This window comes from Gopherus flavomarginatus, chromosome 17, assembly GCF_025201925.1.
Source record: "Gopherus flavomarginatus isolate rGopFla2 chromosome 17, rGopFla2.mat.asm, whole genome shotgun sequence".
NCBI lineage: Eukaryota > Metazoa > Chordata > Testudines > Testudinidae > Gopherus > Gopherus flavomarginatus.
The window spans coordinates 17,289,521-17,433,699 of record NC_066633.1 but is presented as its reverse complement, the minus strand read 5'-3'; the positions used below and the strand labels follow the sequence as shown (position 1 = coordinate 17,433,699).

The following is a 144,179-nucleotide window of genomic DNA, read 5'->3' as shown; positions in this document are numbered from 1 at the left end:
AATAGTCAAGAAAGATAAAAGGTGGAAGGGGAAACATAAGCCCCAGAGAGGTGACTTGCCCAAAGTAATGCAGAAGATCCATAATAGATCCCAGTCCAATGCTGGAAATTTTTCTGATGGAACATTTTTTCACCAGAAAATGCTAATTTGTCAAAAGCAAAACATGTTATGGAAATTTTATCTTCTGAGAAGGAGTGAAGCATTTTGCAAAGGTCAAAATGTTCTATTGCAACATTTTTGGAATGGAATGGTTTCATTTTTAAACAACTTGTCATTTAGAAATTCCTTCCATTTTATATATATATATATATACATAAATAAAAACATACATAGAAAAAAAAATGAAATGAAAGGCAGCTTTGATTTTGCCAAAATTAAATGTTTCAATAGACCCATTTTTAAAATTTTGTTTTATGGGAAAATTTGATTTCTTTTATTTTGTTCCATTTCTGAATGGGGAAAAAAAAAATCTTGTGATACTGAAAATCTGACTCCCGCCCAGAGCTATGTAAAATCACTGGCCATCAGTGGCTCAAAACCTCAACAATATTTTCATTCTGAATTATGGAAAAATGTCTCCTACTGACACTCCCCCGAGGTCTCTGCTATGTTTTGAGCTAGGTATATGAAAGGGGTGGAGGTGGCTTATGAAAGTTTCAATTCTGTGTAAAGAGAACTGAATTAAAGTACTTGAGGAAGGCTGAGAGGAGGTGGGAAGTAAGAGGCTGGGACAGGAAGTGCAAGATGTGGGTTGGTATAAAGGTGGTCAGGGCTAGAAGGGAAGTGAGTGACAATAATAAGAGATAAGGGATGTGGGGATCACACCATCAAGTTGGGGAGGGAAATTCTGCATGAAAACATCTCTCAAGTGAAGTGGTCTATGGAAATAAATCTTTCAAGAACCATTGTCCTAAACAGAAGCAGCATTTGGGACAACTGGTTCTTCTCTATGAAGGGGAGAAGGCCCATTAGGCTGCCCTGGGAGATTGCCATGATTTATGCTCTCTTCCATTCTAAATCTTTGTCCTGATTTGGAGCACTGTGACCTGAAGCAGATAAAACAACCCAAGAGGAAAATGAATAAATAAATCTGGCAGTAAATAGCCTTCTAAATCAACTCATTAATGCATCATGAAAATCAATATCTAATAGGTTTAGATTAGGGCCGTCGATTAATAGCAGTTAACTTACATGGTTAACTCAAAAAAATTAATCATGATTAAAAAAATTAATCACACGTTTAATCGCACTGTTAAACAATAGAATGCCAACTGAAATTTATTAAATGTTTGTGGCTGTTTTTCTACATTTTCAAATATATATTGATTTCAATTACAATGCAGAACACAACGTGTACAGTGTTCGCTTTATATTATTTTTATTACAAATATTTGTGCTGTAAAATGATAAACAAAAGAAATAGTATTTTCCAATTCACCTTATACAAATATTGTAGTGCAATCTGTTTATCATGAAAGTGTAACTTATAAATGTAGATTTTTTTGTTTGCTACATAACAGCACTCAAAATAAAACAACATAAAACTTTAGAGCCTTTAAGTCCACTCAGTCCTACTTCTTGTTCAGCCAATCACTCAGACGAAGAAGTTTGTTTACATTTACAGGAGATACTGCTGCCTGCTTATTATTTACAATGTCACCTGAAAGTGAGAATGGGTGTTTGCATGGCACTTTTGTAGCTGACATTGCAAGGTATTTACATGCCAGATATGCTGAACATTTGTACGCCCCTTCATGCTGCTGATACTCGTTAAAAAAATGCACTAATTAAATTTGTGACTGGACTCCTTGGGGGAGAATTGCATGTCTCCTGCTCTGTTTTACCCACATTCTGCCATATACTTCATGTTATGTCAGTCTTGGATGCTGACCCAGAACATTATTGCTCATTTTACTAACACTTTCACGGCAGATTTGACAAAACACAAAGAAGGAATCAATATGAGATGTCCAAAGATAAGTACAGCACTCAACCCAAGATTTAAGAATCTGAAGTGCCTTCCAAAACCTGAGAAGGAGGAGGTATGGAACATGCTTTCAGAAGAGTTAGAAGAGCAACACTTTGATGCAGAAATTACAGAACCAGAACCACCAAAAAAGAAAACCAACCTTCTGCTGGTTGCATCTGACTCAGATCATGAAAATGAACATGCATCGGTCTGCTCTGCTTTGGATCATTATCATGCAGAGCCTGTCATCAGCATGGACACATATCCTCTGGAATGGTGGTTGAAGCATGAAGGGACATCTGAATCTTTAGTGCATCTGGCACATAAATATCTCGTGATGCCGGCTACAACAGTGCCATGAGAATGCCTGTTCTTACTTTCAAGTGACACTGTAAAAAAGAAGTGGGCAGCATTAACTCATGTAAACAAACTTGTCTGAGCAATTGGCTGAACAGGAAATAGAACTGAGCGGACTTGTAGGCTCTAAAGTGTTATATTGTTTTATTTTTGAGTGCAGTTATTTTTCTGTACGTAATTCTATATTTGTAAGTTGCACTTTCATGACCAAGAGATTGCACTACAGTAATTGTATTAGGTGAATTGAAAAATACTATTTCTCTTTTTTATTACAAAGATTTGTAATAAAAATAATAATATAAAGTGAGCACTGTACACCCTGTATTCTGTGCTGTAATTGAAATAAATATATTTGAAAATGCAGAAAATATTCAAAACTATTCAAATAAATGGTATTCTATTATTAACAGCATGATTAACCGAGATTCATGTTTTTATTTGCGTGATTAATCGCAATTAATTTTTTTAATCACTTGACAGCCCTAGTTTGGATGCATCCGAGTAATAAATGCTAGGGCAATACACCTGTAATTTAAATCAAAGGGAAGAGAAGTAAGGTGCCAAAAATGAACACAATGGCCATGAAAGAGATGTTCTAGACTGCAGTAACCCACATTGCAGTCTTTCCACACGCCTCCAGTGGAATAAGTTATGATAGTTGTCTACCTCGTAGTCGTAGAACGAGATGCCAAGTGCTGAGAATCCTCAGCTTGCACTGTGGTCTCATTCACAGTCCACTATCATCAAAGGTGCTGGGTCGAACCATTGAATGGGGCTGGGGACTTGCAGTACCTGGCTGGATCAAATCTTTGGTGAGATTACAGGAGCACATGCTGATGTACCAGCACAAGAGTCTATTCAGTAGGGGGTGCCTCAGCCCAGTTCCTAGTGGACAAATTGTTGCCCAGAATTTTCAAACTCCAAAGCAGTGGTAAATTAACCATTTGTCTCCAGGCATTGCAGGAATAAATCAATGGGGACACAGCTCCTCCATCTGATAAAATGACTGATACAAACAAGAGTGCTTTTACCTTTAAAACGACTCTTTATTTAGGTCTCAAGCGCCCATGTGCACACACGGACACACACACATGCTATAACAGCAGGTTCAGAGCATCCTAATCCTTTATATTTACCAAAGTCTAAGATGGTTTCAAGGAATAAGCAGCCAGCCCTCCAGGGGATCTCCTTCTGTTCAGCTGCTGGGGAGTTTTGGTGTCAGATCCTTGCCCAAAGAGACACTTCCTCTGACTGTTCCAAAGCATATTTTCTAACTAAACTCTTTTTAGATTTTCTCCCAACAAAGCAGATAATTCATAATAGTCCCTAATAGGTTAACAATTTCCATAACAACAGCCAATAATAATTCATTATTCTCCTTATCAGCAAAGCAGCTTCAGCAAAAAAAAAAACAAAAAACCACAACCTTACTATGATGGGTTCCCCCTGGGATGCCACCTGGCACTGGGGTACCACTGAGCCCTCTGACCCACCAGCCTGGGCTCCCTCTCACACAGTGCTGCTGTGACACGTTGCAAGGCCCTCCAAACTTGCACTTTCACCAGCATTCACGTGGGTAGGGACACACCCGGCTGTGGTCACATGCAGGCTCCCTAACCGCCAGTATCCCAGATTAGAACTCCAGGGCAGTACTGTCCTGCCCTGGTCAAATCTGGCCAGTATATGGTTTAACACCAGGTCTGCCTCTCCCTCAGCGTGAAGAGGACCATGCACACTTGTGGTAACCAAACTGAGATTTTCCCCAAATACCTTAGTCAAGATGGTTTGGATTAAAACATAAAATAAGTTTATTAACTACAAAAGGATAGATTTTAAGTGATTATAAGTGATAGCAAACTGATCAAAGCAAATTACCTAGTAAATAAATAAAACGGCAAACTGATCTGAACATATTAGATAGATAGGATATGAATTAGTCACTTCTCACCCTGAGTGATAAACAGGCTGGCAGATTCTTAAGGCACAAGCTGCCTTGACTTTGCAGCTTGGGTTTCCCAGGTTTTCATACACAGGCTAGAAATCCCTTTAGCCTGGGACCATCAATTCCCCGCCCTGTTCAGTCTTTGGTCCTCAGGTGTTTCCAGATGTGTTGTTGTAGGGAGAGTGAGGTCCCCTCAGGATGGCATTTTCTCCCTTTTATATCTTCTTCCCACTTGCTGGAAAGTTCTTGTGCTGTGACCTGGGTCAAACAGTTACCATTGTGTAGTGTATCTAACAGGTTTCTATTGTACACTGTTCCTCGGGTAATCTTTGTGCTTATGTGCACTCCCTCAATAATCCATTAACATTGTTTGACCTTTTTTACGGTTGCACTGGAAAGGCTGCTTGTGGGTGTTTTCAACCTCACAACATGTTTCAGTAACACATACCTAGCCAAACTTCATAATTTCACATATGATGATAACACATACAATCCAACGAGATATTAATGTCCAGCAGATCAATACGTTTAGACTGATACTTCACAGGGCATACCTTGTACAAAACATATCCTAATTAAATGGCAGCGGTGTATATTGGGGTGCCAGGGTGTCACACTTACAACCACAGACAACGAAAATCAAGGTCAATTATCCACAATTGCTCCTTTCTCATGAATCTGTCCTTTACCTTTATCGATCCCAGTCAGTAAAACTGCGGTTTGCAGCTGTTTTTGTTCTGTTTGCCTGTGACACGGCGCTGCCGCGGTTTGTCCCGCAGTGGGGCTGTGGGATATCCCACTGCCTCGCTGTTAGTAGCCTTAACCCTGGGCCCTGGTCAGGGCGGGGCAACAACCAACGTGAGTCACTACACTCGGGCCCTTAGGTAGGGCTGAGCAGCAACAGTTCTACGCCCGGCCCTTAGGTCAGGGCGGGGCAGCAAACACAGCAGGAAATAGGGGGTTTGCGGCCTCCTCAGGCCAGGTAAAGGGGGAGTCTGCCACCCCTGGAGGGGTGGCAGGGGGGACGCAGTCCCTCCCACTCCACTGCATCCCAGCCCGGGGCCCTAGCAGCGGCGGGGAGTCACTGCTGTCAGTGGGGATCCTGGCCGCAACACACTGACATTGGTTCTGGCAGTGTTGCAGCCAGACTGGGGTCGGCTACCCCCGGGCCACTTCCACTCTGCCCCTCGTCAGGTACCTGAGTCATCGTGGCATCAGCAGAGGGGTCAACCACCATCGGCTCCTCGGGGTAAGTGTTCACTGGTGGGCTCAGTGGGTCCTCGGGGTAGCAGGCAAGTAGCAGGCTCGGCTCCTCCTCGGGATAGCAGGTAAGCAGTAGGCTCGGCTCCTCCTCGGGGTAGCGGGCAAGCTGTAGTCTTGGCTCCTCCTTAGGGGTAGCAGGCAAGCGGCAGGCTCGGCTCCTCCTCGGGGTCGCAGGCAAGCGGCAGGCTCAGCTCCTCCTCGGGGTAGCGGGAGCAGGGTAAGCTTGACCGGTCCTTCCTGGGGTAACGAGCAAGGGGCAGGCTCGGCCAGGCCTCCCCGGAGTAGTGAGCAAGGGATAGGCTTGGCCGGCCTGGTGCGACATCAGGCCAGCTGCAACCTTCTGCTGTCTCCCCAGCGGGAGTTTGGTCACAGACGTCTGGTCTCTCTGGCGGCTGGGGCCCCATTGAGCTCCACCAGTGAGCTTTTATACTTCCGGGTCTGCGCCGTGACCTCTGAGGGTCGGGCGCAGGCCCCGGTGGCCCCACCAACAGCGAGGTTGGGAAAGGTTCGTCCCGCAGTGGGGCTGTGGGATATCCCACCGCCTCGCTACACTGCCGAAGCAAGGCCAAATTATTCCTATGTGGTGTCCTCACTTCTAGTTTATGAAGGCTAAGTCGAAAGATGGCTGAGAGTTATGCCAAATCCAGTTCTCTCACAACAAAATGGCTACACCACAAAAGGCCTCATTGCCAGTAAGGGTCTGTCTACACTGCAATTAGACATCAATAGCTGGCCCATGCCAACTGATGTGGGCTTGGGCTAAGGGGCTATTTAACTGCAGTGGAGATGGTTGGGTTAGTGTTGCCAATTTTAGTTGGATGTATTCCTGGAGCTTTCATCATATGATATCATCTTTAATTAAAGATTAATCTTTAATATCTGGAGACTCCAGGACAATCCTGGAGGATTGGCAATCCAGTTCTGGGATCCTCCCACCTCACAGGGTCCTACAATCCAGGCTCCAGCCCAAGCCTGAACATCTACCCTGCAATTAAACAGCCCCTTAGCCCAAGCCCAGTGCGCCTGAGTCAACTGGCACATGCCAATTACAGGTTTTTAATTGCAGCATAGAAATACCCTAATTGGTCACATTGTCGGCAGCCTCAGCAGAGGCTGAGGAATGAATTGGCTGTTGATACAGAAATTCTCTCTCACCATTAAAGGCAGCTCCTCCAGGTAAAATGGAATGGCTGAAAGAAAGTTTGACAAGCTATTGTCTGTCTGACATATGGTGATTATAAATATCCACATATGTTGTGGTGATTATGAAGATATAAAGACACAAACCCACTTGGTTCCTGAGGGCTATCCAGTGAGTCATCTAGTTTCAAGGCTTTGAAATTCATCAGTGAAATGTTTTTAAGCATATGCAATGCGACCTCAACCTTTCACTAGAAACTGCTTCGAGGATATTGAGAGCATGCAGAAAAGGAATCAGCAACCTTTGGCACGTGGCCCGTCAGGGAAATCCACTGGTGGGCTGGGACAGTTTGCTTACCTGCAGCATCTGCAGGTTCAGCCAATCACAGCTCTCGCTGGCCACAGTTCACCATTCCCGGCCAATGGGAGCTGCGGGAATCAGTGCAGGCTGAGGGATGTGCTGGTTGCCATTTCCCGCAGCCCCCATTGGCCTGGAATGGCGAACTGCAGCCAGCAGAAACTGTAATTGACTGAACCTGCGGACGCTGCAGGTAAACAAACAGTCCCGGTCCATCAGAGGATTTTCCTGATGGGCCGCGCACCAAAGGCTGCTGATCTCTGACGTAGAACATTACATGGGATTTCTGCTATCTGCTGGACTGGAAATTACGTAACTGAAGTCGACATAACTTAGCTCGACTTACAGCTGTAGTGTAGACCAGCCCTAAGTGTAGCACCCTGCAAGGAGCACAGATTGCAGGAGGAAAGAGTTTGGAGGAAGCACCAGGCAATCATTCGGTGTGCACATGGTTGGAATGCGAGCTGCAGTTGCAGCATTCCTGTAAATAGTTCTATTAATAAAGAGCCACTTCAGTTTTACAAAGGTGGAGTCCTCTCATGTTATTACCCAGCATTTGGTACATGAAACATGGTTGTGCTACTGAGACCCACAACAAGGAAGAGAGTTTGAGTAACAGGCAAATAAAGAAGCACCTAGGTACAGAGCAAACAGGTATCATGGAGGCACTCAAGCCATTGGGAATTCAGGATTTCCAGACAAAAAACCCTCGCACAAACATGGAAGGAGTGCAAACAAGAACGAAGTCAGCATCCAGAGCTGAGTGTGGGGGATAAAGATGAGAAAACGTAAGTAACGGTTTTTTACTATCTTGTTGGGAGGAAAAGGATGATACATCAGTGAGACGCTGTAGCCAAGAGTAATGCCTGAAATGTTGGAACAGCTGCTGATTAAAGTGTTTGATGAGGTCTGTGACCTTAGACAGAAAGAATGTGTAGAGAGATACTCTGTTTCTCTACCTCAGAACTAAGAAGTAGTAGTAGATACATTACATACCAGAGCTGAGAAATCTGACATCCACATGTAATTTTGGAGACAGAAAAGATTCCCTAGTTAGAGACAGGATTGTTTGTAGGATTCCCGTTTTTAAAGAGACAGTTCCATATTTAAGTCATCCTGCAGATATCCCAACTTTTTCTTAAACACAGGCAAATTGTCCCGTATTTTCCATCTCCCTTCTCATCAGTACTGGCAGGTCCTGCAGCTGGCCGAATCTCTGCTCTCCAGTCTCTTTCCCACCAGCGACGATGGGGGTGAGTGTGCAAGGCTGGTGGTGGAGCAAAGATGGAGTGCACGGGGCTGGCCTCTATCGCAGCCAGTGGGAGCTGCAGGGGATGGTGCTGGAGGCCAGGGCAATGCACAGAGCCCTCTGCCCCCTGCCCATGGGCCACTGCTGAGAGTGGCGTGGGGCCCACAGCATCACGGAGGGGCAGTCCCGCGGGCCAGATCCAAAGCCCTAATGGGCCGGATCCAGCCAGTGGACTGTCGTTTGCCCACCCCTGGCCTGGCTTCAGGTTCCCTGGTCCCTGGTGCACAATGCATCTTTAGGGCTTCCTCCCGTTCTGCCTATGCAGTAGCCTGGCAACAGGAGGCAGCTGGATTATGTTGGTGGCCAGCAGCAGCCTGGAGGTGTTAGCTGCCTTTCGACACTCTTCTGGAGGAAGGGACAAGCTGCATCCAGCCACACAGGAGTGGTGGGGGTGGGGAATGGGAAGAGATGAGCTCTGCAAAGACACCGGCCAGGTCATCCCTTCCCTCTCGCACAGTGCCAAAAGGCTCTGCGGGCCACATTCCGGTGTGAACCGTGGCAGAAATCTGGGGAGAGGCAAGTGATCCTGACCCCTTCCTCCCACGTGTTGCCTCGGGAAGATGCGATGCCAAATACCAGGAGATGCGGGTCCGTCCAGAGGACCCAGACAGGCAAGGAGCACCGGGCAGGAAGGGTTGGGTCAGTCAATCACTCTCTCTGTGTGAGAGAGGTGTCTGGGAGTGCGTGTCTCTCACCCCTCCCGTGTATGTGTGTGTGTGGGGGGAGTAGGGGTGTATGTGTCATCTCTTCCCATATGAACTCTAAAGCCTTAAAGATAAGAAGGCAAATAAAAAGAATCCAATCATGCAGTCTTTCTTTTTAACAGGGGCTTGATGTTAATTTGAGTGTTTGCACGATTGATTGCCGTTGAACTCGCTTGACTATGAGTCATTTTACCAGATGTCCTATATTCAGCATAGGGAAATATGGTCACCCTATGCAATACTGTCCCTGTAACCCTGATAAGCAGCAATACAAGACTGGACAAATATGCCCAAATGCTGTGACAAACAATAAAACCATTCTGAGGCCATTAGGTAAATGCAAGCTATCGATAAGGAACCCACAAAACACCTACACTGGACATCTGGTGACTTCTGAGGGAGTCTGGCCAGTCCCTGATCAAAGGATGTGAAGGGAGTCTAGCAATTCATAAGGACGACCGACTAACTTTTCCTGTTACTGTACCTACCTATCAGAAGTCTGGGAACCCTTGAACAGTTAACATACAATGACACAGCATGGGAATGGTCATAGACCTAAGAACAGGCATTTGAAAGATTAAGAGACTCAGAAATGAGGCACCAGGCCTGAAGTACCACAACCCTGAAAAGCAGCTAGAGCTGCAGTGTGATGCCTCAGAAAAAGTCAGAAGGAACACAGCTGCAAAGCCAGCAGCCCATACCACTTTCTAATAGATCCGTGACACACAGAAAGATATGCACCGAGTGGAAAGGCATTACTGGCTGTGCTTCTTGGAATGGAACGATTCCATCAGTTCACCTTTGGGCACATGGAGTCCTCTCGTGTTATACCCACCACGTAGTACGTGAAACATCGAGCTCTTCTTGCCTCGTTTTGAGAGTTCCACCTCCAACGTTAAGAAAAAAACAATCTGTTGAGTTTTTCAGAGCTAAGCCAAGGTTTATGTTCAGTTCCTATGGAGGGTTGGGCAACGTTTCAGGTCAATTCTTATTCTGGCCTGCTTTAGTTCCACCACTGCTCGCTTAGGCCAGGAGTGTCAGAACACATTGCACAAGAACTAACATATTTCAACTGTGGTTTGGTAAGATTTCCTGAGAATCAGTGGGCAGTGGTTGTTTTTCAATGTTACATAAACCCACATATGTACTGAAGTACATTGAAGACCTAATAAACAGGTAGGTGTTGTGAAAGGTTAGAGAGGGGGAAAGAGGGCAAATTAGTCTCCTGGCCTTTCTCCAGTGCCCCTGAAGCTGCTTGGAGGTAATTTGTGGATGTGCCGAACATGCTGCACTGAACAATTTCAATGTACCGAGGAGGTTATGAAGCTGCAGGAAAAATGTGGTTAGTTTTTACTAGCACTTGTGGCAAATTCCTCTCAGAGGTCCTCCCACAGCCAACACATTCTGTATGAGACAGTGATCAAAGAAAAGGGGGGAGGACAGTGGTGTCATATGTTCCCCTGGGGCTGGCTGTTTTATTTTTAAAGAACATTAGATAGATTTTTTTTTTAAGGGGACAGAAAATAGTATGGAAATTATTACAGCAGCATTATATGAGATCAATGGGAGGCTGGAGTGCAGAGTTCATTTTGGTCTCAAGCAGGACTAAGCAGTAATTGAAAAGAGTCCAAACAGAGGGATGAAAGCTTAAAGCCAGTTTCACAGTTAGCAGGGCTGGCAGTCAAGAAAGGCAGGCTAGATTCCTGGCTCTGACACTGATTTGCATTGTGGACTTGGGCACGTCATTTAACCTCTCCGCGCTTCAGTTCTTACATGGATAAAATATGGATGCATAGCTTACCTATCTCATGAGGCTTAATTTACTGCTGTTTGTAAATGCCTTTGAGATGTTCCAGTAGAAAGTGTTATAAATGGGATTTCTGTAGGAGAAGAGGTTGTAAAGACTGAGATTAGTTTAATCTGGAAAGGAGAAGATTTAAGGGGACCCGATTATGATAAGCAATGCTATGAAGGCTGTAGTGAAAGCTCAGCAATCTCTCCCGCATATTCTTTCCTAGACCACGTAAACCAAGAGCTGCTCAAAGATTCGCTGCCTCAGTAAGTGAAATACTGTGCCTGTGGATTTTTTTAGCCCTGATTAAATCTATGAGCAGTATATATGGAGCTATGCAAGTAAAATGTAAGGTTAAGCCTCTTTTATAAGCTGATCACCAGGGGATGGGGTGGGACTGGGGCTGGAGAGGGCCTGGGGCTGGAGAGAATCAGAGATGTTAGATCATCCTGCCCCTCTGTCTGCCAAGGCAGAGAGGCTTCTCTGTTCATATCCCCTCTTCCCGTGACCCACAGCACTACACAGTTAGCTAGGAGGTTTTTTACCTTCCTCTGAAGCCTCACTATTGGACATCCTCCAACTGTATCTTGAATCTCATTGTTTTGAGGAGTGGACTTTGTTCCTGAGACAAGGATCACACCTGGGTCTGCAAAAAGGGGCTGTGACTCTCATCAGGGCAGGCTCTGTTGCGCATTTTCTGGTCTGCTTCATTTCCGGTCCACGGGAAAATACCAACAGGACAGTATCCTCTATGACCCTGTGGTGTATCCACAGTGTTTCTGGAGAGGAGAAAAAGATGCAAAAGAAATCTCACGGCTTATATAGAAAGCTCATTTTTCCTCTCTCTTGGTACACTAGGAATCAGGAGTAGCCCCATAGATATTAATTGAGTCATACAAAGATGGGACCAATGTAAGTTAAAGGAGAGGTTGGATCTGTAAGATGTGAACACTGGCCAGATTTTTCAAAATTGAATAATAGTTTTGGGTTCCTCAGGTTTTGGGAGCCCACCCTGAGACACATTTGGACTGATTTTCAGAAGAGCTGAGCACCTACAACTCCATTTGAAGTCAATGAGAGGTGCTCAGCACCTCTGAAAACTGATACTTCTAGTATATCTTACATTGACCACCCAAAAACTAAGGACCACAAACCAGTGGCCACTTTTCAAAATTTAGGCTGTAGTGGCTTCCAACTGTGAAAGGCCCAGAAATGCTCTTTTTAGTTTGGACAGGATGAAGATCCCATGAGGGTCCTAGTTTGGGTCTCTCTCGACTCCAGCCTCAGCTTTCTTTTAACTGAGAAGACCCAGAGACTCCATGAAGGAGACTAAGGACTTCATTATTGCTATTGATTTTACATGGAGGGATTTTCTCAGATCATATGGTGATGGATGGCTGTACAAACACCTAGGATATATAGCTGTAAGAATTGTACTAACATGCACAATGCAGATCAATAACCATGGATGAGAGACTCACCAGGGAACAGGGCCGGCCTTAGTGAAAATGATGCCCTGGGGGAACTTGTGTTTTGGTTACCTCTCCGCATTAGCCCTGGATCCTACGGGCACCTTAGGATTGCCCACCCCCCATCACCGCCGGGCCATTACCTATACTTCATATGGAATGTCCACAGGAAAGTCCATTCAATATAGATGGGTGTCTCCCATGATCCATTGTGAGTTAAGTGTCACTTGATGAGCCACTTACTTTGACTAGTCCCTTCAAGATGTGCTGGGTAACTACCTTGCAGGCGTTACCCCAGGAGCAAACATTTGAAATAAAAGAATAGAGACAATACTCATGACTTCAAATACAAAAATGATACATGCATACAAATAGCATAAACATATTCAGCAAATCATAACTTTTCAGAGACATTTTATATGCCACATGTACAAGATTTGTTGCAAATATATAACAGTGGTTGCAACAATGACCTACATGATCATATTTTAATCAGATAACATCAGAATGAGTAATTGCTACAACTAGCAAATTCCTAGGCCATTGTCAGCAGAAGCGCAGAAGTAAGGGGGCATGGCATATGGTGTACTGCCACATTTAATTTTGTGTTGCTGTGGTGGCTTGTGGTGCCTGGCACTTGGCCTGCAGCTCAGGGCAGGCTTTGTGCTGTCCCATGGGGGCTGCATCTTGCCAGAGCCAATGGCCCTCCTGCAGCCCCTTGCCACTCTTAGAAAGAGAGCCACTGTGTGACAGAGAGCCAGAGAGAGAGCCTGTGTGTGTGTGACTGTGTGTTGGGGAGTGTGAGACTGTGTGTGTGTGTGTGTGAGACAGTCAGTGTTGAGGGACTGTGAGAGGCAGAGGATATGTGGGTGTGAGAGCCAGTCTGTGTGTGAGAGAGACAGTGCGTGTGTGACTGTGTGTTGGGGGATTGTGTGTGTTAGGGAGTGTGAAACTGTCTCTGTGTGTTAGGGAAGTTTGAGGGACAGTGAGCGTACTGAGGAGCGAGTGAGGGAGGGGCCAGGGGGGCAGGGCAGGGAGAAGCCCGCTGGCCCAGTGCAGGGGATAGGCCGGAGAAGAGAGGAGTCCACAGCCAGCCTGGGGAAGCCCGAGCCCCTTCTGGCACGCCCCTTGGCTACGGCACCCTGGGCATGGGCCCTAAGGCCGGCCCTGCCAGTGAAATCCATTTTAAGGTTCAGCCACAAACAGGCGAACAGAATAAAGCACATGAGGTTGTTGCATTAACCATGGTTGCCATGGAGGGAGACAATGTTGCTTTTGTTACAGATGTAGGGTGAAATTTTCTTTGAAGAGGGTTCTCCTGCATAGCTTTATTTTCCAGAGAGAGCAAGCTTCATCGCAGAATCTATACGCTCCAAATCTCAAACGCTGGCACTGCTTATTAGCAGCTTGCTGAGTGGAGAATATTCTTCCTTATATAGGCCTTTCAGAAACTAGGTCAGAGGATTAGTGAGTACTGGTGGTTAAAATCCTCTTTGACTGCCTGTCTTCCTTTATTATTTCCTTGCCTGACCCATTACGTAAGCTCCTGCCTGCCTGTTTTTCTAAGCTTATTTCTCGTGTGGGCAAAGTGCGATGACCGCAAAAGATAGCCGTTCTTGCTTCAAGTGTGGTAATACTTCAGAATCCTTCTATGTCCATGTTTATGCCTTTGTGCCTACCGTGTTGGCTTGTTTAGTGGTTGTATCTTACAACATTAATCTTGCCTCCTCCTCATAAACCGTTGGCTGATTTTATGGTTTTTAAGAGCTACAGTAGATACACAGCTGATTCAATGGCCAGTAAAGTTGCCAGTGAACAGAAATATAAACAACATAGGCACAAGTATTCCTACGGATGGTGTATTAGGGATACAGGATATTCATCACAATCAGACCTATATAAGGCATTGGCCTGGGAATCAGGAGACCAGAGTTAAACTCCAGGCTCTCATTATCTGTTTGTATAACCCTGATCTTGGCTGAAAAAATGCTGCAATACAAATAAAAACTAATACTTAAAGATTTGTGGGAAATGTTTGCTAAGAACCTCACACCACAAGCTCAGAAATAGGCACCAGGATTGTCAGAAGTACATCTCTGTTAAAGGACTGCTATTTTCTTGTCATAGTGTCGAAGTATCAGAGGGGTAGCCGTGTTAGTCTGGATCTGTAAAAGCAGCAAAGAGTCCTGAGGCACCTTATAGACTAACAGACGTTTTGGAGCATGAGCTTTCATGGGTGAATAACCACTTCGTCGGATGCATGTAGTGGAAATTTCCAGGGGCAGGTATATATATGCAAGCAAGCTAGAAAACTTCAGGACCAGACTTCAAAGAGAAACTGCTGAGCTTCAGTTCATCTGCAAATTTGACACTATCAGCTCAGGATTAAACAAAGACTGTGAATGGCTTGCCAACTACAAAAGCAGTTTCTCCTCCCTTGGTTTTCACACCTCAACTGCTAGAACAGGGCCTCATCCTCCCTGATTGAACTAACCTCGTTATCTCTAGGTTGCTTGCATATATATACCTGCCCCTGGAAATTTCCACTACATGCATCCGATGAAGTGGGTATTCATGCACAAAAGCTCATGCTCCAAAACATCTGTTAGTCTATAAGGTGCCACAGGACTCTTTGCTGCTTTTATAGTGTCTGAAGGAGATGATGTCTTTTTGGAATTTTTACATACACACCATTCACTATTAAAAAGACAAGCTTTAGCAATAATTGCTCCCTGCTCCCTTCTCTGAAATGCAGCTGTTTCTCCCTATCGCTGTGTTAGAGTCAAACAAAGTTTCTCACCACATGCTTTCAGCAGTTTTATAGACCAGCCTTTGTAGGCCAGGACTCCTCCTCCAGGATCCAACAAATGCTTCCTTTATGTCTTCAGTGTAATGAACGCAATGGTCAGGGAAAGAAAGCGGGGTTCCTCAGGGTGTTTGTCCCTCCTTTTTATAGTTTCAGTCACTCTTTTGAAAAACATTTTCAGCAGAGCACTAAAGGCCAAAGAGTCTATATGAAAGAATGTTCCCTGATGGCTTTTTCTCACCTCTTTGGGTTTTCTTTGTTCCCCTTCCTGCTTGATGACTTTGTTTACTGCTTAAATGCAAATTAAGCAGCCCACACATTCCTTTGTCTACAATAGACCAGTTTGCCATCCCCTATTTGGGCAAGGCTGTGGAGTTTGGAACGTATTAATACTATCATACATGGAACTCTTACAATTTTACATACAATGTTGCCACACGTATTTTATTAGGATGATACTGACCAGTAAATTACGAGTTTTCAAATGATACTTTACAAGACATTCCTTGTACAAAAAAATATTACAATCGTGTGTAGGGTGTGAACACAGAGTTACTTTCTGTCACAGTTAGGTTTCTAAATCCATTGTTCGGCAGCTAAAAAGTGCTGAGCACACAACAGACCAAAGGAACCTACTGGGTGTTTAGCACTTTTGAAAATTAGATTATTGACTTAGGTGCTTAAGTATGGGTCTAGAGCTCAGATCCTTACAGGTATTTAGGCACCTAACTCCCATTTGAAACCAGTGGGAGTAAGGGGTCTAAATACCTTTGAGTTTTTGGGCCTAGAAGCATAACTTTCACTTTCTACTTTTGTAAATCTTGGCCAGAGTTGGTTATGCCCTGTAATCTGTAAGGTTCAGAACAAAGTTCAATGCTACAGCAAGCAGGTGCATGCAATTCCACTGAATAATGTAACTGAGACTACTTTTGTCAGGACTGCCCAGAGGATTCAGGGGCCCTGGGGTCTTCGACGGTGGGTGCCAGAGCGGAAGGACCCCCTGCAGCCAAATTGCCACCTAAGACTCAGAGCGGAAGAAGCTCCAGGGGCCCGGGCCCCGCAAGAGTTTTCCAGGGCCCCCGGAGTGAATGAAGGACCCTGCTCCAGGGGCCCTGAAAAACTCTTGTGGGGGCCCCTGTGGGGCCCGGGGCAAATTTGCCCCACTTGGCCCCCCCCGGGCGGCCCTGATTTTTGCCAGAATGAATTTGATCTCAGGGGTCATATGAGCAGTAACTCTGGCTGCTATGATTTGTTCAGTCTCTGCTTTTCTATTAAAAAAATCAAGAAAAATCTGCTTTCCAGCCATGCTTATCCTTCCTATTATTTCTTCTCCAGCTAGAATATCGTCTGTACCCGACTTTGCTTGCTTTGAGATGAAAAGGTCAGGCTGGACATTTTCAATTTCATTTGCTTGCTTTTAAAAGAAAAAACACACGTGAATCCTTTCCCAAAGGCATCATCTGTCCGTCAGCATTTACTCTGCAGAAATGCTCCCTCTAGTGCCCACATACACTATGTATTAACTGGTGACTGTTGCTTGGTATGCAAAGATGAATGAAACAGACTGCTACAAAAGAGAGAGAAGGTGAGTAAGGTAATATCTTTTACTGCACCAACTTCTGACAAGCTTTCGAGCCACACAGAGCTCTTCTTCAGTTCCCAGACCTGAACGCGTATCCCTTTAACCATCAGAGGTTGGTTCAATAAAAGATATGACCTCACCCACCTGGATTCTTTCATATCCCAGGACCAAAACGGCTACAGCTACACAGCATTTGTCAAAAGAGACAGTTCGGCAATGTGTGCCAATGCAGTGAGACTTATTGGCACGACAAGTTATATAAGCATTTCCAAAGTAACAAAGAGCCAGACCTATCAGGTAAATGGTCAGAGTTATCGTAGATCCTTGATTAGGAGAAGAACTTTCCAAGCTGGGAAACAAAAGAGACATAGTAAGCAGAGCTGGTTGGGAATTTTTTAATGAAACAGTTTTTTGGTCAGAAAATGCTGATTCATCGAAACTGAAAACTTCTAAGAAGAAAGGGTTGGTTTTGACAACTTTTTCAACTTGAAAATTGTTTGAGGGGAAAAGTTTTGAAATTGTTGAAAAGTTTCATATTTACATTTTGAAACAAACAAAAAAAAATCTGGTTTTCCGGTTTGAAGCAATGTTTCATTTTGAATTTTGAGCTACGTGTAGTAACCAACCAACCAACAAAAAATTAAAAGGGTCAGAATTGTAAGGAAATGTTTTTAAAATTATTGAAATGGCCCAAAATTATTTTACTTTAATTTCAGTTGATGAATATTTTGGGGATTTTGAAAATGGTTGGATATCTCAAAAAAATAAAAATCTATGCAGGGAAAATTGTTTCCCACTGAGCTCCAATAATGAGTAAACCCTACCTGCTCTTCTATTTTGGTTCATGGTCATGTACTGGCTAGGACAGCAGGCAAACCAGGAAAGCTGAAATTTAGGACAATTTTGTCTCTGTAATGCTTTTTAAGAAATACGAATTGGAGTAAGTTGTACTGATAATTTTAAGCAGTCATAATAGCAGTAGCAACAACAACTGAGGAATTTATATTCCGAGGACACCTCTTATTTGCAAAGTGCTTTACACATTATGGTATAGGTCCAACCACTGGGTAAAAAGAGGGAATGTGTCACCTTCCCCAATATTTGGCTATTCTGTTTGAACTAATGCTTTCTTAATCCTGTGCCTGCCCCCCTCTCATTTAACCTTTTGTAACGTCACTGCATTATTGCACCTGGGAAACATTCTGGCCTGTCTTGCACAAATGTTTAAAGAAGGTGTAGACATCAGTTGCCTCAGCACACTAGCCAGGGTAGTATAGTACTAGAGCGTCCTTGATTGCTAGATGCAGTGGATGTCATCAGCTGGCTGGGGAAGGGGGCATTCCTCAAGAGTGCATGGAACAGAAGGTAGCAGGTAACAGAGAGGAGTGCATTCTGCTCCCTCTAGGAACATTAGTAAGAAGCCCTGAAGATTATAGTACCCATAGTCCCATGAGTATTGCCTTGCACAAACACCGAGGCCTTCATTTTTGCTGTTACTGCCATGCTCTTCATACGCCACTGAGTACACCCAAAACTTCTAAGGCTATGTCTACACTACAGGATAATTTCGAATTAACATAAACCGGTTTTATAAAAACAGATATTATAAAGTCGATTGCAAGCGGCCACACTAGGCACATTAATTCGGCGGTGTGCATCCATGGTCCGAGGCTAGCATCGATTTCCGGAGCGTTGCACTGTGGGTAGCTATTCCATAGCTATCCCATAGTTCCCGCAGTCTCCCCTGCCCCTTGGAATTCTGGGTTGAGATCCCAGTGCCTGATGGGGCAAAAATCATTGTCGCGGGTGGTTCTGGGTACAGCCTCACCCCTCCCTTCCTGAAAGCAGCAGACAACCATTTCGTGCCTTTTTTCCTGGGTGAACAGAGCAAACGCCATAGCACAGCAAGCATGGACCCTGCTCAGATCAATAGCGCAATCGTGGACTTTGTAAACACCTCACGCATTCTCATGAAGTCTATGGTGAACCATGAACTGCAAAGGCAGGTGAGGAGGAAGCAGCTACGGCAGCCCGGCGACGAGAGTGATGAGGACATGGACACTGAATTCTCCCTAACAGCGGGCCCCTGCGCTTTGGAGCTCCTGCTGGTAATGGGGGAGGTTCTACCCATTGAACACCGATTTTGGGCCCGGGAAACAAGCACAGACTGGTGGGACCATAGTTTTGCAGGTGTGGGACGATTCGCAGTGGCTGCAAAACTTACGCATGCGTAAGAGCACTTTCTTTGAACTTTGTGACTTGCTTTCCCCTGCCCTGAAACGCCATAATACCAAGATGAGAGCAGCCCTCACAGTGGAGAAGCAAGTGGCAATAGCCCTCTGGAAGCTTGCAATGCCAGACAGCTACCGGTCAGTCAGGAATCAATTTGGAGTGGGAAAATCTACTGTGGGGGCTGCTGTGACACAAGTAGCCAAAGCAATCATTAAGCTGCTGCTACGAAAGGTTGTGACTCTGGGAAACGTGCAGGTCATAGTGGATGGCTTTGCTGCAATGGGATTCCCTAACTGTGGTGGGGTGATAGATGGAACCCATATCCCTATCTTGGCACCAGAGCACCAGGGCACCTAGTACATAAAACGCAAGGGATACTTTTCAATGGTGCTGCAAGCACTGGTGGATCACAAGGGACGTTTCACCAACATCCATGTGGGATGGCCAGGAAGGGTTCATGACGCTCGCATCTTCAGAAGCACTACTCTGTTTAAACGGCTGCAACAAGGGACTTACTTCCCGGACCAGAAAATAACAGTTGGGGATGTTGAAATGCCTGTCGTTATCCTGGGTGACCCAGCCTACTCCTTGATGCCATGGCTCATGAAGCCATACACAGGCAGCCTGAACAGTGGTCAGGAGCTGTTCAGCTACAGGCTGAGCAAGTGCAGGATGGTGGTAGAATGTGCATTTGGCTGTTTAAAGGCTCGCTGGCACACATTACTCACTCGCTCAGACCTCAGCCAAACCAATGTCCCCTTTGTTATTGCTGCTTGCTGTGTGCTCCACAATCTCTGTGAAAGTAAGGGGGAGACCTTTATGGCGGGGTGGGAGGCTGAGGCAAATCACCTGGCCGCTGATTACAAGCAGCCAGACACCAGGGCAATTAGAAGAGCTCACCAGGAAGCGGTGCGCATCAGAGAAGCCTTGAAAATTAGTTTCATCAGAGGCCAGGGTAGGGTGTGACTGCTGTGTTTGTTTCCCCTTCATGAACCTCCCCCCCTTTATTGACTCCTTCCCTGTAAGCAACCCACCCTCCTCCTTCGATTACTGCTTGCTTAAGGAAATAAAGTCACTATCATTTAAAAAGCATGTAATTATAAAAAGAGGAAGAGAATTAACAAGGTATCCTGGGTGTGGTTTGGGAGGAGGATAGGAGGGAAGGAAAAGGCCATTAAGCACATTTCAATGTAATGACAGCCTTTTGGTTGGACTGTCCACGGGGGTGGAGTGGCCGGGTGCACAAAGCCTTCCCCCACGCGTTCTTACATGTCTGGGTGAGGAAGATATGGAACATGGTGAGTACTGAAGGTGGTTAAACACGGGCTGCAGCGGCACTCTGTGACCTCGCTGCTCTTCCTGAAGATCCACCAGACGTCGGAGGATATCAGTTTGATCACGCAGCAGCTCCAGCGTTGCATCCCGCCACCGCTGATCTTCCTGCCTACACCTATGATCTTCTTGCCGCCACCTCTCATCTCGAGCCTATCCTCACGTTCGTCCCTCCTATCCTCACGTTCACTGGCAACTTTCCTGTACTTTGCTACCACGTCCTTCCACTCCTTCAGATGAGCTCTTTCATTGAGGGTTACTTCCATGATTTCAGAGAACATTTCATCTCACGTTCTCTTCTTCCTCCGCCTTACCTGAGCTAGCCTTCGGGATGGAGTAGGGAGGCTTGAAAAATGTGCAGCTGCATGAGGGAGGGAAAATAGGGAGAGAAGGATTATAAAAGATACATTTTACAGAACAATGGTTATACTGTTTCACAGTGAACAACACTATTCACCTTACATAGCACATGTGATTTCACTACAAGGTTGCATTTGGAATCTTTTAATATTGAGTGCCTGCGGCTCTGGTGTTACAGATCAACACAGACGCAGGTCCGGGCATCACAATTCAGCTTGCATGCTGTCACGGTAAGGCATACCTTCTACCTTTGCTGCTTCTTTCCTGTTAACAAGGAGCAGCAGATGCCAACCTCTCCCCCTCCCAATCCAATTCTCTAGAATTGCTTTACCCCTCCCCCCACCGCATGGCTGGTATCATGGAAGATCACTGCTAATCACCAACCTTTCTCTCCCCCCCTACCGCGTGGCTGGTAGCTGGGAAGATTCCTGCTGGCCAAACGCTAAAAAGCTCAGCGCCATTAACCCCCCCCACCTCCGCTTTGCTACGTGCAAGGAAGACTTTCTTTTAAGCAACAGCCCAGTAGGAAGATGGCCATCTCTGTCCCCTTAATTAAATTCCTTCATTTCAACCAGGTTACCATGAACGATATCACTCTGCTGAAGATAACAGAGCGAGATAAAGAACGGATGTTTCTTGAATGCCAGCAATCACCGGGACCATACGCAGCTAGGCTTTGTCATGCAATGATACCTGATTACTTGCTACATGCATGGCCTGGTAAAGTGTCCTACCATGGTGGACAGAACAAGGCTGCCTTGCCCAGAAACCTTCTGCAAAGGCTTTTCGAGTACCTCCAGGAGTGCTTCATGGAGATGTCCCTGGAGGATTTCCGCTCCATCCCCAGACATGTTAACAAACTTTTGCTGTAACTTTACTGGCTGTGAATGCATCCCAAGCTCTCGTGGCAAATCAATCATTAGAAAAAGCTTGCTTTTAAACCATGTTTTATATTTACAAAGGTACACTCACCAGAGGTCACTTCCATGGCTTCACTGTCTGGGCTAGTGGCTTGGGAGGGCTGGGAGGGTAATTCCGTCTGGGTCACAAAAAGCTCCTGGCTGTTGGGGCTAACAGAGTGCTGTGTGCTCGCTGCAAGGTCCTCCTCCTCTTCCTCCTCCTCCTCCTCATCTTCCCCCTCCACTGAATCCTCAGCCATGGTTGAGATTATAACCCCCACCTCGGAATCCACGGACAAGAGGGGGGTAGTGGTGGCGCAGCCCCCTAAAATTGTATGCAGCTCAGCGTAGAAGCGGCATGTTTTTGGCCCTGACCTGGATCTTCCATTTGCTGCTTTGGTTTTCTGGTATGCTTGTCTGAGCTCCTTAACTTTCACTCTGCACTGCACTGAGTCCCTGGTGTGGCCTTTTCCCATCATGGCCTTGGAAATTTTTTCAAATATTTTTTCATTTCATCTTTTGGAACACAGTTCTGTTAGCACTGAATCCTCTCCCCATATAGCGATCAGATCCAGTACCTCCCGTGTGGTCCATGCTGGAGCTCTTTTTCTATTCTCAGGAGACTGCATTGTTACCTGTGCTGATGAGCTCTGCGTGGTCAGCTGTGCTGGCGAGCTCTCCACGCTGGCCAAACAGGAAATGCAATTCAAAAGTTCTCGGGGCTTTTCCTGTATACCTGGCCAGTGCATCAGAGTTCAGATACCTGTCCAGAGTGGTCAGTGGTGCACTGTGGGATACCGCCCAGAGGCCAATAACTTTGATTTGCGGCCACACTAACCCTAAATCTATATGTTAATATCGATTTTAGCGTTACTCCTCTGGTTGGGGAGGAGTACAGAAATCGATTTAAAGAGCCCTTTAAATCGATATAAAGTGCATTGTAGTGTGGACGGGTACAGCGTTAAATCAATTTAACGCTGTTAAAATCGGTTTAACTGCGTAGTGTGGACCAGGCCTAAGACTGACATCGCTATATCTATATCACTCTACCAACCACTGAAGTGCAGCTGCCTCTGTGGTGGAACTGCTTAACAATTCACAGCAACACAACACACGAATCTGGAGCATTGTGCATAATTTAAACTGCAAGGGGACTTGAGTTAGGCAGAAAGCAGGAGGCACTTACCTGAGCTGGAAATTGATCAGGTTAACGTCATAACTCTTGCAGAAGTTACCAGGGAGTGTTTAAAAACTACAGACCCCGGTACTGTGGTTTCCCTTCTCAATTGACAGCACCCCCAGAAGCATAGCACCCTCTAGCACCATGCTGGGTAATTGTTTCAGAAATGACAAAAAGAATTTTACCTGGTGAATCTCCAACACCACTGCCCTCAACACCTGATTTTTACCAAGAGGTTTCACATCCAAGAACTGATCCTGCCCTATACCTTCTGACAAAGCAGTCAAAAACCCAGTTACAGGAGATATACTGAGACTCTACCAGCTAGTTCATGCATGTGAACATTAAGATCTTTGTATGCAAAAAGTTCTGTTCCCAGTCCACTAAAGAAGCAGCTTTCTTACTGGGCTATGAGTAGGGCAAGAAAATGGTGTTCACGTTTGGATTAGGATTTGGGTTTAGGGTAGAATCAGGTTTGGAGTCAAAGGCACTGAAATGTGATATGTTATGGTGAGAATTCAGTCCAGTTAATTTGTGATCCTCTGACATACACACTTCTGGAACTCCCCCTTCTGGAATAGCTAGGCTCTAGCTGTTTGGGTTCAGACACAGATTGTGGAGTCAGAAAATTCCCCAGGGTTTGAAGGTATTTCTGGTCTGGGATTTGGTTCAGATTATTCTCTCCTGGTTTAGTTTGATAACTGCCACCATCAGTAGTGCAAGTAGGGTGGAACTCTCCACTACACAGTACCGGCAAGAGATTTTTAGGGGGTACAGGGAAGCAGAAAGACTTGGGGCTAACCCCTGTCTCCAGGGGGCTGCGCTCTGCTCCTTAAAGGAGCAGAACACAGCTAGGGAGGGCATTCATTCTTTATATGGCTTGAACAGCACAATGCATATGCTAACAAACTTAAACAAAGGCTAGCATATGTATTGTGCTGTTAAATTGGTCATGAGTCCTCACGAGGGAAGGGGTGTCGGGAGGGGAGAAGGGGAGGGACAGAAGGTGTTTAAAGCAGTGTTTTTTTAATTCTGTTTCTCCCCATTGGTCTGAATTATCCATGACATTCATACTGCATCACATCAAGTCCAAATCATTAGAGGAATACCTGTGCTTGCACTGACCAGAGTGTGTTTGGATTCTGATGTCAGCCCAGTTCTGCAGCCACACAGGAATCTGATGTTGTCCCCAGTATACACAGAATTCTTCTTTGCAGCCAAACTAGTCAAATATGCATTTTGCTAACTGGAACTGGAGCCACAAAAGAAAGAAAGCAAATTCCTCATTTTCCAGCTTTGTGGGTGAGAGAAATAGAAGTGAAGATTATAATGCCAGACACTGACAACCTTTAATCAGCTGCCTCAGGAACCTGTCAAGAACTTTGCTGAAAATATGTTCCTCATCTTAGCAATGGAGCTAAGACTTATCACACATCTGCCCGCCCTTATTCGAATGACCTGCCTTCTGAGGCATTGTCAGTTTCACCTAGAACAATTACAAACTTGGAACCTAATCCTACAAACCCTTAATTATTTGACCAATCCCACTGATGACAATGGTACTGTTTGTCCTCAGCAGACTTTCCTGTTACATAAGCATAAGACTAGGTCTGTGAAATAAAGAAATGTATTAATTAAGCAATTAAGCAGTGAACATTCCTGGGAAATGTCAACTCAGGACAGTCTCTATGCAAAAGAATAAATGGACACAAATCTGACATCAGGAATCATAACATTCAAAAACCAGTAGAACACTTCAATCTCCCTGGTCACTCAATAACAGACCTAAAAGTGGCAATTCTGCAACAAAAAAACTTCAAAAACATACTCCAATGTGAAGCTGCAGAACTGGAATTAATTTGAAAACTGGATACCAGCAGATTAGGCCTGAATAAAGAGTGGGTATGGTTGGGTCATTACAAAACCTAAACTAAATTTCCCCAATACTAATTTCTGCAAACTGTTACTCACACCTTCTTGTCAACTGTCTGTAATGGACCACTCTCTTACCACTTCAAAAGTTATTTTTCCGTCCCTTGGTATCCTGCTGTTAATTGATTTATCTCGTTAGACTGACTTCACACTTGGTAAAGCAACTCCCATCCTTTCATGCATTTATACCTGCTCCTGTATTTTTCATTTCATGCATTTGGTGAAGTGGATTCTAGCCCATGAAAGCTTATGCCCAAATACATTTGTTATTCTCTAAGGTGTCACAGAGACTCCTTGTTGTTTTAACTCAGGAAATGTCGATCATCACTTGAGCTGGGCCTGGGACCCAGGGTTCTTATCTGAAACTGCTGTTGGGCAAAAAGGAGGAGTGTTCATACCTAGAGGGCTTGATTTGGTTTCAATTATATCGATAACCTGCTGGTTACATATGTCATCAAAATATGAATGCTTAGCTACAGTTTATCCCAGCTAGTTAAGTCTCTTGGCTCTGCAAAATTGGGCTGGGAAAGTGTAAAAGGAAGTTTTCTTGTAGCCTAGGTTGAAAATTTTTCCTCAGCATTGTTTTTCAGAGGAAAACTGGGTTTTGACTTAACACTTTTTTTTCTTTTTCTTTTCAGGAAAATGCCTGCTTGCTGTGGCAAATGTTAACTTTCTGGTTAAAAGAAATCAAAATATTTTCCACCGAACACATTTTGGTTTTAATTTTTGCGATAAAATAAAGCACTTTTCAACCAGCTCCACTTTCTGTGAAATTGCCAGTATATCTTCCTTCTACTTGGGCAAAAAAAATCTACTAAAAACTGCCTTTCTCACCATATTTCAGCTCTTCACTACTTAGCTCCAGGAAGCGAAGAGAGACAAGAAAATGAAAAGTAAAGGCGTGGGGAGAAAGTTAGTCAAATACTTTTGTTTTTGAAACTAATTTCAGTTCAAGGGTTGATCAAAGTTCCAGATTAGTTGTTGTTGGTTTTAATGCCTGCCTCAATAACAACAAGCTGATAAGAAGGGAGGCCTCTTTGGTAACAGGGCCTGCAAATGAATTGGTGAAAAGCACAACCTGTACTGAAACTATCTACATGTTTCCACTCTCGGTCTGCCTGTCTGTGACACTCTGTCTTTCCTCCTTGGTGAATATAATTTACAGTAAAAGCACAGGAAACTGAATGATTTCCTCTTAGGAAAGCACCTGACAAAGATGTAATATTGCAATTAGTGAAGTAATGTCAGTGAGTAAAGTCGTCAAATGATTTGGCTTCATCACCACCTGCTGCATCCTCCGAGGTTTCAGTAAAAGACCTGATCCCAGAGTGAGAGGGCTTTGATGTGGTCATGAAAGTGCATGACATTCAGAAGGTATGCGAGTCCTCAACAGCTCCTAGTGACAGCCCAAGTACAAGCAGCTTTGAATTTTCCATTGTTTTTGTGACAAAGCATTTACTTGATACATCACATGCGATACCACACCAGAATCTGCCACGATCACCCACCTTACTCTGCAACTAGTGCATTGATGCCAGTGGGACTACTCATGGACCAAGACACTACTCAGTGTGAGAAAGGGTGGCAGCATCTCTCTCTTGGGAGCTGTGGTGGGCCTGTCAGACAAACAGCTGGGTAATCTGCAGTGTCCTGTGGGTGTGACACTGCACAGCTGCCATTTTGAATCTCCACTCCCACTCCTGTGAAGAGTGAATCCTCACACCAGCTTTGGTTGTGGGACCATCACTGTGCGGCCGCCATTTTGGATCTCCCATCCTCTGAGGAGACAGTCCCTTTCAGAAGTTTAAAAATCTTTTTTCCAGATACCTAAAAACTGACAGCTGAAGTTTTCAGAGAGATTTGGCCACCTGGCTCACATAAAAACGAAAGTGATGTAGGCATCCAAATCCTTTAGTCAGCGTTGACAAATCTCAACCAAAAACTTTCTGAAATTTCCAAAGCTGCCCTGACTCCAGAACCAAGTTCCCCATCCAAGCAACTCCACAATGGCAGCTGCAAAAGGTACGAGAGTGGATCTCAATAGGAGCAGGAGTCTTCTACACGTCAAAAGTGGCTTGGTAAGTGGGTTTATGTGTATGTTTGTGTGCATGTATGGGTGTGTCTATTGTGGCATGAGGGATGGCAGATTAGAAAAATGGGGATTTTATATTTTGTTAGGGAAAACAGTTTGTCCACAAACTAACTTTCTTTCATACCCAACCCCCTCTTCTTTGAAAAACACTCTATAAAATACACAGGCATCATGCTGGCAAAAGATGATTAACCTTGGCTGTTCCTTTCTCCACTCTGAATGCCATAAAGTGTCTAAATCCAAATTAAATCATCGTGGAGTAAACGAGGCAGTCAAAGGTGATGTGAATTAAGTGTTACTTTGCAGGAGGAAAATGAGGTGGTGTAAACTTGATGGCAAACCATTCCAAACCCAGTGGGAAATTCCTCAGCTCTGGAAATGCTGAATACCTTTCAGTTGAAGTCAGTGGGGTTGAGGTGTTCCCAAGCTGCTTTTTGAGCTCCCAAAAAACCAGGAGTGGTTTGAAATGAGGAGGATGGCCTAGTAAAGCACAGCTAGTCTCTCTTTTCCATTTTTTTTTTTTTGGAGACGATCCCCCCATCTGTCATCTAACCCAGCCTTTTCTTCACCACAAGAAAGATTGCCCTGTTATCTTGATGAGACTCTACACAAGAAGTCATTCGTTCATGGTGCGGCTGCCCGCTTTTCCAGGAATTAAGATAATTTGTATTGTTGTGTGGACGTCTGCTTGCACTTCCTCTGTGACAATGACACCTTGTTTATTAGGACTTATATGTGTCTTACCCACACACAGCTTCTCTGGTACTGGAGGCTGAGATTTCTTTACCTGTGGAGGCAGGTGGGGAAGTACCCTAGGGGAGGCTGTATGCACAAAGACAGGCGTCATGAGAGTTCCTGCTCAGACATTTTCAAAGAAATGTGTTGTATGAGAAATGTGTTGCATGCAGTGCTGATGGGGCTATCCCCGCAAGCCACTGGAGCAGCTGAAGAGACTGGGATCAGTACAAATGAATATTTTTTTTTGTCTTTCCTCCAGTTTCTTTTTTACACACACAAAATTCTCCAAACCATAAAATGCTCACGTAGGTCCCTCTAAGTTAGTTTAGCAGTAGAAGTTATAGTCCGGGGGATATCTGTGGGTTGGTATGAGAGGAAAGAGTTGAGCTTTCTTTGTTTTGCTTCATTTTTAATCATGACCTGCATTCTCCATTTATCTTCCCACCAACCTTCTGTATAGAATCATTAGCAACCCTGCTAACTTTCATCTCAGAGGGTTACACAATCAGCTACTGTGGTATGAACCGAGGAAGTATAGTTGCATGGCTAAAGCAGTTGACTGGGGCTCTTTATCTGGGTTCATTTCCTGTCTCTGCAACAGATTCTGTGTGTCTCCTCGGGCAAATTCCTTCCTCTCTCTGTGTCTGATGCTCAGTTACACAGACAAGCACAAAGCTGTTTTCATTCCGGCTCTCCCACTACACCCATCTGCCCACTCAGACCTTCTTAAGGAAAGTATCAGAGGGGTCACCGTGTTAGTCTGGATCTGTAAAAAGTGACAGAGAGTCCTGTGGCACCTTATAGACTAACAGATGTATTGGAGCACCAGCTTTTGTGGGTGAATACCCACTTCATCAGATGCACGAAAGCTTATGCTCCAATGCATCTGTTAGTCTTAAAGGTGCCACAGGACTCTCTGTTGCTTCTTAAGGAAAGACATCCCAAACTGAAAGTTGACATTGTCCAACAGACAATAATAATCACCTTCCCACCTCAGAGTGACTGCAGGACATATATAAAGAGCCTTAATATAAAGGTCCTGCAGTTACAGTCATCAGTAACTGTCTGGACTACCCTTTCTATTCAGGAAAGGGTCCAAGAGGTAGGGCTACCTTGTCTCAGGTACCCTTGAGGTAGGGCTACCTTGTCTCAGGGCATGCTGGGAAGTAAACTCTGCATGCAATCCCATGCATTTCCTCTGAAGAGCACTTGCGTAGGGCAGCTCTGAGAGGATAAGGCTCTTGTGAGAAGACATATATTATAGCTAGTTCAGACTCTTACATTTAAACATTTGGTCTGGTTCTTTGCTTTGTTTGTTTTGCTATTTAACTAGGCAACAATACAGGCAAAAATAAATTCTGCTAAGATTGATGAGGATAATACAAAACAATCTTCCACCTGAACATACAAGTGCAATCTTGTAATTTTAAAAGCCTTGTCAATACCCCCAGCATGCCCTCACCTATCTCTGAGTTATCGCTTGCAGGGGCTTTTCAGTAATGTCCCCATCGTGAAATCTACCACCACCACCAGTAAAGCCAGTTCCCAAACCATTCCTGATGGTGCAATTCCCACTGGAGGAGTTTCTCTGTGTTTCTCGAAAGCTGAAACCACTCCCATAAATAAAATTAGTCACGTGTGTATTTCCTGGATTGGACCAATCATACTGTTCCCCAGAGTATGAACAGCTCCTGCAATACTGCGAGCGTTTCTTGGGCACTGTGGTTATGCAAATGTTCAAGCCAGCTTCTGTATCAAATTTCCTTCTAAACAGCCTAAGGTGTATCTTAAGCAAGACTTTCTCTTAAAAAGGGTTAAAAATTTAAAAACAAATAAAGAGAGACGGGGTAAAAATTTTAAAAGTGCCTAAATGCCGTAGTACCATCAGGATATGTCCACACTTATGGTGTGTGGAGCACACACACCGCATGTCCAGCGAGAACAGGTATAAATGGCAGCTTAGCTGAGGAGGCACGGTTTAGGCGGGTAGGGCGCCTTACGTGCCCAAACCCCCAGGGTATATACATGGGCTCTCTACATGCCCACGCAGTGCCTCGCACAGCTACACTGCTATGTTTAGCACTGGAGTGTCCTGCTGCCAGAGCCTTTCCCTTCTCCTCTGGCACTCCCCCTCCACAGCCTTTCCCTGTTGCTGGAGCCTTTCACACAGCATGTAGCTACACATGTAGTGCGTGTCCTCTACACGCTGCCATAAGGGTAGACTGCTGAAGTTCCATTTTCAAAAGGGAGTTAGGGCCAGATGTTCCAACGTATTTAAGGCCCAGATCTTCCCATTGATTTCAATAGGAATTAGGCACCTAAATAGTTTTCATGAGCTAGGCCTAGGAGATTAAGCTGAGAAAGGCATCTAGTGGGATTCTCAAAAGCACTTAAGCAGTTTAGATGCTTATCTCTCAATGGGAGATGACTGTCAGTAGGCATTAGGGTCAGATTTTTAGGCCCCTAAAGATACAGATAGGTGCCTAATAGAATTTTCAGAAGTGCTTAAGCACCTAATGTCTGTTGTTGCCAATGGAAGTTAAGCACCTAGATGTTTTTAAAAATCCCATTAGGCATCTAGCTGCATAGTCCAGCATCTAAATTCATTTAAATATATGGCTCATATGCTCCTAAGTCACTTGGGAACTTTCAAGAATTTTATCCATCACTTAATTTGAAAGTGGCTTCTAATTTCTTAGTTGGGAAAAAATAACCTAGATGAGTCTCTAGATCAATCTTGGCAGGTTTTACATTCACTTAAAGCTGAGAGCATTCTCATAATTTTTGCGAAATGACTTTGTCAAGTTAAAAATAGGGATGGAGGAGGGTCAGCGAGATAGAGCATCCTATAGCCTATACAAGATGCTGTAGTATGTTTTTTGATCCTGAATCAAAATTGTATTAGGTCAGTGGTTTTCTTTTGGCATTCATTACTTTGAGGTCTTGCCAATTTCTTGCTAGCCAGTGGCCCTGAAAAATATCAAGCAAGGTATCTGTCAGTGAATAATTACTGGAAATCTCTCTTTCCCATTCAGCTTATTAGCATGACTTCTGTGACTAGATGGAAACCTAAGCTGGTCAATACCAGCTGTATTTGGATCTCCCAGATGAACAGAATAGCACAATAATGAGATAGAGGTTGTTTTGGGATGCTTCTAGTAATGAAGAAATCAATTCTGTGCTTTTCACCTTATTTTTTGCTGGCTGAATGTCTGCAAACAGGTTGTGAGTTTCTTAAATGTGCTTGTTCAAAATTATTCAATGACATTTCACATTAATGTGAAAAATAGTCTCTAGTATTCAGCCATCTCCGTGTGACTTGAGAAGGGGGTGAGATCCAACAATGAATACTTTGCTGTTCTTTTCTGGTGTTTGTCATTTGAAGAGCTCACTCTGTGCTTTAACAAATATAAATGAGGAGCGTAATCCAGCACCTTTCCCCAATATCCCTTAGTTTCATTTCAGTACTCTAGAACTGGCGAGGTGCCTAGATTGATTAGCCAAGTGGAACTCCGGTTCAGAGATGTCAAAGAGGGGCTAAACAGCTTTGAAGTACCTCCTTGTAACATGGGCATAGTGGGGATGATGCTAACAGATGAAGGATTTACACGTGCAGTGAAACACAAGGCCTGATACATTAATCATGAGTAGAGAGCAGTCAACTATAATGCAAGATAGAACTAGCCTGCCATCTGCTGGTAAAGAGAGATAGAAATAATGCTAGCTGAAGTCTGAAAAAGTTAGTGTGGGACAGAGAGTTTGAATCCCCACCAGATGTTGGGATGGGGGAAGATGTGAACAAAAAGATCCCTCAAAAATCATTGGCTAGTATTAGACAATACATTTGGCCACTTCCCCACAAAGGGGTTTGCTGTTATCAATCTTTAACTCATTTAACAGCCTCCCTGCATTTCACTCTCTGACCTTCCATGTCTAACATTTGTTTTGTGGTGAGTAACTTGTGCATTGTGTGAGATGGTCATGTGGGAGACTCATAAAAAGTGTGTTGTATTGTATTAGTTCTTGCAACATGTCCTGTTGTTGGCTGCTTCTGACACCTAGGCACTGAAACCTGATAGTGAGGCAGATTGTGGTGAGATTTATTGCTCATGTCTGCTTTGCTTAGGTAGCTACATAGCAGTGGCTGGTCACACTCTCCATCTACATTCATTCACAGCATACTCGAGTCTCAGCATAAAACCTTGGATGGATTTGCTAATAGGCAGTCTCTTCTCTGGTTGCTCCAAAGTCCTGACTAGGAAACTGCAGGGGAATTCCCCCAGGACAGCTGTCAAGCAGCCAAAGCTCAAATGTAAGAAACCAATTGAAGGGTGCAATTTAATAAAACAGCAAAGATTCAAGTGATAATGAAGGGGGTCAAGAGGGGAGATGTGAGTTTTTCCAGTATCTTTGTTCACTTTTTTTTATACTACGTCAATCCAGCAATATCTGACCTAACCAAACAACTGCAGTTACAACAGATTAACTGCACCTCTGTATGGGACAGAAGAAAACATGGGTTGAAAACAAGGTGTTGCTGATAGGTCTTTTCCTTCTTTATCAGACATTGTATGAAGATGTGGGCTGGGTTCTGTTGTATCCCAAGTGAGTGGCAACCTTTCATTCACATCTTTCTCTCTGAGGGCTGGTCTACACTGGGGAGTGGGGAGGGATTGAACTAAGATAGGCAACTTCAGCTACGCATATCTTAGTTCGACTTACCTGGCTATCCTCAGGGCGGCGAGTCGACTGCTGCAACTCCCCATCTATACTGCTTACTCCTCCTGCCGAGGTGGAGTATGGGTGTCAATTCGCAGATCGATTTCTTGCATCCAGATGAGACGTGATAAATCGATCCCCTATAGATTGATTACTACCCGCTGATCCAGTGGGTAGTATAGATGTACCCTGAGGCACTTGTATGACTCCCCTCCTCACACTCATTACCATAGCATCTGAGCACCTCCCGATCTTTCATGTATTTATCTTCTCAACACCCCCCTGTGAGGTAGGGCAGTGCCATTATCCCCATTGTACAGATGGCAAACTGAGGTGCAGAGAGACTGAATCCAAGAACCTCTAAGGTAGTTAGGCACAAAACTCCTATTTCATATACTTCATCAAATATCTTTGAGGATCTGGGCCTCAGTGACTTGCCCCGGGTCACCCAGGACATTTGTAAGGGAGCAGGAATTGAGCCCAGGTGTCCTGGTTACATACTAGCGCCATAACCGCTGGGCTATACTTCCACTTCAGCTTTTGTGAATGCATCCAGCTGTTGGATAGATGTCAGCACAGCTCTGCCAAAGTGGGGTATTTTCAAAATTGTCCAGGGGATTTAGGAGCATAAGTCTCATCAAAAGCCAATCCTTTAGGTGCTTTTGAAATTCTCCCTGAAAGAGAGCTGTCCAACCATGCATGGGGGCTTGTATAAAGTCTGGGATGCTTTCTTCAGTGGGCTGTGTCTACCTTGATTCTTCCAAAATCTCAGTCCATAACACATGGGCTTTGACTCACACCCACAGAAGTAATTGTTTCGTAGACATGATAAGTTATCTTGTGAGAAGTTTTCTGTTTAACAGGGGACTCTCCTGTTCCTTGTCAATCTCTAGTCTCTCCTATAAAAGATTAGGACTGAGGAGGCAGGGGAAAGTGCCTTCAATGCTAACACTGCTGTGAGCGGCTACAGCTTGCTGGCAAGGAGTCTGCCATAACTCTCCACTGGTATTGCAGAATCTCCACATCAGCTGAACATGCAGCTCTGCAACTGGATAAACCGGCTTTACACATCTGTGCTCATACCCTCAGACAGAGGCTCTGGGCCAGAGAATGATCAACAACATTAGGGGGACATCGTAATGGAAACAGGGTTTGATCAGTTTCAAAGGATTACACTAGGGCAACGCTCTTAGGGGCTGGGAGAGGGGAGAATCTTGTAAACAGAGCTTTAAAGGTGGCCTTGAAAAGAACAGGGCCTGGTAAAAATGTTTGCAAGAGATGTTGTGGCACAGTTGAGGCCTTTAGGAAGAAATGTGGTGGAAGACAGATATATTTTATGCCATTAGCTAATCACACGTGTATTTTTAACCTAACAATATTTTAGCTCCTGCGTGATATAGAAACTTCAGGTATTTGGGGAGAAAAAAAAAACCCTATTGGACAGAGTTTTGCAGGAAGTTGTTGCCACAAGGCACAACCACCTTGCCCAGCAGCGTGAGGTCCTTGTTAGAACAGATCTGCTCACGTCTGTGCTCACAGAGTGAGCATTTTCTTTCCAAGCCACAATCCAGAGATGGCAGAGGAAGAGTCAGAAGCCCACAACCAAGGAGCATGGTGAGGACAAGGCAAGGAAGAGAGACCAGGGCTTAAAACAAAAGGTCTTTTATTGTCTTTAATCAAAGAATATGGTACAGAGGAACTACACAGAGGTTTCGTTCTTTCTTTCTTTTTTTTTTAAAAGGAGCCCTTTATTTACACAGGTGTTCCACATCACCATTTGGTAGCTAATGCCACCTTTGCATTTCGCTTGTTTCCCACCTAGTTGAAAGCAAGAGTCAGTCAGTTAAATGGCACAGTGAATGTGCTTCTGGGTAGGAAAAAAGGAACACCCTCTAAAAACCTTCCATTGCAGTGAGTCCACTAGAATACTTACACCCAAACACTGACAAAAGGGAATGCGCTTTCTGAATAAATTTAGCATCCTGATCATTCTCAGCCTTCTTTACTTAAGGAAATATACCCTGGACGTGCACAAAGTTGATGCATGAAGAAAATGTAGAGGTTTATTTAAAAGTAATTGTGCTTTATTTAAAAAAAAAATACAATCAGACACTGTCCTGCTGTGTTTCAGAAAGCATGACAAAAAAGTTGCTTATTATTATTATTATCATCATTATTATTATTTTGTCATTATATTAATATAAAATTAAGATTTTGCTTATGGTTTAAATTGTACTGCTTCCCTTCTCCCATCTTTCTCTGCGATACATGATATATCTATATATATATTTTAAAAAAGCTTTCCAATGACCAATAGAAGTTCAACTAATAATAATAATAATAATAATAATGATGATAATCATACAAAATTGTGTGTGTAAAATATGGCTGGTTCTCAAACTACCAATGTACAACCTTTCCCCCCACCCCTCCCTTGAGCTGCCCGTTAGACCATGGAAGAATCTTGTGACGGACCCTATCTGAGAAAAAAAACCCTCCCAAAATCTAAAATCAATACAGAACCCTTGAGATTGTTGTCTTTGGTGTGAAGGGCATTAACCATGGGCAGTGAAAGCTGGTCTGCAGAAGATACTGTGGTTGCATCAGGCTGGTCACTCAGATTGTAGAAGGATCCCCAGTTAGGCCACGCATCACTGATGCTTTGGTAAGATTACCAGCTGCCTTATCCCTGTCCCCCGTGTTATTCCATAAAACCCTCCCACTACCCCCACCTGGTTTCCCAAACTTTCCTCCATCTCTGGGTTTTATGCTCTCTTTCTTCTCCCTTCTAGATTCCGGAAGCTGATGGGTCTCAACTTCATTTCTGCAAACTGGATGGAGTATTCATGGCCCTTCCAGTGGAACCAGTTAACGCCCTGCAAAAAAAAAACAGGCAACATGACCCCATGTTAGTACAATCTGCATCCCTTGCTCTTATATAGTACTTTTCAGCCACAGATCTCAAAGTACTCTGTAGCTGGCGAAACAGAAGCACAGGAGCGGTGAAATGACTTGTTCAAAATCACCTCAGTAGGCTGGCAACAGAGCCAAGAACGGAAGCCAGCACTCCTGACTGCCAGTCCAGATCTTTATCAACTAGGCAATGCTGCCGGTACATGTGTTATTCTATTCTTTAACCTCATAACAGAGAGGCTGCAATATTTATTATGCTCCTGTATTTCTGCATTATAAACTCATAAATTGTAAAGCTGGAAAGGACGATTACAATCATCTCATCTGACCTATAAAACCCAGACTATAAAATTTCACACAGTGATTCCTGCATCAATCTCAATAAGTTGTGGTTGAATTAGGGCATCTTTCTTAGCAAGAAATCTCCAATCTCAGTTTAAAGGCTGGTGAAGAATTTACTACATCCCCTGTTCCAACTCCAGCTGCAACAATCTGTGAATAGAACAGCAGTGGGTTCCCCACAACTTTTGTCCCCAAGAGCAACTCCTGGTGTGAGATTAATGAGGCTGTAGTAGCTTTGAGGTCCATCAAAGCCAGTATTCCTATGCCATTCCTTTTACTGAGCCCTGCTGGAGGAAGCAGGGGCTTGGGCTAGAGTAACAGTGTCACTCCTCCATCGTTCTCTCCTATGTTTACTTCATTTCCAACAGAATGCTCTTTTTTTAAAACATGAGAACCTGTATTTGAAGTGATAAAAGCTCCAGCCCCAAACATTCCTATGAACTCTCATGGGAGAATGATCAAAGAAGATTGACAACATGTTTGGACTGAACCGTGATTCTCATCTGGTGAACATGATTTTATATTCCCCCGAACCCCATGATTTATTCAGTTTTAATGATAGTGTTTCTCCTGTCTCTCTGAAGCACTATACATGACAAGAGACTGACGAACAGAATGAATGAACCAGTGGCTTGATTTGGTATGGCCACTCCTACATTCCCATGCCTGGTGGATTGTTACATAACATTGCTTTCAAATGGCAAACTCACCTGACTGTGGCTATTGTCACCGTATCTGCCCATCAGATTGACTCGGTGACAATTCTTGTACCAGAAAGCACCTTTGTAGGACAAAGCACAGTTTGTGATGGCAGCATCATTGTCCTTATCAAAGGTGGAGAAGGACCGTCCATTGTGATAGATCATGGAGTCACCTGTGTAGGAGAAACAAAGAGAATGGTGTCAGAGTTTTCACCTGGCTTCTATTCTGCCTGTGTCAATGATTCAATCGGTAGGGGTAACTCTTGAGTTTTTTGGGCATAAAATACTTTGGTTGCTCCTGCTGAAAAACCTGGCGGTGCATATCACAAGTTTTGCAGAGACCACTTTGAAACCGTGGTCCTGAATTTCACTTGAAATGCTATTTGCTAATAAATAAAAGGAGAGATGTGCCCACACTGTGAATTTTGCCCCTGTATCCGGATTCTGAACCCACCACAAGCTTCTTGGGCTTCAGACCTGGGGTTTTGGTTCAGGCCCATCTCGGCTAAAAATAAATACCAAAAGTAAACAAAGGCCAGTCTACGGATCTATGCTGATCTACATCAGCTGAACATCTGACCTAAACATCATCGGTGTGTAGACTTCAGAAAATGACAAATATACACATTTTAAAACTAAGTAGTTTAAATGGATTCCCTGTTCACTCACTGAATCCAAGATTGGTGAATCCAAGATTCAAGCCCTTGCTTGATTCTAAGATTCAAGCCCTCAAGGTGCAGCGTTTCTCTTGTTTGAATCAATGTTATATTATTTAACAACTGCAGCAGAGCAGGGGACTATATTTCTTAACGCTACTTTAGGTGCCAATAATGTTATTGGGAGACACAAAGAACCCCTGACACCTTTAACTTCAGCCTTGACAGATGCTCAATTGCCTTTCCATTTACCTCTCAAAAATGCACTCATCAAATTTAATTCTATATAATGTGTCCTTGGGTCTGGCAACTCAACAATTGTCTGACGTAAATTTGATCTCCGCGGTCACTTCTACTGCTCTGTGTAAAATTGCTTTGGGGCCAATTTCCACAGTTCGTGCGCTCGGGGCTCAATCCTGGTCCTCTGTCCAAAGCCAGAGTGAACAGACAGAGCAGGGGGATCTTCATGTAGGTCACTAATGGAACGGAATCTCCCCTTCAGCAGGTGGCACAGCAGTGATGCTGCTACTGTAACCCATGAGCTGAAGCAGCAGCCTCTACCTCAGTCTGTTTGCCTGATAATGGGGGAGTTTGACTAATAGAGCTGTATAATTGCTAAGCCATTGGCTACTCTCTTGTCATAGAATCATAGACTATCAGGGTTGGAAGGGACCTCAGGAGGTCAACTAGTCCAACTCCCTGCTCAAAGCAGGCCAATCCCCACTACTCAGCTATTCAGAGAGCCACCATGGACAGCTGCAAGGTGCATAGTCCTCAGAGAGTTCTTTCTGTGGCCATGCATGGCAGAATCACAGTATTTCTCTTTTGTTTAAGCCCTTATGCTCCTGTGGCACAGGATTTAGCCCTTGGTCCTTACTCTGTCAACGCTGAAGCCAAAGACGGGGCTGGATGTGGTCTACAGGCCTGTGCTTAATAGGAATGAAGGAGGCAGATGTATTCTTCAGGAACATTATCAAACATTTTATAACAGGCATCAGCGGAACATTCTTAACAAATGGCGCGGCGGCAAGCTATTAAGAGCCCTATTAATGACAGGTAGGTATTGCTAAAACGAGACATATGTCTGTTTAATATGTTTGTTTACATTCTGTCATAAGCATGTTATAAAAAGTGGCATCTGAAGGAGCAAAGCATTTAGAATGGAATCATAGAGGAAAGCGATCCTTTCACATTTTCCAGTCTCTCCCCCAAAAGACTTACCTGCCGTGACAACAATCTCCATTGCTTGTGCACAGAAGTTGTTGCTCTGAACCAAGTAGAAGGAAATTGTAGCTCCAGCCAGATATGGAGAAATGCATTCTCCCCCCGCCCCCCATCCTTTTCTGGCCTATTTCCAGTCTGAAAAAAATATCAGTTTTAACCCACCTGCTGTTCCACTGTATCCATCCACTTTTAGCCGATAACGGGTCTTGGAGTCTCCCACACTAAACCTGTCATAGAGAGCGTAAGCTGTCTCGCCCTTGTCTCGCAGATCCACACGCAGCTCATACTGGCCCTGGGAAGTGATTTTGTGGAGGTTCTCCAGACCTGTAGTAATGAATGGATAAATGAGTAAAGAACCACTGTGTTGTCTCTGATCTTCTGTCCTCATGTCTTATTACCACATATTACATCTTCCTGCCATAAGCCTCTTTAGAGAAGCCGATATTGTAGTCAGTGACATGGATGTCATGCCTACAAGTGACTCATTCTCTTTTGTTTCTGAAAGCTCTTGGCAATCGCTTACCTATCCAGAATTCATCCGTGGGATCCCCAAACCCAGCGGCATAAGTCCTCCAGTTCCTGTAGAAATCCTCCTTTCCATTGTGGCGCCTCAGAAACACCTAAAACCCCAACATGCCAGTAGCTTTATATTTACAACAGTTATGACTTTTACACACTAAAGGCTTCCATACACCAACCATCCCAAAGCAACATTGGCACTGACGTATTCCAGCCCAGCTAGCATGATTTTAGCAGGCTCACTGAATATTATTTTTAAGCAAGGCCCATGTTTCTTCTTGGGCTCCAAGCCACCTCTGTATTTTGCAGCCATGTAGTCAGTCCCTGCCCTCTGCTTTCTTAGCACTCCCTCAAAGCTCTATATCACTCAGCCAGGTCCTTCTATATCCTTCAATCTGTTGTCCATGAAGCCTCAGTATTTCTCAAGCTCCTTTCCTCCACTCTTTGACACTTCTCAGACTCTCAGCCCCACCTGGCTTCTTTGAATTCCACAGATTCTCAGCATCGTATTTTGCTGTTCTTCTTGCCTCTGTTTTTAATGCCCTGCTCACCCAGCCTTCAGTGTGACTGTAGAACTAATGCATTCTTCTCAGTCCTCGTTTCTCCTGCAAAGTTTTGGAAGTGGCTGCACCTCTACTTCAGTCTCCCACCCTGATTGCAGTCGGATTTAGAACAAAAAGTTAAATTTCCCAAGTGTTTTGGCACATTAATGCAACCTCATTAATAATGCAGTAATTGATTGAGGCTGGGTCCTGTCTCATGTTCTTGACTCAGGCACAAGGCAACAGTGACGCAGAGGTTTTGGATCCCTTCCCGCGGTATACTCACAATCCATCCACCTCCATCAGAGATCATGTCACAATACACCTCCATAGGCTGTGACTTGTTTCCATTCATATAAATGGTGTAAAGTCCAGAGGCACTTTCTCCATTCAACAGAGCTTGGGAGCAGTCTTTAGGGTAAGGATAGAGAAGTCCAACTACACACAAAAGAAAAAAGCAGAGAACAGCGCTTGAGAAATCATTTATGAAAAGGGAATGCATCTTCCTGTCATTTAGGTAATTAATTTGTGAGCCATTTCTGGTGACAAGGCAAATGAATCTATTGCATTTAGAAAAAATACTGCTAAGAATGGAGTAATACTCTAGTGGTGCACAAACTTGAAAATGTGCAATGGAAAAATCAACTTGACTGTCCACAAATCTGGATGAAAAAATACTGATATTTTGCATTTATATAGCACATTCCTTCTTCAACTTGCTCATTAACTAATGAATCCTTACAGAACACTGAGTGCATTAAACATTAGTGTCCTTAGTATACAGTTGAAGAAATTAAATCAGAGAACTTAGATGACATGGCCAAGAAGGTTTCCCAGCTGATCAATGGCCCAGCCAGGAACAGAGCCCAGGAGACCTGACTGTAAACTCTAGAAAATCCTCGATCCTGTATTCATTCTAGACATTGTTGTAACAGTCTTTGTGCAAAATATGCCTTGTGAGGAGCCACATAAAAACTAGCACCACACTGATCATTAATAATCTGATGTAACGTGTACATAATGCCTATTAAGTGTTATGAACACAAGCTGAAATGATGACTGCCGTTTGTTTACCAGACAAGTTTGGGGAGTAGGTAAACTGGTTTCTCAAAGACAAAGGACAAATTGATACTTCTAGGCAGCTGTCATCAAAGTTGATTGGTAGCCACCTGTCAAGTTGCCAATCTTTGGCAATGAAGCGGGATGAGGCAGGAACAGATCAGTCTGCATTTTAGCGAACAACAGCATGGAACCTTCCCCCCGCTCAAACCTGCATGTCTCCTTCCTCACAGCGGGAATAAACTTTATCTAGGGGTAACTCTCAAGAAAATGCATCCACCCCAATTCATCTATCTTTCACCTAAGACGACAAAGGAACCAGCCCTTTGACTCTGAGGTGAGATCCTTACCTAAGAATTTGGTCAGCCATGTTGCTGGAAATGTGGTAAGGATTTTACATTGAACCAAGGCTAGCTTGTTAAGTTTTAGCTACTAGAAAGTGTGTTCATCTTTCTGTCTCTTGTAATAATTTCTGACTTTCATACCTGATACTTGAATTCACATAAAATCGTATTTTCTTTTGTTAATGCACTTGTTTTGTTTTTTAAGCTAAACCAATCCAGTGTTGAGTTTAAACAGAACAGTTTGGCAACTCCAGTTAAAGTAGCAAACTGTTGAATATTGACCCTTTGCAGAGGCAATGGACCTGTAATATCTGAACAACCCAGGAGAAGACTGCACAGTGCAGCACACACATTTCTGGGAAAATTCGGGACTGGGAATTTGTTCTGGTCACTCTGCAAATAATAACCAAGGCTGCCGGAAGCCAGAGCGTGACTGGAGCGTTGCTGACAGGCTGCTGGGGTCAGAGGTGCTGGACCAGAGCTGGAGCTACACACAGACACTGAGGGTGTGATTTGCATCCTGGAAAGTTGTTTGTGAGCATCCCAGGTTGGGAGCTACAACAGCAAAGCATTGTGAAGCACTCAAGGTTGTGGACCAGGTGGTGACACAAACCCTGGTCTGGATTGCAACCCAGAAATTCACTCTACATAAAAAATCAGATAATACATGCCATAAGGAAATATTTAGGGACAGGTTTCTAAATCGAGGCCTCTTGCGTATGCCTGTAATTTTGAAGGCACAATTAACTGCATTTATATGCTTACCTACCTGCAATGTGGGCACAATCATGTAGTTAAATGTTAAAGTGACATCAGTTATGTCTGCAACTACCTGCAGGACAAAACTGCACCTTTAATGATTTGCACGTATGACCTGTGAGAGTATAACAGTGGAAGCATGACTAAAGCCAAGATGAAAATCAGGATTTCTTCAATAACAAGTGTAATGCAAAGTATGTTATAAAACAAGGCATGTGAAAAACCAGCAACAATGGCACATTGTTTTTCTGACTACAACTTAACAGAGGCATGGGGGGAGGGATAGCTCAGTGGTTTGAGCATTGGCCTGCTAAACCCAGGCTTGTGAGTTCAATCCTTGAGGGGGCCATTTAGGGAACTGGGGTAAAAATCTGTCTGGGGATTGCTTCTGCTTTGAGCAGGGGGTTGGACTAGATACCTCCTGAGGTTCCTTTCAACCCTGATATCCTATGAAATGGGCAGTCAATACAACTTCAAACACAAAAAATCCCCCAAACTATTAAAATGTGAATGTTTTGGGCATTTTCTTGACATCTTTGAAATGACTGAAAAAAACTACTGAGATTAGCATATTCAGTAGAAATAACTGCAATAGGTGTACTTAAGGGATGTTCTGGAAAGGTATATTAGGTGTATTTCTATTATTAACACTTTGATAGTCTCAAAGCCAGCTGTGTAAATGTAACTCAAAGTCCATCGTGTATTCTGTGATGCCCTTTGCGCCAGAGGATTTGAGTCTGTTACAGCTCTGACTAAAGGACTTAGGCCTCTAATTCAGGAAAACATCCCTCCTCAGTCCAATTACTCAATGGGGAGGTAAACACACTTAACTCATGTGTTTGCCTTCCCACTGAGGTCAACAGGACTCAAGCATGTACTTAAAAATAAGCATGGACTTAATTGTTTGCCTGAATGAGGTACTAGCTCTTTAGCTGAAGCTGCAGAGATTCATGCTTTAGCTTTGGAAGTCTCCAGTTACTATCATGAGCAAGAAGGCAGATGTCACTTAAACACATCAGGATCTGATTCTGCTCCCACTTACTGGTGTAGCTCCATTAACCTCAGTGAGGTTACTGCTGATTTATACCAGATTTGACTGCAAGCAGGTTCAGGGCCCTGTGACTTTACCTAGCATTTTATAAGTGCTTGACCTGATGTCAGCACAGATGGCAGAAGTCAGAGGCAAACATTTGAAGATGCTGTTGAGTTTGGAAGGTTGAGAATTGTGAGAAGTGAGGAGAATGGCAGGTGGAATTTTGTAGCCATTTAATCCTTAAAAACGTCATTGTATTTTCCTTGCCATCAAAAATGTGTCTGCTTGACTGTCAGCTTGATGAGGCTTTCAGAATTGCATTCATTGCATTACTATTGCATTCAGCTCACTGGGGAGCCTTCCCAGGCAGGATTGGAATGAACACTCTAGGGTAGCAGGATGAAAACTGGGTGAACTCAGTGGGAAAGCGAGAAGGGAGAGGAGAAGCTAGTCCAGGGGTTAAAGCTCCGAGGGCCAAATTCTACCTGAGTGCAAGCCACTACATCCACAAGCTGAATCAGGCTGGGGGTGGGTGGAGTGTGAAAGGGTTGAATAGCTGAATTCCATTCTTCCAGTCTGAGCACAGTGAATGGGGCTGCTGCCTTGTACAGAGTTTAAGTAGTGCAGGGAGCCTCGTGCTGGCCTTCTACACAGAGGCTAGCCACTCGTATAGATGCTTAGGATCCCAGGTGGGGGTGTACGGTCCATGCTACTGGGGCTTCACTGCTAGTGTTTTTCAAGCTAGCTAGACCAAAACTTGCTCAAGCTACATGAACCATAGTCACAACTCTGACTGCAGTGTAGACCATACTTACAGCCCTATGCATACTGCAAGTATCCACTGCCCTTTGACTTCAATGGGAGCTGCAACTGCCTATTCCAGAGCTCAACTGGGTCCTAAGAATGGAAACACATAGATAATTCCAACCCCTCATACAAAGCAAAGGCCTTACTTGTGGTGAAGATAGTCTGGATTATCTTGCTCTTAAGGGCTCTGTTCAGTGCCTGCAGTTTCACTGTGTACTGGGTGGATGGGTTTAGCTCAGACAGGCTGTAGGAAGTTGCCTCAGGTCCCAGGATGACTTCCTGTTGAGAGAATAAATCCTAGAGAAACTCTGAAATGAACAAATCCATGGACTGGAACAGTTACATATTTTAGATTTTCAGATGCTTTATTACGTAAATTATTGATGGTCTTTTTAACCGTTTCAATGATTTATTATGAAATTTTATTCCCATGAGATTTTTACCAGGCTAACGTCCATTAGTAGCATCAGAAAGGTTGCCTGGAAATGAATGTTTAATATTACAATGTTTAAGTAGTGTAGCTCAAAAGCAAGCACGGTAGAAGTTAACATGGCTTATATATATACACATTATACACTGCTGGAGGGGTGAAATTCATCAAAAATTGAGCTGGATTATCCTTTGTGGTATGTCTGTAGATGTCACTGAACTGAATTTCCAAACGTGACGATTTTGGACAACTATCTTGGAATACCTAGAAGAGGCCTGATTTTCAGAAAGTGCTGAATGCTCGCCCTCTGACAATCAGGTCTTTAAAAGTGGCTCACGTTGAGCACCCAAAATCACTAGCCACTTTTAGACCACAAATGCCCATTGCCTTTATACTACAGACTTTGGATGGGAGAAGGCAGCTGCTAGCTGTCTGATTTTTTTCCCTATTGCAGAGGGAGGGAAGATTGTCTATATATTGTCCTGGCTGTAGCTAAGTTTTCATTATAGGCTCCGATCCCCGAAAGCACTGAGACATGTGCTTAATGTTAGATGTGTGCTTCCGACCCATTGACTGGCATTTTCTGAGCAGCTCTACCAGCAAGTCTCCCAGCTCAGAATTTGTGAGTTAGATCCAAGTGCGGTACCTTGACTTTGCCATCGATAGACTCGTAGATAAGGAGATAGCCAGTGACAGAAGCCCGTGGAGGCCTCCATGACAGCACTGCTGTTTCTGACTGAACCTCAATGGCACTCAAATCTCTTGGCGCATCCATGCCTAAAGGAGACAAGATACAGTCAGTACAGTGCTGGCTTGATGGCTGCAGACAGTGGAAACTTGTTGCACTGCACGGGGCTGCAATGTTGAGGAAAGGCTTGACCATTGCACCTGTAGTGAATTTGGTGAAGACCGTTTCACTCTTCTGTGGTCCCTTCACTGCATAGATCCTCAGCATATATTCGGTTGCAGGACGAAGGCCATTAAGGTCATATTCCACAGTGTTCCCAGACACTGTCTGAGTAACTTCTGGCTCTAGACAGAAAACACAAAAAAGATGGGAACAGAGAACTTTAGTTTGCGGGCCACTAGAAGTCATGGTGTCAGTTGTAAGTGGCGAGCACTCTTCAGAGGGAGGCTTAACACCAGCTCTCTGTTCGAATGATCACATCCTGAGCTAAGGGCTGATCATTCATTGGAAGGAAACCCATTTTTCTGAGGTGTTTCAAGGTGAGGACGAACTAAGCAGAAGCAGTGACTCAGTGGAGTCACTGCCTCAACACACACCAAACCTGAATGTAAACTGTTAACTCTACAGTCAATTCCATACAAAAAGTACTAGCCCCCCCCCCCGCCCCCCCGCTGTATGTGTTGAAAATAAGTGTTTTCTCTTCACCTCAAGGATAACACAGACACAGCTCTGCTGCTGCTCACCACCTGGATCAGGGACTGATAACTTACTTAAATGAGGATGCTGTAATGTGCTCCTAATCAGCCTTCATCCCTCAAATTCAACCTTCCTCACCTCCTCCCAGTTGCTGAATCCAGTCCTGAGCACCATTCTCACTGACTGCCCTGTGGTCAAGTTGAAAGCTGCCCCCACTGACCCTTCTTACCATCCTCAGCAATGTAGGAGATGACATAATTGTCCACCGCAGCAATCGCTGGCTGCCAGACTGCCAAGGCCCCAGAGTCTGTGATATTCACTGCTACCAGTCCTGATGGGCTGTCCAGAGCTGAAGGGACAGATAATACCATGATGAGGGAATTGTACGTATTAAGGGATTCCCTGCTGAGTATAATAATATGCTGTACCAGGCACATAGTGCAAACGGCACACACTGCTGCCCTTGTGTGGTCCTCTTTGGGAGGGAGAGGGGGAGTTTACTGGAAAGATGCCGTACTTCACAAAACAGCACTGCTGCAGAGTGAAGTCATCACGGGAGAGGATTAAACTCATACCAAGAGGCTGGCAGCGAGAACTAATTATATTCAAAGTCTCAGTTCCACAGGCTCTCAGAAAATACTCTTGTCATCATCCATCTTGGGGCCTCTTTCATACCTGATACATTTCCCTCCTCAATGCTCTCAGTCCCTTACAGGTTCTTGGGGAAAACTCAGACTACCAAGGATGGGGAAATGACTGAACTGATGGCATCTCATGGCCATTACAACCGTCTACAGACCTCTAGCCACAATTGTTTTGAATCACATAATCTGCCTTTCTACGTTATTCTTGTGGGGATTGCATCTTCCCTCCTTTTCATGCCTCCCATCAGAGACCTTGCACTGGGACCATTAGCTGCTCGCAAGGGTGAGGGATATGCGAAGTATGACCCAGCCTCCAGTGCTGAGTGCAGTGCCCTTTCCTCCCAATGCTCTGTACCCCTATGAGCCCAGGAGAATGATGAATCAATTAAACTGCAGATGGTTTCCAAAGGGACCTGGGGGAAACCCTATCCCTGATTTATTTAAAACTATGCTAGACAAAAGAGAGAGAAGAGAGAGGATGGTTTCCTGGTACTGGGCTGGGATTCAGGAGATGAGAGTATAATTCCTTGTGCCTCCACACTCCCTGTCTGATTCGGGCCAAGTCACTTAATCAATCTGTGCCTCAGTTCCCCATCTGTAAAATTGGGCTAATAATGCTTTCTTCCTGTTTTGTTTGTTTAGACTATAAGATATCTGAGGCAGGGTCTGTTTCTCACTGCAAATTGGGACGTGCTTAGCAGAATGGGGCAGTTAAAGCCTCTAGACTCATCTGCAATACAAATACAAAGAATAATAAATCACTAGGCAAAATACAAAAGAAATAAATCCTCTATCAGGGGATAGCTAAAATGTGACTTGGTCGGTCTTTTTCATCTCTGATTTTTATGAGTCTTCTGTATGACACATGAACTTGAACAAATTTACTAGGACTTTATTTTTTTGGGGCATTACCTGTAGTCAGAATTCCAGAGATAGGCTCGCTCTCTTCAAATCCTTTGATGGAGATTATACTGACGGTGTAGTCGACACCTGGGATCAGTTTCACCAGCTTGGTCCTGGTCTTGGTTCCATCCACCGTCACAACATTGGGAGCACCTAGGAGCAAACCAAACGTCCAGGCAATGATGAAATGATGTTCCTGCTAGTGTTTAGACTGTGGTGCTGTGCTCCAAACAAAGGACTTCTTTTCCAGTACAGAAATAAGTTTTGTGGAATCATAGAAACGTAGGGCTGGAAGGGATCTCAAGTCCAGCCCCCTGCACCGAGGCAGGACCGAGTAGAGCTATACCATCCCTGACAGGTGTTTGTCCAACCTGCTTTTAAAGACCTCTAGAGAAGAGGATTACACAGCCTCCCTAGGAAACCTGTTACAGGGCATAACTATTGATATAGTTGGAAAGATTTTCCTAATAACCAACCAAAATCTCCTTTGCTGCAAAGTAAGCCTCTCATTTCTTGTCCTACCTTCTGTGGTACAGAGAACAATTGATCCCCATTCTCTTTATAACAGCATTTAACCTAACTGAAGACTATCATCAGGTGCCCCCTCAGACTTCTATTTTTATGACTAAACATGCCCAGTTTTCATATTACTCTTTCCACACAGGTTTTCTAAACCTTTTGTCATTTTATTTTGTTCTCCCCTAGACTCTCTCCAGTTTGTCCAGAGCTTTCTTAAAGTGTGTTGCCCAGAACTGGACACAGTACTCCAGCTGAGGCCTCACCAGTGGTGAGAACACAGTAGTATCCTCTCCTATCTTACATACAACACTCCTTGTTAATGTGCCCCACAATGATATTAGCCCTTTTTTACAACTGCATCATGTTGTTGACTTATATTCAATTTGTGATCCAATATAATCCACAGCTCCTTTTCAGCAGTACTGCTCCCTAGCTGGCTATTCCCCATTTTGTAGTTGTGCATTTATTTTTGTTTTCCTTCCTAAATGAAGTATTTTGCACTTGTCTTTATTGAATTTCATGCTGTTGATTTCAGACCAGTTCTCCAATTTGTCAAGGACGTTTGAATTCTAATTCTGTCATTCAAAGTGCTTGCAACCCCTCCCTGCATGGGGTCATCAGCAAGTTGCATAAGCATATTCTCCATTTTTCCAAGTCATTAATGAAAATATTGACTAGTACCAGCCCCAGAACTCACCCTTGTGGGACTCCAGTGAATCGTTGACAACTATTCTTTGAGTACTGTCTTTCAACCAGTTTTGCGCCCATCTTATAATAATTTAATCTAGGTAACATTTCCTTAGTTTGCTTATGCGAATGTCATGTGAGACTGTGTCAAAAGCCTTACTAAAATAAAGATATATCACATCTACTGCTTCCCCCCATTCATTAGGCTGGTAACCCTGTCAAAAAAGGAAATTAGATTGATTTTGCATTCTTGACAAATCTATGTGGGCTGTTCCTTATCAGCCTGTAATCCTCTATGTGCTTACAAATTTATTGGTTAACAATTTGTTCCAGCGTCTTCACAGGTATTGAAGTTCGGCTGACCTATAATTCCCCAGATCCTCTTTGTTCCCTTTTTAAGGATAGGTACTATGTTCTCCCTTCTGGGACCTCTGCCATCCTCCGTGAGTTCTCAAAAATAATTGCTAATGGTAGCAAGATTGCTTCAGCTAGTTCTTTGAGTAACCTAGGATGAATTTTGTTACGCCCTGCTGACTTGAATACATCTAACTAAGCTATATATTCTTGAACCTCTTTTTCCCCTATTTTGACTTGTGTTTCTTCCCCCTTGCTGTTAATATTAATTGTGTAGAGTATCTAGTCACCACTAATCTTTTTAGTGAAGACTGGAGGAAAGAGGAATTAACCACTTCAACTTACTTGATGTCATAAATTATTAGCTCTCCTTCCCCACTAAGTAAAGGACCTACACTTTCCTTCATCTTTCTCTTGCTTCTCTGTATTTAAATAACCTTGTCTTATTACCTTCAATATCCCTTACTATGTGTAATTCATTTTGTGCCTTACCCTTTCTGAGTTTGTCCCTCCATGCTCATGCTATGTACACAAAGGGCCAAATTTCCCCCTTGGTTAAACCCATTGACGTCAATAAGATTGAATGGATGAAAACAAGGGGAAATTTTGACAGTTGAGGATCAGTAAAAATGGTCTCCCTGAAACATAAATCAAAGGGGCTGGTTTATTCATGTTTTTTTTTCCTAGTGGTCCAAGTACTAACATTTGAATACGTTTAAGGAAAAACTAAAATCTCGTGCACGTGCACTGCCACATTTTCATGTGCAAAATGGGTAACTGTCACGTGCAAATGTAGGTACTTGCACATGCAATTAAATACAAAGAAATGAAAGAGTCTTGTTTTATATTTGGACCTCTTTGGTTTTGTGTCTGGTGGGAGGTGAAGAAAGGCCAGATATCTATTCAGTCTCTCTCCTATAGACAGGGACTCGGGATATTTATTTATTCCAAATTCTGGTCCAATTCCAACAAAACATTTAAACACACGCATAACTTTATGCTTTTGAGAAATCCCAATGTTTTCAATGCGACTACTCATTTGCTTAAAAATCACACGTGCTTTGCGGGATCAAGGCCTAAATCTTAGTTGAAAAACCAACCCCAGTTATCTGATGTTGGTGGTTTCCCATTTTGTAGTTTCATCCCTGTCTCCTTCCTGTTCTGTGGCACTTCCAGTGTGTTTCTTTTTGACCCTGGTAGGTGCTCTTCACATGCTGTTAGCTAATCTTTCCACCCAGAGGTCCCATGAGTTGTGCTAAAGTCTGCTACTCATCAAGGAAGTCTCATGAAAGACAAGGTTCCCATTTGTCATGAAGCACCAAAACAGAGAGATATTATGGTGGATGGAATGAAACATCCTTAAGGGATGTTCAAAAACGCATTGACTTAGAAAACACAGTTAAAGCCACAGATGAAATAAAAAACAAACAAACTATTTTTAATCTTCAAGGGCCAGCTTTTCAAAGGTGCTCAGCATGCGCATGCATGCTGAAGTGCTTAGGAGCCTAAACGGGAGCTGAACTCTTTGGAAAATCTGGCTCCAATTATGGATGCTGCTGAGCACTGAGAAATCTGGCTCTTTTTTTGCAAATCAGGTCCATGGCATCCTAGATATGGCATACAGTAAGTCCACCCACTGGAACTGGTTAAATGCACAATAATTGTGCATGCCAGCTGCTGGCTAGCAAGAGAATTGAACCTCTGTGTCCTTCTGATATGGAGGCTAGACAGCTGTGCTGTGTACCAAGTGACTGACACCAGTATAACCCTAGTCTCTTCCACTTGCTCTCTACTCTTTTTAACCATGCACCCTTATTTCTTTCACTACTCCACCGCTTCCTCACCTCCTGTTATGGGGACGTATGAAATCCGGAAGCTCTCCACTCGGGTCCTTGGAGGCGACCAGTTGACTGTGGCTGAGTTTTCAGTAATGTCAGAGAAACTGATTGCCTTGGGCGATCCCACAGCTGTCGGTGGAGTCAGAGGGAGAGGAAAAACATACCACACAGACACAGAGAAAGAGTAAAAACATGTGCTTATCAATCAGTTTTTGCTGGAATAGCAATTGACCTCGGCCTTCTGTCCCAGGAGCTGAAGCTATAAATATCTAGTTCAACATCACGCTAGAGAAAGTTCCACACAGCTAAGGATTTTATTACCTGCTCAGAACAATCAGTCCTGATTTTGTTTTCCAATAAATTTACAGCCATGTCCAGCCTCATAAAAAAGCTATTAAATGTATTATTATTATATATTACTTTGTTAGTAGTATATAGCAGGGAATAATGGTAATTGCAGGGGCTATGGAACAGATCCATTTTTTGGTTTGCACTTCACACTGGACAGAATTTGTTCTAGCCATTATTTTCTGTATCCAATTTCGCTTGGTCTATTTTTAGTTTTTCATTGAACATCAGAGGCAGCCCATCCTTACACCCTGAAAAGCATTCGTGCACAGCAGTCTTCAGAAATGAAAGGAGCCCTCTCTCATGGTGCCAAATCCCAAGCAGGCAGGAAGCCCCTGAAAGGTCTCGAATTTGCAGTCTTGGTACATCAAGGGCTCCATCCCGCGAGAGGCTGGGTGCCCTCAACTCCCGCTGATACCAAAGAGAGTGGAGGACGCTCAGAAACTTGCAGGATCAAGCCCCAGATAAGATCACAAACTCCAAGTAACTCCTAGACCAAATCAAAATCACTGGAGGTTCAGAATGAAGACAGAACATAGTAGCCCAATGGCACCAGAGGGCCTCCCAGCTGTGCAGTGTGTAGAAGAAACCATTCACTCCCCATGGTGGAGCACTATTCTGGACTGTATTTCTCTCTCTGTAATGGCATGCAGAAAGGAATCATTGCAGCCAATGGGACCACAATTACATAGATCCACTAGGACAGGCTGCAATATCACCTCTGGTCTGGCTGTGCAGCTGCCCTGCACCCTGCTTATGAAAATGGGGAGGATTCCATCCCCTCAACGCCAGAGTAGAGCCCCCGGCTGAAAGCTGCTTGAACTTGAGCTCTGCATATGAAAGCAGCATTTTACCCAGGCAGCAGGAGGGGAAAAACACATTCCCTGGCTGGGAAGTGACCAGATATTTAGAGCCAGAGAACAAATCATTTAGAGGGAGGAGGACAGGGAAGGAATTCTTTTGGCTTTCATTCCTATGGATAAAACCACTGCTTATTCTCTCTGGCTCTTTCCAAAGCAGGCGACATCACTGAGCGGAATTTAAAGGGGCCAAGGCAAGGTATGTACATATTGAGAGCAATGCAGCTGATGTTTCATTTCATTTGAGTTGAAAGCTGTCTTGTTCTGTACAGCGCTGAACGCATTGTTGGCACTTAACAACAAGTAAGAAGAAGAATATTCACTGGTTGGTGTGTAAATGCGACCAGTTAAGCTAGCTTTATGGCTAATTTGCATTGCCAGAGCAACACAAGGCAGCCAGAGCATAACAGTGAATATGGCCCCATATAAATTTTTGCATAGGTGGAACCACTGGAGGTAGATAGGTCTTACGAGGGATAGGGGAACTGTGAACTTTTTGAGGCTTTGGTTTCTCTCTCTCTCTCTCTCTTTCTCTCACACACACACACGTGCATGCCCCTTTGTTAAAAACCTGTTGCCCTTCCAACCCTGGCTCCAAATAAGTTTGTGTACACATTGGCTGGAATCAGACATGTAAATCGGACTGCATGCACCACTTAGATAAGTAGAAAAACATGTGTCAAAGAGCTTCAGTCTGAAGACATGTTCTAAATTTTTGCCGACGTTTGAGCAGTATTTTAACCAATTAGATCTTAAGTGTGATGAGGGCTCCCAGCACTGTGGGGTGACAACACCTGGCGCTTAGAAGTTCACATGCAGCGTTTCAGTCCTAATCTGCCCTTTTGACTGTAACAAAAACAATCCTGGTAATGGTTAACAAAAAGAAATAGCCCACACAAGAGAAGTCCATTAGCAGAAGAGTGACACATACCAAACACAAGCTATATTAAGAGGATGAGTGGAGACAAGCCAGGGTGTAGGGTGAAAGGAAAAAAGAAGGCCTGCGGGTGAAATGGTTTGCAAAGAAAGAGTTTGCAGGAAACGGGGTCAGAGAGGATTGTGACTTCCAGGTGCTCCTGGGAGCTCCAGCAGCAGGGCACTAAATTAATAGAAGGGAAAGGAGAAGAGAACCATGTGCGCTCCCTTGAGAACTGTAAATTATCTCCACAGCTCAGCTGTCCACCTTGGGCCTGCTGGGTTTGTTCAAAACCAAGAGCGGGGGAGGGGGGAGGGGGGTGAGGCTTAAAGACAAAGGAAATTGAGTTTGGTAAAAGTGCACTGCACCAAATCGACTGCCGATTTAGCCATAAATCCACAATCCAGGGGAAACAGTAAAGAAGAAAAAACGTGGATGAGACAGAGCTGGAAATAATATTGATTTAGTTTTGTAATTCAAGTGAATTTAGTAGCTGCTGAAAGCTGATGGGTTGATAGCCCTGGAGACTGAAAACTTCTGGTGGGACCAGATCCTGACATCTTTATGCATGGCTGAAATTCATCCCTGCATGGAGCGCCCTTGAGTACCACTTCAGCCCCACCTATGCCCTATTCTCAGCATTTATGTGATGTATGGCCTGGAGGGTGCCTCTCTGCATGGGGCGAATTGCACCCTGTTTGAATAGTCCCATTGATGTCAATACCGGACTATACCATTGAGACACAGCACAGGTGCAGCATGGGCAGTGACAGCACAAAGCATTTTAGGTTCACATCCACTGCCAGTGTGACTCTGCGCCGTGCTAGAGGGCCCACAATTTGGTGTGAAGGAGAAGTTCAGTTTCCAAATGGACATTTTATCTTTGGTCTTTCTGATGGGTATACGAGAAAGGCTCTGTGGCCCAGTCCCCTGAGTCAGCTAGTTCGTCTGACACCGACTGTCCATAAAGCTGGTTAAACAAATTTTGCAAATTACTGCACAAAAATGCAGTTTCAATAAAACGGAAATGTTCTGCAGAAAACTGTTGAGTTTGGCTGCATGCGTCTATTTTTCCAATCAGGGGAATCGAAATAATTTTGAATGAATGTTTCAAAAACAAAATGACGTTTTTGTTTCCAGTCATTTTTTTTTTCAAACAAAACATAAAGATATTTTTTGGCACATCAAATTATTTCTTTTTGATCAAAAATGTCTACAGTTTCCATTAAATCTTTTTGATATTTTTCATTTCATGACATATTTTGATATTTTGACTTTTGCTTCCTATTTGGAAGGGAAAATAATGGTGAAATGTCAAAATTCCTCCAAATATTTCTTTACCATCATCGCAGAAAGTCTAACAGATAGAAGCTACTAACTCAAAAAGCTGATCAGATTTCTTGGTGGCATTGGCTACTGTTGCTGGGAGTGGCATAACCATCAGCCTAAATCATTTAACTGGGATTTTACGGGCCCAGCTCTATTATCAACTATCCATGGGCTATGTATGGGTGTCTGTCTTCTGGACTATTAGCATCAATAGCTGACATGCTCCTAAATCTTTCTGCAACGGTCAAATCAGAATGTAGGCATGAGGAAATTTATAATTGCCTGTGGTTTACCATAAATAGTCCGTGAGTCAGTGAAAATGGGGACATGCTGCTAAAAAGTATAGTTGACTTTAAACATCACCCTCTCTTGTGAGTCAAACCTGTAGTCTGACAAAAGGCTGTCTGTGGTGGATTGGTGTTCTGCTTATTGCAAATGCCTCAGACCGTAAGTACATTTGCTTGATGTTTGCTTAAGGAACTTGGTTGTGATCAGTTGGAAGCTGGTCACAAGTGTGCGTTCCCCCTCAACCATGGGGGACCAGTTAGATGAATCATGGTGCCATGCAGTCTCAGTGGATGCTTTCCAACCCTGATCTACCATTGTCTCTTTTCTTCTCCAAACACTGGCTAAAGGTTAGCAAGCCAGATTTAGGGCCTGATTCGCATTTTCACCAAGACCCCTTTATACCACTCTGGCAGTTTAAAATGGCCTGGATGTGAGAGTGTATTCCAGGGGAGATTTGAAAGGCACACACAGGAGCTGGGCACCCAGGAATCGGGCTTCAGGACCATGGCATTGGCATTACTGCAGTTCTGTGCTAGCTTAGCTCCATTGAAGTCAATGGAATTCTGCCTGCATTAAGCTGGCATGATACAGTGTAGAACCCAGTCCTGGGTTTTTTAAAGCAAAATGGCACTAATAAACTCTTGTGTCTGCCTCTTTCCTTGGGGATCCCATTAACTGTAAGTCTCAGCTAAATAAGCACTGACGCCAGGGTAATGTACTCACAGTTAAGGTAATCTATAGTTTCCTCTATTTGAGGACTTCAGAGCACTTCCCAGACACTAAGGGCTTGATCCTGCAAAATGCTGAAGACTCTTGTGAACTGCTGAGCATCTTTATTACCCATTAAAATCAGTGTGAGTTGAGGGTGCTTAGCACCTGGCAACCTTGCAAATCAAGCCCTAATTGAGTAGCCGCTCAATAGCCCTGTGAGCTAGGTAAGTTTTATCATCCATCTTTCACAAGTGGGAAACAGAGAGAGTGAAGACAACTGGCTGTCCAAAGTTGCATAGCAAATCCTGGACAATGCCTGCAATAGAAGGCAAATCTCCTGTCTCCCAAGCCATGTGCTCTAATCACTAGACTATGCTGCTTGTCTTCAGATAACAAGTATGAAATAGCCCTCCTTGTGTTTTATTAAATAAGTGAACAAGACCACCCAGAAGAGCGTGCTCCATCAGATGGAGCAGATTGCAAAGAAAAGAAATCTTGGTGAGAGTTGTGGGGGCAAAGGACTTTTAAAAACTTTGTGAGACGTCAAACTGGACGTGAGAGGGACAGAAATTAAAGAGACAGACATGCACATCATGCTTTTCTCCCTCCATTGTAGAGACAATACCTGTGGAAGCCACTGCACTTATGGGCTGGGAACGCTGTCCACTGATAAGTCCATAGAGTTCAATGTCATACTTAGTACCCTCTTTCAGCCCTGTTATATCTTGGGTGCGTTCATGGCCTGGAACAATTAGTTCCCGTGGGTCAGACTGCCTGTCGGTATCCCTGATTTTAAGAACAAAGCTGTCGAAGACCCCATCATCTGCAGTCCAGGACAGACGGAAGCCACTTGGGGTAGCATCTGAAACCAGAAGGTTGTCAACCTCGGGTTCTGCTTCTAAAAAAAGGAGAAGAAATCAGTAGGAAGAAGAAATTAGATTTTTTCCACCCTACCAGTTCATATGACCTGCTCTAGGTCAGATCAGAGCACGCTGCAAATATCCAGCCACAGTTCAAAGAAATTGGAATAATCTGCTAGCTATAAAAAAGAAAAAAAACCTTTGGATATTCAGAGTTATACAAGTACTGTACAAGATATATTTGAGTGTGCATGTAGAAGTGCCCAACCTTTACAATACCCCAAAGCAGAACAAATATCTGGATACACGCCATTTGCCCCTGTCATACAATATAAAGATAATAATAGTAAAAGTGATGTTTGTTTGTTCTCTGGCCTCCACTAGAGTTACCCATCCATTATGAGACCTTTATGACAAATAAAAACAAGGCATTGTTCATAATCTGCAGCTGTGCCTACACACTGTTACTTGTTTCTCCCCCTTTGATAGGAGCACTGTAGAGGCGCCACTAAAAAGTTCCTTCATTCCTAACAACTATTGCATGTGGTTCTGGACTTCTTGATGCTTCTGATCTAGACTATGGTGTCCACTTTTCCTTTGGAGTCAGTGCTGAAGCAGCAATGGGAAATCAAGAAAATCTATATCCGCAATGCTGCACACTCAAGTCCAAAGAGGTTTATGTAAAATCTCTAGTAGAGGAATCCACCTAAGAGGATTCTAGCAGTTAACTAAGATGGTTTCTCACTATTATTGTGGTTATCTGCCTCATAGGGTACTCTAGACATCACTAGCTGTAGAAATGCTACCAGACTAGTAACAGTATCTCCAATGCGGTTGTATTTTTCACAATAAAAGGTCCATATTTATTTTCTCATCAACGTTCAGCCATATAACTCCGGCTTTGCTGGTGCATGGAATGAGCAAATTGTGTAGGTGAGACTTGGTGAAAAGAACCAGTCAGCTAGCAATAATTGTTCAATAAGGCCAAAATGCAGCTGGAAAAACTCAGCTACGATGAAAATGAGAACACGGGCAATGCTTTGTTAAGAGATGCCCAACGCTATTGGTTGTAATGATCCTCTTGTTTATTTTCTGTGTAAGATTGGCATGGAGAATGAAGGGAAAGAGTCCATGGGCAGGAAGCCCAGTATGACTCTCCTGAATGGTCCTGAAGGATAGACAATTGAAGAATACCAAGGTACTTGATGGCTTATAACATGATGAACTCATGCATCTGGTCTCCTTTCTCCAGCTAAGGGTTCTTGCATGGAGCAATTTACCCTCCACCCTGTTCCACTCAACCCCAAAGAGACAGAACATAAAGAGAATACCAAGAAACATAGAAATGGGATCACATTAGTGAACCTTTCAATCATGATGAGGTATGTGTAGCCATGATGGAAAAGGATATGCAAAAGCCATGGTTTGTTTTGCAAATGGATTGCACACCACATCTTCCAGGTGAGAAGAGAAGCATGAAAAAGAGGATGGAAAAGAACAATTTGCCCACGATAATATACCTGTAACAGCCACAGTGCTTAGGGGCTTTGTTTGGCGCCCCTTGGCAAAACCATAAAGCATAACCTCATAGCCAATGCCAGTAATAAGGCCTTTAAGCTCCAGTTGCCGCTGGGCTCCTGTAAGAAGGAACTCCTGTGGGTCCAGCAGCTTGCCAGAATCCACCACGATTACTAGAAAGTTGTCAAAGGCATTCTCCAATGCCATCCAGGACACCGTGAACCCATAAGGATTAATGTCAGAGACAGTTAGGTTTTCCAGTGGGGGCATGGACTCTAAGAGAAGGGAAGGTGCAAAAAAACAAAAAAGAAAAGAAGCAAAAAAAACAAACAAACAAACATTGGGAGTTAGACAATGTCACAGCTTCCAGCAAACATCAATCACAAGTTTCCCCCGAAAAACACAAGATTTAATGGAAATGCGTGGCCACTACCACAGGGCTGAGATATTCAAAGGAGCCTGAAGAAATTAGATGTTCAGTTCCCACTGCATGTCAATGGGATTTGGGTGCCTACTTCCTGTAGGTCCCTTTGAAAATCCCCAACCTGGATACTTAAACAAGTTTCTTCAATTTCATATGCACACTGAATGAGTTGTGAATAATACAGGTTTGCAATGATTTGAATAACACATCTATTTCCGTCCTCCCCTCTCCATCACCATTGCTTTAGGGACAAACCTCAAGTCTGACATATCTCACAACTTCACACCAGTATCGCCTGCTTTTCTTTTCAGGGGTTGACCCAACAGAACCAAGGCTTAAACCAACATGGGTCACTGCAAGCGTAAGATCTAAACAACTGAAGGATTGTTTCTTTGAGAGATTGTGCTAGCAACAGCTAATGGCAGCAAATAATGGCTGAAGAACAGACTGGCCAAAAATCTTAATAGCCAACCATTCCTCCCCTCTCTTCCCTTTAACTGATATGTTGACAACTTAAAGAGATGCCAATGCTTATTCTGGTAGTTTCTAGAACAAAATGGCACTAATTAAAGTTCAGAGGCATAGGGCCATTGGTTCAAAAGAGGCCAGTTTCCATCTAGGCACTGAAATAAGTGGCCAGGCTTTCAAAAGAGCCCAGCCTATTTAGCTTATCTGAATATCTGGTCCTAGGAGTCACAGTGGGAGTTACTGGATGCTGAGCATTTTTGAGAATCTAGCCCTGATGGTGGGTGCTCAGCCCTTGGCAATCTGACCGTAAGCTTTTTTAAAAATCTGGCTTTGCTGTCTCAGATGGCCCACTCATGGAATCTTGCTATCCTTCCTCGACATGATCACTTACTACACTGGAAGTTTATCCCTAGTAAGAGTTGAATGGATTTGGTCCTTAACTTCCCACTCACCCACCCTCAAAATAACCCTGCCTGCACTTCAGTATGTGTGACGACAGAAAGAGCACTGAACGGTAGAGATGGGCTCCAAACCAGAAGCGTGGAGCTGAAATACGCAGCTCAGGCACCTGAGAAAGTTTCAGAGCTGAATTCTACAGCATAGGCTATGTCTGTGCTTGGAGGTCGGAGAGTGATTTTCAGCTCACACAGACACACTTGTGTGACTTCGCATCGAGCAAGCACACTAAACATAGTAGCGCAGTGATGGTAACGTGGCTGTGGTAATGCAAGTAGCAGCAAGGGGCAGCACAGGCTTTGCTCCGAGTACAAACCTACCCGTAGCCCACAGCTAAGAACTAGAGGTGGCCAGCCCATACTTCTGCTTGCCACTACCCATGCTATAGTGGCTACACTACTATTTCTAGTGTGCTGATTTGATGAGAGCAAAAGAAGTACGTCTGTGTTAACTGGGAACCACACCCCTCGCTCCAACAGTAGACAGAGCCTTAGTCTGATCCAGGAGCTCAGATTCGGACCTCCAACTTCCAAACTTTGGGAAAGTTTGGGTTTTGATCAGGAACTTCTAGGCTTGAGGCCATCTCTACTAAAAAGCCACATGGCTCTTCAAAACCTAGGCATGAACAGTGAAATATTTCTTACTATTAACAAGGGAAGGACCAGAGAAATGACTTTGGGGCACCCTGTGGCCTTCTTGTAGGAACTAAGACATTGTTTCCCTCATTCTCCCATCCACAGTATTAAGCCACTTAATAATCTATAAGTCCTCGAGTTTCCATGGCTGCACAGTGATGTGCTAAAGGCTTTGTTAGAATTTGATGCATGTGGAGCGCATGACGTGGGCAGACCCAGGTGCCAGCTCTGGGCAAGGCTTTAGGACCCAGCCGAGCACTGAAAAATTCAGTGCTGGAAACCCGTCTGTTTTAGCTGTGCATTAGTATGGTTAGATGGGTATTGGAATTATAACAACGTGTTTAGTGTTTAGACTCTATGAAATGCTTGCAAGTTGCTGCATGCACTAATCTCACAAATGGGCGGGGCTGTAAGGTAATATTTAAGTTTTTGCTGTGCAACTGTAAAAATGTTTGCTCTGAAACTATGAATCCAGCCAGGTGGGTTTGTTTCCTGTCCATCAAGAAGGCCTATCAAAACTAAATGGGCCACTGTGGGACATCACAATATAAAGACTTTGCTAATAGTTCTGCAACACCCATGAAGAGGCTACCAGCAAAAGGGCTAATTCCAGTCTGGAAGAAGGAACTAAAAATAGCTGACAAGAAAAAATGTTCATCTCTTTTGCTTTTTGGACTCTCACAGGACACAAAAGAGAAGCTGAGATCCCCAGGTCAAACTGGGTTAGTCCTTCATTGTCCTAGACATTCAGAGCTGACAGATTTCTACAACTGTGGCTACGTCTTCACTACCCGCCGTATTGGTGGGTAGCAATCGATTTCTCAGGGATCGATACATCACGTCTCATCTAGACGCGATATATCGATCCCCGAACGCGCTCCTGTCGACTCCGGAACTCCACCAACACGAACGGCGGTAGCGGAGTTGACAGGGGAAGCCGCGGACATTGATTCCATGCCTTGAGGATGGTAGGTAATTCGATCTAAGATACTTCGACTTCAGCTACGTTATTCATGTAGCTGAAGTTGCGTATCTTAGATCGATCCCCTCCCCTAGTGTAGACCAGCCCTGTGTCACCTTCTGAAACCATAGACTGGTTTGCGTGCATATGTTTGCCTGCTTTAACCTTGTAATAACTCTTTCATTTCTTTTCTTAGTTAATAAATCCTTAGTTTACTATTGGATTGGCTACAAGCGTTGTCTTTGGTGTCAGATCTAAGGTACAAATTGACCTAGGATAAGTGACTTGTCCTTTGGGAATGGGAGTAACCTGAATATTTTGTGATCTAAGGTGTATAGCATCCAACTAGCACTAAGTCCAGCTTGCCTGGGTGGCAAAATAGACTGGAATGATCAAAGGGACTGTCTGTGACTCCACGGTAAGACTGTTATAATGCTTCAGGAATTCATACTTTTACTGGGTCGGTGAAATCTAAGCATAGAACATACTAGAAGTTCGGGGTCTCTGCCCTGCTTCTCGACACTCTGGTGCTTATGGTCATGGTCCAGACAGCATGACAGAGTGGTTTAAGGGATTTATACTCCTCTCCTACTGAGCATCCTCAAGAAATACTAGATTCAACTCCTCGTAGGTTTGGTTTGCTGGAGCTTTGATAAATAAAAAAAGGATCTGAAACATTGAAATTATTTTCTAGAAACAGATTTACATGCACTACAGGCAGACAAGAATTCATTGGTTTGCAGGGAGCAAAGCATAGCATAGCCTCATAGACTTTAAGGTCAGAAGGGACCATTATGATCATCTAGTCTGACCTCCTGCACAGCGCAGGCCACAGAATCTCACCCATCCACTCCTGTAACAAACCCCTAACCTATGTCTGAGTTATTGGAGTCCTCAAATCATGGTTTAAAGACCTCAAGGTGCAGAGAATCTCCAGCAAGTGACCCATGCCTCATGCTGCAGAGGAAGATGAAAAACCTCCAGGGCCTCTGCCAATCTGCACTGGAGGAAAATTCCTTCCTGACCCCAAATATGGCAATCAGCTAAACCCTGAGCATGTGGGCAAGACTCTCCAGCCAGCACCCAGGAAAGACTTCTCTGTAGTAATTCAGATCCCGCCCCATCTATCATCCCATCACAAGCCATTGGACATATTTACCTGCTAATAATCAAAGATCAATTAATTGCCAAAATTAGGCTATCCCATCATACCATCCCCTCCATAAACTTATCAAGCTTAGTCTTGAAGCCAGATATGTCTTTTGCCCCCACTACTCCCCTTTGAAGGCTGTTCCAGAACTTCACTCCTCTAATGGTTAGAAACCTTCATCTAATTTCAAGTCTAACTTCCTAATGTCCAGTTTATATCCATTTGTTCTTGTGTTCACACTGGTATCTAGATCAAGGAAACTTGCCTTCAAATCTGGCAATGCCACATTTGCTACAGGGAAGCATCTGTTCTTTGGAGCAGCAAAGAACAGGACAGGAGAAGGCAAACACTGGTTCATTTGTAAAACTCTACCATCAGGGAGGGAGGGCATAGTCAGTGCAAACTGCAACCTTGGCGCGTCAGTGAAGGGCTTATGCAGACTGCCTTATGCAAGGGAGGCTAATGGAGCATAATGCCTCAGCTGATGGTGTTACTTCTGTGTTTTACTGGAGTGAGGAAGAAAAGGATAGATAATGAGACATGAGCTTCTGGATGCATGCACATGCAGGATGGCTGTTTGGTTGAGGCAAAGCATACAAAGAATGGAGAAAAGATGTAGTGACAGCCTCTGTTATTGTGATACGATGTGCAAGGAATGCTTAGTCTTCAAGGAGTATAAATGGATTGGAGGCAGCACTATCATACATGCATGACTGCCAGGTTATTATATTAGATCTGATCTGGGTAAAGAGTGAAATAGCAACAAGAAATGGGCTGAATCTTGATGTCCTCTCTTACTGCCACAGGCAGGAATTCAAATAGGCACGAGGGTGCCCGAAGTCCTGGCCCTTTCAATTGCCACGTGTCCTGCAGAAAGGAGACATCCATCTCATAGATGATAAGTGTTATTCAGTGGAACTGACCCCGGAGGACAGGCGGAATTTTAAAGGTCAGGGCTGCTCTAAATAGCCAAGAGTTGAAAAGAGGCCTAGAAGACATTCAGGTTAGATAAATGGGCCCATGAAGTTAACCTTAGTTTTTGAAAGCTTGGAGGGGAAGGTTAATTGCAGCTGAAGTTAGGAATAAAGATTTGGATGGGTTCTCAATTCACCTGAAGCTGTTCTCCCTTCCCTCGCCCTAAAACTGGATGATCAGTTTAAGTGTCAACATTACTCAGTTTCACAGAGAAACAGCCAGCACATTTCTCTCTTTTCCTCCACATTAATCAATGATTTATTTATTTATTTTTTACACAAAAAAACCCCCACCACAAAACAGCAGCCTTTAAATGGGTACCTGTCATGACAAAAGCAGTGAGGGGCTCTGTGTGGACCCCTGCATTGGTGGTGCCCTGAATGTTAATATCATAGCCAGTGTAATCTGCCAAGCCTGAGATGCGAGCGCTGCGGGCCCTTCCTGCCACCGTAAGCTCCTGCGGTGCGTGGGCTGCATAGGAATCTCTAACATTTATAACAAACTTTGCAAAAGGCCCATCTCTCGCAGTCCATGAGAGGTTGAAGCTGTCGGGGGTAACGTTTGTGAGTGTGAGCGTGCCCAGCTGTGGCTTGGCCTCTGAAGGAAAAGGAACACAGGTGAAGAGAAAGCATTACTTAGAGCAGGGCAGTGCTTAGTAGCAGAAGAGAGTTATGGCTACTGAAGGGTGCTGAGCAACATAGCCAGCCTTTACCATCTGCTGAGCAATGGGTGAAGAAACAAGGAGCTGGGCATTGCAAATAGCCATTTATAAGGGCTTTAAATTTAACCTCTTGCAGGTGTTTATTAGTTTTAATTTTTTTTCTCGCTCTCTTTTGTTTAGTGTTAAATATATTCAATGGTCTGGCCTAAACTTGGGTCTGATTTGCAGAAGTGCTAAGCACCCGTGAAGTCCAAGGGAACTGCAGATGCTTAGCACCTCTGAAAATTAGGCTCTCGATGCTTGCATAAATCTGAACCATGACTTTAATTTTTCAGAAGGCCAACTCTCTAAATGATGGCACACTTCATGTTAAAGTGCTTTACCAAGCAGATCACGATCATTATCCTCACTGTCCAGATGGGGAAACTGAGGCACAAGTGAGTGAAGAGATTTGACCAAGCTCATGCAGCAGGCCAGTGGCAGCACCCTATCCACAAGGTCACACTGTGGACCACTGAATGGAGGACACAAGATCACTGCAACTCCCTTTTTCAGGCCTTTATAATTCTTCTTAGGGAAAAATATTCTCTTTTGACATAAATTTCATTCTCATCCTCAAAGGAATAACCTGGGAAATTGGAGTCAAATCCATCCAGCTTTCACATAATTCAACAATGAGGAATTTATTGAAACTAGGGTGACCAGATGTGCTGATTTTACAGGACAGTCCCGATTTTGGGGTCTTTTTCTTATATTGGTTCCTATTACCCCACACCCATCCCAATTTTTCACATTTGCTGTCTGGTCACCCTAATTAAAACCCTATTTTTTAAAATGTTTTGGGGACATGAAAGTGTTGGTTAAATGAGTCAGTGATATTCAGGGGGAGTTATTGGGTAAGTGACTCACGCTGGGGGACGTAATCATGACAACAACAGAACAATTAAAGAACAGAGAGAGACCTATAATTAACTGACATATGAACTGATGCAAGTTACCACAATTTACCCACCCAAGGCTTAGGTTAAATGGGCCAGGAGCGTTTGTTCCCCATCCACTCTGCTGCCTTGGTCTAGTCCAGGAGCAGGGATATCTCAGTGACCCCAATTAAGGATGCATGCTGGGACTGTAATCATGCAGAACCAGCATGGGTGGTAATCAAGTTGTCATGGCGAGAGCTCGGTGCCTGGGGAGACAGCGGAAGAGATCAGAAAGTAGTCAAGATGCAAATATATGTAAGGGAGAATGTGGTGAAACCAGGCACTGCGCTATCAGTCCTGCATGCAGGTTGAAGAGAACAATCTTTTCCACACCAAACCCAAAACGGGCACATTCCTTTACATGCCATTCGCCCCTAGCTCAGGCAGGCCCATGTCATGGCATCCAGATTTCAAAGGTTACTACATGCAACACAAGTTGAAAATCTCTCCAGGCAAGGCTTAATGAGTTCTCAACATCCTGTAGTCACCATCAGTGCTGGAAAGGCTCTGGCATCCACTGGAAGGCACTGTGGTGCCCATTCCCCTACAAGATTCACTGGCAACAGTGCAAGTGATAATGTACGAGGCCGAACATCAAGAAGGGATGGACTTCCTTTTCAATCCCAGCTCACTCCTGGAGGGATGTGTAAAGACGCCAGGCAGAAAAACACTCTTGGTACCAGCACTGAATAACTGGACCACTCCATGCAGTTCCTGTTGGTCCTTTAACATGCTACCCAAAGCACCAGTAAAAGATACAAATGCCATGAGAGACATTTGACCTTTACAAACAAAGAACCAAAATGGCATGCAGTTGCCTTTCTGGTATGACAATGACATAGCACCCATTCCCGTGATAAGAAAGATCACAGGCAAATAAAGAGAGAGGGTGTGGAATGAACACACAGAGTATTCCAAGTCAAATGCAAGGATGTTCCATAGAATCATCTGGAGCAATTCCATTATATATACAGAGAGCTTGCAGATAAGTGTATATATAAATAAACCAATCAAAGGTTTACCATTATGCTTCCTTAATTCTGGGGACACTTTTCAGCCATTTCCAGGGTCCCAGATCCGCTTCTTTCAAAGCAGTCTTGGATTCAGCTTATTCCAACCTGTTCCCATAGTGACCCTTTCTTTAATTTACTAACGAGGACCATCTAGATGAGGAAAAGTGATGTCACTTTGGAGCCATGTTCTAGAGCAGTTTGGTGGACAGGAAAAGAAAGAACAGAAAAAATAAATCTGGAAGGTGAAATACCTGTGGTAACCAGTGCTGTCAAAGTCTGAGCACCTTGGCCATCAATTAGACCATGCAGTTGGACGGTATAATTAGTGGCGGTTCTTAGGTTGGTGATTACAAAACTCCGTGAGGCGCCTGGCACCGTGTGCACCAGAGAATCCAAAGGCAAGTCAGAGTTTATAACTTCTAAAACAAAGTGATCAAAGGCAGCATCCTGAGCTTCCCATGTGAGGGACACACTGTCTGAGGTAGCGTTTGAGACAGTTAGTTTGCTAAGGAGAGGTTCATCTACTAGAGGAAGAAAAACAAATGGAAATGTGTCGGAATTATTAGAACCAAAAATAAAATAAAATAAAATCAATATCAGAGGAGTCAGAGATGGAAAAGACCTATTTAATCACATTTTCTGCACCATGACCCCATCATCTTAGCCAAAATCTCACCAGAATCCCCCTCTCATTTAGCAGTATGAGATGGGCAGCATGATTCTGACCCACTGACACGTGTTTGCAATCCTCCTGGCACCTTAAAGACTAACAGATTTATTTGGGCATAAGCTCTCATGGATAGTGAGATGGATACCCAGAAATCACCTACTACAGGACAGGCCCAACCAGGAAAATAACAGAACACAACTGGCCACCATGTACAGCCCCCAGCTAAAACCTCTCCAGTGCATTATCAACTATCTACAACCTAACTTGGAAAACGATCCCTCACTCTCACAGACTTTGGGAGGCAGGCCACTCCTTGCTTACAGACAGCCCCCCAACCTGAAGCAAATACTCACCAGCAACTACATACCACACCATAGGAACACTAACCCAGGAAACAAACCCTGTAACAACCCTCGTTGCCTACTCTGTCCCCGTATCTACTCTAGCAACACTATCAGAGGATCCAACCACATCAGTCACACCATCAAGGGCTCATTCACCTGCACATCTACTAATGTTATATATGCCATCATGTGCCAGCAATGTCCCTCTGCCATGCACATTGGCCAGACCAGACAGTCCCTATGTAAAAGAATAAATGGACGCAAATCAGACATCAGGAATAGTAACATACAAAAGCCAGCAGGTGAACACTTCAATCTCCCTGGACATTCTATAACAAATTTAAAAGTAACTATTCGTGAACAAAAAAACTTCAGAAACAGACGTCAAAGAGAAACAGCAGAACTAAAATGCATTTGCAAATTTAACACCATAAATCTGGGTTTGAATAGGGACGGGGAGTGGCTGGCTCATTACAGAAGCAGCTTTGCCTCTCCTGGAATTGACACCTCCTCATCTATTATTGGGAGTGGACCACATCCACCCTGAACGAATTGGCCCTGTCAACACTGGTTCTCCACTTGTGAGGTAACTCCCTTCTCTTCATGTGTCATTATGTAATGCCTGCATCTATAACTTCCACTCCATGCAGCTGAAGAAGTGAGGTTTTTTACCCACAAAAGCTTATGCCCAAATAAATCCGTTAGTCTTTAAGGTGCCACCAAACTCTTTGTTGTTTTTAAGGTTAATGTAGGCATCTTGTTTTCAGATAACTTTGTGCAGGGAACCATTTTCAGAGGTCATATGAATGGAGTCTTTATGGGTAATAAAAGATTGCAGCATGTGATATAGTACCCTCCCGTGAGTAATCCATCTACTAATGTAATTTGCTAGATTTCTACTTCCAGTATAATTCTGCACACATACAACAATAGGATTCCTTCTTTCCTTTGAATGGCTGTGCTACAGAGAGATCCAGATGTGAAACTTAAGGCTGTTCTAGATGCTAAGAGAAAAATCCATACCTGTGCAGCCAGACAGACTAGGGCCATGAACCACTTCAGTCCTGTGTAAAACCTAATCTGAGGTTTTAAATGGGATTAAAATAGTGCATAGGCCTTATATAAATCCTCTGCCATGGAGTCAATTTCACCCAAATCCCATTCAAAAAGTAGAAAAACCTTTGCCTATATATCTGCCTATTAAAGAGAAATAACCCTCCTAAATGCAACGTAACAGATACGAACACATGTTGCAACGCTGAGGTGTGTCTAGAGAAGTATTGGCTCCATGCTCAGCCCCTGAGCAAACTTGTTGAGGTTATTCTCTGTACCAGAAGCTGCCCCTGCTCGGATGGAGCCGAGAGGAAAGAAAGCTGATTATTTCCATTGTGAATAAGAACATTGCTCATCACCATGGTTACCTTTCCCTGCACTGGACGGGCGGGTTAAACATAATTTTACAGGTTAAGATAACGCTGGCAGCTCTTCATCAGAAAGCGTTGTAGGATGAGGTAGAGGATTTGGTGTTGCTAGTTGGCTGGGGACGGTAAGGGTGTGGGAAAGGTCATGTCCTGTAAAGAAGAGTTAGGAGAAAGCCGAGTATGTTAGTATGTGAGGTAGATTTATATACCTGTAGTAGCTGCAGCACTTATTGTCTTTGTGCGGAAACCACGCGTGCTCCCAGAGAGGTAGACAATAAAATCAGTTTTGGGGGAAAGCCCTGAGATATGAGCAGTCCTTAAGTTGCCTGAAATGTTGTACTCCATGGGCTCCAGTAACCTGCTAGAATCAATAATTTCAATGGTAAAGGTCTTGAAGGCCTCATCCGGGGCTGTCCAGGAAAGGTTGAAGCTTTCGGGGGTAATGCTGGAAACCATTAGCTCACCAACTTCGGGTTCTGCTGCTAAAGAGGAAAACAAAATGAGTGAGAATTAGATGTCCCCTCTGAAGCCTTATGTTCAGAAATGCTGTGTTTGCATCCACAGCTGCCAGAGTTCTACGATGAAAAGGGGAATGGAGGGTTCGAATAACAGGTTGCTTTAAGTGGTCATGAGCTAAGAGGAAGAAAGTCAAAAAGAGAAAGCGTCTAACAATGCCACACGAATGAAAGCTGTAAGACTGCAATGGTTGCCCATGCTTCTGAGCGCAGCCAAGCATCCTTGAGTATGTCTTCACTGCAGCTGGGACCATGCTCCCCAGCACAGGTAGACAGACACACAATAGCTGTATTCAAACTACTGTGCTAAAAATAGCAGCGTAGCTGGGGTAGCATCGGCAGCTGCTCAGGCTAGCCACCTGAATACCAACTAGGGTGACCAGATGTCCAGATTTTATAAGGACAGACCCGATTTTTGGGTCTTTTTCTTATATAGGCTCCTATTTCCCTCCACCCCCTGTCCCGATTTTTCACATTTGCTGTCTGGTCACCCTACTATCAATCCACATGGATTCTCTGGGTATCTACTTGGATGGCAAGCCCAAGCCTCCACCTATGCTACCTCCTGATACTCTGCTATTTTTAGTGTGCTCGCTCACGCCGAGCTAAGACATGTCTGTTTACTAATACTGGGAAACACATTCCCAGCTGCAGTGTAGACATACCCTTCGAGGTCTGAGCATGAAAGCAGATGTGTAAGAACACACCGAGGCCCTTAAAGACTTGGAGAATACATTTCACTGCTTTAAGATAAACTGAAACTAGATCCATGGCTTGGTCAAGGAGAAAAGGTTGAGTTTCATTTGAGCTTTTCCTCTCTCCCTTCCTGTTTAAAACACACGAAAGTTGGCATCTAGTCCTGGAGCTTGGGCCAAAGTACAAAGCTGTGGTAGCTTCCTGGGGCTTCCTTCCCTTCTGCAGATATCCCTGACAGGCCCCCAAAAGGCACAGAACATTCTGACAATGGAAAATTCCCCCAGAAATAAAAGTCTTGAAAAGCCAGGTGGTGAATGTGACTGGAATAGGGGGAAAACTCCAGTAGAGTGTCCTCTGCTGTTTCCATTAAACTAAGAGAGACAGAGCAATGCATAAGCCATACTTCGGCAGGACACTGTGGGTATGTCTACATGGCAGGCAGAAACCCGTGGCAGCGAGTCTCAGAGCCTCAAATCTAGAGATTTGGATTTGCGCTACAGTGCTAAAAATAGCAGTGTAAATATCCAAGCTTGAGTTGGGGCCTGTTTTCTTTTTAACCTCCTAAAGTTTACTTTCTTCACCTAAAGGACATTTATGTCCACTGTGTCTAGACTATAATCTGATATCAACCCATACTCAGAACTCCTGATGGATACTTTCAGTGAAAAGTCAATTGCAGTATACAGCGCAAAGCGAACAATTCATGTCATAAAAAAACACTCTAGCCAAGTGCACCACTGCAACAAGCAAACAGTGCATCCTCATTTTGGTAATTCAGTTACAAATTTTCCTAGTTCCTTCTAGCTGCTGGATAAGATGTGCCCAAAGAGAGCAAACGAGTAAGTCTAAGCCATCCTCCAAGCTAGAGAGAAGTCGCAGCAGGTTGCAAAGGGCTTTAAGTAAGGGTTCTGTGAATACTGTCTGAAACAGATCATTAGTGCATCTGACGGAAGAGCCACTGCGTCTCAGCTATTGTCATGGAGTAAATGAGATATAGAAAGTCCCATTAATTATAGCCTAAGTATCTAGAAGTGGTAGTGGCATGGAACAATCCAAGGAAGGATATGTTTGACTTGTGACGGTAGAAGTGCACTGTGTGGCAGGAGATATACTCCCAAGGCATAGCTAAATGAGAGTGGTAGCAATCCACTGCAAGTACAGAGCAGGTAGAGCAAATAAATAAAACCCTGCAAGGTGAAGATGAGGGACAAAATCCAAATTGGAAGGGAAAGAAAACCAAATATCTGACTGGGCAGGTGGGACACGTGGTCTAGGTTCTCTTTATCTGAGGGTTAATTATTTAGAGTTTTGTAGATCATTAAAACAATGTTATTTTTTATTGATGAGAGATAGTCCTGAACCAAAACCATGGAACATCTTTGAGCTTTGAGGGATGCAAGATCTGGATATGAGTGTGGGGACTAGTGCCCATCTCTGCTTTTCACCAACCCAGACATCATATTAACATCAGTGAAAGGGGAATGTATATCAGTGAAAGGTGCAGAGATGAGTCATACAAATTACTTTCATTATTATTGATAATATTATGCAATTTTTGGTTGTGTAAAGCCTGAGTCTCCTCTCACCTACACCAGCTTTACACCACTGTAATTCTGTTGACTTTAGTGGAGTTACTCCTGATTTACACACTGTGAGATCAGTAACAGATTCAGACTGGTTAACAGCCCAATACAGGAGATCACCCCATAGCAGTAATTCCATATTGTTTTTTTGTGCATTGTTTTGGAAATAACTTTTGGAATCCAAAAAACACAGGTGCTCATGGTCTTGAGTATCTGGGCTATAAAGTCAGGTTTTCATAGCTTTCACAGGGCAATGCCTGCTCTTTCTGATCATGTGCAATGGACATTTGGGTCTTGCAATTAGTTCCAACCAGAGAAGTCAGTAAAATAAGCAAAAATAAGTCATTTTAAGGACACATGGGAGCTCCTGAAAGCAAATGACAGCATGGTGGCCCTGAGACTCTCACTAGAAAATCTGATCATCATGAGACATTTCCAGGCATGATATGTTCAGCCAAGCTCTGACAAGCCTCTAGGATTAAGGGTGCTCATGTAAAAGAGTGCAGACACTCATTCGCTCACTGGATGCTGCAATAGCTCTGGCCTATATGCCTCTCTGCAAAGAAGGAAGGAGCATGGAAAGCGATGAATGAATTAGAAAGGGTACCTGTTGTGGTGTTAACAGAAAGGGGTTTGGTCCTGTAGCCCTGAATCACACCATAAAGGATGACAGTGTAGGGCATGTTAGCCTTGAGGCCAGTAACATTCACAAAGCGCAGGCTGCCTGGGACTGTGAGATTCCGAGTGTCTTCTGGATTGTTAGGCTCCTGCACCTGAATGACAAAAGTCTCATAGGCCCCTTCTGCTGCTGTCCAGTTGAGTTGGAAACCATCCCAGCTAACCTTCGATACTGTTAACTTCCCAAGCTCAGGTTCCTCCTCTGAATAAAGGACAGAGAGTCAATTAGTAACTCAAATTACAGATTAAGGTAACCAATAATTGGGGTGCTACCTGATGACTTTCCATGCTAATGAATTTCGATTATAGTTAGTGTACCTCTAGATGCACTATAACATAAACATATAGATTTATGTCTGTCCTTGGTAATTCAGTGGAAAGCTTCCTTCAGAGACTTGGCAATGCAGAGCCGTACAACAAGGAGAGAGCAACAATAATAAATAATCAGCATTTTAAAACTCTAATATTTCATGTAGGAGGCAGCTTTGGCGCTTAGAGCATTTTACAAACATTAATTAAGGCTCCTTATGAGGCAAGTCAGTATTTCTATAACCACTTTACAGTTGCCATTAGCAATTCAAATGCTTGCCACTCTAAAGTGACTGTGATATTGCAGTATTTCCCATTCCAAGGTTAGACAGGTACAGATGTTCATGTAAGTACTAAGGGCCGTGAATTTTATGTTTTTAATGGTGTCCATTTGAATAAAGGTTGGTTTTGTTTGTTTGTTTTAAAAAAAAAATCAATTCCTAATTCAAAACGACAATGAATAGTGGTTTCTCTGCCTGTACCTGCCCATCTTTAGAGATTTGCCCTAATTGTGGTTAACACAAGTTTAATGAGGGCAGATAACAGTAACTTCTTTAAAAAGACAAACTTCTTATTTCAAAATAAGAATCTCAGGGACATGCTGTCGAAAGCCTTCCTGTGGTGAGGGAAGACAACTGACAGACATTAAGCTTTTCAAAGTCACGCTGGAAAATAGCATCTTCTAATCTGTTAGTTATGCATGGGGAATCTCCTCTTTTAATCTGTGGCTACCTTTTGGACTGGACCCATTCCATAGCTCTTCTCTCTCTTATTTGAATGGCTGAAATCAAGGTAAGACAGCCCTAATAATGATGACAGGGCCTGATTGTGCAACCCTTACACATGTTGCTGAGCACTTACTGGTGAGAGATGTTCTACCAGGACCTGGTTTGCAGTTATACTCCTTTAAGCCACATTGGTGTAAGGTGCTTTAAAGATGTGCACCCATTTTATGGCAGGCTGATGCAAAGGGGCCTTATTGTAAATGAGAACCAGGCCCAATGAGATTACTTGTGTAGTTGCTCATCTTGTAAAGTAAGGGTTGCACATAGTGTGTGTGTGCTTGAGTGTACTGCATGCCCTAATGTATACAATATGGGCTTAATTTTCAGAAATGCCGAGCCATTAGGAGCTTCCATTGACTTAACCGGATTTATGAATACTCAGGCCCTATATCTCTGTATAGAAAAGTGATATCACTCAGGTCTACTGAAGCACCAACCAGCTGCCTCCCATCCCCCTGTGATCCTGGAGACATGACATTGTACAGAGTAACTTTTCACATCAATGCTGCCCAAGAACTTTGCAGGAGCTGTTTTAATGAAAATAGGGCTCAGACACGCATTATGATATAACGCAAATCCTGTCTAGGTAGCACTGTTCAGCTGGAAAGGGAGAATGTAGGCTGGAAAAGAAATCAGTGATCATTTGATGACAGTAGAGATAAATAAGACATTCCTTTAAAATCAAAATGCCCTCCCCCCCCACTGAAGAAGAAGTCAAGTCACAGCAAAGTCTTTCAAGGGAAAACATTCTCTATTTTTCAAATGCCATAACAACTTAAAAGCCATTCAGGTTACCCTGAACATAACGTTCAATTTCCATTCTCTTCCAAGATGCAGGCTCACAAAAACACTTTCCCTTTCAGTTTCCTGTTCAGGGACATGCATGTTTCATCTGGAAATGCATCCAACTCCCATCATGCTCTCCTGTTCTCAGACACAAAACATGCAATGCACCAATTCTGATTGCTGGGGCGCTCAGCCAGCCTCACCCATAAAGCCTGGACCATACATGACAACAGAGATGACGACGACATGGGGAGTGAGAGGAAGAGATGATGTTTCTTAGATTAAACAAAAAAAAAGATGTAATACATCATAGAAAAAGATGAGACTGTTCTAACCATTCCCGGGATGTTCAATGGCCTGGGTAAATCCTATGTCTCACACCAACAGTGATTTTGGTACTGGTACGTGGACTGGGAATATTGCTAATCTATTGTCTATTTCTCTAACTGTACATTTGCATCTTGGTACTTGATCATTAGTGAATTGTACTCAGTTTATACTGTTGTATTGTTCAGGGAGAAATGAATGTGCTAAAGGAAAATAAGAGGCTGTTTAAAAACTCTGAAAACCTCCACTCACAATGTGTTACAATCTTTTTTTTTTTCCCTTCAAACATCATCACTTCCATGGAAACCCTGCCCGATACTATCTCCTTGCAATCTTCCTTTTGTTTGGCTCACAATCCAAACAAAACCCAGTCACATATCCTGCTATTTCCATGTGTCTTGTAAATAGCTGATGCATCAAATCCCCTCTTTGCATGCAATTTGTAAAGGGAGGATCAATGCTATGGCCCTTCAAAAGCTGGATGGGGAACTGTCCATGCTACATAACTCAATGCCCTCATTCCAAAGCAACAGGGGTTTTGTCCCATGCAGAAAATAATTTCATGAAGCCTGGCATTTCTGCAATGGAACCGCAGTACGAGATGAAACCCAGAATGCCAAAGCAGAAATGAGAACATATGGATAACAAAATCCATAGAAAATACCTGTGGCAGCCAGAGCATCCAGTGATTGAGCGAGCTGACCTTGAGTGCTTCCGTGGAGAGTGATCAGGTAATGTGTGCCAGCTGTGAGATTGGTAAATTCTGTTTCTCGTAGGTTTCCCGGCACAAAGATTTCCTGGGTCCTGTTTAAACTGGGCAGGCTTTTCAGAGTGATAAAGAACTGATCAAAAAATGCATCTTGTGCTGCCCAGGACACTGTGAAACTATTGAAAGTCCTGCCTGTTATTTTAAGGTCATGAAGTTGGGCAATGGCTTCCAGGATGGAAAAATCAGTGGGCACTGAAAGCAGAGTGTGAGATTCAGTGCTTGGGTTTGTTAAGTAACTTAGCTCAGTAGGTGCTGGGCTGGTTGGATTAAGTGTTGTTTCACTGTCTGATTTTCCAGATGCTGTGACTAGATGTGCTAAACAGAGGTAAATCACAAGTTAAGTTTTCCTTATTAAAAAAAAAAAAAGGCAAAGAAACCAAATGACGCCTAACATCTGAGAAAGGTTAGTTTCTGCGGTTTGCATTAAAGGTCTCTAAATACAGAGAAAGCAGATGGGATAACTGATTGTTTGGAGACTGAATCCAGGTCGCAAGCAAAGGAAACATTACAAAGCATCATGTCAGTCTCATACCTGCCACACTCAATGGCAGCTCTAGAGCATCAATCACAATAGCTAACAATTTAAGGACACTCATTTTCAGTAGAGATACTGGGCCAGATTCTCAACTAGTAGAAATCAACAGAGCTTCACTGATTTCCATGGAACAATGCTGATTTACGCTGGCTAAGAATTTGGCCCTCAATCTCTCAAACATGCCTTCAAGCCACACAATAGGACAGCTAACACTGCTGATGGAAACTAGAAATGGAACACATGCTAGGACTGCAAACATATCGAATACACACTGAGAATTCAGCTCTAGCAGTAGCATTGCAAAATTTCTTCTGACTCTAAGAAAAACAAACTTGGAGCTGTTGTTTGTCTGTACACATGCTGCATTCTTAAAAAAAAAAAAAAGAAGAAAGAGAGAGAAAATGTGAACCTTCTTCCTTTACAGAGTTCACGAGACAAAGAGATGAGCCAGCATTTGCTCTGTGCACGAGGTGTCCATGCTACCCAAGAAATTAACATGCCTTAGACCACAATCAGCCTTTGGGGTTCTGAGGGTTACACAGATAAGAGAGAATGCTCATCTCAGTTGGAGGGCAACAGGCAGATAACTTTTCTGAGTCTTCAATTAGCCATGCAGCATTATCTCTTCATTAGTGGACTAGCCACATCATTCCAAAGGACTGCCCTGCTTTCTTGTCTCAATAGCATTCATTTAAAAGACAGGCAGATCAGCATGGGTACGTACCCTCGATTCAATATCTGTCTCCAAACTGACAAGATACTAGCGTAGCACAAAAATATTTGCAGAAGAGAAAGAACAATTTAAACATCTTGAAACAAAAACAAAGCAATGTCTAGAAAATACATTTCCAGCTCAAATACTCATGTAAAGTACTTTTCTGCTGACCTTCAAGAAATCTGAAAGCCTATGGGAACAATTCACTTACACTGGTCATGGATCAGTGTAACTCTATTACTGACTTAGATAGAGTTCCACCTGATTTACTCCAGTGTGAGACCAGAACCAGGCCCTGTATAGTGTATAACTGAAAGGCGGTAGCTTTATTATAGCGATAGTACATTACCTACAATGACCACTACTACACTAATTCCCATTTTGCTAGTGAGGATACTGAGTTAGTCTATAGTTATTAACTGGCTTTATCAGAGTCATTATGTTAATGTGATGCCCCGGGGGCGGGGGATAGCAGAAAGCATGCACCATCTAAATATTAATCTACTACGAGTCTGTGAGCTGCTGTTACCCAGTGTGCATTTTGCCAAGGGATGACACCCATTATTTTCTAAGTATATGTGGCAGCAGCAGAATCTGAGGAGTGTCATAATTTAAGGCAAATGCTGCCTAAATTTTGACCACTCTACATGCATGCTACATCCAACTATATAGACATGCATTGCATACACATACAGAACAGCAGAACTAGGAGAACAGCAAAATTATCACATAGATACAGGATCCATTATGCAAATTGAAATGGAGATCGTGGAGACATGCAGAAAAGAATACACAGCATGGAAAGATGTGAGCGGAAAAGGCATCCTGATTTTATACATTCCCATTGCACTTGCTGTAGAGATAAACACATCACTGAAGGGAAAGGGTGACAATTAGAGCTAGTTGACAATTTCTGAATTTCAGAAATTTGACAAAAATTTCACACTTCAGAAAAAAAGGGAAAAAGTTTAAGTGATATTGTCACAAAATTCTAGCCCTCCCCCTATTGAATTGAGCAGATTCAAAGTTGATCAAAGGTTTGCAATTGCCAAAATATCAAATTTTGAAATTCCAAAATAAAAAAGGGACTTTTTGAAAAAAAGTCACAATTTTCTTCCTTTTTTTCTGTCCAGCCCTATGGAAAATGACTCCATTTTAATTATTCGGTCTATTATTTGCAGGCAAGGACTCAATTTTTTCGTGCAGTCTGTTATTAATAGAAAGAAGGATGATGGAATATGTGAGAACTCCAGTGAGTAACTCACACGAAGGGGACACGCTTGCAACTAATATTGAATTCTGGATCTTACTGTTACCAGTAGGTTATGCATACTGGGCCAAATGCTGCTCTTAGTTTTGCCCATGGGACTCCACTTCAGTTAGAGTTGCAGGGCATAAATTGGCCCATGGCATGCAGGTAAAGCTACACTGTCATATCATTTACAATCATTTTTTGCAAAACTAGCTAGGGATACTGTTTGAGGGTTTAACAACAAGACCCACAAAGGGAAAATGACTGGATAAGTAGAGAGAAAACCCCTAATTAGCTCCAGAGTAACCCATAATAGAAAAATGTATGGCTTAGTGTACAGACGTAGAATGGAGACAGAAATGCAAAATAGCTGGATATGTGGAAAACATCCTGGTAATGTAGCTAGTGATAGCTATCAGTGCATAAGAGATTGTTAATAACTAGACGAATGGACAACAGAAAATGTAAGTAACAGTTTGATCATTGAATAACAAAGTGTATGGGTGGCAGAGACTTGTGAAGGTAACAACATTTAGATAAATGGACAAAAGAGAGACAAACTAGAAGACCTGGATGGATGGGTGAGAGCCAGATAGAATGTTCCCTAGTAGAATGATGAATGAATAGCAGATGCACAGGAATTAAACACAAGGAAGGACATTTGGATGGACAACAGATAAATTGCTATGAGAATTTCTTGTCAAAATGAAATACCTATATTTATTATCCTGAGGGTAAAACTTTCAAACTGAGGTGTCCCTTTTTTACATATAGCCTATCCTTTCCTAGGTGGAGGTTCTTGGGCCTTCTAGGGGAATTCCATTTTAATTTCTCACTTGTACTTTCATGATGAAGAATGTTAATGTCCTGCCTGGACGTCAGATTTCTCTGGTGCTTGGGATGGAGCTGGGAGTGTTCCTTTCTACTATTTCTTGTTTTTTTGTCTTTTGCTTTATTTGTTGGAAAGAGGTGGCCACAATGAATTCAGTGTCAGGTCTCCCATCAACCCACATTCTATGCCTCGGGGCTCTCACCCTCCCAAGATAGGATTTTGGCATCAGGGTCAACCATGAAACTTCCATCCTATTTTGGGTCCTCCATTTAAATATTCCTCTCTTCTGCCTCAGCTAGATGGTTACGCTCCGTTTGTACCATTGGAGAACAACAAAGGAAGTAATTGGTGGCCAGGATTTGATTTAAGGTCTTGCTTGTGGTGGATTAATATACCACAATGGCGACCATTAAAAATTCTGTATTGCTAGTAGTTGCTGCACACTGATATCTGCAATATCCATTTACGCCTCTGCCTCAAACAGGAATCAGATGTGGTAACTATGTAGCATCTGCTGGCAAATTACTTTTCAGTGGTAACTACTGTAGGTCCCTATCAGGCTGACTCACCTATTCATTATTGATAAAGCTTATGCTACAATAAATGTGTTAGTCTCTAAGGTGCCATAAGTACTCCGATTCTTATTGTTGATAATGTTACTTTGAGCATGGGAAAACGGAGACACAACTTCAGACACGGAGAAGCCATAAGAGGAAGAAGGACTGACACAGAATATTGAAAATTGAGGGTGCTCAGCAGATAGAATGAATCTTCTTTAGTCATTCAACAGAGTAGGAAGCTATCTTCTCCAAGCCATGCTCTCATTCAGCTCTTGACCTGAAACTCACTTCGAAAGACAAGAGAGCATCTCATCCAAGACATGCCAGTAGTCACTGAACAATCTGTGCACCGTTGCAGAGGAATGTTAAGCGGGCACTCAGCTATTATAAAGTCCATTCATTTATTTCCACATGCCACTCATGCGTAACATATTACTGCCCCTCCTTCTCCAGCATCCACATTATGTTACCCAGGCACCGCTCCAGAACTGGAGCAGGGAGAAACAAAGATGCAATCTGACTGCTCAGTTTCCTCAAAGCTGGGGTATGTGATTACACTACAAATCGACTCTCTGCCTCGATAAATGTGTTTGGAAAGATATGCTGGAGAAATGGTCTTTCCAGCTAATACATGGCTTATTCCCCTTTGCTTCTCATATCATTCTAAACTGCAAATCTACCATGCTGCTGGGTGGAACGACTAACAAAGTGGACCATGATTAGGGACCCCTTAGTTAATAACTGAAAGGATGTACCTGTTGTAGCCACAGCTTCAAGAGGATGGGAGCGCTGTCCTCCAATCATTCCGTACACCTTGATTTTATAGGATGTGTTAGCCTGGAGGCCATCAATCACAGTGCCTAAGGAGTCTCCGGGCATGAAGACTTCTGCAAGGGGCCCAGCTGCCCACGCCACCTCCTTGTACTCCACCACAAAACTAGTGTAGGTTCCTGAGTCCGCCTTCCACGAGAGACTAAAGCCATGCGCTGTCACATTGGAGACCACAACATCCCTCAGTGTATCCTCCCCCATCCCAGAAGCCTCTGAATTCCAAGATCCAGAGTACTCATCTGGGCTGGGAGTCGCCTCCCACTTTAGATCTAGACTATGTGCGGCTATAAAGAAACAAACAAGCAAAGGGTAGAATATGAAATACTTAATTTCTTCCTTTTTTCTAAGAACAAAAAAGTCAGGGAACTGTGCACTTCACACTTATTACCTGGCCGTGAGTAGAACCATCTAAGCAGATTTTGAAACCAGGACCTTGACCACAAAAGCACAAACCTCTACCACATGAGCTAAAGGATCCATTCAGTTACTTGGTAGCAGCAGATGACTGTTATCCACTAACGGACTGGCCACTGAAGGAGATTGTGACACACTCTTTGCCAGCGTGCTACACAATTTGCGAAGATTCTTACTTTGGGTGTGTGTATGTGTGCATGCAAAGGGGGTGGGTGTTGTTTATGTTCTCAGAGGGAGACTGAAGTATGAGGGAGAACCAGCCAGACATACAATGCATAAGAAAATAAAGTCTTCAGCTCAAGGGCTGGAGCAATGCCTATCTTACAAGATTTCAGTAGGAGATAATTGACTGATGCAAACAAAAAAAACCCCATGCAAAACAAAACCAAAGGCTCCCTGACCTCTGCAGGCCTGACTGAACAAATCAAGGAGGATTAAGGAGAAAGACTAAAATACACAACATGGGTAAAGGAAGGGAACTTTGAAAGCAAACACTCCCTGCCCTAAAGCAGATTGCATTCTATAAGTTGCATATGAATCAGTTTCTTTTTTTTTTTTTCCAGTGAGGACAGATCCCTCTTTTAATGAACAAGTTTTTCCAAGCTGTGTTTCCCTGGGTTCCTCCCCTTCATCCTTCCTAGGATACAAAGAGCTAGTTCGGGCCTAGCCATGCTCCTGGTGCCTTCCACTTGAATTAGTTACTCTCTGTTCCCTGCTGCTCAGAGCAAGCACTCCCCCGCTGCCCCGTGGTGAAATGGCCCAACAGCCATCTATAGCTGTGGGCAGAGTGTGTGAGCTGACAAGATTTGTTTTGCTTGGCCTGCGGACTGGAGGATCTCACACATGCTGGGACATGGACGGAATAAAGAAAGAAGCAAGCCCTCAGTTCACACACCCACAAGATCTGGTTTTACAGCTCCTGATTCTTATGCATTTGAGATGCATCCATCCCCAATCAAGGGACAGATCCCAGAGAAACGTTACATCAATTCCAGCTGCTGCATCTCAGGTGATGCTTCAGGAGCTTCTTAATTTATTCATGGGCCAGAGCAAACACTCAGAACATTACACTGGTTTCATGCATATTTTTTTTTTAAATATCCCAAGAAGATAAAGAATAAGACTTGGGGAATCTGATTCTGATGCTGGAAATGACTAGCTTGTAAAACTCCAAAGCAAGGTCCTTCTGATGTATGTTGTTTAAGCCTTTTCACCCTCTATGTGTATTTCCTATGAGGGTCTGAAGATTCATCAAAGAGAAGCGGGAGAAACAACACTGGAGAGATCAAAGCTTTCTTCATCCCTGCAGTGTAGACCTTTGGCTTTGTTCTGTGCGTCAGTGCCTCCTATGTCTTCTCTCACTTGGCTACAGGCCTTATTTATTCATCATACAAGTTACTTAATGTGGATGTTTACAGCATATGAACTCTCAGCTGTCTTGAATTATCCAGCTCTGTAAACCATTTATAGGTACAGTTGGCATGAAAATTACAATGGAAAATAAAGTTGGGTTGGATTGGATTGACTATGTGGCAGCAAAATAAGGTGCCTACTTTAATTTTCAGACTTCATAATACCAGGCAATATTCTCTTGTCTACAGCTGCTAATTTGTACGATCTGGGATTTCTTGCATGGGTTTGACCTCTAGATGGAATTGAGGGAAAGAAGATGAAACTCTCAGGCCCAGATCTTCAGCTGGTGCCAACTGACGTAACCCCACTGTTTTCAGTGCAGCTATGCTGATTTATACCGAGTGAGTGCTAGCCCACAATATTTAAACATAAAACACCCTTAAAACATGTAGGAGCTGATTATCTTTTACCCTAAGGCTGTAGCCTGACATAGCCCTGTCTTTGGGCCACATTTACACACTGAACTCCACAAGAAGCCCCACTGTCTTCAGTAGAAACTCCTTGAGGAACAGGGTACTGCTCACGATGAATACTGGCGAAGAATGGGCTCTCTTTTATAGAGAAGTGTAGCAGTCATGCTATCCAACGGACTCAAGGGACTGAGACTAGCATTATGACATCAGCTTTCCTATGCTATTGAAAGAGAAAAATGGTAACTGGCAAAAGAGGAATTGTGAGGACTCACACAATGTTCTGATGCTTTCAGTGTCAAGAAAGGCTGCAATGAAAATTCATTAAGGTGTGCACAGGGGAATATTAAAGGGGTGTGTTGTTAACATCTTTGTCCCCCGTCTTCTTTGATTGCTAGAGTGTAGGGAAACAAAATAAACCATTAGACAGACACACACAAAATCGTCCAATTTAAAGCAAAAAACGAGGTTGTACATTCTCTGCTGGAGAATAAGTGTATTATGTGGGTCTCCTTAAGGGTAAGCAAGCACACAACAGAGGAGATGGAGAGAAACAAAGAGATAAGGAAAAGACATGACTACCTCTCAGTTAGGCTTTCACACTAGACAGAGGGTAACCAGGTTTCTGCAGCTAGCTGACGTGTTCAAAGCTGCTCCCCAGCAGCTTGGATAGCCGGTGACATTCTGCTTGGACCATCTCACCCGCTCTTTAAGAGGATCAGACACAGTGCACCCATTCAGACCCTGTTACTTACCAGTAGACTCCTTCACCGTTGTGGGTTTGCTCTTGTGCCTGCCTTTCTCTGCCACTAGGGTGATGGTATATTCTGTACCAGGGTCCAGCTCTCGCAAGATGTAAGAGGTGCTATCTGCTGGTATCTCAATTTCATTCTTCCTCCCAGATGGAATCATGTATGTGAGGCGGTAACGGTCAAACTTGGCCAGTGGTCTTCTCCAGCGGAGGGAGAGGGTCGTTTCAGTGTTATCACTGACCGCTAAATCCTTGGGATTATCCAGATCTGCACATTAAACCACAGAGGTTATTTATACGTCAGATTTTTTTATGTTCCTTGGTGCAGGAGCTGTGTACTGCCATGTGGGTATTCTGTCAGCTAACTGCAGAAAGAGCCATAATTATACCTGCTGCCTTAATGGATTCGCTGTATAACACTAGCCTGATTTCCCTTTCTATGTCTTTCAGACCCTATTCCTTGGTCTAAGTAGTAGCAGGTGACGTTCCTTTTATATGCAAACCAAACTGAATCCAGATCTCCCTCACGAACATTCATTTCAACAGGGCTGCATGGAGGAGAGGCAGAATCTGCCCCCCTGGTTTATTCATTTTTTAACAACACTCAATTTCAGCCAGTAATTCCCGCACTGAACTGTGTGATGAGTCTAGAGCACAGGGTTTTCAGCCTGGCAGTCATGGGGAGAGTGGGTGCCACAGGCAGGTATCAGGGGGTTGCAATCACACTGCCTTTCCCACAGTGGTAACGGAAAGGGAGATACCAGTATGGAAACAGAGGTCTGGATACAAAAAAGGTTGAGATCCATTGAACTAGAGCAAGTTTTTAGGAAGACATTCAATTCTGGTTAAAAAACTCCCAGAGATGGAGAATTTGCCACATCCCTCACTAAGCCATCCCAATGGTTAATTGTACCCACTATTAACATTTTATATATTTGGAACTGGACTATACCATATTTTGTGGGATTTTCTCTTGCCCCCAGCAACAAAATTCACTTTTAGTGGAAGAGACCATGAGGACTGCACAATTTACAAGACAACTACACTTGGCCCAACTGGGGCTTGTGAACGGCTCTAGCTTTTTTGCCCTTTCCCCACGTGTGGCCAAGAGAAAGGATCATCTCACCGGTTGCAGCATTGATAGTAGCTGGAGTGCTTTCTCTGTCCTGCTTCATTGCTGTCACTCCAATGCCGTATTCAGTTCCAGGCCTCAGACCTATGGTGAATATGGAGAGTTGTGTCACTGTTTAGGGATGGGGCTAGATAGAATGTTTCTTGGTTTTGTTTTGCATAAGAAAGCTGTAGTGTGTGGTGGCGTGGGATCTTTGCTTTGAACATTCAGAGCCAAATTTTCAGGCAGTCTCCAGCTGGCCTCCAACGTGGAAGAAAAAACTTTTGCATGTACAGTCAACTTGATTGTTTATTATTATTATTATTATTGCATTACCTAGAGACTTCAACCAAGATCAGGTTCCCTGTGTGCTAGGCACTGTACGAACACATAAAAAGTGACAGTTCCTGCCTCAAAGAGATGATGATTTAAATAAATTGTACCTGCATGAGTGTGCAGACTTCCATGTTGAATGTGAAAATCCCAACTGATTAACTGGCAGGCAAGAGGTCAACTTGCAAGCATAAAAAGGTGCATGCTCACTTTTGCAAGCACATGCAAAAGTGGCATGGAGAAGCAGAGACTCAGTGTCCTATTTTTAAAGGTATTTAAGTGCCTGGAGATTCAGAGAGGCACCTAGAGAGAGGTCAAAGCGACTTAAAATCAACTGCCGTCGATTTCAAAATTGATTTGAAAATTCCACTAGGCACCTATCTGCATCTTTAAATATCTTTAAAAATCTGGCCCTTAGGCTGAAAATGTGGTTTTTGACAGGAACAAAGACACTGTGTACCCAAGTTAGTAAAAACTGAGCCTCCTAGTGTCTAAATCATCTTCAGTCTTTTACATCCTGAATATCTTCTCTACCATAAAAGATTCAAATACACTTATTATCCCAGTCTGCACGGATTTTGGTGTGTTTTTAGGTCTCTTTCACATATTCACATTTCTCTTTACATCTCTCCAATGTGACTCTTTATAGCTCTATATTTTTGTAAATTCTTTGTAATCCAGTCAGAAGATACAATACTTTACACTCAGGGAGTCTCCTTTTCCTTTGTTGTGCATATAAAATTCTTAGTGTCGGGGAAAGTTCTGTTCATAGCAAAGGAAGAGCGGATCTCTCTAGATAGCTTATGAGACCCTACTGAAAACAATGTTGTTATTCAATATTGATGCAATTATGTTGTGATTATAGAAATAGTATGGTGGGCTGAGACACCACTGGGGACTTAAAATAAAGCCCAAACTCTGGTTCAATTCAAGAGCACTTTATTCATGGCTAGTTTTATTAACCTAAGATTTCAAAACAGCCAACAGCTGGGAGGGGAGAGGACACGGCCTTCTCCTTGAAGAAGCTTCCTCTTTGTTTTCAGAGCCCTGCCCCAGATCAACCATGTGACAGGCAGGGTACCTGGTTCTATTTGTAACCCCTTACATGCCTTTACACCTTGCCACAAGGCATCATGGTGATAGGAGGTCAGATCTCCGGATGGTTACTGGTGCCTATTACATTAATAACAATCTCACTTTGATCCTACCTGTGAGCGTAGCCTTGGTTGTGGTCTGGTTACTCCTTGGCACAGTTATCTCAGCATGGTCTCCACCTGAGATGGGAGCAAACTTGATTCTGTAGGTATCGATGCTGGCTTGGCTGTTCTTCCACTCCAAGGTGATACTGTTGTCTGTCTGAGACACGTGCTTCAGGTTCTTTGGTGCATCCAAGTCTGAGGAGGGAAAAATGGTTTTTTTCTCTCAGGACACAAGGAAAGAATGATTCAAAATGCCTGGCATATGGTACCATCTATAAGATGAGATCAATTTTCCCACAGAAGTTACCACTTCAAGGAAAGCAAACACCACCTGTGAAAATTTTTAATTTTGTTTCATTGAAAACCCAATTTTCCATCACATAAAAGTTGTGATGGAAAATTGTTGACCAGCCCTGGAATTCAGTATTCAAAAGATACACTCCAACCCTGGCCTAAAGGGATTTTATCTAAAAATTCTATGAGCTATCCTAATTCACTCCCAAAATGGACTCAAATCCTGCTTTGTTAAAACAACTCCATCCTGCAGCAAGCAAGGATTTCATTCTCCCTGCTCCATTTATTACCCAGAATTGTCATATGGCTTCATTAACAGATCCAAACCATGACTGCATGCTAAAATGCACACCTTTTACACACACACACACACAAAAAAAAGAAAAAAAAAAGAAAAGGAAAAAGAAAAGGAAAAAGGAAAAAAAAAACCAACACAATGAGGAGTCCTTGTGGCATCTTAGAGACTAACAAATTGATTTGGCATAAAAAAATAAATACATACATAAATCTGTTGTTAGTCTCTAAGGTGCCACAAGGACTCCTGAGACAGTCTGAGACAGATTAACACGGCTACCCCTCTGAAACCTTTTACCAAAGCATTCCCAGCATAACCAAAGGTGAAACTGAATTAAAAACAAAAGCAGACGGGTAGATAAGGTAAGAGGAACACTGTTGGTGGGGGAAAAAACAGGAGATTCAGAGTAAAAATATCAAAAGGTCCTAAACAATCTGGAAACCTAATTTCAATTTTCAAAAGGGATGCAGGCACTTAGGAGCCTAAGTCTCTTGGAAAAGCAATGGGATCTAGGTTCCTAAGTAATTTTTGAAAATTTTACTCAACTTCCATAAACCTCTGTGACTGCTATAAAGTGCTGTGCTGGCATAATAACTGTGAAGTGAAGCAACATGCTACAGCTAATTAGCATGAATGTGTTGATGGTGATTGGAGTAGAGCAGAAGACAAGAAGCTATGACCATCTCCCGAACAAGCTCTTTACCTGTGACAAAGATTTCCTTCACAGGGTCACTGGCCATGTCCCCGCGCCGAGAGATCAGCATCACCTCATACTCTGTGTGTGGCTTCAGATTCCCAATTGAGTATTGGCTTTCATCCTCAGAGAGGTCGATGGTCGTCCTGTCTCCAGGAACATCCTTGGGTCCATAGGTGAGCTCCATGTCATCGATTTCAGCCAAAGGTTTGAACCATGTGATTAAAGCTGTGGTGTCTGTCACATCTCTTGCCTCAATCTGGCTTGGGCCATCAAGCTCTGTTATGGAAAGAGGAAAAACATGAATTTTCTGATCCCATCATAGAGAGATCAAACAGAGTCTGGACATTGTCCCTTAATAGTTGAATCAAAGCAACGTTAAAATAAGTGGCTCCTATTAGCTGAAATTCTTTTTCATGTTGACTTACTTATGGCCCGTAATGTTTTACCGATGCAGATGGAAAGTGTTGTGTTACGCAGGAAGGAAAAGGTCCTGCACTGGCACAGCAAGTATAAGCAGAAGTCCAAGCAGGTTCTCCAGCTGCACCAGGGACCCTGATGGTGCCAAGTAATTTCCATGTGGTGTGCTAAGGATGTGCAGCCTGTTTCACTTTGTTGCACTCTCTGAACAGGAATAAAGTGTATGCTGGCCCACTGCCAGCTAGAAGAAACATTCCTTTCCTCCCCAGACAGGTAACCCAGGTATTCCTTGTCAGCTACTTCAGCTCTTCCTGGCTATGTGTTTTCAAAAGGGGAAACTTTTGAAAGTGTGGCTTGGTTTGCCTCCTGTTTAGCATCTCCACAGAATATACCAAATAACAGATTGGTACTTACTTGTGGTAAACACTCTAAACAGCCCAGGTCCTCTGGTTTTGTTTTTCACTACATGCAGGGATACGTTGTACTGTTGTCCTGGCGCCAGACCTGGCTGCATATATGATGTGTCTGGTCTCTTCAAACTGTTGGTTATGTCCCCATTATCTTCTTTTTTCTGTAATGTACAAGGCACTTGGTTAAAATTAAAGTTGGACTAACTGTTTTTTATTCTTCCAAACTCTAACATTTCGTGAAGACAAATTGATTTTAATGAAGTTTTTGATGGGAAAGTTTCTGAGGTCCATGAAGGGTCTCTCCGGTCATTTCCAGAGAGACCACATCGAATCCAAAACAAACCTTTTGGAACAATTCCATTTTGTGAAAACATTGGAAAAAATTGGTTTTCATTCCAATGAGAAACAAAAACAAATTTTAAAACCCTCAGAAGTTATTGTGAAATAAAATGGGAATTCTCTGGCCAGCTCTAGTTCAAATGCAGCATAAAAGGAACCCAACACCCTGCACTTGTACATGGAGGTGTCACAGGATGAGATTTTTCCCTTACCATATTTCGGAAGATGAGCTCCCAGCCATCAAATGAAATGTTCAGAGGATCCCACTCCACCTGCACAGATGTCTCCCTGACGGATTTGAATTTCAGGCCTTCAGGAGCAGGCAGATCTATGAGGAGAAACAGCAAGAGGGTAGCTGCATAGTGTCCCCACAGATCAGAGAACTAGGTATTTACAAACAAGTACTATGGTGAAAATCACTGGGGATGTTTTGAGATACTGAAAAATGCTTAAATAGTACAGTGATGGGTGCTATAGAAAAAACTGGATTAGATAGATAGATAGATAGGTAGATAGATGGGGTGTATGGGGATAGATGGATAGATAGATAGATAGATAGATAGGCAGGCAATTAGTACAATGAACAAACACATGGTGGACAAATATCAAAGGTGGATTCTGTAGATAGGTGGATGACTTTTTTTCTGTCCCCAAAAATGCCAGAGTTAATTTGGGACCCACCAAACTATAGGAAAATCTGTCCCCCATCCTGACTCCTCTCTCCCACCTCTCCAGCCACCATATGTAAAGCTTCAGCAAGATTAAAAAAGCCATCAAGAATCTTCCTTCCCTTTTGCAAAGAAGGGGGATTCATATTCCAACGTCTCTTCGTTTTTCTTGTTTAGGACTTTTTAATCATCCTTGATTTCCAGACACCCCCCGCCCCCCCCCCCAAAAAATGTCCGCCACTGCCACTTATATGTTGATGCCTTTAAGAGACATGCATAGCTATGTACTTGCCAGTTTAGCAGTTCTGTGGTACACTGCAGCAATACATGTTAACGCAGAGGATCAGACTTTAGCCCCTTCTACTTACAGGCAGGGCCGCCCAGAGGTGGGGGCAAGTGAGGCAATTTGCCCCAGACTCTGGGCCCTGCAGGGGCACCCACAAGAGTTTTTACAGGCCCTTGGAGCGGTGTCCTTCACTCGCTCCAGGGGCCCTGGAAAACTCTCGCAGGGCCTGGGCCCCCGGAGCTTCTTCCTCTCCTGGTCTTCTGGGGGAAGGACCCCCCGCCACCTAATTACCACTGAAACATGACTCGCTGCCGAAGTGCCGGGTCTTCGGTGGTAATTTGGTGGCGGGGGGTCCCCGCTGAGGGTCTTCGGGGCACTTCGGCAGCAGGTCCCAGAGCGGAAGGACCCCCCGCTGCTGAATTACCACCTAAGCAGGGGCCCCCTGCCGCCAAAGACCCCAGGCCCCCTGAATCCTCTGGGCAGCCCTGCTTACAGGTGGTAGCTCCCTTCCTTAGAACCTTTCCAAGCACAGTAATTAGCAAGTTCATGCAGTAAATCATCAAATATATTATATATACCCACAATGCCTCTGCTTTCTCAAGAGGGTCAACTGGAAATAGATGAGCATATTTCGGTGGCAAGACTGAAACATGAGGATAACGAAGAGTGAATGCACTTATTTAATCTGGCTCTGATCGTGCACGTTACTCTTAAAAATAAAGAATAATATTCTACAGCAACGGCTTATAACGATGTTATTATAGGGCTAGAGGGCCATTGGTGTAGAATAGTGCGGTATGGCATGCCCTACAAGAGGCTGAACCTTGTAGCAGTGAAAGACATTGAGATGTTATAAAGAAAGGTGAGATAGATGTGCAATGAAAGTGATTTGTACTTGGAAGCATTGAAAATCCGATCACAATAGTATTGAGCCAAATGCTTTTACATGAATGCAAGAAAACAATTTTACCGGCGGAGTCCCAAAGCCTTAAACTGTAGCCTTTTATGACAGAAGACAGTTTTGGTTTACAGGAACCCAGTGATATTCAATGGAAGGCCTCATGCAGAGCAGGAAAGCTCCAGTACTGTAACCCTATCGTTTTGAAGGCATACCATTGCAAGAAGAGATTGGAAAAGAAAACTGAGGAGACTCTGGCTTGGTCCAGACTTTAAGAGGAATACAACAGAGAAAGAACAAGAAAAAAGAAAAGTCCCAAAGAAAAGAAACAAGTCAATGTGTATTATGGAGCAGAGAGATGGTCAAATATAGAGATTTGTGTTTATTTTAAACTCACAGGTTGCCACCCTGGCACTGATTGGAATACTCTTCTTGTTCTTTAGGATGGCAAACACACGGATAAAGTATTCCACGCCAGGCTCCAGTTCACGGATGGTAGCAGATGTCTCATTTCCAGGCACCCTGAACTGCAGTTCTAGGCCACCAACACTGGTAGGGACATAGGTGATAAGATATTCATTGACTAGATTCTCATTCTTCCATTCCAGATTGACAGTCTTATCCGTCACGTCTGTCACTGTCAAATCACTTGGAGGGGACACTGCCAGGGGGGAAAAATATCAATGGAGACATTAAGACAGTGGGCCAATTTCCGCTCTGTATGCAACCACTCTTCATAGTACTACACACTTTCCTCTAATGGCTGATGCATAGAGGTTTATAATGCCACCAGAGCTGCCTGTTAGGGAACTTAATGATTTATGTCAAGTACTAATAGCCCATGATTTTACTGCTGAAGATCCTGAGTTCAAATCCTACTGTCAGCTTGGGAGAAACCAGCTATCTGGAATTACTCCAACAATTTCAGCGGAATTATTCCAGATATTCATGGGTGGGAGATCAAAATGTGACTCAGGATTCTTCTGCTGGGAGGAAACTGGAGGAGATAAACAATTGGAAACGTCACCATAGGGAGAACAAAAGAAACACAGCAGGGTTTCGTAGCCCAAGAGTTACAACTCCTAGAGGAGTGACTGCACATTGTCTTAAGGGCTATGGCTTGTGCTAACAGCAAATGACAAAACTCCCAGTGCTGACTCATCTTTGCTGACCAGCAAGTCAGAGGGGATGAAAGCCAAGACTGCCCATTCCACAGGCTGATTTACTCCCAAGGAGCAGTCAACCAGCTGAGCTCCTTGGTCTCTCCTTGCATGGTGCCACTGCGAGGCATGCACTCTGTTCTGTACACCTGAGTCTGTTGCTATGCTGCAGATGCAAACCCTCACTTCCCAATTCAGCATGAACAAGAGGGGTCATACATAGAAAACGCATCTTTAATCTGCAACCTGGCCATCAGAAATATACAGAATTCAGACTGTCAACCTGTGAAGTCTTTAGCCTATACTCTAGTATGCCTGGAGGGCCGTAAGTCTTATTTTCAAGTCAAAACTCACTCTACACTTTAAAAAGCTACTTCCCTTGGCAAATCCAGCTGACTCCCTAGTTCTAGGACTCTTTACCTTCCCCACGGATGAGCAGATATATTTCAGATACAACCAGTACAGAAGAACACAACAGAAGAAGTGTCATGGGAAAGTAAAAGTGCAGGAGGCCATATTGCCAGCTACTTGTTAGTCTGTATCCACAAAAAGAACAGGAGGACTTGTGGCACCTCAGAGACTAACAAATTTATTTGAGCATACACTTGCGTCGGCTACAGCCCCCTTCATCAGATATTTCAGATACATATTTATGTAGATATTTATACATATAGCGAACATGAAAAGGTGGAAGTAGACATACCAACTGTAAGAGGCTAATTAATTAAGATGCGCTATTATCATCAGGAGAAAAAAAATGTAGTGATAGTCAAGATGGCCCATTTTAGACAGTTGACATGAAGGTGTGAGGATATTTAACATGGGGAAATGAATAGAGACTGGGAGTGGCTGGGTCATTACACATATTGAATCTATTTCCCCATGTTAAGTTTCCTTACACCTTCTTATGGGCCATCTTGATTATCACTACAAAAGTTTTTTTTTTCTCCTGCTGATAATACCTTATCTTAATTAATTAGCCTCAGTTGGTATGGCTACTTCCACCTTTTCATGTTCTCTGTATGTATGTATATTTCTTACTATATGTTCCATTCTATGCATCTGATGAAGTGGGCTGTAGCCCACGAGAGCTTATGTTCAAATAAATTTGTTAGTCTCTGAGGTGCCACAAGTCCTCCTGTTCTTTTTGCATATCCACTGAAGTCCATGGGAATTGTACAGATTTATATCAGGTGAGAAATATAGCTATAGTGTTAGCCTTGCCAGCCTCTTGGCCATTGAGTGGTAACTATTAGACCCAAGAACAGTAGAGATGACAAGAATTGTGGCCGCACTCACTTTGACCAAACGCTGCCTTAACCCCACTGACTTCACTGGGGTCGTTCTTGGTTTACACCATCATAAACAAGATCCAAATCAGACCCCAGTTTTATTAAAAAAAAAAACCCTTAAATCTCCATTCGCTGATGGATAAACAGAGGGTAATTTAAGGGTGGTTGGCTGGCTCAGACCGACATTAAAACCTACCATTGGAGCAGTCATCGCCTTCATATCCATCATCACAAATGCATTGCCCATCAACACAGCGGCCCATGTTGTTGCAGTTGTTGGGGCAGGATCGCTCACTGCAGTCCACTCCTCCAAAGCCCTCTTCGCACAGGCACTGTCCGTTGATGCAGCGACCCCGGTTGTTGCAGTCACTGGGGCACCGCTGTTGGCTACAGTCCATCGCCGTGAACCCATTGTCACACTCGCACTGCCCATTGACACAGAGCCCCCGGTTGTTGCAGTCATTGGGGCACCGCAGCTCAGCACAGTCCTCCCCCATGTACCCCTCGTCACACACGCACTGCCCATTGATGCAGCGCCCATGCTCATTACAGTTGTTAGGGCACCTCAGCTCTCCACAGTCCTCACCCACAAAGCCCTCTTCACACACACACTGCCCATTGACGCAGCGCCCCCGGTTGTTACAGTCATTGAGGCACCTCAGCTCCCCGCAGTCCTCGCCGATGAAGCCCTCATTGCACACGCACTGCCTGTTGACGCAACGCCCACGGTTGTGACAGTCATTGGGGCACTTCAGCTGGCTGCAGTCCTCGCCCGTGAAGCCCTCGTCACACTCACACCGCCCATTGACGCAGCGGCCCCGGTTGCTACAGTCGCCAGGACACCGCAACTCACTGCAGTCTTCGCCCATGAAGCCCTCCTGGCACACACACTGCCCGTTGACGCAGCGGCCCTGTTTGTTACAATCTTTGGGGCACTTCACTTGGCCACAGGCGGCACCAGCAAAGCCCTCGTTGCACACGCACTTCCCATTGATGCAACGCCCCCGCTTGTTGCAGTCCTTGGGGCACCGCCGCTCGCTACAGTCGTCGCCCACAAAGCCCTCATTACAGATGCAGAGCCCATTATCGCAGCGGCCGTTGTTGTTGCAGTTGTTGGGGCAGGTCAGCTCCCCGCAGTCCTCCCCGGTGAAGCCCTCTTCACAGTAGCAGGTCCCGTTGACACAGCGGCCACGGTCGTAGCAGTCATTGGGGCAGATAAGCTCGCCACAGTCTTCACCCGTGTAGCCTTCGTTGCACACACACTCTTTCTCCACGCAGCGCCCACGGTTATTGCAGTTGTTCAGGCAGAGCGGCTCACTGCAGTCCTCGCCAGTGAAGCCTTCGTCGCACACACACCGCCCCTTCACACACTTTCCATGCTCATTGCATGCCACCGGGCAACGCTCTTCACTGCAGTCCTCCCCGGTGTACTCCTCGAAGCACAAACAGACACCATTGATGCATTTACCTTGGTCACTGCAATCATTGGGGCAGGTGAGCTGGCTGCAGTCCTCCCCAGTGAAGCCCTCATCACAGATACATTTGCCATTGACACAACGGCCTTTGTTATTGCAATTGTTCAGGCATTCTGGTTCTGAGCAGTTGGGTCCTTTCCAGCCAGGTTCACAAATGCAACCACAGTGCTCACTGCTGTAGTTCCCTCGTCCACTGCAATACGGCGTGGTGTCCACTTGACCTGTATCAATGAATCAGAAAACTCATTACACCTAATGAGTTGTGTGTCACAGAAGTTAGACACACAAGATTGCTATTAAGAGCACTCTGGTACCACTTATATGGGACGGATCAGAGTTACAAAATTTTATAATCTTGTATAAAATGGCAGGGGTCACCATCCACTGAACCCAGGGACAACTGTTACCTCTTCTCTTTAAAAAATGTTAATCGTGGTAGCAGTGGGATGGGGCCAATGTGGCTAGTGAGCTTGGATTCATGGCCTGCTCACACAAATATCACCTAGTGATTAAAAGTTGAGTGAATCTCAAAAAAATTGGCTTGGATAAATATTCAAAAGTTTTTTGTAAGAGTACACACTTCAGGTTTGGGTTGTGCCACATATACCCTGAGAATGGCTTCTCACACTTCATTCCGCTGCCCTGACAGCCCCGACCAAACCCAACAAGAGCAGAAGTATGATAATGGTAAGAAAATTTTTAAAAAGATTTCAATTTCTATAATAACCAGTGATGACAGGAGCTTCAGAAGACACTTGAATGGGGCTTGATTTTCAGTGTGGTTGCTCAGCATTTTCTGAAGATCAGGTCTCTTCAAGGCATCTTCAAGAGCCAAAATACATCCCTGTTTCCCTTGTAAATTTGAATTCACTGACAACTCTTTAATTCACACTAACAACAGGGAAGAGCTGCTGCCAGTTACCGCATTCTGTGGATTAGCAGGTCTGTCCCTTTCATTGGTTTTGTCTGCCCTTCCCAAAGACCCTGACGCAATCTCTCATGGAATTTTCCTGACAGTCCCATTATATACCATACGCTGACCCCAAAGTAGGATATCGTATATGATGATGTAGTATGCATAAATAAGAATCTTTAGATGGGCTGTAGGTCAAGCTTCTACTTTAACTATCTGTCTTTACTCTTCTGTGTGACTCATCCTCTTAACATCAATAAAATAAAAACTTTCTTGCATCCATTTGTTCTCCTTGACCCTGGCCTATAGTCTATTGTAAGCTGTATTTTCACTGACCTTTACTAGAGAACAGTTGGAAGCAAAAATGAAGAGAACTTCCATTTTCATTGCTATATCGACACCCTGTTCTAGTGGACTAAAGCATGGGACTGAGAGCCAGGAATTCCTGAGTTTCAATCTCGGCTCCGGCAAAGTATTATTTATTATTAATCATGTTTATTACGGTCATCCCTAATGGTCAGCCAAGAATGGAGACCCACTGGCTTGCTGCCTTGTGAATATAGTCTTGGTGCCTCATTTACCCCATCTGTAACATGAGGATAAGGTGGAGTGGGGAGGCAGGGAAGAGGCATTTGAGTCTGGGCAGCACTTTGAAGTTGCAAGGCATGACCCGTTGATGGATTTCCAGCCAGGCCAGCGGATAATACTTTCTATCATTGCAAAATGATAATCATAATAATATAGGGCCTGATTCTCAGCTGCTGTTATAAAGCAGAGCTGTGTTGAAAGCCCAGATGCACAAAGATACTTTGGCACCTAAGCCCCAGTTTTGGCTGGGCTGTGATCCACAAAACTCCCACTGAACCTTATTCCAGACACCTACGTTTTCAGGATAAGAGCTCCCAAGATGCCCATGTTTCAGCCCCCAGCCTCACATGCTGCTGCCTCCCTCTAGGTACGTGGCTGCCTATCTGCATCCTAAGCCCCAGAGGGACTCATGAACTGGGGGATTCATGAACCAAAGGGACTCAGGAACACTGGCTATGGCCTGTGGATAATCCAAGTCTTGCAAATGTATCTTAACATTTCACAAGCTGGTCAAAAATATTTCCAATTTTGATGGCACTTCAGAATAGATGAGGTTCATTTTCCCCTGTTTTTCAACAAGCACTAATTTGTATTTGCAGCCAGGACCCAGACTCTGCTATGCAACATCTTCACCCATCCATCTTACCTTCTGCTGTTAGGCCGCTGGGGCAGCAACCAGCACTGCTGGAGCACTGCTCTCGTAGAGAGGATACCAGCCCCTCCAGCTCCTCCAGTCTGCTCAGCAGATCCTTGATGTCAGGAGCAGCCGCACAGCCACAAGCCCGGCGGGGGATGTTGATACGATGTGTGAAGACAATCTGGTTCCCCTCATTCACTGTGTGCTCCTGGTAGGTCTTGCTTGGCTCAACCTGGGACTTCAAGTCTGTGTCCTCATTAGCTGAGTCCAAGTCCACGGAGCAGAGGGAGCCCATGGGTACGTTAATGTTGTAGACATGGTTAAAGACCACAGACTGGTTATCCTCTGGCAAGGTCACGTTTAACCCAGTCTCCCGCTTCTGCCGGATAATTCTCTTGATGAGCCCACCATTGACATGTTGATGTAGCAAAGCTATGATGGCACAGGTCAAAACCTGCATGGGAAACCCCATGGTGATATTCGGCTCTTTTGGGACACTGTTGGTTCCTTAATGCCGTTTTGCTTTCGCAGTCCGGAGAAGAGTTTGGAGATCCAGCTCAAACGAAAGAGGATTTCTCTTCTCTTCCTGATGTACGTTCCTCCTAGAACAACAATGAAAGTTGCCCAGAATGAGTTACCGCTGGACCTCCCAATTAAAGATCCATGATACTGAAAGTGCGGTGGCTTCAAAGAGTTCAGGAGCACCACTGCTGACATCAAGAGCCAGTCAGCTTCAAGTCACTGAGCTTGCATTTAAACACCACCACAATCCATCCCCTTCCATCCAAGACCCCGGTGCACTTGAGAATCAGTCCCCATTTTGCAAGTGAACATGCCGAGACACAGAGAGTTTAAATGATTCACAGGGCCAAGAATGGAACCCGAAACTGCTGAGTCCCATACTGGACAAAAATTCTACCTGCCGGTGAACACGTGTAAATTCCATTGCTGACAATAGGCACTGTGCATGTGCACCTGAAGTAAGAATCTGGCCCTCTGAAAGGAGTATTGTGAGCAGTAAGTTTGGGGGCTATTACTGAAGGATACTCTGTTTTTAAAAGGGTAAGAAGCAGAACTAGTCAAAACACAAAAATTAAGATGATTTCCTTTAAAAAACAAATGGAAATTCTACATTTTGATGTCATTCTAGTAAGAAACTAACAATACCTCCCTCCCCTCACCCAGCCACCAAGTGGTCTCAGCCTAAAAAGCATCAGGTCACTTGAGACCTAAATCATGTGTCATCCAACATGTCACAGCCACTAAGCCAATTTCAACGATTTCCCTTTATTTACAACAGACTTGGGGAGTGAGGGGGTAGAAAGGGGATCAGTGTCAAGGCTTACTGTGCTTCTTATATAGACCCCCCCCCCCCCAAAAGGAATTCAGTGAAGTAAATGTGTACTCAGAAGAAGAGTCAAGCTTATGGGCTTCGATATCTTCTTCACAGCCACACTGGTTTACATTTGCTAAGGATCGAACCCATCATATATACTAGGAGAAACAGATATTAGTTCAAGTGTAGCAGGTATATTGCACTGTGTTGAGCTACATCCATCTTTCAGAAGGGTGGGACAACAGACAGGTGTGCTGGGGAGTAAGGATGGTAAATGGGAGAAGAAAAGAAAGAAAACAAAACCCCTTTGATACACCTGAGCCCTTCAAGAGAAAGAGAAAAAGAGAAAGCTTCACATATACACAGGTGTGAACAGGTCTTTTCAGCAATAGGCACCATTTTTCAATGTTTGATCTTTCATCAACTATCCATAAAGTACCTACTTTAGCCACGGCCACCTGGCTGGACTAGAACAGCCCTTCCCGCATGTCATTCTTTTTTAATTCACATCTCTCCCCCCCCCCCCCGCCACTCCCCCGAATTTCAAGTGGGCTGACCTGGAGAGCAGATAAAAAAATAACTGCCCTGCAATCTTCTTCCATTCAGAACTAGCCCTTCTTCTGTCAGGCCAACGTATTCAATATACAATCACTACCTGATAAATACCTTAATTTTTGTGTTGCTTTCTATTCCCACAGAAGTCTCGTTAAATGGATAGATCAGTAGTTGGCCCATGACTGGATGTGACCTCTTTTTCTTTGTGTTGGTAACTGCCCAAACAGCAATAAAGACTCTGATACCCAAAGTTCTGATGGCAATAGATATCAGCTGGGTAACCAGCTTTCATGGCCCTTTGCCTCCCATAAAGTGTAGATATCAATTTTGTTTTCCCCATGCAATTCCAGCCACTTTCATAACAGGAGGACAAGAACACCCCAGCCCCCTTTACCCAGGTCCCTTTTTTGCATATACAAAGCAGAGCTCCCAAAGAGTGTGTTTACTAAACAGAATGAGATGTGGTTGCACCTCGTGTGGTTCTGATTTATTTCCTAATAAAAAAAATCAGAACCACACGAGGTGCAACCACATCTCATTCTGTTTAGTAAACCATTCAGTTTTGAATAATTCTCCAGCACTTTCCCTGTTTATTCAAAAGTGTTTGAACCTAGCTTCTGCGCTGGAAAAAGTCACCAGGTAATTAATAATAGAGGTGGTCCTGAGGCAGACACTCCCAATGATTGGTGAAGTTCAGATGAGATCTGCATCTCAATTTGTGACCTAGGCCTATCCGCAAATGAGGCTCTTAGTCATGCAAGTATCCTTATTAAGGGTAGTACTTAAAAGCAGGCTTACTTCATGCCTGTACTTGATTTCCAGTGAAGTCAGGATTTAAGTAGGTGCTTAAGCCCTTTCCTGACTTACACCTGAGGATCTCAAAGTGTCTTACAAATGATGAAGCTGAGATCCCAGGCATGCTATGTATTTTACTTCAAGACCTTGATTGTCTCACAAGCTATCTGTAGGTGTTTAGTGCTTCTTGGGATAAGTCTATGTCAGATGTTAGCCATGTCTTGCCCAGTGTATAAGCAAAATTACTGTCCACATTGACAACAAGATACTGACGGACAAAAACCTAGCTACACTTAGGAACTGGCTGGTGAAAGGATCAACAACAGAGTGAAGGCTGGGATATAGAAAGTGGACTTAGGCAGGTTGATCTACAACCTTTCCTGATGTCTTCTGACTAACTTTCAGCTCGCTAGAATGAAGATGACATTATAGGGATATAATATTGACCTGTGTGTATTGGTCATTAGTTTGGAACACGCGTAAGGGAAGTAGGTGGACATAAGTAACTGGGTTATTAAGCTTGCAGTGATTAGAGCTAAAATCCAGCCTTTAGTATAACTACTCCCACAAGGCCTCAAACTAATATAACAGGCCCCTAATCACAGAAAATAACCCAGTTCCTTATGTTCCTCTACTTGCTCCCATGCATGTTCCAAACTAGTAAACAATACTCACCAGTCAATATTATACCCCTATAACATCAGCCTAATTATAGCGAGTTTAAGGTTAGTCAGAAGACATCAGGAAAGTGAGACATCCAGCTCCTAACAGATTTCAAAAGGTTTGAGAACCTAAATCCTTTAGGCCTCTTGCAAAATCCCAGCCTAAAGGAATATGGATTCAGACCAATGCCCAAGGGATATGGCTCTGTGACAGTATTAATGTGTCTTTGGAATGTGGCTGCAAACTGTAAAACCTGTTTCCTTAGCGGGCCACTGTCACTCCACCGTTGAAGAGTCACAAGATCATATATAGATTTATTAGAGGTGTGTCAGACCCAATCAATTAAGCCTCCCTGCTGGAGGATGAGACTGGAAGACTTCATCCCTACCGACATCTTTTTGACATTCTTCGGGGGTGGTCTGGAAGAAGCACTTCACTCTGCCTGAGTTGTGGTTGCTGTGCTTTGAAACAGAGCACAGGATTCCAGTGTATCTCGGCTGATTCAGATCAGGTGTTTCTTGTCTGGTCTGACAAGGATCCGGCTTGGGAAGCTGAGTTCCCCACTTGGATCTGAGATCTTTCCTAATCTACCTGGCAACTTCCATACACTACTTCATCAATTATCTATTTTTTGGCTGAAACAACAAAGGCAACACTCCTCCCTGCAACTCCCATCCTTCAAGTATGTTTACCCAACAGTACTGGCCATTAGTGACCACCCACGAGCAGACGTTTAAAAAGGGAAGAGATGTAAAGCCATGGCAACCTGCAGCATTTGGTCTTTGTTTCCCTCCATCAACCCCCGCTCTATGATGTTTCTTGTTGCTATGCAAGTCAGCATCCAAAGGTTACAGGCATATAATCCAATGTAGATATCTCTTAAATATTCTCCCATAGACCTCAAGGATTGAGATATTTGAATGTACAGCAGGTTATAAAGCTTGCAAGAGTTGGCAAAAGAGGGTCCAGATGAAACAGCCCTTATTCACCAAGTGCTCAATCCTGCTCTAATGCCAACAAAAACCAAACAAACAAACTTGACAATGATTAGGTAGCTGGTGGGTTGACCCCACTGTTTCTTTATGCTCCCTCATCTGTCTTTCTGTCTCCACTTACTGTCTCCGCTTAGGTAGGTCTACAACTGGAAAAAAAACAAACCAACCAGGAATGCAGTTTGCATTTTTACATGTTCATAGAATCATAGACTATTAGGGTTGGAAGGGACCTCAGGAGGTCATCTAGTCCAACCCCCTGCTCCAAGCAGGACCAATCCCCAGATTTTTAACCCAGTTCCCTTAATGGCCCCCTCAGGGATTGAACTCACAACCCTGGGTTTAGTAGGCCAATGCTCAAACCCCTGAGCTATCCCTCCCCCCTTTGTTTTTTTATTAAAGACAATAATTGGCTTCTTAGCTAAAGTGTAATGAAATAGGACAAACATTTGGTTTCTGATTGGGAAAATAATCCCATCTGGACTGCAGGGTTATTTTTCTTTTCCCTTTCTTCCCATTCTTCACTAGTCTGTGTACTTTGCTGCAGACTTCATCCAGCTAACATATAATAGAATCATGAAAAATAGCCACCACAATACAAAATGCATTCTAGGCACAATTCTCTTTTGTGGTCTACACTGTGGGCTAGACTAATGCCTAGTTTACACTTGTTCTGCATACAGAAATCCCATGGACTCAACTGAGGGTTTCTGCAGGGAACAAATGTGACATGTAAAGACCAGGATTTGGGCCTAAAGCAATTGGTGGGGAAGGGGGAAAGGGAAGAAAAAATTATGGCATAGGAATTACAAGGCAGAATATTTTCTAATCAGACCATCTTCTTAGAGACGTGCTCTTAAGGTTAGGTATGAATAAACCTGAGGCAGTATTTCAGCCTCTGGTTAGGATGGATATGCCAGTTTAGAGATCTTGGAATAGCTTGACAAACAGGCACCGGCTTATAGCACCCAGCTTGATGTCAGATAAACAAACACTGGGCCTGATTCTCCTCTGGCACTATGTTACTCCATTGACTTCAGTGCTCAATCCAGCCCATTGCTCGTAAAGCTGACAACACTGCTTAACTGATCAAAGCCATTCTCTTTACTTCACACACTGAGTCAGATTTTCCTGGCCTGGGGTCAAATTTCCAAAAGCACCTAAGTGACTTAGAGATTAATTCTCATTGACTTAAATTCCTAAGCCGAAGGAGCTTTGGAAAATGTAACTTCTAATGTCCATAACCGGCAACTAAGCCACCAGGATTGAGGATGCAGGAGTTGTTAAAACACAATCCTCTGTTTCAGAGGCTCTCTACTGGTAGGCTGAAGACATTGCATAAAGATTTAGCAATAGAGTTGCCGTGACAGCAGCATTGTACAGAAGATGGAAGAGAGTCATTGCAGACCATTTTGTTTTTCAAGGAAGGCATAAGATTAAGTGCTGCAGTAACCGGACCCAGAAGTTACAACAGCCTAAGCTATAGCCTCAACATCACACTGTTAGAGCCTTGGACATATGCTTAAGGAATTAAGAGAATTGCAGCCAGGCATTCAGAATACAGAGCAGAGGCCATGGCCAGAGTCCTGGTTTTTAAGTTGAGCAAAGGGAACGTTAAAGCAACTTTTAACATGCCACTGGACCAGCTGAGGCAATGACGCACTGCAAAGGCAGCAGAGTTAACCTCTGGTGGAGGATGAAGAATCCTGCCTCAGTTTCAAACTAACCCGTCTGGCTGACTAAGAATTCCTATTGATAGGGTCCAGAAGGAAATAAGTATACATTCCATGAAAGAATGACTTGCTGACATTTGATGATTATGAGAAAAGAAATGGGGAAAATTCCTAAAGAAACACTCAATCAAATATTGATCACCATCATTGAATAATAAATAATAATAATATACGATGGAAAGGAGATGGATTCTCCATAATACCAAGAAAAATAGCAGTACCTTATCTCTGAGGATTTCAAAGCATCCTATTTTGGGGGGTGTTTTTTCACTTTTTTTAACATAGAAAAAGTATCTTTTTAAGTGAAAATGGAAAATCATATATACAGTGATTACAGAACCCAGGAGTCCTGACTCCCAGTAGTTGCTAAGGGAACACAATCTATTAATATTTTCCAAAAAAGAAATTTATTGGAAGCTACCAGGTGTGAGGAGAAATGTATGGTGTCATAGCTTATAATTCTAGCGTATCTTTCAGTTCATTTTGTAAATTCAGAAGAAGCAGCAGGACCACCAGACGATGTCTGGACACATGGTGATATAAATATGCAAACAACAACATTGTGTGGTTTTAATCAAGGCAGATTGCAGTGGTGAGGCACTGTAGGTGGTAATAAATATCTCTGCGGTACCTGCACTGAAGAAGGCAAAACCTGAGATGATTTCTTTAGACATCTGCCACATGTCATAATATGGAAATTAAATTCACAGATGTGCACACACACAGTTAGACCCATGCAGACACTTTCACTATCCCGAGAGGATGGGAACAAATAGTGTCAATGTATTTTATATTTTGCACATTTTGTTAAAATCTAGAGTGAAAATCTACAGCTAGATCCTCAGCTGGCATAGAGGTGGTTACACATATTCTGTGGCACCTCCTGGCACAGGAAGCATAAAATGGTGCACTTTGTACTCTGCTAACCACTGACTCCACAGCAGCCCTCTGAGGGTTATCGGGACTCAGAGCTTCTCAAACATGCACCAGCGGCTAATTTGGCCCCCAGTTACCCCAAAGATTGGGGTGCACAGAAAAGGGCGGCTGTCCATGTTTTGTGGTGTCCTCGTCTCTCTGTCTCTTTCCACCAAACAGGCACGGAAGCCTCATACTATGAATTGCCCTGCTCTGGGATATTTTCCCTTTGAGGACTTGAGAAAACGGTAAAGCTAAGGCACTTTCTAATGTGGGGCGAGTGACCTCATTCCCAAGGATTAGCACTGAAAAGTGCCTGCCAGGGTGGATTTTCACAAGGAAGAGCTTCAAAAGCCTCAACCCATCTAAAGGAAATCTGCTAATACCACCACTGTGCCAGGGCCCTTGACCTTGCATCATCTTCTCGAGCACAGCTCAGCCAGGGAGTAGAGGGCATTGAAATGTTTTAAAGAAAGTAAGATTCTGTGGGTATAGAGGCTTTTGAAGCAGCCGCGCAACAAGTGAACGGTTCTGAGCTAATCATGTCTCCTCACTGCTGCTGTACGTTCAAGCCTAGAAAAATGCTGTCTGTTTCCACCGGAGATCCAAAAGGGCCCAAGAACCCAGTGGGAAACTTTTAGTGCAAAACAGACTAAATGAAATTACTCCAGGGAGCTGAAATGATTATTCGTAACAACAGTCCTTGACTGCCTCTATGCTGCAGCCTTCCCAGAGCAGTGTGTGTGCGTGTGTGGGGGGATCATCAATGCAAAATCATTGCATCTTTTCCTTTGGCTGCCATCTGATTTGTTCTGAAGGGGAAGGGTTTTAGGAAGGATGACTCAAGCCACTTCAGAAAGTCTTAGTGAGTTATGGACCGTAAGGATGTAGTGAAATTGTGTGCAGTCATGTTTTCCACATAGCTCAGCCCTCAGCAGCTCCCAATGTTCTCACTGGGAATCCCTGGCTGCTAAGTTATTTAGAATATCCAGTAATTAGTCCTTCTACCTTATGGAAGACCCTTACACCGGGCTGAATCTCCAGAGTCCAAATAGGAAACAGGGAAAGCAACAGGGTGTGAGAGAGAGAAATAGCGATTCCCTCACTCACAGAAGTTCTATCTGTCTATAGATTGATAAATCGGTGACGTTACACCCCACATTCTTCATAGAAATATGGTTATGATATAAATATGGCTTAACTAAGATACATTTTACTACTGTGTGTGTATCTGGGGGAGACACACCAGACGACGGGCCATCACAGCCTTGATGAGCCATTAGGAGGGAACAATATAACTGTGAAGATACTAATCTTTCTCCATCAGAGCCATCCTGGGGCATAGCTGTGACACTACCAGGTCAGGTGGTCCTGTCACCTGATACAAAATACCATCTTGGACACTGCTCGTACTTTTCCTGTGTAGGGGGATGGGGATCAAACAAAGGAATCCCACCTTAGGTAAATCCTTTTAAGGGCTGGGGAGGGGGTTGATAGGAACTCTCCTCCATTGCCTACCCAAGAATAAGGACTGCTGAAAGAACCTGAATGGACAAAGGAACTAACCTGAAGGGAAAGGCAGGGGTGAATCCAGACTGAGACAGGGGTCCAGTCTGTAAGAAAAAAAAAAATAACTGGAACTCTAAGCTATTGAAACTCTGCAACTTACCTAAAATAATATTTAAGGTAAGAAATTACTTCTTGAAACCAGTCTCTTTAAGATCTAAAGCTTAGTATGTGTGTTTTGTTTTATTTACTCAGTAATCTGCTTTGTTCTGTTTGCTATCCCTTATAATTACTTAAAATCTGTCTTTTATAGGTAATAAATTTGTTTTGTTTATTATTAAACTCAGTTTGTGCAATTTCCAATGGGGGGGGGGGAAGAAGTTGTGCATCTCTCTCTTCACATTGAGGGAGATGGCAAATTTTTATGAGCTTGCACTGTGCAAATCTTTGTATATAGTGCAAGACAGTATTATTTTGGGTTTATTTCCCAAAAGGGGTGTGACTGTGAGTGCTGGGCGAATCCTCACCCTCACAGCTGACTTTAGTCTGTGTCTGCAGCTGGCTGTGGCCCTACCTGTGTGCTGCAAGAGGCCGGAGAGCCTAATTCAGCAAAATCGGGAGAGGGAATCCAGGCTGGTAGAGCAGGAGGGGCTCTATGAAACCCCAGTACATCAGGTAGCACCTTAAAGGTGGGCAACCCATCACAAGGTCCATCAATGGCTATTAGCCAGGATGGGCAGGGATGGTAGCCCTAGTCTCTGTCTGCCAGAAGCTGGGAATGGGTGACGGGGGATGGATCACCTGATGATTACTTTTTCTGTTTATTCCCTCTGAAGTATCTGACATTGATCACTGTTGCAAAACAGGATACTGGGCTAGATGAACCTTTGGTCTGACCCGATATGACCGTTCTTATGTTCTTCACCTATATTTAACCCAGCGTAGTTCTTTGTTCTCCGTACAGTAATTGGACCACACAAAAATGTTCAGTTTTCCACTGCCTACAACCTGATGGGCCTAGTTCTTTAGATCAAGCAAGCTAGACTCAAGCTTTGAATCTAGACATTTTGAGTTCTATCTCTGTGAACATCATCATCAAGTAACTCTCTTGGGGTTTTCTATAGCAGCCACCAAATACTCTAATGAAGTATTTGATCCACTATTTGCAAAGAAAAAAGAGAGAAACCTGAATAGAAATTCAAGATCCAAAGAATCCAAGATTGCTGATCCAGATTCAATGGCCCCCTTCTTTCTAATGGACAGGAAGCAAAAGGACAGATCTGAAGCTCTCAAAACTCAGCTCCAAATGTATAGGTTGAATCCATCTCTAGAAATTCAGTGTAAGAAATACATTTGCTGAAATGTTCTTACTTTGAAGAGAAATCCATAAGGAATGAAAAAGAGAGAGAGAACAGCCTTCAGTTTTCTGCTTATCAGAACACCATGTCAGGCACTGTCACACTGAAATGCAGGCAGCAGCCAGTTGGAAGGAAATTACATGTTCCCAGTTTAGGCAAGTCACATCATGTGCCATTATGTTATCAAGTGTCATCTTGGATTAAGCCTCAAATCATTCAACACTCTCTCAGATGTGGTGACCCATTTGTGGGGTAAGGAGTCAAAAAGCATTGCTGTACGAGGTGACTTTCATGAAGTGGCACACGGTAGATCCAGCTGCATCAGACAGGATGCAAGAAAAGCTCGGCCTCACATCTTCATGGTTACACAAGCAGAAAAGTATGACATGCTAAGTCCAAGAACCATAGCTCTCAGCTTGCCCCGGGCACTAACATGGGACAAAGACACAGGAACATGAGGAAAGCAGTTGGGGAAAAAATAAGAATGGATGGAAAATGCATTCATTTAGCTAAAGGGATGAAGGGCTGAAATGCAAGGTTCTGTGGGCCCTTAATTCCTGTTATTACTAGAATATTTCAATGATGCCCAGAGACCCCATGAGAGAGACACTTCCCTGTTCCAAAGAGCTTGCAGTCACAATGGACAAGGAAAGTGTTATTACTCCCATTTGAAAGATGGAGAACTGAGGCACACAGAGGCCTGGCCTGGGGCACGTCTACATTGCCCTGCAGTTTGGACTCTGGGGGCGTGAACTGCAGCATGCACCAAAGAGCTGTGCTATGACTCCCCCGGGGTGGACGCTGCAGGTACAAACTTAAACGTCCTGAGTTTGCACTGACATAGTCCTCTACAAACAGGACTATAAGTGTGAACTAGGGACCTTTAACTTTGTGCCCACAGCATCCACATGGAGGAGTTAGAGTGCAGCACTTCAATGCAGGCTGCAGTTCACCTCCCGGTAGCAACTCCAAACTGTGGGGCAGTGAAGAAATACCCTTAGTGAATTACCCAAGGCAATACAAATTTCTGACAAAGCTGGAAATAAACCCAAGTGTCTTCAGTCTTACTCCAGTACATTAAAACACAAGATCACCCTTTTTGTCTTGCATCTGAGGTCTCAATCTCCTACAGGCGGCACTCAGAACCTCTCAGTATCAAGCCCAAGTTCTAAACCCTCATTTTCATGTTCCTGCCTTTACAGCTTAAATAGCTCTTATTTGAAGGACAAATTGAGGCTTTTGTTTGATGTGGATAAATGTCTACAATGAAGGGCTTTGGCTATATCCTGCAGTCATCTGTGTTTCATCTTGCTTTGGCACAGCTGTTACTGACCCAGATGGTCACATTTACCAAGGTCCTCCTTAACAACTCCCAGATCTTGTCCATTTTCCATGGACAGAATGGAAAATGATTTGCACCCTCAAGTTGGGATTAATTTTTGTGCAGCAAAGGAAGGGTTATATGTGCAAAATGCATGCACCATAAATGTTGGCGGTGAAATTATGGAAACCTCGTTCCTTCCAAAATGACTTAGAGGACCTCCTGACTTAGAGTTTCTCAACAACCACTCTCTGGGCCGGCCCCGGTCCCAGAGATCTCCCTGACACAGTTTAGGAAGGCAGCAACCCTGCCCTTGGTATAAAAATTGTTGAGAAACACTGCGCTAGTGCACTTAAGATAAATAAAGGAAGCTGGGGGAGGCTATAAATAGGCCCTGATGTTTATGTTGATTGTTTCCAAACAGCCTCCATATCAGAGAGTAGCAATATCATAGCAGCAAACAAACTCTTTTTTGACCCATTGAGTGCCTGGGGTCTTGTTCTAAGCGCAGCTCAGCTGGACCTGACGATTAAGCTCCTCAACTCCAAGCACTGGATAATATTTGTCATTCTTCGAACTGGGCTGTATTTATTCTCCCAGCCCTCCACCACTGGATTCTATTCCTCCACCTCTACTAAGGCAAAAGGCACAGAAGGCTTTTGGCACACAACACTGGCTTCCTATGGGAGTTGAGCAGTTAGCTGCTATTTCTGCAACTAAAAATCTCCCCCCTATTTATCAGCTTGGGTTTTTACACTTTATCTCATTTGGTAGTCACTGGCTTTGCAAAATCATTCCTCTCACTTATGCCTGTTCTTGTTCTACCACTCACTTTTTTTCATATAGGTCTTGGCCCTTTTCTTTTCCCTTTAGCAATTTCTTGTGATTTTCAACAAGGGAATAGCTGTACAGTTTCTGCTTTACAGCTCCTACTGTGTATCATCCTGGAATTAAACCATTAAGATTAATATTCGCCTCCAGCCCTCCTGTCTTGAATGACTGCGGAGAAAATTTTGCCAAGGGTGTTTTGGAAGGAGTGTAAATTAATTGTTTTGTGTACAATTTTGAATTTAGAAGAGTCTTGTATTACAAAGGCATCAGCGTGACATTACCATGAAGGGAAAGAAAACACTAAAGCCAGTATCTGTAAACAATGTGAAAGGAACTGTAGTAAATTCTGAGTGATAAAGCACCCCCGGATCCCCCTGAGAGACCAAATCTACTGTATTACAACAGCAATTTCTAAAACTAGAATCTATTATTGCATTCCAAACCACTGTTTTCAGGAGGTTTGTACTCTCAACTATAGAAACTCATCCTAGACTTACCCATGTCATTCAAGATCCCAGACAGAGAACATATGTTTCCAAATTAAACATTCGGTTTGGAATTTTTTCAATAGAGGCAGTTTGTGGATTAGACATGGGTTTTTTTCCAACATCAACAGCACAGAAATCATATTCAAATCTATAAAATATTAGATTTGATGAACAATTGCTTGCAACTTAAATAGAAAATAAAGCTAACTGGCCAAGATACAGTTGGGAAAAAATGATAGTAGAAAATGTGCAATAAATAGATTTCATAAAGGCTTTGAGTGCATGCTTCTTTGGGACTCCATGACTGCTGATGTTCATTCCAGGTAAATGCAGTCTGACATCTTAGCAGTCCATCAATTTCAATGAATTCAGAAGAAGGTTGGGTTTTGAGGATAAGGCACTAAACTGGGACTCAGGAAATTTGGGTTACTTTCCAATTTCTGGTATAATCTTGAGCAAGTCAGTTAGGCTGGGATTTTCAAAGGAGCTTAAGGGATTTAGGCACTCAAATCCCATTGAAAATGAATGAGAGTTGTTTGCCAAACTCCCTAGGACCCTTTGAAATGTTCAATCTTTGACATCTCCATGGCTCAGTTCCCGGTCTGCACAATACATACGAGGCTGTTTGGGTCAGGGACTGTCTCTTTATGTATGTACAGCACCTAGCTCAATCGGACCTTGATCTTAATTGAGAGGCCACTAGGTGCTACTGTAATACAAAGACAACTAACAATGTGGCTTGGAGTGACTACAGGTAGTGACAAAAGGGTTAATAACATTCAGGATATGCCATCTAAATAGGTAGCTAGTACAGAAGACAAGAACAGTGGTGCAGAGGGCAGATGAGATGTCTTTGGAAAATACAGACTCTGATAGTTCTTTCAATGCTGAAATTGACTACCACGGTGGTTAGAATTGCTGGGTATAAGATACTCTTGTTAAAGCCTTGCCTGCGTAATTATTTATAGAATAGGCTGGAATGCTTTCTTTGGAGCGCTTCCAGAATCTGGACACTCTTGGAGGAAATTAAACAACAGATCTTTGTTTAACATTATTAAATTGAGATTAGGGTAGCGTAGGGCTTCATGATGCCATGTGGGAGATCTTGGGTTGAATATTATTCCACATCCACCACAATGCCCCCAGTGCCAGAGTATTGGAGGGGTACCGATCCACTCCACAAAGGGAGGCAGATGCTGAGAGGGGTTGCCTTCCCCTTTCCAACAGCTCTGGCTGACTGAGGAGTAGCATTCTGCCAGCATAAACACCAAAAAAGGCCCATACGGAGTCTGTAGTTTGCAGGATATTAATCCTTGCCTGTCCTTTGCAGCCTTAAGGATAGCAGCTGTAATGTGGCATCCAGAGCACGAGGGAATCCAGACTGGATGTTGATAACCCATGGTCTGTGTGTGCGCCTATATATGAAAACTCCAAAAGCAGCAGCACTTTCTCCCCTTCATAGTTCAAACCATCTGAACTATGATGGTCTTTGCTCTTTGACATGGACTGCAGAATTCCGGCCCGTCTGGATTCATCCATCAGGAATTTTCTCTGATCCTGAGAGGACCGAATTTGGGGAGATACGTTTCCTAATGAAATCTCAGGTCTTTCTTGCCTGCTTTTGCCCAGGTGAGCACAGAGTAGAGAGGATACGTGCGAGGAGACACTTGCTGGGCACACTCCCAATCCTTGTGATCAGGGAGCACAAGGAACATTCTTGTCTCATGCCTATAGCAGCTCTAGCTTCCTCAGAGCTGAGGAGAGGAGAGAGGGTGGAAACTATGGCCACCAGCCCCACTTCGCACAAGCCAGCAGAAGCAGTGGAATGGATGTTGCACCCTTCCAAAGGATGCAGCAGCAATTGCACACCTACTGCTCTGCTGGAGTCCATCAGACACACATCTATCCTCCTGGAGCGGCAGCTGGGTAGTGTGACTCTGCAGTGCTCCCTATGGAGGACTGTTGTTTAAAGCTACACTTTAGCCCCTACGGTTTTTGGAACTCACCTTCCCCCTAAAAGGAATTCACAGGCATGTCTTGATTTGTTGTAACCTTATCAACTCACACTCTTAGGGCTCACATTATCACTGATATCAATAGGAAAGTTGACAGACAGAGCACGGACCTGCAGAGTCCTTTATCACAACAACACACATTAGATGTCCAATGCAACATCCATCGAAGACTTCCGTTGAGTTGATCAGGCCCAAGAGAAGAGCTTTAGATGTATCCTTGAATCTCCAGCCTGCTCTTGATTTGCATCAGACCCATCAGGTTGCGTTGCATTTAATATTTATGTGAAGAAGCATCTGATGTGGCATTATGGTAACAGTTATGTTTAGCCATCTGCATTGTGCCTCATTCCTAAACACAGAAATGAACAAGCTTCTAATAACTTCTCTCTGATGCCACTGGAATTAAAGACAATTAATTAAGCTCTGGATAAATAGAGATAATCCTTTACGGACGTGTCTTCATAATTCAGAATTAGCTCATGACTTTGTGTTTGAGCTCTCATGTAATGTATTGTTAATTGTGTATAATTAGAGCGAAATAAATGATGTATCTCAGTCTGTGTTACTTCATTAACAGGAGATGGCAGATCCATTGCTTTCCAGTGTTTTCCTGGGCTCCTTGCTATGGAGAGTCCGGCTTACACCAAATATGCCTCCAACTGGCACCACAGTGGGATGTTGCCACGCCACTTCATTGTGCAGTTTCTGTCCAAGCACTGAGGTATGTTGTTCAATTACTGTAAAAGCCCTTTGTCCCTATTCTTAATGACACACTTGTACAATCAAGGCTCTATGGAGCTGAGCCTGGGAGCTTGGTGCTCCATACCTCTCTCACTCATGCCCAAGTGTTAAGCAAAATCTGGGTCCTCATACCCAGAGGCTGGGATTTGCAACCCCCCCGGGCCATTCAAATACTCTACTGGCATCCAAATCCCCAGGCTGTTCCTTCAAAAAAAATAAAAAAATCTCAGCCACATTGTACAAGAGCCAGAGGCCACTAGTGCTGACAGCAGCACACGTAGCCAGTCAGGCGGGACCCTGTGTGTGTGGGAGGAGCACATGCTGCACCCTGGTAAAAGCGTAGCTGCTGCTGCTGTGTGCACTCCCCCAAGAATCCACAGAGGCACTGAGCCTGGGGTTTCAATATTCCAAGCACCCAGGACAACCAACAAAGTCAATAGAGCCTGACGTGCTCTAGGAACTGCCGCTGGTCCTCAGCCCCTCCAGTGAGGGCAGTGGCTGTAAGCAAAGGTCCAGCGAGAAGCCTGTGAATGCCTGGCAGGGAATCTAACTAGGGAGATCTGCCTTGTGGTTTGCATTTCCATACATGTTTAATCTCAGCATGCAGGGAAGACATTGGTAAAGCCTTTTCCCTGCTGGGGAGGATGGGGGGTGAGGAGGGGGAGAGGGGATGAATGAGCTTCCTTGCAAAGCAAGCCTACCATTGATTTTAGGTGAGCAACCAAGTTTGAGTTCATGTAATCAAATAATCCTGTCGATGAGGTCATGTGCTCCTCTGAAGGGGCTTCTTTGTGCCTCCATGCTAGTTAGCAATGCTTTGTCTGTTATCAAGCATTTGATTCCACACACAAAAGCAGGATCTTTTTAAAAAGTCTCAGGAAGAAGCGAATAAATACAGTGGCTTTTCTTTGACGTTGTTTTATTCAAAGTAGGCAAAGAGGAACAGACGGGAAAGGGGACACAAAAAAGGGTTGCATTGTTCACAGATGATCAGCAATGCTTAAAATCCTAATCTATTTTAGGGGTTTCTACTGCACTCATCACTGTAGCAGATCATGATACACATTTATATAGCACATTCCAGCCTGAAGGATCTGCTCTTTCCAAATTGTACATATTTTAGAGGAGTCACTCCACACCACCACTGAAATGAGGTCACCTCGGGGCTGGACACAGCATTCCATCTGCACTTGCGGAATCCGAATTCAAATTAAGGATTTGGGGGTTTTTTTGAGGTAGATCAATTGCAATTTGCCCAATTTGTACTTTGACCTGCACACTAAGGTTAATGCCTCTCCTCTAGGACTGGAACGAGAACTGCGTGAATAAAGGATTTTTCAGTTCTGAAGTAAAAAAAAATAGTGTTTTTGAAAATAAACATTTCCAAACATTTCAGCAAATTGGAAAAAAAATTAAAAAAGTTTGGATCAAATGAAATATTCAATTCCAATCATTGAAAATATGTTTGGAATTTTTAAAACAACAATCAAAGGAACTTTTGAAATAAAAAGAAGTCATTTAAAACAAAAAAAATAGGAATGTTTTGAAATTTTCAGCATTGTTTGGTTTTCCCTAAGCAATTTGGAAAGAGCAGCACAAATTTGCAAAATGTTTTGGTGTTGCCAAATCTGAATTTTTCACCAAAGAAAAGTTCCACATGAAAATCAGCACCCAGCTGTAACTGAAAGACAGTGACTATATCTCAGATGGCTTTTTCAGTAGCACAGTGCCCTTTAACACCAGGCTGGGAACGTGGCTCATTAAGAGGGAAGAGAGAACCATACTGAATTGCTACCAGCACTTCCTACAACATATAGCTTTTCCTCCAAGGAGTAATATCTAAGTCTTCACTCAGGTCCGACTCCAGCCATGCTTAGCTAATGAAGTCTAACAGGATCAGAGTCCCAAGCAGTGCAGAAAGTTGTTGTTTTACTATATTTTACCTAAAAGAATTCAGGACAAAGATACAGGGAGGTTGTAAAACACCTGCTGTTAAACATCTGTGCCTAGTAGAATTGTACCACTTCCCATCAGTAATTGGCTGTTATTCTTGGTCTTTATTGGAAAAACAGAGTTCACTTGCCTAGCTGCTGTATTAATGTATGGGTTTTTCCTGTCCTCATCACTGTGATATCAGAGCACCTCATTAGGAAGTGAGTAGCTTACCAGGAGCTCCATGTAAAACTAGTGCCTGGCGGTGATCAATCTACTACAGAGTTATAGAAACCACATGATCTCACCGTGTCACTTTGCTGTCACCACACTGTGCTACTGTACTTTGCCATTACCACTTGTCTTATTCGAGGGAAAGGCCCAGTTCAATCATGATGGAGCACTGACAGATTCAAAACAGTGTTGTCAATCCACAATTTTATTGTGTGCCTCATAACATCCAGAGTTCTCTGAGTCCCAGCTCCTGAAGCCATGTGATTATGTGGACATCTCAGCTTTCATTTAAACAGAAAAGGAAGTTCCCACCCTCATGGCTATAGAGGAAAAGCTTAAAAACATGAATACCAGCAGCTCAAAAGCCAGAAGACAAAAAAGACCCACTTTAAAAAAAATTCTCCTGATTTAAGCCAATCTCACAACTGGGGGAGTGGAGGGGCCAGGGGATGGAGGGACAGACAACTTGCAATTTTTGAATGCTAGGGGTTTGACATTACTGAAATCATTTCAGAAGATGTAATCCAGTAAGGGGAGAGGATGAAGGAATCACCAAGACTTTCTAGTTAGGAGATGGCTCATCCACCACAGAGAAGTTCAACGTATCAGTCCTTATCTTCAAGATGCTCAGCAGCCAGAGTCCAGCATATCTAATGCACAAAGATAAAGATCAGGGTTGACAGCTCTGCTCCTCTGGTACAGTGGAACTCTCTGCTATATGGGGAAAGCTCATGGTGTGGAGAAAGCAAATAGGGAATAATTATTTACTCCTTCACATAACACAAGAACCAGGGGTCACCCCCCAAAAATTAGTAGGCAACATGTTTGAAATAAACATAAGGAAGTACTTCTTCACACAACACAGTCAACCTGTGGAACTTATTGCCAGGGGATGTTGTGAAGGCCAAAATTATAGATGGGTTCAAAAGAGAATTAGATACATTCATGGAAGATAGGTTTCTCAATAGCTATTAGCCAAGGTGGTCAGGGATGCAACCCCTAAACCTCCAACTGCCAGAAGCTGGGACTGCACAACAGAGGATGGATCTCTCGATATTGCCCTGTTCTGTTCATTCCATCTGAAGCCCCTGACACCAGCCACCGGCAGAAGGCAGGATACTGGGTTAGATAGACCATTGGTCTGACTAAGTATAGCTGGTCTTATATTCATCTGTGCAGGAGACTGAGTTGTCTTGGTGGCTGGTTCGAGACTATGGAATGAACTCGCTCAGGAAGTGCCATGACAAACCTCACCACCTTCCTCTCCAAATGCAAGATACACTTCTTCAACCTGTGTTCTCTGGCAAACACGGAGCAGTGTAGACATTTAAAACAAACACCACACACATACCCTGTCCAAAACACAACACTACATTGCACAGCATTTTCCTAAGGGGAACGGAGAGCCACATTTGATACATTACTTGTGCTGTTTAATGCACTTTGAGCAGTGCAGGGGGTAACATTCAAGAACTTCAGTGACTTAAGAGCCTAAGGTCATTTTCAAAGGCAACCTATGGCCAGATTTTCAAAGGTATTTAGACACCAAGAGATGCAGATAGGTGCTTAATAGGATTTTCAAAGGGTCAGGGAAATTAACATCTATATTTAGAGGCTTCAGAAAATTCCACTAGGCAACTATCTGCATCTCTAGGTACCTAAAGGCCTTTAAGAATCTGGCCCTAGATCTGAAGACTGTTCTTTCTCTCTCCAGTTGGCTCATTGACTAGTCCCAATTCTGTTTCTCATCACTCTTTGGAGCACCAGTTCCTATGGTATCAAGGCAAGTTTGCCCATATGCCAATAAACCATCATGATGACTGGTAAATAAACTCTGTGTGTGTATGTGTGTGTGTGTTTGGCAGGAAGGGTTTTTGGTACTAGATATGAAGCAAGCAGTTTGAAATGCTTGAAGGAGGGGTCCTGTGCACCAAGATTTCTAGATTCTAATTTCATTGCATTGTTTTGGAGTGTTAAAAATGTCACTCTCTTTTCTTACCAAATGCTTTGGCCCAGCTGGTGAAAATCAGCACAGTCCCACTGATTTCAGCTGAGCGCCAGCAACTTACCCCAGCTGAGCATCCGTCCCTTTTTTAACCAAAAAAACAACAAACAACAACAAAAAATACAACACAAAATCCCCCCCTATATGAGGCAATATATGGAATAGATCCTCAACTGGTGTAAATGGGCATAGCTCCACTGAAGTCAATGGGATGATGCTGATTTATTCCCAATGAAGGGATGGCCCCGATTGCTTAAACTGCTTGCTGCTCCTTGCTGGTTTAAGTTTTATAAATCAGGACATAAAAACACAGTTGCAATAAAAAAATACAAATTTTGCAAATTGGGGATTACTTCCAAACTGACAACACAGAGACATGGATCTTTGTTTGAACTCTGAGCAGAGCATTAAGCATTCTTTTTTTCCCCCCTAATATCTTAATTGGAATTTACAACATCAGTCTATATTCCAGAGTGGTTTGGGTTCTGTTAAACAGGCTACGTGTGTAGGGGAGAAAATATTCTCCAAGCTTGACCATATGGTGTCCATACATCTGCTGTGACAGGGCAGGGAGAGGCATTCAGCTCACTTCTGCTCTACAGTGGATTTGGGGTTTTGCAATGTACTAGAGACAGTTCTTTCTCCCAGCTCCTCTTCCAAGGTTAGAGGATAAAACACTTCAACTCATCAAGCTAGGCAATCTGTTGCAAACGGTTTAGAAAATTAAAATGCAAGGGAAATTGGAGTTGAACTGACAAGTAGTGCAGCTGAAGCAAAATAGTAAGATTAGACTTAAAGGTAGGTTTTGGGGTGATGCAGAGACCCCTTATGTCATCGTAAAGCTAAAACATGCACTGAACTCACAGTTGGATTGAGTTCTCCAGTTTCAGACAAGCTACCATTGGTCAACAGTCTAGATCAGAGCTTCCCAACCAGGGCCACCCAGAGGATTCAGGGGGTCTGGGGCAAAGCAATTTCAGGTGCTCCTTCCATAAAAAAAGTTGCAATACTATAGAATATGATATTCTCATGGGGGCCCCTGTGAGACCCAGGGCCTGGGGCAAATTGTCCCACTTGCCCGCCCCCCACCCTGGGCAGCCCTGTTTTCAGCTAGAGGCCTGCTTAACCATAACCAGAGAAATAAAGCTGGCTCAATATGCTGGATGGCTGGAATCCCCAGACAACCATTTAGTGTCAGCAGGGTCTGCAGGAAACATTTATAAGCCCTGGTTTAATAGCAGTGTGCTCTAGAGGTTAGCACAGGGGTTGGGATTCAGGATTCCTGGCTTCTATATTATTGTCTCTCATAGCACTGTGTAACTTAACCAGTGTGCCTCAGTTTGCGCATTTACAAATTCTCAAAGGAGAAACGTGGCTTAATTAATGAATTTTTGTAAAGTGCACTGACAGCCTCAGATGAACGGCACTGAAGAATCCCCAAGCTCACAGTTCGATATAATATTCAGGAGTGCCACAGCCATGCCAGTAAACAAACACATTCGAATAATTGGAGTCTGATTTCCCTGGTAGGGAAACTTCTTTTATTCCCACGTGCTATCTATCGGCTGGGTTATCTTTTGCATCAGAGAGGAAGTCCCCATGAGAAAATGAATGGGCAGAGCACCATAAAGCTGCCTGGATTTAGGATTTCTGGTGGAACAATGCTAGGTTGAAGACTTCGTGTGGAGCCAACATGTGGTCAGCAGACTAGCAGAACAAGATGAATGTATGGAAATAAGCGATAATGCTAACAAAACCCTACAGTCTTTGGGGACAATTTGCAGCTGGAATAAAATCCAAACTTTGCATTTGGAGCTAATATTTTACATTTACCCAATGCCTTTGATCTCAAAAAAAATCCCCAAGGTCTTTACAAGCTGAACATAAGAATAACTTCATATGCATGTGCACACACACATGCAAAATGCACCCTCACTCTATGGTGAAACGCATCAGCTGTTCAACAGCATCACTGTTGTGTAGTGATGTCATACACTGTTAAACAGCTGACATCTTTCATGCTTTAGGGCAGAAGTGAAGAACAGAACACTCCGTTGAAACTGCAGAGGGATTTTCATCGGAGGCATGACAGACAGTCTGGATGTTTTAGGAGACAGAATATGATCGGAGCGAGTAATATTACCGATCCAATAGGTGGAATATTGGCAGGGAACAATGGGGAAGCTAACCCTATCTTTCTCTTGCAACCCAATTCTCACTGCCTCAAAAGAGGCATAGGCTAGCAGGAAAGCCAGTCGGTGCACAAAGCTGGTTTTTGCTGAGAGCTTGGTTATTTGAGCATAATTTTCTGGAAACCAGGAATTCGCAAAAGAGAAACAAAACAAGCAGGTCAGTGGGGTGCTTTCGAGCTACATTCAGAATCCTGGCGGGGTGCAAAGCACTCAGCCAAGTAGAGCAATTTGCTAAAAACTTGAGAGAAATCAAATAAAAAGAGGGGACTTTGCATCTGCTAACTACTACCTCCCCACACGCCCCTCCCGAAACTGAAAAGCAATCTCCATTCTTACAGTAGTTTCCAGGGCTGGAATTAAAACGCCTCTGGCAGATACAACACAGACAGAGAATATAGATTGGAAACAGCAGTATACATCAGCAATGCGAACGGCAACAAGGGGATGAAATCGGGGGGGGGAGGAAAAAAGAGGGCTCTGTTCTAAAAACGGAAGCAGAACTATAGAAATATGCCTTCTCAAAATGACTCCATGGAAACAGAAGGTCTGGGTTTGCACTTTCCTTTTCTTTTGTCTCCTGTTATAAACTCTGTCCCCCGCCAGCTTGCATTTGCAGCACAGAAATCAGTCGTACCCATTAGTTTGTGCAGACCCATATGGGGCCGCTGGACTCTTAAATATGGAAACAGGTCCACAAGCAGCACTCAAGGAAGCTAAAAACCAGATTAGTGCCTTTTCCAGTAAAAAGCCTTCCACAGCCAAAGCAACATTTGTGCTTAACCATGCAGCAAAAATCAGTCCTACAATCTGTACCTTTTAATAAAACTGTTCCTAAGAGTAAAAGTATTTGCTTTCTCTTGCTCTTCCTGCCTTTAGCAAAGATGTATGCAGGGCTGGAAAAGATCTACAGATTTCTAAACTTGTCTTTGGAAAGTTTCTTTGCCAAGTTACACTTTCTCCGGAGCTCATTATTTTTTGGGTAGACCTAAGTGACTTCATTTGGAATTATTCCGAGTCCTTCACAGACACAGTTTCAAACTATGAAGTTTGTATTCTTCTCGGTATTAATCATAGCAATTTATGTTAATTTCAAATACAAAGCTCTGTTTCATTTCCAGAACCCCCACTGTTCCTTCAGTAACCACCCATAGGCTTTCGACAGCCCATTTCACATAGCCCAGAAAGGTTAGTTTCCATCAGGCCACAATGGTCGGAAGCTGGGAACTAGAACTTCTAGGTTTTGTTCCTGGCTCTTTTGCCGACTTGCTGCCTGATGCTGGGCAAGTCACTTAGCATCAATTCTGAATTAGGCCCAGGGAAGTTAAGACTAACTGCGCATTTTTGTTCTCGTTTACACGTCCAGGGAGTTACTCTGAATTTATACTGAGGTACATGAGAGCAGTATTTCCATGTAGAAGGAGTCTAAGTTGCTGTTCTTCTGACCCTGCACCCTCCAATATGTAATTTACACCAGTTTACAGTGACTGACTTACTTAGACATGAGTGAGGCTTTCTTCTAGTAACATGTAACTTACACGTCCCTAAGAATCCGTTCTCCTTTAGGTTGGTGTATCTCACATAGAGATGGGCCAGAATATGGAAGTGTTGCAAGAAATGCAACGAACAGGAGTCTGAAAGTTAAAATGCCCTGTGCTTTACTCTGATATTTAAGAAGCTGTAAATTAACGGGTTGGGAAAAAGCATACGTTACATAAATTTAGACTTCTTTTCATTCAGATTTACATGCTGGCAAATGGAATAAAGTATTTCCGATACAGTTTTCTTTAACATACACCACCTTACAGATCTACTCTCAATTTAGCCACTGGACTTTGCCTCAGCTGTGCTGTCTGTAAAATGAACATAATGCCTCATAGGGATGTCTCAAAACTCGGCTTACTCACATTTCTGCCATACTTTGAGGTCATTGGATGAAGGTGCAATACAGTATGTTATTATTACTAAGCCAAAACCAAAATACACATAAATGAAGTCAAAAAGGGCGAAAGTACATCACTGCCCACTCACACACCTCTAATCACGGTATGGTGTCCACTCAATCCAAAGAAAGTTTCTCCTTTAATAATGCTGACTGGACATTGTTCAACAGGTTCATGGAATCTGAGTAGCTTACTTCCAAATAGTCCATAGAGATGCATTGGTCACAAAATGCAATCGTGGTCCTGCCTGTCATCATTTGAACTTCATGTGAATCAATTCTGAGGCAGTGTCCCCCTTATATACCTGTTTGGGTTTGCAAGGCAGACATCAAGGACAGCAATTAAGTCTCCTTAGTGGGTGTTTCTTTGGTGTAAATTCAATCACGGTCAAGTTTGCAGATAAAAAAGGCAGTTTGAGAGAGTTAGCCGACAGAACTAACTGGCAAAGAAGGTCTGCAGATCAGAAGAGATGGTGGACAACACAGAGAGAAGGAAAGAAGCACAGCTACAGAATAAGGGACATAAACAGCCCAACTCGTATTAAAGTGATTTGATTTTCCTTGTGTCTCCAGTTCTGCCATAATATTGCTTTTCCAAGTTCCGTTGCACTATGGTGGCCACAGAGAACATGTGTAACTGGGAGGAGAGTCTCCTTGATCTGTTGTAAGTAGTCCACAATAAAGAGCACATTGACTATCATTGTTCCAGAGGAAAGTAATAAAACTTCCAACAATGTGCTATGGGGTTGGATTTCTTCCCCACCCAATTTTGAGGATTAATTTATCCCTCAAATGTGAGTGAGAATTACTCTAACCAAACATCTAAATGTGTTTAGGCTGAGAAACCACTGCACCTAGAAACACAAGAGAAGCAGCATTCACGGGAAGGCCTTCAGACTCAGTGCTTCGCCCCGTTTCCCATCACCACCTCTCTGAAGAGGATGCTTCCCTAGATGGCCAGATTGTTTTGAAAGAAGCAGACAATCTTTTGCAGTTTCTTCCATTCTACTCTCTATGCATGAGAAGTCCTTTCAGAGTTGTCTACAAGACCACCACCTTTACTGCATTAAAATCTCTCCTCAAATTCACCATTGAGACACCTACAATAAATTTGCCAACTAATATCAACAAAGTAGAGGGACAACTAAGAGTAGTTCACTGTTGCCAGCTCTCATGATATTATGAGGCTTGTGATATTTGGTATTTCTCTTAAAAACTCAGCTCCTGGAATCATGTTATCTAAAAAAATCCAAAACACCCACAGGTTTTCTTTGTTTTAAGTATGTTTCTAGCCTTCTGGTTGCAGGAAAAAGCTTATAAGCAGGAAGACAATGTGACCTAAAGGCTTAGAAATCATAAGAGAAATAAAATGAGCTTCCTCTTCCCCCCATAATGTCATAATTTTCAGGGCAGGTTCATGATTTTTGAATGCTCAGAGTCAACAGTACTGATGAGGATGTGTAAAAACAAAATGGAGTTTTCAAAATCTGATCAATAACCATGAACACATTTCACACACGTTGGATCCCTTATGCATACTTGGGGGTCTGATTCCATTTTCTATATTCTAAGATTTTCATTGCACCTTTTTCCTCAGTGACACTGATTTAAATCCAGAGTGACTCCACGCTAGCCAAATGCAATCCGTTAGAATTACAGTCGTGGAAAGGAGAGCGTAATTTGACTAATAGCATCTCTTCACTTTCAATTTTGCTTTTTATCACAGTAAACACTTAACAGTTATGTTTTTAAAAATAGTTTTGTAATTATGCTAAAGCTTGCAGTTAGGGAGCAAAGCCACTGATGTGATCAGCAGATAATATTCATTCATATTTAAATAAAATGTTCATTTTGCACAAAGGTGAGGTTGTGATCACACACAGCCTATAGAGAAATCAAGCCAAGTTCATCCCTCTATGGAGTTACCCAATCAAAGAATATGTCTTGTAATTTGGTCTATTTCATAGAACGTGGGCTCTTATGAAAATAAAGCACCATGTTATCAAGTGAAAGGATTTATACTGGGGTCACAAAGCCAGCATGCAATTATCCAGTGTCCCATTCCATAAGCCAAACATTCCACTGTCCTGTCTTTTAAGTTAACTTTGTAGAGGAATCTTTATCTATAGAGGCAAACGGAGTGGTCTTCTTTCTTTATGACTTAGCTGTAACTAGAGAACACAATTGGCACACACGAGCATTGGACTGGAAAATGACAAAGCGTTCAAAAGATATGAATGGCTGAGATAGCAATCGGTTGGAAGGCAGGAGGATATTTTAAGTAACAGTTGTGGTTATTTGCACTGCAGTTTGTAATTTTGCTTTGCTTTAACCACATAATTATTCCAGCTCTGCAGATTACACATTGGGATGATGCTTCCCTCAGACCTCACCATAAACATACACTGCTCTCAGCTATGCGAAATATTACTGCTTCCCTTCAAATTCCCAGGGGCTTATAACTTCCTCTTAATAGGTGCTGAGGGAGTGAGCCGGCAACCTTCCTTTGAGACAACCCCTCATTTTTTTAAAGAATTCATGGTTTACTTGGCTTGCATTCCATCCCAGCTGAAAACTCCTCTGTCCTTGGTACTAACATTTTAAATTTGCAGGAATATGCACATTTTACCAACACATGAGACCACAGAAATAATTCCTAGAAGTCTGTCTCCTCCAATGCTAGAGAGCTGCTTGGCCTAATTCTGTCAGAAATAATGGATCAAGAACCTGCTTCTTCGGAAACCAGCAGTGGAGTAGTAGATCCTTCCTTAAACCCTCTATTTTATGAAAAAAAATATTGTTGAGAGGCGGAGATGGGGTGGAGTCAACTCCAGAGAGTGCAACCCCCCTGCCCCCCTCCACTGACAGATCAAATCCACAAGCCACAAGGGAAATGGGTGCAGAGCACTTGAAACAAGAAGTAGATCTTTCCTCCTTAACTCAGCCTGAAATGCTCCTTGGTACTTTGATGTAAAGCATAAGCTTTTATCGTGTAGGGGAACAGAAAATCTAGACACACAGGCAGCTCTGAGCAAATGGTGCATTGAATCAATGACTGCACTTGTGCAAGAAGTCTGCACAAACCGAGACACCTTGTACATTGTTCGGAATGTAACAAACTGAGGCTCTGCTGAGCTGAAGAGAGATCTGAGAATCCTCCAAGAATACCCTGACCCATTCTCTCAAGCATATTCACTTGGGATCTATCCACACCAGAGCCATGTCTGACTGCAACTTGAGCTGAGGAACCCAAGGAGCAGGGCCAATTTTATGCTAGCAGATCTCCACTGAAGTCAACACACTTACATCAACAGAGAATTTGGCCTGCAATGTCTAAGCTCATCTGATTGCAGTGAGGAAAACCGATCCCTTTAATTGCATGCAGAAATTAAACGAATGTCAAACAATGACGTTGGTGAAACACAGGTGTAATACGTTCTATCCACTGGAAAGCATTCGACAGACGCAGTTCTCTCAGTCGTACCTGTTTTACATTGGTGTAATTCCATGAGAGGTTACTCCTGACTTACATGGATGCAATTCAGATCAGAATCAGGTCAACCCATGTAGCTGCATCTAGAGCAAGCTGAAGTTTCTTTACAATGCAACTAGCTCGGTGCGTTATGCATTAAGTCCCACTCAACTTTCCAACTCTGTGTGCAATACTAACAGTTAACAGGATAAGCTCTGTCCATCTATAAAGCAACTGAAGATAAATTAGATACTTCAGGCCTGATTTTCATTTACACTAAGCCCTTTGCACCCAGCTGGCAGTGTACGGGGACTTTAAAGTTTACACCAATTGCAAGTTATATTTACACCCAATGCAAGACTCCTTCATACTTTCAGAATAGTGTAAGGCGGCCTTAGAGTAATTGAGAATCAGAGCCTGCCCCTTTAAAACAACATTATTAATTTGGAGCCAGATTGTAAACCCCTTACTCACAATGGGGGGAGGGATAGCTCAGTGGCTTGAGCATTGGCCTGCTAAACCCAGGGTTGTGAGTTCAATCCTTGAGGGGGCCACTTAGGGATCTAGGGCAAAAATTGGTCCTGCTAGTGAAGGCAGGGGGCTGGACTTGATGACTTTGGAGGTCCCTTCCAGTTCTAGGAGATTAGTATATCTCCAATTATCACCTAACAATAAGCCATTACTCCGAGTAGTGCCAAGGAGGGTATCTGTCTAAGTAATTGATCACCAATGTGAGTAAAGGGTTCATAATTTGCTCTTAAGGGATCCCAAACCAATAAATCACATGTATAAACTGACTTCCCCAAAATGCCTATGGCAGTACCATATCCAAGCTGATATAACCAGGAAAAAAAGACTAGTAGAACAGCAAACTAGCTACAGAAGTGTGACCAGACCAGAGTGAGAGAGACCAGGCAAGAGGAAATCCATTTCTCTCCCATTTTGGCATGTTGCACTCTTTGGATCTTGTACTCTTTATACCAGACTTGGCAGTGCAGTAATTGGGTTATCATTGGGTCACTGTGACTGTGAGCCCATGGGGGAATGAAAAGGTGATCGTTTTCCTGGAAAGCAATCTGGTGTAGTGATGCTCAAGTACCACAGCGCTGGGCACCTTAGAGATACCAATAACCATAATGACGTGTGTGTGTGTGTGTGTGTGTGTGTGTGTGTGTGTGTGTGTGTGTGTGTGTGTAAGTAAAAGCAACCCCAAAGGCCTAAGGATTGAGAGGCCTGAGCGTCAAAGTGAAAAACATTACACCCATTCTAAGACTATTTTACACAGTAGTGTCAAGAGGCGTAAGGGTAAATAAGAAGCAGGCCCACAGAGTTAAACTTTAAGATTAACTCCCCAGTTCAGCTTCATTTTAAGCCTGTGTTTCAATTGTTCCGATGAATCAGGACTGATTAGAACATGTGTTTTGCTGAATCAGGGCCATTACACCAGCAATTTTCAAAGGAAAATAAATGAGTTCATCATCCCTCCGTGGGCCATCTTGAAAACCTCCGTCTAAAACTATAGCTAATTCATCTCTTGCTAGAGCTACAGCTCAGCAGGGGGAGGGACAAGATATCTAAGCTAAACCCTAACAGACTTTTTTCATTTCTAAGATTTGATTTTTTGTTTGCGTCTGTATTAAAACTAATTCGTCTCCATCACCATGTTCTTCTTAGTCAATTGCAAAAACGAATAGGTTTTCTAGCCATGAAACAATATCATTTTTGTTAGGGGGTTGGAAACCAAACAGCTATATGAATTGAAGAAAGCTTCCTTTCTGCTCCTCATGCAGTTCTGGTTAAAAGGAAAGCATTTTCTGTGTGAGTAATCTTTATAAGTAGGCACCAGAGCTCCCCTATTGCTGAGGAAGAATGGCTTATACGTGATAGATGACTGAATGCAAACTTGGCAAGGATACCCTCCATTTTCTGAAGAATACAAAATGCCACAGGCTATTTGCAGACAGGGATTTTCTGGTTAGAAATTCTTAAAACTTGGCAACCGCAAAGATTAGTTTAATTGAAACGACAGTGGCAACACCATCAAGGATGTGAATTTGAAGATATTTCTAATGTCTGAGTCAACTCGGAATGAATTTGTCTTTTGAATCCAACTTACAAATAACCCTTTTATATATATGGGGGAGGGTGGTAGATGGGACATCATTTCCATTGGCTCCATAGCCCAAGGAGCAATATCTTACTTGTATTTTATCATGGACAGTTTGTGAGCTATGTCCTCAGCTGGTGTAAGTTGGCCTAGTTCTTCTGAAGTCAATGCAGCTACATTGATTTAAACCAGCCGAGGATATGGCCCGATATTGCTGTGTGTATTAGCAATGGGATTTGGGGTGTGTGAATGACACAAAGAGGAATCCTAAGATTATTTTTTCTCATCCAAGTATGATGAACGATGTATAATCCAAATCACATTTACATTGTAACAGCTTTTCCTACTAACGCTAGGAAAAGACCATAGGTAAAGGATTTTTCTGCACAGCACTATGGGCTTCATAATATTCCTTTCTTATGTATCCAACCATCCTGTTAGGCCCACAGAATACCCTTAGTCTCAAAGAATCCCTTCCCACTCCTACCCCAACCATTTTGTGCAGCTTAATTCCATTACACTTTGGGGGATTTTATTTACTGGAAAAATGCCCAGTTGTTAACTTTCCCCATGTGCGGAAGGCATTTAACATCAACTTGGATTGGCTGGAGTGGGGAACGCACTAGTAGATGACACGCCATCGACAGGGATGGTTAAGCTGTACAACCCCACAGCTCAGTGGAAACTGAAAGAGCTCGACAACGTATCTGAGAATTGTTCATTTTGCTTCTTTCTGGCATTTTGCGTCTTCAAAGAACTGACATTTCACTTCTTTCCTTTGAATCCTGCAAAAAGCTTTTAAAGCCATCAGTAACGATGTTTCAGTCTTGTCTGTTTGTAAGGTTCTAGGGACAGGGACTGTCTCTAAATGTGTATACAATACTGTGCACTAAGAGACCCCAAACTAATGTAGTCATAACAACAGCAGCTTGTTAAGAGGTCCGATCCAAAATCCACTGAAGGCAATGGTCATAGGTGCTGGAACTAGGGGTGCTGCAGCACCCCCAGACTTGAAGTAGTAATAACAACCCAAATACATGGTTTCTTCTTTCAGCACTTGCATTTATAAAAATTGTTCCAGCATCACTGGTCATGGTAGCTGATTCCAACGGGCTTTGGATCAGGCCATTGGAAGTCTTTCCATTCATAGATCTCAAAGCACTTCACCAATGAGAGTAAATCTCATAGCTCAATATTGACCTGCGACTGTCCCCTTTTCTTCCATTCCTTGGCCCAGGGGCTCAAGTGTATTTTCAGGCACAAATCTGGGACCAAACTTTATTGGTCCTAAAACGATTTGTATTGTCTACTGTAATATTTCTAACCCTGGAAGATCATGTGAGACTGGTCCATAAAATCATGTCTTTCTGATTCCCATCTTTGTTAGCTTCCCCCCTTCAGTTGTAACATGCTTTCTGTGATCATATTGCAGCTATTATCTGGAAAACTGCTAGGCTTAGGTATTAGTGCTTTATGATATTTTCAGGCTTATATAGTTTATAAATTATTGTTTTTTGTGAAAGTCTCAGTTCCTGACATAGTGCTGCTTGGAAAAAAAAAATCAATCAAACAAAAAGAGACCATATAAGAATTTAAGTTAGGTAGCAAGGTGAGGGGCAAACAAATGGTAAATTAGAACATATTCTTACAAACCAATATCTTACAGCCTGCCAGAATTCAAAACAAATGCTTTCTGCCATTGGAAAGATGACATTCCTAACTTTTCAGTAGTATAAATCATACATTTCTAACCCTGGAGGTTTATGAGATATTGGACCTTAAAACTGTCAGTGGCCCTTTACTTAGCAGTGCCTTTATGGAATGTATCCAGGGCTGCATATATCAAGTCCCAGTTCTCAGACTGGAGTAATTTTCAACCTCCCTGCGTCTCTTAGGTTTAATTATGTGTTGAGCTTGTAAGGTAGACAAATGGCTAGTTGGTAACTATGCAGAGACCACCCAATTATTTTTCGTTTGTGTTCAAGTTCAAATCTGAACCCAGATCTTATGCAGTAAGAGGTTTATTACACTCTAATTAAAGTTAACTCACTATGTCAACTTAGCAGCTCTGCAAGGGTGAGGTAATGTAATGTTAGGTACACAGATTACTGGCAATAAATTCACATTCGCCATTGTCAATTCATGCAATCCAACATACCAAATGATTAATAATTAGCATTTGCCATTGTGCCTTTGCATCCAAAATGCCTTACATGTCAAAGTCATACAAGCCCAGGCAAACATGAGATGAGATGCGTAATATCAGAAGAGTAGCAAAGAGCTGTAAGTGGGTGGCCGTTACTTCACATGATGATATCCCTTGAGGCTATGAAGCTGCTAAGCTTTAGACTCGCAATCACCACAGTATTTTAAATCCATTTTCAGTTCTGTATTTCGACAGCAGAGAAGGGAGGAGCGTATGGAACCTATCCAAAGAACTATAGACTCTGCAGCTATCTACTCTGGTCTTGCTTATCCCTAAGTGACAGAATATCTTTAATCAAGAGAGCTTTGACCGTCTTGGTAAAGCATCCCAGAACATCTGCACCTATGAAAGAGCCCTTTAGTTTATTATAGGGATTTTATAAATGGCAGGTTTAGGATGAATAAGCCACCCCTATCTAAAGTCAAACACCTTTCGAAATTCCAGGCTGATAACATGATAGTTAAGTATAACTTCAATTATTTTGTGGGAGGGAGAGGGCAGTCTCTCCTGAGTGTGATAGGGCTAGCAAAAGAAGGGATTTCCCTACAAAAGTTATGCACTCTGGCCAGAGTTACAGTAACTTTGGGAAGTGTTTCTAAGTCAAATTTTATGGGGCACCCAGCAGCACTAATTCAATGGAAAGACAGAGGTTTTTTCAGATCTCAGTTTGTTGGGGCAGGTTCAGCAATATGTCCTGTCTGACACCTCTTGCTATATGACACCATCTTTGCTGTCAGACAAGACTCAGTGCTCTAATCTGCAAGATACATGCTTTTTTGTGGATCATAGGGCTCTTCCAATGGCATGGACAGCATCAATACAGTAACTAGAAAAGCCTCTTCTCTGGGATGAAAGGAGACATGGGATGACATTAATGAAGAGAAAATCTGGCACATGAATATTAATTTGCTGCAGACAATGAATGCAATGGGGCCAGTGAGGGTGTGGGCAGGATGGAGTCTTTTGACTAGTCCCTTCTTACTCTGCTGTTTTACAGCTGCTAATCCCCATGTTCATTTCAGAAGCAAGCTCTTTGCTGGGCTGATACTGGAGAGGGGGACCAGCTGCAGCATGAGGCTGACTATGAACTCCCTGATAACTGATGTGAAAACCCAGTGAGGTTACTGGTTCAGCTTGATTTTAACTGAGCATGTTAATTTGATTTTAAAAAAACCTGATTTTTAAGATTTAGTGCTTAGAAATGTGAAATGAAAAGACACAAAATAGAAAACTCTCATTCCATATCTAGCTTTCTCTTCAGTTCCCTGTTATAAAAGAGTTAATACTTGCTAAGTCATCAAAGAGTACATACCATTTGCTCTGGTTTTAAACCATTTCAAGGCACATACAGGCACTCTGATATATATTAGACAGAGCATGTTTTTTTTTTAACTAATTTAATGTGTGTAGTTATATGTTTTCCTCTCGGCTACTTTATTCCAGCATAAAGAGGGGAAGTTTGAAAATGAACATTCACTAAAGGAAGACAGTTGCTAAATGAACTGGTGGAAAAAAAGATACTACATCAGACTTTCTGCCCCGTTCACTGAATAACTGCAGTATACTGGCTTTTGTTCCAGCTTCCGGATAAATGAAGAGTTGATAAAGAATACCTTTCTCGTGCCTCTACACTATGTGTGTGCCTGCTGTACATTGGAGACGTGTCGTGGTTTTCCATTTACGCCAGACAGCATAAACATAACATTTTATCTGCCCAGTGCAATGAAAGTTTTGTCAGAATGAAAATACTAGCCAAACCCCAGTTCTTCCCATTAACCAGATATTAAGTTGTAAAACACAAAGGGAGAACACTTAGAAATGATGTAACCACAGAAAGTTCTGAAGTAGGACTTAACCCTTAAACAAAGCCAAGGATTACAATCTTCTCTATTAGCTGAAGCAATTTAAGCCAACAGGATCACTAGTAATGCCAAAAATTGTAATGCACAGGGAAGTAATTGGTTAAGCATGAGAAAGTAACTCTGATTAGTACAGAAAGTGGCTCGTTTTTACCTATCATGATGGCAGAATTTCAACCCTCTGCCCTGGAGTCCCCTTGTCCTCCCATTTTAAATACTTAGTAATAAAATACTAGCTGTGGCTCCCTTTGTCTTTTGTTCCCCAATACAGAGTTGGATGTCACTGTACTTGTGGAAGAAACTGGAGCCCGGAGGGAGGGGGGCGGGGGAGAAAAAAAAACCTTCAGCGCAAGGTAAGTGGCCAATTAAAAATGAAAACCTTCCAACTCTTTTCAGTTCATACCTAGTGATGACAATTATTTGAAGTGCCTAAGAATTAGAAGTGCGTTTGATCTGATAGTGGGGACACATTCTTTAGTTACTTGGGTAGCAAAGTGAACCTCAAGAATTCCACTCCAACTGGACATTCATTTTATACCCACCTGGTCATCCAAATTTTGTCTGCATTTCCCCAGATCTAGAGCTCAGCAATCCCAGCGCTCACTCATTCATTCACTAGTTCATTCATTTGTTCAGGCCAATGCCACTGAGACACTCATCTGATTATATCAGACATTAGAAAATAAAAACAGCCTGAACGCATGCACACTTCATAAAAAACTGTTCCCAGATGAAATCCTCTGGCAGTTCAGACTGAATAAAAGCAATGACTGTAAAGTTCACTAGGGCACATTCTATTATTGCAAGCTTAAAAAAAAAAAAGAAAAAGCTCCTGAGGGTTTTTGTTATTGTAGTTTTGGGGTTTTTTTTTAGATTTAGCAATTTGTGCTAAAGCAGACTTACCTTACCAGCTCTGATATGAATTAGATCCCACCGCAAGCAGCCTCCATGAAATAAATAGGATGTAAAAGTCAGCAACCGCCCTTCCACTTTGTGGCTGTCCTGTCAAAACTGAGAAAAAAAGTTGTCTTGTATTACAGTCTGTGTGTGTTTGAGAAAGAGAGAGTGAGAGATGTTTGACAGTAAGGCAAACTGTGGTCAGAGAAGCCAGCTTCTGCTTGGTTTTTATAGCTGAGCTAGAAGCCCTGATCCTTGTCTCATTCCACTGTAATGGGATGCCTCAAGGCAAGCTTTCCACTTTTTTTTTTCCACTTGGCTTATTAAAGGAACAGCCTCCCGAGTCCCTTTGGAGCGTGGGTTAGCTTGTGAAACTGAAACACCCCCCCCCACACACACACAAAGGTATTTGCATGCAGTTTATGGCTAAAGAAGGAAACCCCCTGCTCCATGAGAGAAAAAAAAAAAGTCAGCTCAAGGCAAGTGACTCAGAGAATATTTTCCTTACAGCATCAGCAAAGTATATTATCAGAGTTTTTAGTCTTTACCCCTGTTATTAATGCTGTGAAACAAAATCCAGTAAGAACAGGAGGCTGGCAAGCAGGATTCCAGGTCCAAAGATGCTTCTCAAACATCGCAGCCTCCTCAGCTGGTGTAAATCAGCCAAACTTCACTTGGTTTATGCCAGTTTACACCAGATGAGGTGGAGGTCCATGTAATTGCAATCTTGCATTCTCATTAGGGAATGTCTCTGAGCTGCTGCAAATGCAAAAGCTGTGTGGAGGTGGGGGAAAGAAGGGGAGCAAGGTCTGGGCTGAGCTCCATCCTGATGCCTTGAAAAGGAAAGAGAAAAGAGAAGCCTCATCTTTCTTCTTGGGATCTGATAAAAGGGGATTATGTGGCTGGGGTGCGTGTGTGTTTGGAGGGATAATCTGTTCTCTTTTGTGATGCTTGTGTTTCATCCAACTGAGGACAAAGCCCCCTCACCCCATCCTCTTTCCTCACCCAAAGCTATCAATAATTCACAGACCACCCCCTTTAGTATATTTCAAGGTCATCTTTTTGTTATCTCTATTCCTCCCTGGAACGTCAGGTTTGTGACTGAGAGTTAAAGGTGTCCTGGCTTCAGTGGGTGGGTAACCTGGATGCTCTTCCTAACGGGCAGTATAAACTAGCCCATTCAGCCCACCCCACTTACTTACCTTTTAAAAAACTTTCAGAGTTTCAGCTCTGCCTTCACCTAGCTACTGTCCTGACCACACATCTCTGATGTTCTTCCAGTCAGCAAGCACTGCCATCTGATGCACTCCCTTTGATCTGATCCAAAGCCCACCAGAGTCAGTGCAAACACCCGGTTTGGCTTGAACAAGCGATGAATCAAGCTCCTAAAAAGCAGTGGGATCCTTTTGAGCTACAATCCAAGGGCACCACCTGGACCCTGGTTGGAATTAAAATTGGTTGACTGGCTCCTTCCAGCTACTTCACCCCTTTGACTGCATCTCCTGTCAGCTGGCTTTTCCTAGGAACTCAGGATTTGCCACACAGGATCAGACCACTTGTCCATCAAATCCAGTATGCTCCCTCCAGCAGCAACCAATCCTTGCCGTGTTAAGGGAATTACATTACAGGGAATATCCTGCCCACCCTTACATATCCAAGAGAGACAAAATAGATATGATCAACTCTGATCTGCTGCACATAGAGAAAGGAAATAATTTCTGACCTGGGGGAGTCCTGTTAAACCTTGAATCCTGCGACATAATAATTACCTCAGATATAAATGGTCAGAAGATTATCCAGTCCTTTTAAAAAATGATATTTCACTCTATTGTTTGACCCTTTCCTGGACAAACTGGAGAGGCTGACTCAAGAGCTGGTCAGAAAGAGATGGAAAATTTAATATTTTATTGGCTACATCCTCCCATTTTAAAAATAAATGGAAGTGTCAAAATCCAGATAATTCCACCCACCTCCACAATCAGTCCAAAAAAAAAAAAAAAAAAGGGAGGGGAAGAAATCACAAGCCTGCTGAAAATTTTCCTCAATTAGCCGCCCACTCAATTTCAAAATGTTCAACAAAATTTCAAATTTTGAATTTTTTTTGACCAGATCTAGTGTTTGCATCTCTGCATACTCCAATTCAGGAAAGAATCCCTATTCAGGAAGCATTGATGCACAGGCTTAAAGTTAAACATGATATATAGGCTTCACAGAATAAGGATATATTCAAACAAAGTGAACAGGAGTACTTGTGGCACAAAGTGTTTCCTGAATGCGGGCCTATCACTGCTCTTTAAGAATTTCCATGTTATGAGTTGACTCATCTGTTCTTTATATTCTGGTCATTTCAAATATCCCCCCAATTTGTTTACAGTGGTGTTGATAATCCTACATTAGCAGAGGCATCTATTTTCCCAGACAGCTCAGGACCAGCAGCCATATTAAATAAAGCTGGTGAAGCATCCAAATTTTGATCTTCTGTGAAAAAGCGGGATGAATTTTTTCCACAGTTTTTTTAGGAAAAGGGGGAACAAGAAGTTTGTCCCGTTTTTCAGTTAGCTATAGAGCTTGTCAAGAGGAGGGGGAGAAGGATTTCTCCCTCCCTCCCCCCATTGCAATTTGTGACAAATCCTATGTTTCAATTGTTTGCAGCCAGTTCTGTTTCCAAGAAGTTGTGTCCCCTGTCCTGGCAGTTGAAGCTAGACAAATTCAGACTGGAAATAAGACACACATTTTTAACAGTCAGAGTAATTAACCATTGGAAAAAAATTCCCAGGTGAATTTTCCATCATTGATAGTTTTTAAAATCATGATTGGATGCTCTTCTAAAAGGTCTGCTAGGATGAGCTAAAAGATTTTGGAGAAGTTCTGGGACCTGTGTGATACAGGAGGGCTGGCTAGATGATCACAGTGGTCCCTTGTGGCCTCGCAATCTATGAATGAATCACCAATAGAACCCGGGAGAGAAGTTGAGAGTGGTCCACTGTCTTCTAAAAATACCACATCCCCACTGTTCTGAGCACAGCTACTCTACTACAGATCTCCCACCACTGCTGGCTCTCGTGAAGAGCAAAAGTTGAATACTGGATGCAATGGGATCTATTTGGCAGTTAAGTGTGATGGGGGCTCAGGCAAGGTTTCCCCCCCCAAATATAGTCATTGCCCAGTTGGCTAAGAGTATTATGGAAATTCACAATGTCATGGGGTCATAAATTAAGACCAGAAGGGACCATTATGATAATCTAGTCTGACCTCCTATCTAACCTAGGCCACAGAACCTCCCATTCCTCAGGTAAATTTCAGCTATTGACTGTACCAATGCTCTGATCTGACAGAAGAAATCCTCTGTTCCTATGGTTCTTATATTTACAGAGCATTCAGGGTTATCCCTTCCAGACTCTAACTCTAGCATATGCTTGGAAAACATTTTATTTCATTGTCTAAATCCATGAGACTGTCATAGAAAGCTAAAGATGTTGGATTGTTCAAAGTCCTTTGCTGTATTTGTCTCAGTAACTGTTAACACCAGCCTTTTGCCTTCACTTGTCAAAACCTGTTCACCATAATTTTTCTCTTTGTTTTCTCCACCCACTACTCTATGCAAATTTGAAACCAGGTTCCCTATGAGATTAATGTTTTAGGCAAAAGTTCAGACCTGTTTTTGTTTCTTCTTATCTGGCTCACCCCAGGCCTGTTCTTGTTTCATCCTATCTACTCACCCCTCCCTAATTTAATTTCTGTATCAGCATGAAGTGATTCCCTGAATCAGAAGCAAAACAAAAACTGAATCAATGTGTGTGTGTGTGGTGGTGTGGTTCTCTTTTAAAGAATTCTGGATCCGAGATACACTTTTAGGCACTGGTTCATACCAAGCAGGATAGGAGCCCAGGTCTTATGCCTACAGCATCCTCTCTTGAGAAATAAACTTTAATGGCAAGATTTGTTTGAGAGAGAGGAGGGAGGGATGGAATTTCATCCTATGAGAAAGTGAAAGAACGTTAGACTAGAGAAGGCTGATTTTTAGCATTCATAAGACTTATATAGGGTGACCAGGTGTCCCGATTTTATAGGGACAGTCCCAATTGTTGGGTCTTTTACTTATATAGGCTCCTGTTACCCCCCACCCCCTGTCCCGATTTTTCATAATTGCTATCTGGTCACCCTAGACTTATAGAACATCAAGACATATGTAGAGAAGGACTTAATGGATAGATGGGCCATGGGATGACTGGATTCTAATGGCAGGACATCACAGCTCAAGCTTCTCACCTTTAGGGATTGGGATTCTGGAAAACACTGGTCAGATGTACATTGAACCACATCATATTCTGTGAAAATTGATTACTGGAGCTCAGGTAGTCAGTGGTGGTTAGGATTCCTGACATAAACTTCACTATCCTATTCCAGAATAATTTAGCCTAGAACAGACCAATATTAACAATAGGATTCGAATGCAGCTTGCCCGTAGCACTGAGGATTCATGTGTTCTTGGTGGATCCTGATGTGTCACTAATAGTGTACACAACCCCAGGTAGCATCATACAGATGGGAAAGCAGCAACTCAAATGAATCTGCCTCATTAAATATAAATGATCAGGTGATCATGCTTTTATTCAGTGGAATAGATACCTAGATTGAATGGTTTTAGGCCCCAGGAAATATTCAAGCACAGACATTTGGGAGGAAATATGTTTCCAGTTAGAGACTAACGATGAAATGAGACAGTGATAACATTTGCAAGTAATTCAAAATTGGGAGGTAGAACAAAAACAGAACAATAGATCATATGTACAGATGGATTAGGGGTATGGAACAACTTCCACACGAGAAGAGGTTAAGAAGACTAGGAGTTTTCAGTTTGGAAAAGAGATGACTAAGGGGGGTATGATAGAGGTCTATAAAATCATGACCGGCATGGAAAAAGTGAATAAAAAAGCATTATTTACTCCTTTACATAACAAGAACCTGGGGTCACCCAATGGAATTAATAGGCAGGTGGTTTAAAACAAACTAAAGGTAGCTTCACATAACACACAGTCAATCTATGGAACTCGTTGCCAAAGGATGTTGTGAAGGCCAAAACTATAACTGATCTCAAAAAGGAATTAGATAAGTTCATGGAAGATAGGCCCATCAATGGCTATGGTCAGGGATGCAACCTCTGTTCTGGGTGTCCCTAGCCAGAGACTCCTTAGCCAGAGAGTGGATGATGGATCACTAGATAGTTGCCCTGTTCTGTTTATTCTCTCAGAAGCACATGACTGGGGACACTGTTGGAAGACAGGATACTGGGCTAGGTGGACCATTTGTCTTAAGCTTAAGATTGGAACTTAATTTGTACTTGTATGTTTACCTGCTTGAACCTGGTAAATAACTCTGATTCCTTTTTCCTAGTTAATAAAATCTTTAGATAGTTTATTACAGGATTGGCTACGAGTGTTGTCTAGTATGAGATCTAAGGTGCAACTGACCTGAGGCAAGTGACTGGTTCTTTGGGACTTGGAGTAAAATGACTATTTCTGTAATGAATCATCTATCTATAAGCTTACTTGGATGGCAAGATAGAAAGTGCCCAAGGGGGACTATCTGTGACTCCATGTTTAGGCTGTTTTAGTGCTTGAGGAGTTGACACTTGATAATTTGTTGGTGACATCTAAGTATAGAACTCATAATCAATTTGCAATTTGTGCCCTGCTTCTTAACGGTCTGTCCTTGAGACACCGCCGGACAGCTTGGCGGCTGTAACAGTGTTTTCTACTGGTCAGAGAAGGACATTAGGAATCCTGACCTCCCTGCTTTCTGTATTACTACTTCAGATCATTTTCCGCATTCATAAAATAGGGATGACAATACTGTGAAATTCTCAGTTGGAAGGAGCAGTATATTTTTTTAGAACTCCAGACAAATTAGAAATGTATCTCAGCTGTAATGTTCTAATGTGAATCCAGATGAAAGATTGAGATTTTACAAAATTGATACAGTAAAGAGGAAAATGAGCTATTCACATTGGGCACAAAGATTAGAACAAGGAATAATGGGCTAAAAATAATATTTAGATAATGGACCGTGGTGGGAGAAAGCTTTTTAAAGGTGGATCAATCAGGGGAATAGGTCTTTGTGTTTATGAAAGGTTTATGGAAAAATTAGTATATAATTGTGTGGTTCTTTCTACTTGGCTAAATGGGCACTAGATCTGAAGGGTCACTGCCAGATCCCAGTCCCCTCACTGATGATTTTAGGACAAGTAATCACACAGGGACATTTGTGATCTTAGCCTATTTAATCCCCTTTTGTTATATTTTCTCATCTTTGAGCCAGTGCTCAGAAAAGCTTAGCAGAATAAAAAGATTTCATCAGGCTAGCGTTTAGCTCTTTGTGTCTTCCCTCGCCCCATATCTTGAAAGTACTGGGGCTTCTAAAACATGAAAGTCTTGACTTCCACATGCCTCTAACCTGTGGCTGGCTCATGTTCAATCTGACTGTGTTATTTTTGTAACCTCGCTCTCATCTTCTCTTTCTCGAGGAAGAAATCAAATGAGAATATTGAAAGTTCCACTTTTTTGCAGGAAGCCATCTGTTCAATGCAGTCAGTATTTTCTTCAGTCGGCAAATGATTGACACAGAGTTGATTTTTATGAATTTGTTCCTTTGATGTTTTCCAGCAAGTGGTTTATGTGAACATAGTTTACCAGTGACCCATAAAGTATCCTGGCTCCGTTGCTTGGAGTATTCTGGGTTTGTAAACTTGTTGTTCCCGTAGCCTGTTTAGCAGTTAATTTTCCTCCCTGCTTTGATTACTCTCAAACCAATCAAGAGCCCTCAGGATAGATGCCTGGATGGTTCCTGTATGAATGTTTGAACCAATACCTATTTTAGTGGTTAACAGAGTGCAAATAAGGATTTGGGAGAAACTTTCCCAAAGGATTCTTAACTTTTATGGATGGCAACTGTTGTGTTTTGGCTCCCACTTTATTGATGAAGTTCCTGCTGTTAGATTTGGCTACATCCTAACAGCAGCAGCATAAAGGGGCTGTTACGATCCATTAATCAGAGGCCAGAGAACTGAAAGGCCCATTTTTAATATCAATGGGAGCCCAACGTGAGCAAGGACTTCAGGAGAGAGCGCTATAATCATAACGCTTGTGGCATATCTACACAGTCCGCAGCAGCCAGTCTCCCAAGCCAGGAGAGAAGGACCTGATCCTGCAATCCGTGCTCAGATGAACAGTCCTATGGATTTCAAAGGAATTGATCACACCAGAAGGAGGAGAACTGTACAACAATAATCTTTACTTAAACATAATTGGCCAGTAATTCCAGTATAAATACACTTGAATGACCCACACTTTTTTTTCTGTGAAGTGCTTCCCCAGGAGAACAGAAAGTCCCTCCTTGTTTAGAATGTGTCTATTGGCAGGATGTTTCTCAAGTGTTGTGTTTATGCCCCGAGAAGAAGTCGGCTGCAGCTGTTTGAGAATAAAACCATTGGGCTTGTGCAATATGTCTGCACAGGAAGCAGGTTGCAAGGATGTCTTCCTGTATCCCCTTCTTTAACTCTTCCTTTGGAGGCGGAGGCCGTCTGAACAGCCTCCACTTGACCTGGGAAGACTTCAACCCCAAAGCAGGAGAAGATAATTGAGGAAGCTGCAGTTTTTAAGTAATTTCAAGTCCCCTTATCAGAAAAGGCAGTGGCTAGAGCAGTGGACTGGGACTCAGGATAAATGGGGGGGGTCTGTCCCTGGCTCTGCCACTGACCTGCTGCGTGGCCTTGGGAAAGTCACTGCACCTCTGTGCCTCAGTTTCCCCATGTGAGAAACAGGAATACATATAGTGACCTTTGTAGAGAACTTCGAGATCTATTGACAGTAATAACAAGCTCTTATAAGGACAGAACATAGAACACCACTTACATTCACTACGTTGAACCAATGCTCTGGTGCCAGGAGGAATGTAAGAGTCTAGAACTGGTGACAACTAAAACGCATCGACTTCCTTCCATCCCAGTGACGGTGTCAGAGTTAAGAGCAAGATTCAGACCCACTTTTACAATTTTTTATATTTGTGGCAGGCTCCCATGGAAGCTGAGAAGACTAAATACAGCTTGAGGTCTCTAATTAGCTAGAGAGACGACAGAGCATATCCCAAGTGGTTGTATGAGAGGGAGTATAAATGATGACGTGGTGCGGCAGAAAGCTTTTGTCAGCACGATTGCATTGTTTTGGCAAATGAATGCCAGCAGTGCCTTTATACCACACCCCACCACCTTGCAGCCACTATGGAAAGCACATAAGCAAGTGCTTAACTTGAATTATGGGTCTTAGTCCCTGTAACATAATATACTCCCCACCCATACTACCCTCCTTGTGCTGCTTCCCTGGGCTTAATACAGTAGCCTCCCCTGGGTTCTCAGCCCTGGGGGCTTCTCTCTTCTCTGCTGAACTAATCAATCTTACACAGATGCGCCACTGGAGTGTGGTTATTGACCCTGCTTAAGAGCTTCTCACACAGAGCCTAACCTGCTCCTGCAGAGTTCTTCCTTGGCTGCTGCTTCTCTTAGCAGGTTTTCCCCTCACTGCCTTCCTTCCCCAGGGACTCTGACAGCTTCCCCAAAGGGATCTCCCTGCTTTTTTTGTCAGCCCTAGAGCCAAGTTGCTGCCTGTGGGTCCTCCTGCCTGTTTAAGCCCTGTCTCCGCATTCCTATTCACAGGAACCTGGACCTGCTCCCCATGGGTTCTCCTACCTGCAGGAGGTTCCTGCTTTTACCAAGCTCTTCCCAAGAACTCAACTCTTTCCTGGGTCTTTCCTGCAGCTTTTCCCACTAACCTACCTTCCCAGGTCTGTTTAAGTAGTTCCTCCTGATTCCCTGCAGCTGGGGTCACTAAGTATCATTAAGTTGCCATATCACCATTGTCAGCCGGGTGCTAGCTGCTAGGTCACAGGGAAGGTTGAGTCTGGCTTGTCTTAAAAGGCCAGCCAGCCTCTCACGGTCCCATTGACCATACTGTTAAAGTTATGCATGTTAACCATGTGCTTACATGGGTGCTGAAGATGTGTAGTTTCTTAAATTGGGATGTTAATAACAAATACATAATAAAATAAAGTAATAATAAAAAATAATAATAAATAAATTAATATCTGCTAGGGACTTCACCATTGCTACCTATTTTATGTGGAAGTTTGCTCAGATACTATGGGAGTGGGTCTTAAGTATAAAACTCCAAGATTATTAATAAGCTCTTATATAATTTAGGATGAGCATTGTTTTGTGTATACACACACACACACACTTGCCTTCTGTAACTGAACGTGACATCATTTCAATCCAATCCATCACCCATTCCAGGAAGGTCATGTAAGTTCCATAGGTGACTGGCGCTGTTGATCCTGAGCATCCCATCTAGCAGAGGAGGAGATGTAAAACGGAGTCGATGGCACTGAGGAAAGAATACCCTGTTGCCATGGGAAGGGAAGAGCTCCATGCTTTACTGATTACTGCGTAACTCTCCATGTAGTGCGGTGAAAATATGCTACATTTACTCTACGTGTCTAGTCCAGATGGCTAGCTAGGAAACCCTCTTCTCCTAGGTCTGAGTTTGAGGAGGCATGTCTGAAGTGCTTCTACTGACACTGCTTTAGGCAGTCTCAGGGCTAGTCATTCAGCATAGGATTAACCCTCTACATCTTTTTTTCCAACTAAAAATGGCATAGATACTGCATAGCTTCTCCTGGTACCCTGGGATAAGCAACAGCCCTGCAGAGCTGTGTGTTAAAATATGCCTGAAGCAAGTACTTGTTGAGCTAATAGACACCGTGCTTAGAAAGTATGTTCATTCATAGAGAAAGGTGCCGAGTGGTTACAACAAATGGACCTCCCAGGAAGTGCCAGTTTGAGAATATGAGTCTGCAAAGGCATAATACCTGTTGCCCAGGGACTTACCACCTCATTTGCCATTACTGACACTAAACACTGATCTTCCAGGACAGAGGAAAATGAAGCTTTCTGAGCCTTACAGCTAAGTATTACAATTTATTATTATTATTTCTACTAATGCTTCTTATTTGGGTTAGCTACCTTATTTTCTGATCAAAGGAGAACAGAAACATAGGCTTCCCAGTTAAGAAATGCAAAGAGGAAACCTTTCATTTTTTACAGCACAACGCTATCCTATATTTAGTAAGCACCCTTTACCCAACTTTCTCAAAGCACTTTGCAAAAGATCATTAACCAAATATCCCTCCAAGGATTATAATCCCCATTTTGCTGAGGGGAAACTGAGCCACACAGAGGTGATTGCCCAAAGTTAAAAAGATAGCCAGTCGGTGAGCCAGAAATTGAAGTCAGCAGTCCTGGCTCCCAGATACTTTGCTCTATCAATTAGACCCACTTCTCTCGTCCTGCAGCTGTCTACCTGCTGGATTTCTCACCTGCCAGCTACCCTGCTTGAGGTACAGTTCATTGAGCCTCCTGGCTCTGCCACATCTCATACTTTAAGATGAAGGTGTGACACTTTCTCTAGGCACCCAGAACTGTGAATCACCTTGTTACCCCTCTGCCTTAGGGAAAAGAGGGACTTACTGGGTCCCTGATCATTACCCACCCAAACAATCTCCCTCAAAGCTCTGCCTGCATTTACTTTGCCATGCAGGTAACACTTGGTGCACCCCACTTCCTAAGCCCCCTGGAGAAGCATTCTGCTGGAGTATCCACCCCCGTCACTGTATCCTTACAGCCATTACCAAATTTGCTAGCTTCAGCGCACACCCCAGCTTGTTTGATTCAATTAAGAATTCACACTTTGCGTAATCTTACAGCACTGTGATGTATTTATGACAAGCAAGGAGAAGGTTATTAACAAACAGAGATTTAAGTGATATAAAGAAAGTTTAATGATGATGTATACTTACAAAGAAAAGAAAAGCATTAATGCTTCTAAGAGACTAACCATCACTTTAGCAGGCTACAATCATTGTGAAAGGTAAGCGTCTCACATAAAGCAACCACTCAGCATCACCAGCTCCCAGGGCCAGAATCCAGCTTTCATGGATACAAAAAGTGCTGTCCTATTTACATCCTTGATGCATCACCAGATGTCTTTTTGCCTCGCCTTATATTTTCCCCAAACTCACTGTTCTGACCCCAGAGACAAGATAATTCCCCTGTGGTTTGAGTCTCCAGTGTCTTCCAAGCTGATCTGACATCCCCTCATCAAACTGGCATTTCCTATTGAATTACAAGCAAATGCAGGTCCCACTGTGTTTTGGCTTTTTTAATGCTTCCTTCACATCAGAGACTAGCTCAACAGGTAAATCAATCTGCCTTTGTTTGGGACAGATTTGTTTATCAACCCTCCCTGGTTACATGGTTTCAACTTCTTTTTAGTACATACAGACAACTTCCTGAATAGCTCCTGTACATATGTCTCATAATGCTTATGATGATCAGTACAACATAAGCTTTCATTTGACACCGTACACAACATTCTTTACAAAGTAATACTATGACTGCAATGTATTAGGTGGAGTGAGTTTGTCAGGCCTGATAGGAGTTGCTGACACAGAGTAGTGAACCACCAATGGGCCTCCATGTCACACAAGGCTTCTTTCTGAAGAAAATGTGAGTGCGGAATTCCAGCCTAAGAAGCAGAAATTACAACTCAGTTGGATGACTCATACCCCAGGGAACTGTCTTCTCACCTTCAAACTGCAAGTGACTTCGTTAGAAAGATCACAGGTTTAACAGGTAGCATTCACCAATCCTACAGGTATAAGAAGATCCAAATAAAACAGCAGTTGTATGGAAGCATTCTGGCCCCATGGACCCATTGTAATTAGGGTGGCGGGAAGTGGATAGGACAGCGTTACTCTCCAGTAATTTCTTTTTGCTAATGTAAGGCTCAACACTGACCGACTGTAGAGAGAACCACACCCAACCCAGAAGGATGGTCAGGATGGCCATCCAAATGCCAAAGGGGAGAATGGACAGGAGAAATGGGATAGGGGAATCTTGTAGCATCCATTGTGATTGAAGAGACCAGGTGCTGAGGTTATTAATTATATGGTTATTAATTATATGTATTACAGTAGCTCCAAGATGCAGTGACTCAGATCAAGCTCTGATTGTGCTTGGCAATGTGTAGACACCACAGTCTCTGCTCCAAAGAACATACAATTTAAATATACAAGACAGACAAAGGTTAGAAGAAAGGAAGTGCTTTTATCCCCATTTTACAAGTGGGAAAACTGAGGCACTGAGCAATTAAGTCACTTACCCAAGGCAACACAGAGAGTCAGTGGCGGGGATGGGTCTTGAATGCAGATCTCCTGAATTCTAGTCCAGTACCTTAACCCACAAGGGCATCCTTCTTATCAGGTGAATCTTGCCCCAGGATGCAGGAAAGACCACAGCAGTCATTTGTGGAAGGCTGTTGACTTAGCTATGTGCACACTAGAAATGCTACAGCAGCACAGCTGCAGCACTGTAGCACTTCAGTGTAGACATTTACTACAGCAGCAGAAGAATTCCTCCATTGACCTACAGCTGACTACACAGAGATTTAGGTCTCCTTAACTAGGTCACTCAGGAGTGTAAATTTTTCACACCTTTGAGCAATGTAGCTGAGTTGACCCAACTTTCTAGTGTAGACCAGCCCTTACACTCCATAGTCTTGATTCTTCTCTCATACCGGCATAACTGCATTGACTTGCGTGATGTTAGTCTTGATTTACACTGGTATTAAAGAGAAGTCAGACACTACGCGATTGCCCTTCATAGGAAACACCCAAACAAGAGGATCTGTCCTTAAAGTCATGAACAGATTTCAAGGGGTAGGACAATGTCTGTCAGAAATCTCAGGCGGTGATGGAAAAAGTCTCACTGCTGAGTTTATGAGAGCTCAGGAGACCTGGAATCTCCCTGGGTTCATACCTATGGAATATGGGAATATTTCACTGCCTGGATCTTACAGAGCTCAGACTTTTGTACATACCTCAGTGGAAAAGAAACTGTAAAATGTAACTAAAATGTAAATGTCTGCATTAATCAGACACATACCAGACAACCTATCCCCTTTGTGCTGCTGTTACCAATTAACAAGCTCTTGGTTTCCATTTTATTCTGTGATCTCATCCATGGATTCATTAGCAGGGGACATCATAAGTCCAGTAGTGAAACACAAAGCAACTATTAAAAAAAAAAAGGCAGCTCCCTTCACAAGTTGCAGATGGAAGCACTTTGTCGCAGTTAAGATACTTGCCACAGACAGATACTTACTCAGACATGCAATATTACTTGGGGATTATTACCTGGGGACTAATATTACCATGAGAAGGGTAGCACACGGGGCTAGAACAAACCATTGATGCAGTACGGAGCTATGGCCTTACCAAAGTTTGTTGACATGTCTGATGTACATTTAAAGCCAGCTGGTATAAAGTAGTGTAGTTCCAGGAAAGTGAATGGATTTGCACCATCTGATAATTTGACGCTCACATTTTAAAATAACCCTCTACTTTACAAACCCAAGAATGACACACACTCTCAGGTGACGCTGAGAATAAATACTTTCCCTTTCAAAAAAGTTTTTCAATAATAGTTCAAAACTCTATTCCTCACAGTAATAAAACGGGTGTTTGGGGCTTTTACTGCTGTGTATATAGGAGACGATGGGGCCAGATCTTCAGCTGACATAAATTGGTGTAACTCCCTTGATGGTGATGGAGTTATTCTGATTTATACCAGAATGTAACTATTCCTGATTTACCTGAGTGTCAGAGAAAAGTCAAGTCTGTTCTATCATCCATCTAATCTATCTATCTATCTATCCCCAGACAACGCCCCCCCATCTATCTATCTCACAGTGATCATCATCTGAGTACTGGAGAAAGTACACAGTACATGAAAATAAACAAATAATGAGAAAAATAAAGTCAATGTAGCATTTTAAACCTATTCCAAAATGCTGGTTTGGGCTGAGTTCTAGGAAGGGACCAAGGTATGGAAGGGCTATGAAGATCTCAGTTTTTTGACAGAATTTTGCCTTCTCTAGTTCAGCGCTTCCTGTTGCTATCCTGCCAGGACACACAATTCACTGCCTCAGCTGGTCCATGACACCCATGTGGCTGCTGCATTTTAAAGCTAAGCTATTGCCATGCTTTGATCATAAATCACAGTTTAATCATAAATCACGGAACTGCAGATTTTTTAGCAACTCTGCAGAGTATTTTTTGGGGGGGATATGTGGCAGGAAAGGCCATTACTGAAGGGCAGCGTTACTGGCTGATGGAGGACAGATAATTTTAGTTCATAATTCTCCCTTCTAGTACCAGCCCAACCTGTGAACCGTACACTGTAGCTATAAACATACAGACACGTTGGGCAACAGAAGCGGCTCACCTGCAGGGCCATTGCAGCTTGTTCTGGGCTCTTCCAGGGCACACTGGTGGCGTAGTCTGAATAGAACTGGGGAAAATGTCTCCCTTTTCAAAGAGGGATCTGAAATTCACAAACATAAACCTGTGAACAGGGAGACAAACAGATCCTCAGCATGTAACACTGGCCTCTCGGCATTATCGATAAAGCTGTTTCTCATGGCTCCACTTGCTTGCCTCCTGGCTGCATTACTTATTGCTAATGAAACAGGGAGCGAGGTCAAGAAAAAGCTGTTGTGGCGGAAAATCCACCAGACACCCAGCTGCCAGCTGTGTGGATCTCCAGCCAGAAGCACTAAGTCCTTTACGGGTGCTCTCCTTTCAGAGCTGCCTCTCCTGCCAGCCATGTCAGTACAATCATGTTTCCAAGGGCTGGCAAGAAACCCCTGGTGCGGTGTGACTGCTCTCATGCGGTCCATGACAGTTCTCGGGAATATTTATTGCTGTGATCAATTAATCCCCCATTTGCATCCTGCCACGTAGCAGAGGGAATGTGTTGTGTACAGTGCTTCTTCCTAGGCACCGCCCCATGCTCCTTGGTCCCACTGCTTTTCACTGCTAGGCCTATGGACTGTGTAGTAAGGTTATGGGGGGATGAAAGCGGGGATGTGGAGGAAGGGGATTCTCTTCCTGCTGCCTTTCCCCAGTCTGGCTCTTTCCAGAAGTTTTAATCCAATTTGCTGGGGGTGGAGAAGAGGGTAAAATCACTAGTCTGCTCTCTCTTCGTTCATTGCTTTGCTTTGCAATGTGTTGTACTGTAGCCTGCATCACTAGATGAGGTTGTTCGTGATGAGGTCACATCATAAAAGCAGACAAAAGGAGCATGGGGAGGCATTTTTCCTTGCCTTTCTCTCGGTGTTTCCGGAAAAAGCCTATACACCTCTCCTCATATCCTGCCTTTGGCTTCTTCTGGGACCAAAGGGAAACCTCAAAGCAGATGAGATTTAACTTACTTATGTTCTCTGTGGCTAACTTGGATTTCATTAAAGCTAGCTGTAATCCCAGACTCCTTCGAATGGGTTAGCTCTGTTCTTGTTTTGTCTTTGTGTTCTTAGAGACCTAATAGCAATAATCTTAAACCACAGAGAGGAGGAGTTTGGCATCTGTCACTAATGTCTAACATAGTCATAAATTCAATAGATAGTAATGTAATAGCCTCTAATCAAGTCCTGACCGCCAGCTCCCATCTACCTCTTCTCTCCCCTTTGCCCAGAAAAGTACGGTCCACTCTAGGCTTAAGCTAGAGACCATAACAAAGCACAGTATAAATACCAAGGCAAGTGGGTAGGTAGACAGAGGAGTACAGAAGCCCAGAACCGAGTAAACACGGTGCAAACAGGTGCCTTTCCCATGTTATATAAACTACAAACTCGGCCCTGCGCTCATTACTGAGTTTTGGTTCTGTTAACAGAGATTAATAACAGAACACATTCAGTTTAAGCCTTCTTCCTTGGCTTATCTGATCATATGTTTCCTCCCTCAGGATTGCTCAGCCCACATTCTAGATCTTCTCTCTCTCAAGAGCCACTTTCCCCTCCCTTATGTCCAGCATAACCCTCTTAACCCTTTCCCAGAAGGATCACCACCTACTAATAGGGAAGGCAATCACAGATAGCTTGTTACAGATGAGAATCAAATCCCCCTTACCCCAGGGGCTATGTCTACA

At 43.3% G+C, this 144,179-nt stretch overlaps 1 protein-coding gene across 8 annotated transcripts; it reads right to left on the bottom strand.

Annotated features, from left to right (window-relative positions):
- Positions 1-33,821: 33,821 nt before the first annotated feature.
- On the bottom strand, positions 33,822-128,347 carry TNC (tenascin C). 8 transcript variants are annotated; one of them, XM_050926895.1, is made up of 25 exons: positions 128,093-128,337; positions 94,004-94,596; positions 90,578-92,077; positions 88,327-88,590; positions 86,290-86,405; positions 85,743-85,899; positions 84,918-85,187; positions 83,635-83,820; positions 82,109-82,198; positions 80,987-81,250; positions 70,223-70,495; positions 67,031-67,303; positions 56,666-56,938; positions 54,911-55,183; positions 49,840-49,962; positions 46,445-46,588; positions 45,118-45,237; positions 44,393-44,536; positions 44,151-44,281; positions 43,221-43,353; positions 39,359-39,510; positions 38,535-38,631; positions 38,174-38,335; positions 36,141-36,304; positions 33,822-35,051 (listed from the first exon to the last, which is right to left on the bottom strand). In XM_050926895.1, the coding sequence occupies exons 2-25, from the start codon at positions 94,464-94,466 to the stop codon at positions 34,941-34,943; spliced, it is 5,883 nt and encodes a 1,960-aa protein (XP_050782852.1). In that variant the 5' UTR covers positions 94,467-94,596; positions 128,093-128,337; the 3' UTR covers positions 33,822-34,940. The 8 variants fall into 8 exon arrangements, with proteins under 8 accessions (XP_050782852.1, XP_050782848.1, XP_050782844.1 ...); XM_050926891.1 differs by lacking the exon at positions 56,666-56,938 and having other exon boundaries at positions 90,578-90,945; positions 91,039-92,077; positions 128,093-128,336; XM_050926887.1 differs by lacking the exon at positions 56,666-56,938 and having other exon boundaries at positions 128,093-128,336.
- Positions 128,348-144,179: the final 15,832 nt, after the last annotated feature.

Bases quoted from the DNA above. Each gene is read 5' to 3' on its own strand.
- TNC (XM_050926895.1), bottom strand. From the start codon at position 94,466: ATGGGGTTTCCCATGCAGGTTTTGACCTGTGCCATCATAGCTTTGCTA. The intron at 85,900-86,289 runs GTAAGGGAAAAA...TGTACATTACAG, and splicing joins AGCTCATCTTCCGAAATATG to AAAAAAGAAGATAATGGGGA. The intron at 44,282-44,392 runs GTGCAATGGTCA...TGTCTCCTTTAG, and splicing joins CTTCACCAAATTCACTACAG to GCATGGATGCGCCAAGAGAT.